Below are 144179 nucleotides of genomic sequence, written 5' to 3'. Positions count from 1 at the left end.
TTTTTTTTTAATATCTGTGTAATTTTTAAAATTACATATGCCAATTTATCCATTTTCCCAGTTATTTGCAGTTATTGGTTATCTGTTGTCTGTTATTTGCAGTTTCTGGTTATATATATATATATATAAAAGGCTAAGTGTCCATCCTTCCTCCTGACTGGTAGCATTACTTTGAAGAGCAAGGATTCTGTGAGCCTTTTCATGTGCTTATTGGCCGTTTATATATTCTTTTTCATGCAGTGTCTGTTCAAGTCTCCCCCCCCCCCTTTTTTTTTTAAATATATTTTATTGATTTTGTACAGAGAGGAAGGGAGAGAGATAGAGAGTTAGAAACATCGATAAGAGAGTCATCGATCAGCTGCCTCTTGCACACCCCCTACTGGGGATATGCCTGCAACCAAGGTACATGCCCTTGACCAGAATCGAACCTGGGACCTTTCAGTCCCCAAGCCGACGCTCTATCCACTGAGCCAAACCGGTTTCTGCAAGTCTTCACCCTTTTGAAAAACTGAACTGTTTGTCTTTTTCATGTTGATTGTAGGACTTCTTTACATATTCTGAATAAAAGTCCTCTGTCAGATATAAGACATTATTAATATCTTCTCCCAGTCTGGGCCTTGATTTTTGCTCTTATAGTGTTGTCTTTTGATGAACAGTTCTTAATTACATTGAGATTCAATTTATCAAAATTTTTTATTTCACAGTGAATACTTTTTGTATCTGTTCAAGAACATACAAGTTTATTCTTAATTTTAAAAAACAGCCTGGATCACAACATTCATTGAATTTTTGGAAATTTTCACTAAGATTTTTGGCTAATGAGCATTGTTGATGAATTGCTAAAGAGCCAGTGTTATCCTTTTAGGTTAGGTTTGCTGTAAGTCTTAAATTTTGATTACTAATCAAAATAGTTTAGCATTTCATTTCTTGCACAAGCAATAACATTAGAAAAGGCATACTTTTCTATAATATGAAATAATTTTAAGGGTTATACAAGTTGACAATCCTTATATAGCCAATGTCAATAATTTTGAAAATAACATTTCCTTTTTTATATGTAGGCAGAAAAACTTCCTAAGCACACAGGTTATTTTCATATTCTTACAACAAATACTGACAATAATTCATCACCCAGCTGATTTTTTTATATTTTGTAGATTTCATTTTAATTAATAGCTCTTTTAGATACTAACCAAATATTACAGATCAAATAATGCTAATCAATTTACAATAATCTCAAGGATTTATGATAGTAAAATAATACCTGCTGTTATTACTTTACTATCATAAAGTATTATGATATTTTTCTTATAAGAAAAAATAGATAATATAACATTTGTGGCACTGATTATTATTGCAGCATCAGCATTCCCACTTGTGGAACTCTATCCCAAAGATATACAGCAGAAATGCAAATAATCTTATATAATAAAAGGTAATATGCAAATTGACCCTCACACTCTCGCATCACAACATGGCCACCCCCAAGTTGTCACAAGATTGCCAGCAAAGGAGGGCAGTTGGGGGTGACCAGGCCTTCAGGGGAGGGCAGTTGGGGGTGATTGGGCTGGCATGGGAGCAGTTAAGTGTCAATAAGGCCAGCAGGGAAGTGGTTAGGGGGCTATTGGGCTGGCAGGCAAAGTGGTTAGTGGTAATCAGGCAGCCAGGCAGGCGAATGGTTAGGAGCCAGCAGTCCTGGATTGTGAGAGAAATGTCCAACTGCTGGTTTAGGCCCAATCCTTCTGGCAGTCAGATATCCCCTGAGGGGTCCCAGATTGGAGAGGGTGCAGACTGGGCTGAGGGACACCCCCACAGTGCATGAATTTCATGCACCGGGCCTCTAGAGTATGTATAAAGCTCTTTCTTATGGCATTATTTGTAATAGTAAAAGGATGGAAGCAACCTAAATGTCTTATTGATAGGAAAGATTAAATAAACTATGATACATCCACATAATGGAATATTATGCAGCTGTTAAAAAAAATGAGGAGCATTCCTATATAGGAGCATTCCTGATATGACATAAACTCCAGGATATATTGTTAAATGAAAAAACATCAAGCTGCAGGATAGTAAAGTATAAAAAACGGGTAATGGGTCCTTACTGGTTTGGCTCAGTGGATAGAGTGTCGGCCTGCGGACTGAAAGGTCCCAGGTTTGATTCTGGTCAAGAGCATGTACCTTGCAGGCACATCCCCAGTAGGAGGTGTGCAGGAGGCAGCTGATTGATGTTTCTCTCTCATTGATGTTTCTGATTCTCTTTCTTCCTATCTGTAAAAAAATCAATTAAAATATATATTTAAAAAATGGGTAATGGGAATAAGAATATATAAATGTATATGATTGCAATTTAAAGGAAATAATGAAAGGATAAAAAAAAAACTATCCTTTGATAACTAGGAGGAGGGAAGAAGCAAAGTGGACAGGGCTGTGAATTAAGGGAGGCTTCTGTCAATGTGCCTTAGTTTATAAATTTGACTTGAAACCATAGAACTATCTTCTATATTTAAAAACAAAATTGAAACAAAAGTTATCACTAAAACAAAATGAAGCAAAAAATAAAACTGAAACAAGTGAACCCAAGTTTCCATGTATGAAGTTTAACTTTATCTTGGGCGTGGAGCCCTGCTATCCCTGACTGGTTTCAGGTGCCAGAGACAGACTTGGAAACTTTTGGAGAAGACACTCTACAATATGGGGGCCCCTGAAACAAGGGCCCAGAGAAGAAGCCATTGCTGTCTGGGTCAAAGGCTGAACTGATGTTAGGGCAAACAAATAGTTGATGACAGAAAGTTCTCCTTTACTAAAGAATTGTAATAGATAAGTGCATGATGATGAAATTGTCCCTGTAAGAAAACCACTAATGAAATAAGAGATCTAGGCAATGATCATCAATGAATGCTAAACTTATTAGGTAAAATATTGATGGGAACTCTATAATTACTGAAACCAACCGAATGCACTGAATAAACTTAGTATCATTAAAACGGGAGGCCTGACATTATGTCTCCTGATGCCATGCAATGGGAAGAACACAGGACCAGTGCGAAGTCTTTCCACCTTAAAAGCCAAACCTGAATCTGATGAAACTTCTAGATTAGGTTTCCAGTTTATGGAAAATAAGGGCACAGAGAACAAGTGAAAGTATTTAATTAGAGCACAATCAGCCAAGTCTGTGCAAAGCTTGGCATTTCACCCTGCTTGCAAGTTAATAAGTTAGCCTGCTCCTTTCTGTGGATACTGGCAGAAGACACAACATTTCTGAGCCAGTGACAAAGGGCTTTATTGCTCACAGAAAGTAGTGTTCAGAGCTTCATGTTCCTTTGTGTTGGCTCCCCATACCTCACAACCCCCCTGAGGGTGACACAAAGGGTTCATGATGGATACCTAGGGGTACTTAGAGGAAAGAAACAGGGACTTGAGAGATCCATTGTTTGTATAGTAAGTGAGAGCCAGCCTGCCTTTTGTCTGGGGGAGACATTACCCCGTTCTCCAAGACTGCTTGCTACAAACACAGCCCTGAGAAACGGCCCCAGTAAAGAATGGCCAGAGCCTTGCATTCATGGCATACTCAGAAGGAACATGCAGGCACACTCAGCACCCAAGGCAGACTGCCTCTCTCAACAATCTACCCCTCAGCCCACAATAGCACATTCTTGGCTGAACTTGGGTTTTTATAGGAGTACGCCACTCTGATTAGCCACTCTGATTAATCTGACTATAGAGACTGGGAGAAAATTCATTTAATTAGTCTCATTAGCATTTAATCAAATCTAGTATCAACAGGACTCTAAGCAGCAGGATGAGGTCACCTTGCAATCTACCTCAATCACACCCTTCCTTGCCAAAGGCACAGACTCAGCTATCTAAGAATAAGTCCCAATGGGGTTCAGTAGATCTAATTTCAGACTGCCAGGATAAAGCCATAATCCATTAAGACCCACACAAGGGAGTTCAGACTAACATGCTGATCTACAGAGTGCAGTCATTGGGCCATAAGGCAACCTCATCACCAACAAAGAGACTGCATGGCCCACACTTGCCCACATACAAAAATAGAACCCGAGGAGCCCAGGTCACTCCGCTTTGGGATTTGTTGTCCCACTTGACTGGGATCACCATTACCCAGTTAGGCAACACCGGCAGCGACACCACACAGTTACAGTCTTGATCACCATGTGGTTTAACCAAGATCACTTGGGCATCAGGAGAAGCATATGATTATTTATTTATTTGCTGGCAATTAACCACTGCGTTCCTCAATTACAATGGAGTAAAAATAGGTATCAGAAGTTCACTTTACCTACATTTTTATATATTCACTTGGTGCCATTTGTCTTCTCATTATTTTAAAAATCTCTTGTGGGAAAATAGGGACACTTCCTGAAAGAAATAAAAGTAGAGTCATCCTACTCCACTTTATTCATCAGGTTGTTTTAGTGCACAAATGAATTCATTTAATTGAGTCTGGGAATAGAGGTTCCTGATGCCTAAGAAATGTAATGGAATTAGGAAAGGAAAATTTCCTTATCCCAAACCAGTCTGACTAAGCTGTTCCAGTCATATATACAAGATTGATGTTGAAAGTGGACTGGAGATTGAAGAGGCAAGTCACTATCATCATGTTTGTTTTTGGAGGACCGCTAAGCACAGTGCTGAGGGCTCCATGGGCCTTGTCCCCTTTTCCCCACCGATTCTGTAACGGGAGGCACCAGCATCTCCATTTACAGATGGATCTCAGTGGCTACCTAAGGTCAAACAGCTGGAGAGCAGCAGGGGCAGGTTTGTAACTCCCAGGAACTCATCTCAGGGCCTCTCATTTCTCTACACATGTGAAAGATGACTTGTTTTTCAGTCCCCAACGATGCACTGAGTCACGATAGAAATACTATGTTTTTGGGATATTGAGTGAGGAATTATGACAGCTGTTTCATAGCAGTACTCTTCAGGAGCGTTCTCTTAATTATAAGGCTTTCGGGTTAAAACACTTTATTTGTTTATAATAATAAAAGTGTAATATTAGACCAGATAGCCGAACAACCTTTTGGACGTCATTCCAAATGTCCTTCCAAACAAAGCCACTGCAGCAGCGACTGAGGCAGAGGCAGTTAGGGGAGAGGCAGGCAGGTGAGCAGTTAGGCTTTGTTTGTACCACTTTTTTTTTTTTTTATCCATTCATCTATTGATGGACATTTAGGTTGCTTTCATATCCTGGCTGCTGTGAATAATGCTTCAATGAACAGGCAGGCAAGCAGTTAGTGGTGATGAGGCAGATAGGCAAGGGGTTGGGGTGATGAATCAGGCAGAGGTGGTTAGGTGTGATCAGAAGAGCAGACAAGTGGTTAGGGGCGATGAGGCAGACAGAGAGTAGTTAGGCAGGCAGGAGTGCAGTTGGGAGCCAACGGTCCCAGATTGAAAAGGGGATGTCCCAGATTCCAAGAGAGTATAGGCCGGGCTGAGGGACCTGCCCCCACCCTATGCACAAATTTTGTGTACTGGGCCTTTAGTAGAAAATATGATGTTTTGATAAATTTGTACCTGGAGCATCCTCCAAGGAACCACTTCTGTCCAAACTCAGTTCCCAGGTAATCATATGTAAAAACACATAATGGAAAATTTATCTTCTTAAATGTACAGCTTAGTAGTGTTAACTGTACTTTGCAACACATCTCTGAAACTCTTTTGTCATGCACAAATGAAACTATATCCATTGAACAATTTCTCTTTTCCCCTTCCCCCAGCCCCTGACAATCACCATTCCACTTCTGTTTCTAAGAGTATGACTGCTTTAGATACCTCATATAGATGGATGTATTATTTGTCTTTTTATGACTGGTTTATTTCATTTAGTGTAATTTTTTCAAGTTTCATCCATGTTGTAGAATATGACAAGATTTCCTTCCTTTTTTAGGCTGAATATATTCCTACACACACACAACTTTTTTTTTATCCATTCATCTATTGATGGACATTTAGGTTGCTTTCATATCTTGGCTGCTGTGAATAATGCTTCAATGAACATGGATGTGCAAATATCTCTTTGAGATCCCACTTTAGTTATTTTGGACATATAACCAGAAGTGGGATTGCTGTAGTACTATCTTTAATTTTTTGAGGTATCTCCATATTGTTTTCTAAAGTAGCTGCATCCTTTTACATTCCACTAACAATGCACACATTTTCCAATTTTTCTGCATCCTCACGAACACTTGCTATTTTCTGTCTTCAATAGTGGCCATTTTAATGGATCTAAGGCAATATCTCATTGTTTTAATTTGCAATCCTCTTATGATTAGTGATGTTAAGTATCCTATATAATAAAAGAGTAATATGTAAATAGACAAAATGGCAGAACAACCGAACAACCAATCAAAGTGTAATGAGGCAGGCAGGCAGAAGGGGTTAGAGGTGATCAGGCAGGCAGGTGAGGCTGCTCAACTACTTGCTATGACCTGCACTGACCAGCAGGGGGTCCCTCAGCCTGGCCTGTGGCCTCTCACAATCTGGGACCCCTCGGGGGATGTTAGAGAGCTGGTTTCAGCCCAATCCTGCAGACCACTCCCCTTGGGAAGGTGCCAGATGCAAAGCTCATGGTTGGTGAGCGCTGCTGTGGCAGCACAAGCCTCTCCTGATCTGGACTGATTGGGCACAAGCCTGCTGGAAACCAAATCAGTTTCACTGAAAAAGAGATGTTGACAGGAAGCAGGAAGGCTGGTCAACAACCTTAATTGCTCTAACCTTTAGTTGAGATTATGTTAGCTGAAGCAGAATCTACCTTATTTGTCCTGTGTAAGTTTCTGTTATTTCCTGCCCAGGGGCTACATGTAAATTTCTGTTTATGTTGCTTAAGATGTTTTCCCCAAAGCCTCAATAAAAGGGGATGGCAGGGCCAGAGCAAGAGTAGTTCTCCCACTAGAGTTGGACTACCGCCTGGCCCCCCATATCGCCAAATTGAATTTCTTCAAGTCTCTTCATTTGTGTGCGGCCCTTCTCCAGAAGCTGAACCCTGAATTGGAACTCTTTCTACGCGGGCCGTGAAAGAGAGTCCTATACAAGCCCACGGCAGGCACAGTGGGGGCGGGATGAGCAGGAGCAGGTAGGAGCTGCAGGTGGTGTTGGACTGTGGTTTCGGCTGATACCTGCAGGCCAGCCAGAGGGACCACACCATGCATGAATTCGTGCACTGAGCCTCTAGTCTTTTCATATGCTTCTTGGCCATATGGAACTGTCCAAGTCCTTTGTCCATATTTTTTGTTAAGTTGTGGGAATTCTTTATATATTTGAAATATTTACCCCTTATGAGATATATGGTCTGAAAATATTTTTTCCTGCTCCATAGGTTGCCTCGTCATTCTTTTGCTATACAGCGTTTTCAATTTTGATATAGTCCCATTTGTCTATTCTTGCTTTTGTTGATTGTGTTTTTTGTGTCATAGTCAATAAAGTGCTGCCAAATCCACTGTAATAACACTTTTCCTCTGTTTTCTTCTAGTGTGTCATTGGCATCCTGTTGAAGATCTTTTACTATGTGTGAGGGTTTATTCTGTTCCATTGGTCAATAGATCTATCTTTATGTCACTATCACACTGTTTTGATTATAGTATCTTTGTAATATATTTTAAAATTAGAAAGTATGAAGCCTCCAGTTTTCATTTTATTTCTTAAGATTGTTTTGACTATTTGAGACCGTTTGAGACTCTATGTGGATTTTAGGATTTTTTTTTTTCTATTTCTGAAAAAAATGGAATTCAGATTTTGATTGGAATTATATTGAATCTGTAGATTTGTTTGGGTAGCATGGATATTTTAACAATATTAAGTATTCCAATCCTAACACTAGCATCATACTGAATGATAAGAAACTGGAAGCTTTTCTGATAAGATTAGGAACAATGCAAGGATGTCTTCTCTCATCACAAGAATATTCTGACCCATTTTGTCATCCACAGCCTTAGTTTTGAACTGTTCTAGTTAATTTAAGGTTCATGAAGCCTTGTTTTATGTTTTTTCAACTTTCAGGTTCTAATGCACTACTGTCCTCCCACTGTTAACTTTACTTGTTCTCTGACCCTAAGCAAGGTCCATCTTACCAGCTGACACCTTGGCTTCTGTGTCTCCACCTTTAGCTATGTTATTTCAGGGTCCCTTGGATAAAGCCCAGTCAACCAGTTCTTAGGGTTCTTGAGCCACAATGATGCTCCTGTGTCTTGTTCCTATGGCACACCTGGCTGGTACCTAGGCAGCTTTTTGCACATAAAATTCTATGATTATTAAGATTTCCATCTAGTACATACTGAAAGATATGGGATATTGATTTTAAAGACTTTGTTTTAACCAAAGCCAACAATAGAACAATGCCTTATGAATCAGTATGAATGAAAATGAGAGCATTATGAAATGTTTTACTTTTATTGTTTGGCAATTATGCCTAATGGTCCACTAAATTATTGTGACATTCTTGATTTTATTGCTCCCCCAGGAAATCCTATTTTTGATCAAGTGTGTTGTATCTATTAAGTGCAACCTCACCTGCGCCTCTCTCACTTGTTAGTGGGTATGTATTTGTGAAGGTGGGGCTGTGGGTAGAGGCTTTCACTGTTTACCTTGTGTATTGCCTGAATTTTCACATATTTACTCTTTGGAGGAGGGTAAGAACATTGAAGTTCTACTTTCTTCCAAATGCATTTCTTAAGACATGCATTTCTTAAATTTTAAATGTAAGATGTTCACTATGGTGCAGCCCCTGCTGCTTGGCACCCCATACTCAATTCTGACTCCTCTCTGTTTCTCCACACTTCTCCTTTCTTCTCAGCTTTTGCTTTTCTCTACTTTCATGAAGTTCCAGTTCTGTCTTTCCTTTCTTTCTTCTTCCTTTGCATAGAGTTTTCTGAGCTACACCCTCAATAGAAACTGTTTTAGAGATTTGTCAAAAATTCTCACTTGTAATTATATCCACCTTTGAGTGCTATGAAGGCTGTTCCTTTAGGCCATGTTTCCATTGCACTGAGTGGCATACTTCTTTACTTCTTATATTTCTCCCCTCACATATTTTGAAAAGAAACTAAAACATGTGCTCTTCTTCTTCCTCCATGTTCTTTTTCCTCCTGGCTTGTATAGCAGTTATTTGTTGTTGTTGTTGTTGTTGTTTGTTTGTTTTTTACCAGCAAAACTTTCTCTAAAGTGAAAGGAAATCATTACTATGCAGCAGTAAAACAGAAGGGTCTCTTACTCTGTGAGACAGCATGGAGGGACCTGGAGAGCATTATGCTAAGCGAAATAAGCCAGTCAGAGAAAGACAAGAATCTCACTTATATGTAAAACCTAATGAACAAACTAAACTGATGAACAAAATAGATCCAGAGACATAGAAGCAGATTTCAGAGGTAGGGATGAGAGGATGGGAAGAGATCAACTAAAGAACATATGTGCATAACCTATGGACACATAGTGCGGTGAAGGCAAATGGGAGGAGGAATGCAGGATGCAAGGTTGGGGGGTAACATCTGTAATATTTTCAATAATAAAGATTAAAAAAATTTAAAAGGAAAGAAAAAGAATTAACTAAAAGGCACACTGTTGCTGGGTGTATCAAGAATCTGATTATTGAAAATAGATTTAAGAAGAGGAGCAGAAAGATTTGCATTTTAAAAATTGAAAAACATGATCAAACAATATTATATTAAGAAGATAAAATCCAACAAAATCTAGTTAGGAATATAGGCTAGTTGTTACTAAAGATATCAGAAACCATGGTTGTATATTTTAAATGCACTTGTTACTTAATTTAATATAAAAATGCAGACATCTTCCTGACTCGTTCTTAATCTCCCCCTTCCCCTGTTAAACCCTAACCTACCTCTGCATCCTCGTCTGTGCCCACTCCAGAGAGCTGGCTGTTGGGACCACTCCCAGGTGGCCTGTCTCCAGGGAAGCACTAATTAGCCAGGTTGTTCCTATTCAGGTCTTCTCTGCAGACAGAGCAAAGTGAGTCATAGTCCTCCTCTCCTAACAAAAGGGCATTGTGCTGTATGTTTGATTTGGGCTCTTGTGTACAACTTGTGGTTGAAAACGTATGGGACATGCGGCACAGCCCCAGTGAGTGACACGCCTCTCCAGCTGTGCTGTAATGATCTGGTCTGGGCGTGCCCAATGGACTGTGAGATCCTTGAAGGCTGCCATGCATGCTTTTCTTTACTTTTGATCCCCAGCCATAAGCACACTGTGCTTAGCTCGGGGGTCATGTTATACAGATATTGCTTAGAATGCTGCAGGAGGAGGGGAGGAGCAAAAGTTGGTGCTGTACCCCGGGCTCTGAAGCAACCCCTTTATGAGGGTGGATTGTTTCACAGGCCGGCAGAGGGCGGCTTGCACCAGCAGACTGGACTGGTTTATCCCCCTGACTCCCCCGCTCCCCCCTTGCTTACTTTGGGCATTACTTTTTCAGTGGACCTGAGGGCCCAAGACTAGATATTTAAATGTAAGGCTGTACAAGCATTAGGACATCACCACTTAGTTGAACAGAAGTAACCCGTGTTACTTTTAGTCCAAAGGCACAAAAACAGTCCCGAGTTAGTAAACCATGACAGCTCCGGCTGAGACAAAGCTAAAGAAGAAAAGTTACCTGATCAGTCTTTCAGGATATTTTAATAATTTCAAAGTTGGAAAGCTCCTTACACTCACTTGAAGAACTAGTTCATCTAATTCAACTGGCTCATTTCTTAGACGAAGGAGCTGAGGTTCATGAACCAGTCCTCTGGACTCTATAAGAGGATATAGCTACAGAAAAGTATACACGTTTCTCAAAATTGGGTTTTAGGCACCTGTTGAAAACATGTGGAAAGATGGCCATTTGGAAAAATTGACCTGGAATCCTTGTATCTCCCATTATCTCTCATACATATTTACATATGTTTATAATGTACATATACAAAACATGTAATATTTATATATAATAAGTATGCTATATAAAAAAATAAATACTTATTTCGCCAGAACCTACAGAGAGACAGCGTAGTCTACTGGTTCAATGTATGGACCACCCAGATTCTCTGGGTTTGAATTCTAGTTCTGTCATTTATTAGCTGTATAACCCTGAGCAAGTTACTTAAACCTTCTATGATTTAATTTCCTCATCTATAAATGAGGTTCTTTAGAGTACCTGTTTTATTAGATTATTTTAAGGGTTCAATTAGTTAAAATTTATAAAGCATTTAGAGCAGTGCTCGGTATATTAAAGGCACTATAATGATTATATAATGTAATAAATAAAACATAAAATTTTGGAAAGATACTATTTTAACAGTGAAAAAGAATAACATTTCAAGGGTACTTTTTAAAGGGTTGGAAGTGAGCTTTTAATATATCTCTCTTGGGGAAAATCAATTGTGTAATATATTACAAAGACATGAAAAGAAAGTGTGGTTAATGGACTTGACCATCAGATGGAAAGCCAAAAAGCCTTCCACTAGATTCCAGGTGAGGCTCTGGTTTCCTCCTTCCAGAAAAGTTATTTGACTTTCCCCCCTCATTTTGGGAAGTGTTAAAACAGCAACCCACAGTCAAGTTCACAAACGTTCAACGGAGCAGGTGCTTGGAACATTTAACACTACCTGCCTCTCCAGCACTCTTGTTTCAGAGGAACCATGACCCTCTCCCAGGCTGGTTCATAATCAGCATCACTCCCTCTTCCCTGGTGTCTCCATTTGAAGGCAGCCATGCTTGTGCTCTGTTCCTCTGGTGGGGCTGTAAGGAATGGCTGGCAGGAAAGAGGAACAAGAAGTACTTCCAGTCTCGACTTCAGGGTTAGTGGGAAAGGGGCGTCCCTGGCCCTCTGAAAGGCAACTCAGATCCTGGCTGAGGGTCAGGGTCAAGGGCGGTGGGATCCAGCTTTCAGGGGTTGTCACTGGAGAGGTCAGAGAATTTAACTATTTAACTAGTGCTCCAGTTAAGCTGATGTTTAACTAGTTAAGTATACATTTTTACCTATATGTTCCCAAAAATTCTAGGTTAGCTTCTTAGTTGGGATTCAGGAATCTGTATTTTAACAGCTCCACCAGGTGATTCTCATCATGAGAGAAGTTTGGGAAACACTGCTCTAAGAGATGCACCAGAAGCAGCACTTGTGTTGGTGTTACAGACCCTACTTAGGAGAAAAGACAAAAGCAGCCTTTGAGGAAATGTCCTAAAAGCTTCACCTGAGCAGCAGAGTGGGCGGACACCTCCTACAAGGGAAAGAAGTCCACAGAAGAGGCGCTGGCTGAGGGAACAAGACAGGAGGCTGTCAGAAGGCCATGGCTCAGGATCCTTTGGAAAATGACTGGCAGTGAAATAGGCTGGAGCTTACTTAGACAGTACATGTTATAAGAATTGTCTCTAGCCAACAAAAGCAAGTGTCCTGAGCACTCATGCTTCTCAAACTTGCAGATTCATGGAAAACACCTGGAGACCTTGTTAAATCTCATTCTAATTCAACAGATGCAGGATATTGCCTCTAACTCTGCATTTTATCCTGGTGAGGTTGCTGGTCCTCTACCCCACTTTCAGAAGCTGGGCTTTCGTCCAAATGTCAGAAGAGAGAGAGCTGAGCACTGGAGGTCATGGAGCAGACACTCAACCACAGGACACATACTTTGAGAGAAAATCCTTCTAACTACCATTAAAATTCAAGGTTGCCTTTGCAGGTTCCCAGGTAGTAAAACTATTTAAGGAGGAGTTCAATTATGGGGCAAAGAAGGGAAGGAGAAAAGACAAATGGTGGCAGAATAGACGGATGTGTCCCGAGCCTTGCCCTGGAGCAAATAGAATAAGCAGATGAAACGAATAACATCCACCTTGAATTGGCAAAGAAGATTCAGCTGGTGAGACAATTTGCAGCCAGGAAAGTAGAGGACCCCCGGAGAAAGGCCCAATACTTTGGCCCAGGGCATTGCAACCATGTGAGCAGCAAACAGATGAGCAGCACTCCTGTCCAAGGAGCAAAAGCCCCGCAAGCATCCCGCCCCAGGCCTGATGTGACCCGCCCCTGTCCAAGGAGCATCACCTGTGTGAGCAGCCCGCTTCCCAGTCTTCGGAACAGCAACCACACGAGCAGCTCGCTCCATCCAAGGAGCAGCAGCCACACAAGCAGCCCGCCCATAACTGAGGAGCACAATCCCCATGAACCTGCCACTGTCAGAGGAACAGCAGCTGCATGAGCATCCTGCCTCAATATGAGGAGCAGCACCCATACCAGTAGCCTTCCCCCATCCGAGGAGCAACAGCTGTGTGAGCAGCCTGCCCCTGTCTGAGGAGCAGAGCTCCACAAGAAGCCCACCCCCATCTGAGGGGTAGCAGCCATACATACAGACCGGCCACATCTGAAGAGCAGTAGCCCTGTGCAGCCTGCATTGGTCCAAGGAGCAGCAGCCACACACAGCCCACACCCGTCCAACAAGCAGCAGCTGGGTGAGTGGTCCACCCCCATCCGAGGAGCAGCAGCTACACGTGCAGCTCATTCCCTTCTGAGGAGCAGCAACTGCACAAGCAGCCCATCCCCTATCTGAGGAGCAGCAGCCACATGAACAGCCCTCCCACATCCCAGGAACAGCAGCTGTGTGAGCAGCCCACCCTCATACGAGGAACAGCAGCGCTGCAAGCAACATGCCCCTGTCCAAGGAGCAGTAGCCTCACAAGTATCCCACCCTGTCTGAGGAGCAGCAGCTGCATGCAGAAGCCCCCATCTAAGGAGCAGCAGTCATGCAAGCAGCCCACCAACATCTGAGGAGCAGCAGCCACTCACAGCCCACCCACCCCCCACCCACCCCCATCTGAGGAGCAGCAGTCTTGTGATCAGCACACCCCTATCCAAGGAGCGTCAGCTGTGTGAGAAGCCTCCTGCCACCAGCAAGAAGAGCCACCACTCCTGTGAACAGCATCCACCAAAGATCCGCTGCGAAGTGAGGAGCAGCTGCTGCTACGACCACCCAAGGAGCAACCACAGCCCAAGGAGCCACTGAAACCCAAGGAGTAGCTCCTGCATGACTCAACATCTAGATCCTTTGGTGAGATTAAAAAAAAATGGGTAGTCAAAGAAACCTCCCAAAGGATAGAAAAGGAGGACTTGCCAAAAAAGCAGCTACCATATTTCCCGGCGTATAAGACGACTTTTGAAACGGAAAAAAAGTCAACCAAAAATCGGGGGCAAAAGACCAAAATTGCACAAAAATTACCTGCAGATCTTGACGGCAAAGTAAGTCTTTTCTTTGAAGTGGGGGGTAGTCTTATACAGCGAATATAGGCCTAAACCTATGTTTTATCTGTAAAATTAGGGGGTCATCTTAGAGGCATGCAATATGTCAGAAAAAGAATTCAGAATAAGGGTCCTACAGTTCATAAATTGGATGGATGAAAAAATCAACAAATTATGTAAGAATAAAGAAGAAATGAAGAGTGATGTAGCTGCAATAAAAAACACATGGAAAGCTTCAACAGAAGACTAGGAGAAGCAAAGAACCGAATTAGAAGACAGGGAAGCAAAACATACCCAAACTGAACTGCAATTGGAGGAAAAAAATTAAAAGACATAAGGAGAGCCTAAGGGATCTATGGCACAACATGAAATGAAGCAACATACGAATATTAGGGGGATCAGAACAACATGAAAAGGAATAGGATTAGAAAACCTATTTGAAAAAATAATGTCAGAAAACTTCCCTGATGTGGGGAAGAAGTCACATAAGTACAGAGAGTCCCAAACAAGATGAACCTGAAAAGACCCACCAAGATACATCATAATTACAATGGCAAATGTTCAGGACAAAGAGAGAATTTTAAAGGCTACAAGACAGAGACAGAAAGTTATGTACAATGGATCTCCCATTATATTATCAAATGATTTCTCAACTGAAACACATTAGGCCAGAAAAGAATGGAAGGAAATTTACAAAGTGATGCAAAGCAAGGGACTGAATTCAAGAATACTCTATACAGCAAGGCTATCATTCAAAATTGAACAAGAAATAAGGAGCTTCACAGACAAAAAAAAAGGCTAAGGGAGTTTATCACTACCAAGCCAACAATGCAAGAAATGCTAAAGGGACTGGTGTAAAAAGAAGAAATAAAAAGGTAAGAAGGAACACAGGCACAAAAAATAAAAATGGCTACGAACAAGTACCTATCAAAAATAACTTTAAATGTAAATGGACTAAATGCTCCAATAAAAAAGCATTGAGTGGCTGAATGGGGAAAAAAACAGAACCCATATATATGCTGTCTACAAGAGACCCACCTCAGAAAAAGGGCTCACACAGACTGAAAATGAGGGGATGGAAAATTATCTTTCAGGCAAATGGAAATGAAAAAAAAAAAAAAAAGCTGTGGTATCAATACTTATATCTGACAAAATAGACCTCAAAGTGAAGGCTATAACAAGAGATAAGGAAGGCCACATCATAATACTGAAGGGGTTGATACAATAAGAGGATATAAAACTGATAAACATATATGTACCCAATGTAGGAACAACCAAATACATTAAAAATACTCTTAGAAGATATCAAGGGAGAGATCGACAACAATACATTCATAGTAGGGGACTTTAATACCCAATTAATATCACCGGATAAATCCTCTAGACCACATGTGTCAAACACAAGGCCCGTGGGCCAAATCCGTCCCACCAGGCCTTGCAATGTGGCCCGCACCGCGCTGTCATCACTGCACTCCGCTGCGTTTCCATCACAATGACAGTTTATGACTGTTCAGTAAACCATTCGTCCCGCGATTTAGGCTGGATTTTAGATTTTGGCCCCTTCTCTGATTGAGTTCGACACCCCTACTCTAGACAAAAAATCAGCAAGAAATAGCAAACTTAAATGACTCACTAGAGCAGACGGATTTAATTGACATCTTCAGAGCATTTCACCCCAAAGCCACAGAATATACGTTCTTCTCAAGTGCACATGGAACATTTTCAAAAATAGACCACATATTGGGTCACAAGGAAAGTCTTCCCAAATTCAAGAAGATTGAAATCATATTAAGCATATTTTCATACCATAATGACATAATATTAGAAATAAACTATAATAAAAACAATCCAAAAAATGTAAACATTTGGAAACTGAATAGCATGTTATTAAATAATGACTGGATTACTAAAGAGATCAAAGAAGAAATTAAAAATATCCTGGAAATTAATGACAATAAAAACAAAAAAAAATCCAAAATAAAAGCAGTCCTGAGAGGGAAGTTCATAGCTCTACAGGCCTACCTCAAAAAAGAAGAAAAAATGGTAGTAAATCATTTAACTCTACAACTTAAAGGATTAGAAAGAGAGCAACAAGAAAAGCCCAGTGTAAGCAGAAGGAAGGAAATAATAAACATCAGAGTGGAAATAAACAACATAGAGACCAAAATAATAATAATAATAATAATAATAAATACAAAAGATAAACAAAACCAACAGCTGGTTCTTTCAAAAGATAAACAAGATTGATGAACCTCACACCAGGCTCACCAAGAAGCAAAAAGAGAGGATACAAATAAACAAAATCAGAAATGAAAGAGGAGAAATAACAGAACCCACAGAAATACAAAGGATTGTTAAAAAATACTATGAACAACTCTATTTCAATAAATTGGACAACCTAAAGGAAATGGACATATTTCTAGAAAAATACAACCTTCCAAAACTTAATTAAGAAGCCTATAAAAAACTTAATAGGCCAATAACTATGGAAGAGATTGAACCAGCCATTAAAAAGCTTCCAGCAAGCCAAAACTGGTTTGGCTCAGTGGATAGAGCGTCAGCCTGCAGACTGAAAGGTCCCAGGTTCAATTCCGGTCAAGAGCATGTATATTGTTTGTGGGCACATCCCCAGTAGGAGGTGTGCAAGAGGCAGCCAATTGATGTTTCTCTCTCATTGATGTTTCTAACTCTCTATCCCTCTCCCTCTCTGTGAAAAATCAATAAAATATATTTTTTAAAAAGTTACCAGCAAACAAAAGCCTGGGGCCAGATGGCTTACCAAACATTCAGGGAAGAACTAAAACCTATCCTCCTTAGACTATTCCAAAAAATTCAAGAGGAATGAACACTTCCAAGCTCATTCTATGAAGCCAGCATCACCCTAATACCAAAACCAGATAATACCAAAACCAGATATAGATAACACAATGAAAGAGAATTACAGGCTAATATCACTCATTAACATAGATGCCAAAATTCTCAACAAAATTCTAGCAAATCAGAACCAGCAGTACATCAGAAAGATCATACACCATGACCAAGTAGGATTTATCCCAGGAATGCAAGGATGGTACAATATCTGCAAATCAATTAATGTGATACATCACATAAGCAAATTGAGAGATAAAATCATAGTCATAGCAATTGATGCAGACCAGGAATTTGACAAAATCCAACACCCTTTCTTTTTTTAAAAAAATATATTTTATTTATTTTTAAAAAAATACATTTTATTGATTTTTACAGAGAGGAAGGGAGAGAAATAGAGAGCTGGAAACGTCGATGAGAGAGAAACATTGACCAGCTGCCTTTTGCACACTCCCTACTGGGGATGTGCACACAACCAACGTACATGCCCCTGCCTGGAATCGAACCTGGGACCTTTCAGTCCTCAGACCGACGCTCTATCCACTGAGCCAAACTGGTCTCGGCCCAACACCCTTTCTTGATAAAAACTCTCAGCAAGGTGGGAATATAGGATCATATCTCCTCACAATTAAAGCCATATATAATAAATCCACAGCCAACATCATACTCAATGGGCAAAAACTAAAACAATTTTCCCTAAGAATAGGAACAAGACAGGAATGCCTGTTTTCACCACTCCTGTCCAACATAGTACTGTAAATGCTAATCACAGAAGTAAGATAAGAACAAGAACTAAATTGCATCCAAATTGGAAAAGAAGAAGTAACACTGTCCTTATTCGCAGATGACATGATACCATACATAGAAAATCCTAAAGATTTCATAAAAAATTTATTAAACTTAATAAATGAATTCAGCAATGTAGCAGAATACAAAATTAATGCCAAGAAATCTATGGCATTTCTATACACCAATAGTGAACTTACAGAAAGAGAGACTAAAAAAGCAATTCCATTTACCATCACACCAAAAAAATTAAGATAGCTGAAACCAGTTTAGCTCAGTTGATAGAGTGTTGGCCTGAGGACTGAAAGGTCCCAGGTTTGATTCCGGTCAAGGGCATGTACCTTGGCTGTGGGCACATCCCCAGTAGGGAGTGTGCAAGTGACAGCTGATTGATGTTTCTCTCTCATCAATGTTTCTAGCTTTCTATCCATCTCTCTTCCTCTTTGTAAAAAATCAATAAAATATATTTTTTAAAAATTAAGATATCTAGGAATAAACTTAACTAAGGAGGTAAAAGACCTCTACTTGGAAAACTATAGGATACTGAAAAAAGAGAGGAAGACATAAACAGATGGAAGAACATACCATGTTCATGGATTGATAGAATCAACATCATTAACCTGTCCATACTACCCAAAGCAATTTATAGATTTAATGCACTCCCCATTAAAATACCAGTGGCATATTTCACAGACCTAGACTGAACTTTCCAAAAGTTCATCTAAATATATAAAAGCCCTGCCGAAACTGGTTTGGCTCAGTGGATAGAGTGTCGGCCTGCGGACTGAAAGGTCCCAGGTTCGATTCCAGTCAAGGGCATGTACCTTGGTTGTAGGCACATCCCCAGTAGGGGGTGTGCAAGAGGCAGCTGATCGATGACTCTCTCTCATCAATGTTTCTGACTCTCTGTCCCTCTCCCTCTCTGTAAAAAATCAATAATATATATGTATAAAATAAAAATAAATAAATATATAAAAGCCCAGCAACTGGAATGGTGGAATGACCAGATGATCAGAACAACCTGTGGCTTTGACACACACTGTGGCAGCCAACCAGCCAGATCCGGGCCACAATTGGCCCTCCCTCCCCCCTGGCTTGCCCAGCCCCCAGTCAACCCCCAACACCTCAATCAGGGGCAGGGCCTGCCCACCAACTGCTCACAGACCCTCCCCTCTACAGCCTGGCCTGATGGGCCCCCATTGGGGCAGGCTGGCCAGACCCCACCCATTCACGAGTTGGTGCACCCCAAAAAGCTGCAGAAATCATGAGAAAGAAGAACAAAGTAGGTGGGATCTCAATACCAGATATCAAGCTGTATTACAAAGCCACTGTTCTCAAAACAGCCTGGTACTGGCATAAGCACAGACATATAGATGGATGGAATAGAATAGGTAACCCAGAAATCAACCCAAGCCACTCTGCTCAATTAATATTCGACTAAGGAGGCATGAACATAAAATGGAGTCAAGACAGTTTCTTCAATAAAAGATGTTGGGAAAACTGGACAGATACATGCAAAAAAATGAAGCTAGACCACCAACTTACACCATTCACAAGCATACACTCAAAATGGGTAAAGGACTTAAATATAAGATGGGAAACCATAAAAATACTAGAAGAATCCACAGGCAGAAAAATCTTCGACATATGTTGAAGCAATTTCTTCACTAATACCAGTCCTAGGGCAATGGAAACTAAAGAGAAAATAAACAAATGGGACTACTTCAAAATAAAAAGCTCTGCAAAGTAAAAGAAACCAACAAAACAATAAGAAAGCCCATGCATGGGAGAACATATTTGCCAATGTTATCTCCAAAAAGGGATTAATCTTCAACATTTACAGGGAACTCATACAACTTAACAAAAGGAAGATAAACAACCCAATCCAAAAATGGTCAATGGACCTACCAAAATAGATATTTTTCGAAAGAAGACAGAAGGAAGGCCAAGGACGTATGAAAACATGCTCAAAATCACTGAGTATCCAAGAGATGCAAATAAAAATGACAATGAGGTACCATTTCACACCTGTCAGAATGGCTATCATCAACAAATCAACAAATGACAAGTTCTGACCAGGATGAGGAGAGAAAGGAACGCTTGTGCACTGCTGTGGGAATGCAGACTGGTGCAGCCACTGTGGAGGACAGTGTGGAGCATTTGACCCAGTGATCCCACTTCTAGGAATATTTCCCAAGAAACTAGAAACACCAGTCAGAAAGGATATGTGCATCTCTATGTTCATAGTGGCAAAATTTACCATACCTAAGATTTGGAAACAGCCTAAGTGCCCATCAGCAGATGAGTGGATTAAGAAACTGGTACATCTATACAATGGAACACTACACTGCGGTAAAAAAAAAAAAAGAAGGAATTCTTACCATTTGCAACAGCATGGATGGAACTGAAGAGCATTATGCTAAGTGAAATAAGCCAGTCAGAGAAAAATAAGTATCACATGATCTCACTCATTTGTGGAATATAATGAACAACATAAACTGATGAACAAAAACAGATCCAGAGATGGAGAAGCATTGATTGGATCTTCAAACTTCAAAGGGAAGGTAGGGGAGGGTGGGAGTAAGAGGAGAGATCAATCAAAGGACTTGTGTGCATGCATATAAGCCTAACCAATGGACACAGACAACAGGGGGTGAGGGCGTGAGGAGTGGGTGGGGTAATGGTGGGATAAGGACACATATGTCCTTAATCAATAAAGAAATTTTTAAAAATAAAAAATTTCAATAAAATAAAGAAAAGGAATCACAGATTCAGGAAACTCTCACTGATCTCCCAAATGTGATTGGGGGCTGAGAAGTGGAATGCTTAGATGAGGCCAGATCACCAATAATTAGGGGGACCTGGTGAGACAGAGGTAGATACTGGCAGGAAAAGTCCCAGAACTAAAGCAGCCCCTAAAATCCCCCCAGGCAGCTTTTCACATGTTACCTGGAGGTCATATTTGGAGGCTTTGAAAGAAGATACCCAGTTACCTCACACAAGCACTCTCCAAACCAGGTGACTATTGAGAGAAGCTGCTAATTGTAACAGAGGCAGACTGTTATCTGCACTAAGTTTAAAACAGTCTTCCAGGGGGAAATGAGGACAGGCCCCGGCTGCCAAAGAGGCTTGGGTGTTGGCTTTGCAGAAAGCTGAGTAACACACTGACAAAGAGTGTTGACAGGTGTCCTGCATTGAACCCGGCAGGGTGGTATTTTAGGTTTTGGTGTATAAAAATGTAATAAATACCTGTTTTAAAAAAATTCATTATTCATGTATACTTTTTTTTACACGTTTTTGTTTTTTTAATCATCAGGGGTTTGTAATTTCAGTTTTCATTTACTCATCCTGCTAGGTATTAAATGGACAAACACTACTTAAAGGATACTTAAAATTCTTATGAAATGTGAGGAATCCTTTATGTGTGTGTGCAACTAAAATATTCCAACACTAATGTAAAGTATTCTGTAAAATAGAGTAAAAATCTGTCTCTTAGGAGAGGGTAAGAGTACACTCTACAAAAAAAAATTTTTTTCTTTTTCTCAGTCTCTGTGGGGGTGGATATTTTTGTAACCCCTGTTGCGGAGGAAGCAAGGAATCCGTTACCTTTGGGAGATAACAAAACTAACGTTTACTGAGCGTTTGCGATGGGCCGACACTGTGAGCACTCCATATCCTCTACTGCCTTTCCCTCCACAATCCCACCAGGGGGAGGCTCTAATTGCGCCCATTCTACAGACGAGGAAACAACCTCAGAAAGCTTAAGTATTGAGGCCAAAACCTACTCGTTTCTCTATTTCACTCAGGCCTCTCATCCAATTTGATAACAAGTCTGGCAGCTGTAACTGCAAATATATTTTAAAATCTGACCTTTGTTCCGCTCTAACTCAAGTCCTCACTATCTTTCTTGCTTGAACTTTGGATTAGCCTTAAACTGCCCCTCCAATGCCACTCTTACCCAGTACACTCTTTCCTCCACACAAAGGCCAGAATAGTTTTTTAAAACTCTAAGTCAAATCATATACTCTCCAAGACTCCCTTTCACATTTTTTTTTTTAATAAATTTTTATGGTTCATATTATTACAAGTGTTCCTTCCCCCCCCCCCCCGCCACCCCACCATCTGCCCTTTCCCCACCCGCCATTGTCCTCATCCATAGGTGCACAGTTTATGTTCAGTCTCTTCCCACATTCCCCTCTCCCCTTTTCCCCAAGAATCGTCAGTTCACTCCCCTTCCATACCTCTGATTCTATTATGTTCAACAGTTAATATTGTTCATCAGATTTTTTTTTAATTTCCTTGGTTTTTAGATTCACTTGTTACGTATTTGTTGTTCATAATTTTTATCTTTATTTACTTTCTCTTCTGAAAGAACCCCCTTCAGCAATTCATATAATTCTGGTTTGGTGTTGATGAACTCCTTTAGCTTTTTTTTATTAGTGAAGCTCTTTATCTGACCTTCGATTCTGAGTGATAGCTTTGCTGGGTAGAGTATTTTTGGCTGTAGGTTCTTGCTATTCATCACCTTGAATATTTCTTGCCATTCCCGTCTGGCCTGCATGGTTTCTGTTGAGAAATCAGCTGACAATCGTATAGGTGCTCCTTTATAGGTAACAACCTGCTTAGCTCTTGCTGCTTTTAATATTCTCTCTTTGTCCTTTGCTCTTGGAATCTTAATTATGATTTGTCTTGGTGTGGTCCTCTTTGGATTCCTCTTATTTGGAGTTCTGTGTGCTTCCTGGACTTGTAAGTCCAATTCTTTCCCCAGGTGGGGGAAGTTTTCTGTCACTATTTCTTTCAGTATGTTTTCGATGTCTTGCTCTCTCTCATCTTCTGGGACCCCCATGATTCTGATGTTGGATCGTTTGAAGTTGTCCCAGAGGTTTCTTACATTATCTTCAATTTTCTGGATTCTCTTGCCTTCTAGCTTCTGCAGAGGAGTGTCTTCTGGCTCTTTATGTTCCAAATCTTTGACTTGATTCTTGCGATTTTCTATTCTGTTTTTAGGACTCTGTATAATATTTTTTATTTCAGACAATGTATTCTTTATTTCTTGTTGATCCCTTTTCATATCCTCATAGGTCTCATTTATTTTATCGGCCTTTTCTAGGAAACTCTTGAAAAACCTTATAAGTGTGGTTTTGAACTCTATATCCAGTCGCTTTTTGTCCTCCATTTCTTTCGTTTGTGATCTATTTGGTTTAGGCATTTTCACAGGCAGCTTTTCTGATGGGGCGGAGTTTCAGGGTGGAGCCTACAGCCTTGGCTTCCGTCAGCCCCGCCCTATGTGACTCCTGAGACTCAGGGTCCTTCAGTACTTGTTGCAAGCACCTCTGAGAGAAAGGTGCCCTTGATTTTCGCCTGCTACCAAACAGTCTAGGCTCTCCCGCAATGGGCCCGAAACTGGGGTTCAGTTCAGTTGGAAGTGGAGTTGGAGATGGCGTTCAGAGCAGTCTGGAGCCCCTGTCTCCTTCCCGCCAGGGCAGTCCTACAGCACAGCCGGCCGGCCCTTCTCTGCGCGCAGTGTGCAGTGTGCGCGCCTCTGGGACCCCCTTTTGCCGCTTCCCCGGGTTCCGCCTGACAGCCCGGCTCCCTCTGGATGAGCCTGGGTCCCTGGGGTCTGGCCTAAAACGGGGGGTCAGAGCAGTTGGGGGCCCAGCACAGTCGGAGTGTTTATCTCCTTCCCGCTAGGGAACGCCAGCCAGGCACTCGGCCTCCCTCCTCTCCGGCTCAGTCCTCTCCGTGCGCGCCGCGTGTCTCCGTACCTTGGGCTTTTACAGCTTCTCTGCGCTTCATTCTGGTTTTCTCCTTGCTTCTCGTTGTAGAATTTCCAGTCAGTCGACTTTCCTGTAGTTCTGGGCAATGTCCATTTTATATTTTAGTTGTATTTTATTGAAATTGTTGCGTGCGGCTGCGGCTAGGTGCCTACCCGAGCAGCCATCTTGGATTGCCCCCCCTTTCACATCTTATATAATAAAGAGCTAATATGCAAATGGTCATCATGCCCTCACGCCATAACGGCTCAGACAATCAACACAGGGGAGAGGAATGGGGACCAGCCAAGCTACAGCCCTGGAGAGGGACAAGCCGCCCTCCCCATGGTCCTAAGCACCTGCAGCTGTGGCCCGAGCGAAACTGCATGCCCACGGCCCCTTGTGTCTGCAGCTGGCCTGGGCAAAGCCGGCCTAGGTACTGGGTGCTTGCAGCCACCCAGAGAGGGGAAAGCCCAGGTCCCAGGTGTCTGTGACCAGCCAGAGGAGAGAATCCTAGGCCCTGAGTGTTGGGCAAGGCAGAGGTGGTTAAGGGCAATAAGCCCAGTGGGGCAGCAGTTAAGGGTGATCAGGCCAGTAGGGGAGCAGTCAGGGGCAATCTGGAAGGCAGACAGAGGTGGTTAGGGGCAATTAGGCAGGCAGGTAGGCAAGCAGTTAGGAACCAGTAATCCTGGATTGCAAGAGGCAGTTGGACATCCCCCAAGAGGTCACAGATTGGAGAAGGTATAGGCTGGTGCCGGTAACCAAACATTGTCACTGGTAATAAAATGTAAAGGGAGCTGGCCAACCTTTATGGCTCTGAATGGTCAGAGCTATTAACTCAATTGTCTAGTTGAGATAGTGGTAGTTGAGTTCTGGAAAACAAATCAGTTTCACTAAAAAAGAGATGTTGACAGGAAGCCAGGAAGGCTAGTCAACAACCTTAATTGCTCCAACCTTTAGTTGAGATATTGTTAGCTGAAGCAGCTTCCACCTTGTTTGTCCCGTGTAAGTTTCTGTTATTTCCTGCCTAAGGGCTACATGTAAATTTCTGTTTATGTTGCCTAATATGTTTTCCCCAAAGCCTCAATAAACGAGGATAGCAGTAGTAGTTCTCCCACTAAAGTTGGACTACTGCCTAACCCCCCATATCGCCAAGTTGAATTTCTTCCAGTCTCAAGTCTCTTCATTTGTGTGCGGCCCTTCTCCAGAACCTGAACCCTGAATTGGAACTCTTTCCATGCAGGCCATGAAAGAGATTTCTACAGTTGAGGCAACTTTAATTTGTTGATCATATGTAAATTCTTGTTGATTTTCTGTTGTTGGGATTTCCCGCCTAAGAGATGTCTTTGTTTCAGAATTTCAATGAAAGGAACAGTAAAAGGCCAGAGAAAGGGTAGTCCTCCCACTATAGGTGGACTTCCCGCCTGGCCCCCCATTTTCCCAAATTAACTATTTTCTAACTTCTTCATTTTTGAGTGCAGCCTTCTCCCCTAAGTGCAACTTAGTGGCCTTATAGGGCAGAGAGATACAAACTTATAGGGCAGAGAGATACAAATAGGGGCCTTTACACTTGGTAAAGGTTAGCTTTTGTTATCTCCTAAAGGCAACTGGGATTCCTTGCTTCCTTGGTAACAGGGTTACAAAAATATCCACCTCCAAAGAGACTGAGGAAAATAAAAACTTTTTTTTTTGTAGAGTGTACAGATTTTTACTCTATTTTACTGAATACTTTACATTAGTGTTGGAATATTTTAGTTGCACACACACAACTTGCGACTCCCCTAAGTCGCAAGTAGTACTGGAAGGCCAGCTTGTCTTAAGGGGCCTGGCTGGACTCTGAGTGGGCCCTGAACCATGCAGGTCGTGTTAAGGGATCCCACAGGCTGGGCTGAAGAACACCCCCCCCCCCCCACCCAATACACGAATTTCATGCACTGTGCCTCTAGTTTAAAATAAAACTCAAACTCCCTATGGGGACTTACAAGACCCTACTACATGATCCAGCTCTGTGTGCAGATTTTTCGTTCACTCAAGAAATATTCATGGATGACTTACTATGTACCAGGCATCTTCTAGATACTGAACTTATTGTTGCTATACAAAGCTTGCACAGTGGGAGGAGACAATAGTCAAAGAAATATGGAGGATGTTAGATGAAGATAAGCGCTATGGATAAAAAATGAAGTGTAAAAGGAGAATATGAAGTGCTGAGTGTCCTTTGTCTTATATCCTATATCTTTTTCTCTCTCTTCCATAGCATTTGTGCTCTCTTTTCTCTTCCCTATATCTCTTTCCTCAGGGGGTCACTTATATTGTGGTTTTTGGTGTCATGAGTACATCTGTGCTTAGTTACCTTGGTGTTGAGTCTTGTTGAGGTGAATTTTATCTGGTGAGGCCAAGGGGCTTAAGAACAAGCCACATAACCAGACACCTGGAGAGGAAACTTCATCCATGAAGGTCAACAACACTCCAGACCCAACTACAGAGGCAAGAAGAACGTGGCAGTGAGGGAGAGGGCATGAGTGAGTGAGGGAGTAAAAGAAGAGCATGTGGTCAGGTGGGGTATATGTGTGTAAGTTAATGTGTGAGGCACAGTTAGATCCCACAGTACTTTCAGGGGCAGGCTAATTGGGCTCACCTAACTAGGCAGCTTCTGCCACCATCACAAACAGTACTGGAAGGCCAGCTTGTCTTAAGGGGCCTAGCCTTTCAAAGGGGAGAGCTTCTGTAACTGGGATCCCAACTTCAACTCCAAGCAGAATGTCCTCAGATAAAACCTGGGACTCTACAGCCACCCCTTCCAGGGGCACGCTACCTAGGCTGTGATCCCATAGTCAACAGAGCTCCAACTTCCCAGGGCACAGCTCCTGTGAGTTCGGAAGCAGGTTGCCCTCTGACCGGCCCAACGTTTTAGCCCAGGGCTCTGCAACCACGTGAACAGCAGACACATGAGCAGCCTGCTCCTGATCAAGGAACAGCAGACCCGCAAACAACCCACCACAGGCCTAAGAACAGCAGCTTCAGGTGGCTTGCCCCTGTCCAAGGAGCAGCAGCTGAGGGAGCAGTCAGTTCCGCAGCAACCTCATAATCAGTCCAAGAAACAGAAGCTATCCGAGCAGCACCCCCACCAGCCAGAGGAGGTATCACTGCTGCGAACTGCACCCACCAGAGGAACTGCTGCCAACTGAGAAGCACCTGCTACCGTAGAGCAACTACAGCCAGAAGAAGCTATGGCCACCGAGGGAGTAGCCCCTGAACAGCTCAACAACTAGATCAGTCAGAGAGACCAAAAATGGGTAAACAAAAATGCCACCAAAGGAAAGAAAAGGAGGAAATGCCAGAAAAGCAGCTAAGTGAAACAGAGGCATGCAATATGTCAGAAAAAATTCAAAATAAGGATCATAGATTTCATAAACCAGATGGAAGTAAAAATTAACACCTTATGTGAGAGTAAAGAAGAAATGGATAAAAAAAATCAACAACTTATGTAAGAATCAAGAAGAAATAAAGAGTGATATAGCTGCAATAAAAAACACCATGGAAAGCTTCAACAGTAGACTAGGAGAAGCAGAGGAATGAATTAGTGAACTAGAAGACAGGGAAGCAAAACACACCCAAACTGAACTACAATTGGAGAAAAAAATTAAAAGACAGGAGAGCCTAAGGGAGCTATGGGACAACATGAAATGAAGCAACATATGAATAATAGGGGTGCCAGAACAACAGGAAGAAGAACAAGGGTTAGAAATATTTGAAGAAATAATGTCAGAATACTCCCCTGATGTAGCAAAGAAAAAATTATACAAGCTCAGAGAGTCCCAAACAAGATGAACCTGAAAAGACCCACACCAAGACACAACGTAATTATTATGGCAAATATTCAGGACAATAAGAGAATCTTAAAGGCTTCAAGACAGAGACAGAAAGTTACATACAAGGGAACCCCCATTAGATTATCAAATGATTTCACAACAGAAACACATCAGGTCAGAAAAAAATGGAAGGAAATTTACAAAGTGATGCAAACCAAGGGACTGAATCCAAGAATACTCTATCCAGCAAGGTTATCATTAAAAATTGAAGGGCAGATAAGGAGCTTCACAGACAAAAAAATGCTAAGGGAGTATGTTACTACCAAGCCAGCAATGCAAGAAGTGCTAAAGGAACTGGTGTAAAAAGAAAAGGTAAGAAGGAACACAGTCTTAAAAAATAAAAATGTCTACAAGCAAGTACCTTTCAATAATAATCAACAAGAGGATAAAACCCTGATAAACATATATGTACCCAATGCAGGAGCACCCAAATACATAAAAAATCTCCTGGAAGATATCAAGGGAGAAATCGACAACAATACAATCACAGTAGGAGACTTTAATACCCCACTGACATCACTGGATTAACCAACTGGACAAAAAAATCAGCAAAGAAACAGCAATTCTAAATAACTCACTAGATCAGATTGACATCTTCAGAGCATTTCACCCCAAAGCCACGGAATATATGTTCTTCTCAAGAGCCATGAGACATTTTCAAAAATAGACCACTTATTGGGTCACAAGTAAAGTCTTCCCAAATTCAAAAAGATTGAAATCATATCAAGCATTTTCTCAGACTACAATGGCATAATATTAGAAATAAACTATAATAAAAACACTCCAAAAAATTCAAATACTTGGAAGCTGAATAGCATGCTATTAAACAATGATTGGGTTAACAATAAGATCAAAGAAGAAATTAAAAAATTCCTGGAGACTAATGACAATAAAAACACAACAATACAAATACTATGGGACACAATGAAAGCAGTCCTGAGAGGAAAATTTATAACTTTACAGGCCTACCTCAAAAAATAAGAAAAAGGGTTTATAAATAATCTAACTCAACAACTCAAAGAATTAGAAAGAGAGCAACAAGAAAAGCCCACAGTGAACAGAAGGAAGGAAATAATAAAGATCAGAGCAGAGCTGAAACCGGTTTGGCTCAGAGGTAGAGCGTCGGTCTGCGGACTGAAAGGTCCCAGGTTTGATTCCGGTCAGGGGCATGTATGTTGGTTGTGGGCACATCCCCGGTGGGGGCGGGGGTGCAAGAGGCAGCTGGTTGATGTTTTTCTCTCATCGACATTTCTAGCTCTCTAACTCTCTCCCTTTCTCTCTGTAAAGAAATCAATAAAATATATTTTTAAAAAAAGATCAGAGCTGAAATGAATGACATAGATACCAAAAAAAACCACCAAAAAACAAAAAAACAAAACAAAAGATCAATAAAACCAAGAGCTGGTTCTTTGAAAGAATAAACAAGATTGATGAACCTTTAGCCAGGCTCACCAAGAAGCAAAGAGAGAGGACCCAAATAAATAAAATCAGAAATGAAAGAGGTGAAATAGCAATAGACCACACAGAAATACAAAGGATTATTTAAAAATAATATGAACAACTTTATTCCATCAAACTAGACAACCTGGAGGAAATGGATACATTCCTAGAAAAATACAACCTTCCAAAACTTTCTCAAGAAGATACTTAAAATCTCAATAGGCTAATAACTATGGAAGAGATTGAAGCAGTCATCAAAAAGCTTCCGGCAAACAAAAACCCAGGGCCAGATGGCTTCACAGGGGAGTTTTACCAAACATTCAAGGAAGAACTAAAACCTATCCTCCTTAGACTATTCCAAAAAATTCAAGAGGAATGAACACTTCCAAGCTCATTCTATGAAGCCAGCATCACCCTAATACCAAAACCAGATAAAGGTAACACAATGAAAGAAAATTACAGGCCAATATCCCTCATGAACATAGATGCCAAAATCCCCAACATAATTCTAGCAAATCAGATCCAGCAGTATATCAGAAAGATCATACACTATGACCAAGTAGGATTTATCCCAGGGATGCAAGGATGGTACAATATTCACAAATCAATAAGCATGATACATAACATAAACAAATTGAGAGATAAAAATCACAGTCATATTTATTGATGCAGAAAAAGCATTTGATAAAATCCAACACCCTTTCTTGATAAAAACTCTCAGCAAGGTAGGAATAGAAGGATTATACATCAACATAATAAAAGCCATATATGACAAACCCACAGTCAACATCATACTCAATGGGCAAAAACTAAAACCATTTCCTCTAAGAACAGGAACAAGACAGGGATGCCCACTCTCACCACTCCTGTTCAACCTTTAGCCAGGCTTACCTGGAAATATTAGCCATAGCAATAAGACAAGAAGAAGAAATAAAAAGGAATCCAAATTGGAAAAGAAAAAGTAAAACTGTCCTTATTTGCAGATGACATGATACTGTACATAGAAAACCCTAAAGACTCCATAAAAAAATTGATAGACTTAATAAATGAATTTGGCAGAGTATCAGAATACAAAATAAATGCCAAGAAACCTATGGCATTTCTATACACCAATAATGAACTTACAGAAAGAGAGACTATAAAAGCAATCCCATTTACCGTTACACCAAAAAATTAAGATACCTAGCAATTAACTTAACTAAAGAGATAAAAGTCCTATATGCAGAAAACTGCAAAACACTGAAAAAAAGAGATAGAGGAAGACATAAACAGATGGAAGAATATATCGTGTTCATGGATTGGCAGAATCAACTTCATCAAAATGTCCATATTACCCAAAGAAATCTATAAATCTATAAATTCAAGGCACTAAAATGCCAACAGTATATTTCACAGACCTAGAATGAACTTTCCAAAAATTCATCTGGAATAAAAAAAAGACCCCGAATAGCTACGGCAATCCTGAGAAAGAAAAACAAAGTAGGTGTGATCTCAATACCAGATATCAAGCTATATTACAAAGTCACTGTTCTCAAAACTGCCTGGTATTGGCACAAGAACAGACACATAGATCAATGGAATAGAATAGAGAACCCAGTAATCAATCCAAATCGCTATGCTCAATTAATATTTGACAAAGGAGGCATGAACATACAATGGAGTCAAGACAGTCTCTTCAATAAATTGTGTTGGGAAAATTGGACAGATACATGCAAAGAAATGAAACTAGACCACCAACTTACACCATACACAAAAATAAACTCAAAATGAATACAGGACTTAAACATAAGATGGGAAACCATAAAAATACTAGAGGAATCCACAGGCAGCAATATATCTGACATATGCCAAAAGAACTTCTTCACTGATACTGATCCTAGGGCAATGGAAGCTAAAGAGAAAATATGGTACTACATCAGAATCAATAGCTTTTTCACAGCAAAGGAAACCATCAATAAAACAACAAGAAAGCCCACTTGGAGAACATATTTGCCAATGATATCAACGATAAGGGTTTAATCTCCAACATTTACAGAGAACTCATACAACTTAACAAAAAGAAGATAAACAACCCAATCAAAAATGGGCAACTGATCTAAATAGACACTTTTCGAAAGAAGACAGAAGGATGGCCAAGAGACATATGAAAACCTGCTCAAAATCACTAATCATCAGAGAGATGCAAATCAAAACAACAATTCGGTACCATCTTACACCGGTCAGAATGGCTATCATCAACAAATCATCAAACGACAAGTGTTGGTGAGGATGCGGAGAAAAAGGAACTGGTTCAGCCACTGTGGAGAATAGTCTGGAGTTTCCTTTAAAAACTAAAAGTGGAACTTCCATTTGACCCAGTGATCCCACTTCTAGGAATATATCCCAAGGAACTAGAAACACGAATCAGAAAGGATACGTGCACCCCTATGTTCAGAGCAGCACAATTCACCATAGCAGAGATTTGTAAACAGCCTAAACGCCTGTCAGCAGATGAGTGGATTAAAAAAAAACTGTGGTACATCTGCACCATGGAATACTATGCTGTGGTAAAAAAGAAAGAGTTCCTACCATTTGCAACAACATGGATGGAGATGGAGAGCATTATGCTAAGTGAAATAAGCCAGGCAGAGAAATATAAACATCACATGATCTCACTCATTTGTGGAATATAATGAAGGGCATAGACTGATGAAAAAGAACAGACCCAGAGACTGAGTGACACCTGTCAGAACCTCAAACTTCAGGGAAGGAAAGGATCAGGGGGAGTAAGGAGGAGAAATAAACCAAGGGGCTTGTGTGCATACATATGAGCCTCATCAATGGACACAGGTAACGGGGGGTGGGACATAAGTGGGGGGTAAGGGGTAATGGAGGGATAAGGACACATATGTAAAACAATACTCATAATCATAATCATAATCATAAAAAGAAAGAAAGTGTGGAGTAACCGGAACCCAAAGAACACCTGAGAACGTCTTTCCTGCCATGCTAGCAGGCATCAGCGGTACGGTAATATAACCTGGGGCTATTGGGGAAGTATTTCGGGACTTGCATTCCTGATCCTTCATGGATGGGAGCCCTTACGTGGGCTGATCTCCCTGCCTAATGTAGTCACTGATGATACCAAACACCCTGGTCATGCAGGAGGACCATGGGTGGGGCAAGGAAGTATAATTACACAGGAGTCACCACCCAGCTTCCTTTTGTGTGACACAAAAACAAACCACTGCTCCTTTTTCTGTAAAATTAAAGAGAGGTTTCTGGCTTGCATGGACACCAAAGGAAGGGACCACCGCTACTTCCTCCTGGGAGAGGTGCAGAAAATGTAACAAAGACCTCGTCTATACAAAAAGAAATTGACAGCCAGTTTGAAATGGAATTGCCATGGCCTAGAGCACATGTGTCAAACACAAGGCCCGCGGGCCAAATCCGTCCCGCCAGGCCTTGCAATGTGGCCCGCACCGCGCTGTCATCACTGCACTCCGCTGCGTTTCCATCACAATGACAGTTTATGACTGTTCAGTAAACCATTCGGCCCGCGATTTAGGCTGGATTTTAGATTTTGGCCCCTTCTCTGAGTTCGACACCCCTAGCCTAGAGCAAAGAATATCCTCGCATGATTATAGAGGGCCAAATGGGAAGACACCTGGACATTCTTTACATTGTTGTTGACTGGGCCTGGGACATTGGCAAAATCATGTCATTTGCATTCCCGCCCTGGGAGTGCAGAGATGTTCTTAGTCCCTGGCTTGTTTGTCCAGGAGGAAGGAGTGGGTGGAACCTGAGCCCTCCCAGGCTCCGTGTTGGATTGGAGAATAAATAGATGTGCTGGTGGCTCAGGAGGGTCAGTCAGTCTCTCCAGCAGAGGAGGTCAGCGGCCCTCCTAGCTCCCAGTTTAAAATCTATCTCTGTGTCTTCTCTCTTTATTTCTAATATTTCTCAATCCCTGGGCACTTCCACTTAGAACCGGTTCGTTCATCTCTCTTTCCGTGTGGGACGCGGAAAAGGGAGATCCTGCCAGATCAGGCCCCCGCACATGATATTATTCTACAATGTCATTATAATTTTCCCCAGATTCGAGTTATTCCCATTACCTATAATAGTACCTTGCACCCCTGGGGATCAATAAAAAAAAAAATCATCTTTTTGGTGCTTGGAGACAAAGATAATACATCTCTAGATATTTTAGAATTACAACAGCATAATGTACAACTATCCCAAACAAACTTACAAACCAATTCTTTAAATGTCTGGCAGCAATTTAAAAATGACATGAAAGGAACTATTGGGTCGGCAGCTAAGTAATTGCGGATTTTTAAAAGAAAATCAAAGACAATTTTTTCATGGAACTAAATAACTTTATTCTGTAATGTATTGCCCATTTTGATCAATGACCTTTTGCCATCTTTCAGGCAGCATCATAATCCCACGTTCAAAAAACTTCTGGTTTTTATTAGCAAAAAACTGAATCAGGTACGATTTGACATCATCATCATTATTGAAATTTTTACCATTCAAGGAGTTTTGTAAAGATCGAAACAAAAAGTAATCAGATGGTGCAAGGTCAGGACTATATGGTGGATGTGGCAAAACATCCCAACCAAGCTCCATTAATTTTTGCCGAGTGACCAAAGATGTGTGTGGCCTTGCAGTGTCATGATGGAATACAACACCTTTTCGATTTGTCAATTCGGGCCGCTTTTCTTCAACTGCATTGTTTAATTTCGTTAGTTGTTCAATGTAGACATCAGAATTGATCGTTCGGTTGGGTGGTAAGAGTTCAAAGTAGACAATTCCTTTGTAATCCCACCAAACTGATAACAAAACCTTCTTTTGATGAATATCAGCTTTTGATGTTGGTTGAGTTGGTTCACCTGGCCTGCTCCACGATCTTTTCCGCTTGATATTGTTGTAAACAACCCATTTTCCTCGCCAGTTATCAGTCGTTTTAAAAATGGATCATTTTCATTACGTTTCTCTAGCAAATCGCAGCTGCTAATGCGTTGCGTTAACTGTGATTCTTTCAGTTCGTGAGGAACCCATGTATCGAGTTTTTGAACATAGCCAAGTTGTTTTAAGTGATTTTCAATGCATGTATGTGATACATGAAGCTTCTCTGCAATCTCACGTGTTGTACTGTGACAGTCCGAATTGATTATTGCTTTGATTAGGGCGTCATCAACTTCAACTGGACGACCAGAGCGTTTTTCATCTTTGAGTGAAAAATCACCAGAACGAAATTTGGCAAACCAATTTTGACACTGCCGTTCTTTTAAGGCTTCATCACCATAAACAGCACATAACTTTTTATGAGCTTGCGATGCGTTTTTCCCTTTGCGGAAATAAAAAAGCAAAATATGACGAAAATGTTCCTTTTGATTTTCCATTTTTCAACGAACGCCAAACGAAAACTACAAAACAGATCAAAAAACTTTTTCTACTGATTAACAGCTGAATAGCCAACTATCAAATAACAAAATGTGTTTTACATTTGTACTACGTCTGCAAACCTAAAAATTCAACTGAAGCCATATATGTGTGAAACCCGCACTTACTTAGCTGCCGACCCAATAATCCCTTCTACTGTGTAGAGGGCCCCCTGGGAAGGCACCTGAGCATTCTATATTGGCCCCTCTTGCCCTTTTGGCCAAGAGTGAGTGACCCTTTTCTTGTGGTCCAGTTGCCCACAGCCGTTGCCTGAGCTTTCAGTTCATGCCGAGGTTGAAGCACCATGGTGGCTGGTACCATGGATCTGTCTCTCACCCAGTGGGATGAGCTGGGCCCTCTCTGGAGAAGAAACCTGGGTTTCCCAAAATATGTGATCAGTGCCAGGGCCTCGCCAGCAGGTGAAGGGATCCCAAGGCAGGTGCTGGGGGTACACAAATCCATGCACCAGGCCTCTAGTATATAATAATATAAAACAGATATTGAAAAATTTCCAAATTCTATCCCCTCAAACTGACAATTTGGTGTGTATTCTTCCAAGTATTTTTTTCCTATCCATATGCTACCAATTAGATTTCTTTTCAAAACTGGAATCATAGTATACATAGTTTTTAACCTGATTTTTAACTCACAATATCTTATACATATCTCATTGTTAACACATACAACTCTACCTTCTTTTTAATAGTTGCATAGTATCAACTGTGTTGTGTTTTTAACATGCAAATTTTATATTCTTATTTGATCATATTAAGTTTTTTGTGGCATATTGTTCAATTTTTATGCTTAGAAAGAAGGTTCTCATTTTTTAATAACAATTTTATGATGAACTATTTAAGAGATTAACCTCATTTTAAAAGACAAGTTATGTTGTGAATGAATGAAGACTGCTGACACATTTGTATAAACTATAGGAGGAATCTGGAAAAACTTTGCAAATTAATGAGGAAAATGTCTTGATAAAATAAAACATATTGAAGTGCCTATTTTAAGTGAATAAAATTCGTACTATATTGCCATTTCAGCTGATCTCAACAGCTACTTTTTGGAGATTTAAAATACATCAATGATCTTTGAAAGAGAGAACTCTTACTACCCCAAAATATTCATGAAAAAAATCATAAGCACTCTGTTAAGTCTAGGAATGCACTGAGAAAATATAGGCACACAGATGCTCACAAACACACACAATTTCTGCTCTTACAGAGTTTACATTTAAGTGGGAGACAAACATTATTCAAATAATGATAGAGAGAGAGAGAGAGAGAGAGAGCGCGCGCGAGCGCCAGGGTCATCACATCCACAATGACTGGAGGCTCAACCAAACATCAGGCTGCACGCACAGCAGGTGAGCGGGCTGCACTGCTGACTTCTCTGAGAGAGAGGCGGGGCTGATCAGCAATGGCAGTGGGCTGGGTGATCAGACCCTGCTTCTCTCTCCCCGCCTCGCCAGCAGCCAAGCCTCTCTCTCTCTTCCAGAGGTCAGCAGTTCAGTCTGCTTGCCAGCAGCCTGGGATGGCTGCTGATCAGCCCTGCTTCTATAATCAGGCCTGGAGATAGGCCTGGAGATGCTGACTGGCATAGAAACCGACCAATCAGAATCAAATCTTGAACTGCAAAGGCAGAACCTAAAGTGGGGGCTGAGGAGGGATTTTAAGGGCAACAGCTTTTTGGTATAAGGTGTAAGAAAGTGATTCAATTTTTTAATGACCAGTTTGGTAATATTATATCTGGCTGGCTATCAGTCCAGATATAGAGATTATGTGTTTTTGTCTGCCAAGAGCCATTTCCTCCTGCTGAAAAAGGCTCCCACCTCCCCATTTAAGCAACCCTGTCCTATATAATCTATCTATACTAATATAAGGGTAATATGCTAATTAGACTGGGTCGATCAGCCATCTTTCAGACATCCAACTTCCTTCTGGACAAAGCCATGGTGGTGGGGGCTGAGGCAGAGGCAGTTAGGGATGATCAGGCCAGCAGGGGAGGGCAGTTGGGAGTGAGATCAGGCCAGCAGGGGAGGGCAGTTGGGGGCAAGATCAGATCAACAGACAGAGGGGCAAGGTAGGGACGATTAGGCAGGCAGGTAGGTGAGTGGTTAGTCATTCCAGATTGTGAGAGAGATGTCTGACTGCCGGTTTAGGCCAGATTCCTGTGGGATTGGGCCTCCACTGGCAGTCAGACATCCCCCAAGGGGCCCCAGATTGGAGAGGGTGCAGCTGGGCTGAGGAAGCCCCCTCTGTGCACGGATTTTGTGCAGGAGGCCTCTAGTAAATATATAATAACAAACTGCAGTGTGTGCAATAGAAGAAGAGTATAGGAAAAAGCTGATTAAGATGGAACTGTCCTTGGCTTAGAACATCGTGGAAAGCTACACTGGGGTGTATCTGTTGTTCTGTGGTTGGGGGTAAGGATGGGGAGGGGGTTTGGTGGCAGGTGAGGGGGTACATTACAGAGAGAAGAAACTATGAGGGCAGGAACCCTGAAACTTGAGGGAGAATAAGCCGTGGGCAACTGAAGGGCTAACTGAAACACCTGCAAAGAGGAAGAAGGATTTAAATTCTGCTAAGGTATTTAAATTCCAACAGTTTTCACCATTCAAAAATGATGTAAATATAGGTTGTCAGATTGTGTGAGTCACTGAATGATAGTCGAAGTCCTGTGAGTGTCCTGAAACTGAGTGTTCAAAAAATTCCAGAATTTAAGTGCTGGATAGAAGAGAATGCCCCAGCAATGTTTCTGAGTTGAAAAAAAAAAAAAAAAAGAAAGAAAAGAAAAGCCAGGAGAGAGCATGATATAACTAAAGGCCGGGGAAAGAGGGCCTGTTAAAGAGGCAGTGAGTGCTGCTAAGCGATCAAGGTAAATGAGAACTGGGGGGGGGAGGAAGTTCATTGAATTTCACAACATGGAGGCCAACAACCTTTACAAAATGCTTAAACTCTGCTGATACTGCATAATGAGTTTCATGCATCTTCTGAATTGTCTGTATCCTTTGCCTGACTGGAGGGGTGTGGGCTGCTTTAGATCCAGTGTAAGCTCCTGGAGGTCCAGCCACATTCTAGCTACAACCAACATGGCATTATAAACAACAAAAACATTATATGAAAAACACATTTTTGACAAGGCATTTATTACCACTTGCTTTGACATCAGAATCAACTGGGTTCTTATTGAAAAACATCTGTAATACTCTCAACAATAAAGATAACTTTTAAAAAAAAGAAAAGAAATGTGAAATGTATTTCTTGCATAATACTTGTACAATTTCTCGTAGGTATCTGATAAATCTAGATATCTGATAATTCTATAATTGAAATATATAGAATCTGGAATTTCTTCAAACCAGGGACTAATTCCTTTAATTTCTCAAGTTTTAGGTAAGTTTCTTCCTTTTGTGATAAATGTATTTTTACAGATAGATTTTTCCCCCTTTTAATGGAATATTTTGGATGTTAAATTCCTCTGAAATGCTAGAGCTTTTTAAAAAACTGCAGTCTTCCTTTCATCAAGTGTGACATTTTCCACTTTCTCTCTCTTTTTCTTAGGTACAGGGAAGGAGGTATAGATAGAAGTGGGAGGATATATATCTTTTAAAAGGTCATCCTGGGCTGGGTGTGGAAAAGCAAAAATTATGATGATCGCTTCCTCTACTTCATAGGCAGTTTAGCTCTGCTTAAGACTATCATGGGAGCCTCAACATTATAAATCCAAGGCAACTGTAATAAAACCCTGTGGTTTCTTCTTTCATATAACAGTAGCAACCACTTATTAAGCACCTCCTATGTGTCAGACACAATATTGGTGGCTTTATATATTATTTCCATAATCAAATATATCATGGTCCCCATTTTACAGAAAACTAAAGCTTTGAGTTTCTAAGTAACTTGAACAACTAGTAAGTAAGTGGTAGAGGTAGATTATGGATGCAGAACTGGTCCCGAAGCCTCTGCTCTTTTCACACCTTGCAATGTTAGTGCCTTTTATTGTTAAAAGTTCTCCTTGGGGAATGTTGGGGCTTGCACTTCCTGACTTTGGCAGCTGTTGGGAAGGACAGAAAAGTAAAACATTCAAGTGTATCTGAGGAGGCTCAACAGCACCCCTCTCCTGCACAAAATTACTCCAGGCTTGCTTATTAGATGTTCCCCACTCTGAAAATTTATATTTCAGTGTACACCAAATTGGCACTGTCCTTATTTATTTATTTATTTATTTTTATGGAACACCTGCTCTCATGTCTCGGTAGGTGGAAAGAAAGCATTTTTTATCTGTGTCAAGGCTCAGCACAAAAACAGCAGCATGGAATAAAACAATGCAACAAGTAAGATTATGTATATATGAAATTCTACCTATAAATATACTTATCACAAATGACACAAAGAAATAAGACTATATCCATAGTCTTATTATATAGTCTTATTACTGTGCTGATGCGTTATATCCAATCTTTAGTTGTTAGTTTACTTATATGAAGACCAGTCAATAGAAGGAAATTCCAGTGTGACAGAATTTTGACAACCCCTCAATGTTATCTCTTACAGGATCTAGTTACAATGTGCTCTTCCAGGAAGGATGTAAACTGTGCATATGTTTTAACCTCGCCCACCGTTACTCTCTTTTCTAGTTATACTATATGTGAGATTCCCTGACTGATGTTTTTTTAGGATCATGGAAAGAGAGGCCAGTCTTATTTCCTTATTTTTCTATACTTAAGAGTTTAAATATATAATATTCTCTTAGTAATTAAAAAAACACACAATCTAGATGTTTCTATGCATGTTTAACCAGTATTTTACATTTAGGTTGGCAGAATTTTATCAATTAGAACTATATAAATATGTATTATACAATTACATTAAGGATAAATTGTGATTTATGTGTTAATAACCTAAATTTCTCTCTTATCATTTTAATAGTGAGATATTTAAAATGTTTCTATAAATCAGGCTTTAAAAATAATACTAATATAGGAAACTGAGGTGCAATTTTTTTTCAGAATATTTTTTTAATTAAATTATTATCTGTGTACATATTTTATTGTAACATTGCCCCCCCCCCGAGGTGCAATTTTTATTGGCACTGAGTTACTGTGTTATAGAAAGAACCTAAACCTGGAACCTAACTTTAGCTCTGTTTCTTATTTACTTCAGAGAACTCCCTTCATCCCTTTCTTCATCTATAGAAAGGATAATTTCCACCCCACAGTGTTCTTATGAAGACTAAATGACATAAATATAGCAATGTTCTAGAAAGACAAAATTGTATTTAAGGGACCTTGGGCATGGTGAGGAACTGGACATCTCAGAATAATAGGGAGGTGCTTTGTATGGGGTTTGAGCAAAACATTTATTAATCATGAAGCCCAAGTTCTATGTATGGTAGGCCTTGAATATCTTTCCCCAAAATTCTAAGCCCAGACTTCCCTACTTGGGTGAACTCAACCCCAGGGCATATTCTGTGATTTTTGTCCTTGTCTCACTTCCCCCAGATTATAAAATTTGGAGAATCCATTCCTTCATCTTTGTATACTTCTTATAACTGCTCATTGGTTAAGTGCTTAATGTGTTTATAGTAGACTAGAGGCCAGGTGCACAAATTTGTGCATGGGTGAGGTCCCTTGGCCTGCCCAGGGATCAAGGTCTATTGGGGGCTGTCCAGGGGGATGAGCCCCAGGTTGGCTGGCCAGCCTCCCTATAATGGCCTATTGGGGCGGGCCGGCAGCAGGGGGCGGGGCTGCAGGAGGTTGGCTGTAGGAGTGCACTGACCACCAGGGGCAGCTCTGCATTGAGCGTTTGCCCCCTATGGTCAGTGCGCATCATAGTGTTGGTTGACCTGTCGTTCCAGTTGTTTAATCACCTGGTCACTTAGGCTTTACTGATTATATATATATATATATATATATATATATATATATATATATATATATATCATACTGATATATATATACAATAGAAAGAGAGAGAGAGAGAGAGAGAGAGAGAGAGAGAGAGAGAGAGAGAGGGAGGAAGGGAGGGAGGGAGGGAGGGAGGGAGGGAGGAAGGCCCAGTGCACAAATTTGTGCACCAGTGGGGTTAGGTCCCTTGTCCTGGCCTGCGGGATCGGGCTGAAACCGGCTCTCTGACATCCCCCTAGGGGTCCTGGATTGTGAGAGGGCCAGGCCGAGGGACCCCACCAGTGCACAATCAGGGCTGGGGAGGGACATGGGAGGTTGGCCAGCTGGGAAGGGACCCTGGGAGGCTTCTTAGTACAGGGCGTGTCTGGACAGCCCCAGCAGCAAGCTAACCTACTGGTTGAAGTGTCTGCCCCCTGGTGGTCAGTGCATGTTACAGCGAACAGTTGAATGGCCTTAGCATACCATTAACATATTGCTCTTTGAATGGTTGAATGGTGACTAGACACTTAGCATATTAGGCTTTTATTATATAGGAGGATAAGGTCCTTATACAGAGAGCTGCACATCAGAACAGTGAGTTAGGTTAGACTGAAAAGCCGTTAATGACTCATTAAATTAAAACTACTTTTAAGTTCTTCCTTCTCTCTGAAGGAAAGAGCAGTGGTGTTTTTCCTGAATGAAAATCTTAAATTCAATTGGGCCACTTAGTGTTCAGCTTAAAGCCTGAAAAGCTACAGGTGCAAGGTTTGGGGAGGGGGGGGGCGGGGGGAGAACCAACAGTTCACTTCACTTTGGTTGTGCTCCGGCTGGAACCTTGACCAGAGCCCTGGCTTTGGTCCCAACAGGAGTGCCTGTCCCACCCAAACCCCCGCTCCCCTCCCCCGGTTGTGGGGTGTGTGTGTGTGTGGGGGGTCGGCCCAGCTGTCTTCCACCCCGCAGGCCCGGCTTCTGGTCTTGAGAGATGCAAATGAAGTGGTGTGAAGGGTTGGGCTTTTTTTTCTGTTCCTTAAAATGCAACGAACAAAAAAAAAAGTACAACAATCCAAACCCAACCATCTTGCTGCACGCCGGCTTCCTGGCTGCTCCCCAGGGACAGCACCCGCGCCCGCGCCCGCGCGCTCTGGGCGGGGCCCTCTCCGCCCGCCCCGCCGGCCGTTCCCGCCGCGCGCCCCGCCCCGGCCCGCCCGCTGCAGGCCCGGCGCTCCCGCGCGCCCCCGGAGGAGCCGCGGCTCGGGACCCTCCCTCTCCCGGGAGCACCCGGCGGAGGCGGTTGGAGGCGCCGGAAGGACTCCTGCCGCCTCTCACCCGCTCCAGTCCCTGGGAAAGGCCGGACCCGGGAGGCGGAACAAAGGCGAATCCCGACCCGGGAGGCGGACCGAGGTGCCGGGGGAGGGCGGCGGGCGGGCCGATCGGCCCCACGAGTCCATTTTGCTGCCGGAGACGGGCGTCCGCGCGGCCCACGCAGGGCCCTCGGTCCCCGGAGTCCTCGCTAAGCGTCAGCCCGGGCTCCTCTCGGGGACGGTGGTCCCGGAGCTGCCGCCTGGGTGGGGCTCCTTCCGGCGCGGCGGGGGGCTGGCGGAGAACTGGGGGGCCCAGTCCGGCCGCGCGGCGGGAACCGGCGGGGCGCCGCCCGGGTGCGGAGGAGCGGCGGGCGGTGAGGGGCCGGGGCGGTGGGTCTCCTCCAGGCCCGCTAGCCCCGCTGCCAGCACCTCGCTGTCGCCTGGAAAAGAGAAGGGGCCGTGAACCATAACCGAGAAGCTTCTTAGTACAGAAATCTCCAGCCTCCCCCCATGCTCCTGGCTTTCACCAGGTCTTAGCAGACTGGTTTTGTTTGTGGGAGACAATTGAAAAAAACTGATGGTTAAGACCAAGAATCCTGTGCGAATTAATGCCTAACACCCTGTTCTTTGTTCTTTCTTTGCAGTAGCCTCCTTTGATTGTCAGTCACAACCTGGGAGAGTAGTAACACAGAAGAATACACCTGCTTGCAGGGACAGAGGTAAACTACAACACATTTCCTTACATTAAAAAAAAACCACAAAAAACAAAAACGCCGATTTTCTTTAGGCCCAGAACCTTTTAAAATTGCATAATATGTACCCGCATGGGTGACTTTTGTCTTTAAATATTTTGTTAAAACTAAAAAAAGAAAAAAAATCCCAGATTTGGGAATTCTTTATGTGCAGTTACCTGATATGTATTATAATCTAAAGGATTACATTGCAGTAGAAAAGGGAGGCTTCAGCAGCATTTTGCTTTTTTATGTTTTTTTTTCCCCCCTTCTATGCCATGCTGCTAGATTTTGTACAACAGGGCTTGAATTTTCTAACTATATAATAGATATTTTAAAAGCAGAATTTCATTTACATAGGCACTCCCTTTGGTAGAATTTGATATAGCTGTTGGTTAACAGGTTATACTTATCTTGCACAAAAAGAAGATACATTTCTTTAGGCTTTCCATCTTTCCCTGTAAACCTCCCTGCTAAGTCTTCATTTTCTACATAATGATAGGGTGGTTACCTCGCCTTACTTCTGCTACAGCTTTTATTCAGATATGCCCATTTCCAGGATATTGCTTTGTAGCTGTTATCCTTTGTAATACTTTCTATGCTCTCCCTTGAAATTACATTTCAAGTACATCTCTATTTTAGGAACATTCTTGGTTAATACACTTATGCTGGAACATAATGCTTTAAATATGTTTACAATGTTTGTAAGCGTATGTAGTTAAACCTCTATATTTACATAGTTTAGCAGTTGACAAGATTGTCACTTAATCTTTCCAAGAACATTATGAAGGTACTATAAAAATCCTTACTCTGTGAAGGGTAAAACTAATAGTTAAACCAGAGGTGAAGAAGCTGTTTTCTGCCAAGGGCCATTTGGATATTTATAACATCATTTGTGGGCCATACAAAATTATCAGTTGAAAATTTGTTTGTTATATTCGGTCAAACATTTAATTAATCCTCCCCTAATGCCTTGGCAGGACCAGACCAAATGATTTTTCTGGCCTTATATGGCTCTCCGGCCAGATGGTTCTCACCTCTGATAAACAGGTATTTAGAAGCAGGTTCATGTTCTTACCCCTATGCAGGGGAACCTGTTCCAATCTAAATTGTAAAAAGTCATAAAATTTTATAAGGAATTTAGAGAGCTCATGATTAAACTTCTCCATGTTATTAATGAGGGTACTAAATTCTTGACCCACTTCTTGGATAGTGCTAAGATGTAAGAATGGGAAAACTTAGAGATCCTGTGCCAGCTTGCTGAGTGTGATTGAGAAATCTCCTGCGGATGGGGGGAAAGGAGGTATTTCTTTTCTCACTTTTAAGGTTAGGTGCTTAGATGATCTCTAAAGTGTTTTTAAGCTCAGTACTTATATTTTATTCCTTTCTCATAACTTTTATATTTCATATATGTATCGGTAATACACTGACACATACTAATATTATACTGCCTTAAAACTGTTTTATATTTTAAACTTGGATAGATTCGGTAAAGTATGCCTTGTTTTTTTTTATTAAGCTCTATAAAAGTATGGCTCTGTTGTACGGTTAGGAACTGTATGGAGAGGTGGGGCACTCTCATCTCTGGTGAGAGTTCATAAAGTAGTGTACCCTTTCTAGAGGGAATCTTGGCAGTCTTTTCAAGAGCCTTAAAAATGATCCTAATCTTTGAGCCACCCAACAATACACTTAAAGGAATTATCTAAGGAAATAATCAGAGCTATGTACCAAGACTTTTCTACAAGATGTTCATTTAAATGTTGTAATACCAGAAAAGTAATCAATAAGATCTTATAAGATATACTTGCATGTTTTAGAAGGATATATAGTGATGGGAGAAATGCATATGGTAAAATAAGAGAAAAAAGTGGCTACAAAATTGTTAATATGTGTATGTATACAAACACACAAATAGGAAGAAATATGCCAAAATAATATTAGAAGAAATGTACCAAAATAATAGTAGCAGTTATTTCTTGCTAATTTATGAATTTTTTTAATTGCATGGATAGACTCCCCAAACTTCAGTATGGTGTCAACTTTATGTCTTTTTTATAAGGCATTAATCACAACTTTAGAGCAGGGCTGTGGAATGGCCTGCCCATGGCCCACGAAATCATTTGGTGTGCCCCTGCCAAGGTATTACAGGGGAGTTAATTAAATGTTTGACCAAATATAACAGGCTAATTTTTAAGTTGGTAATTCTGTGTGGCCTGTGAATGATGTTATAAATATCCAAATTATCCTTGGCAGATAAAGGTCCCAACCCTGTTTTAGAGTAACAGTATCTTTGTATATGTGCTATATTTCTGGATTTAGGGCAGGAATTGACATTTGGTTTATATTTAATCTTTATAAATGTTATTAGAACCTTGGACTATCCATTTTTGTTATTCATAAAAGACACTGCCATTGTCATTACTTTGGGCTGATCCTAGATTACTAGAATAGCACTAGAATAGAGTGCTGTGCCCACCTCTTACTACAGTTAACCAAATACAAGTGAGCTTTGACATTCAGAAAGTTATATTCAAGTTAAGCCTTCTATAAAACAAATTCCCATAACATGAACTCTTTCCCTCCACTCCCCATTTAAAGATATGTTTTTATTGATTTCAGAGAGAAGAAGGGAGAGGGAGAGAAAGATAGAAATATCAACGATGAGAAAGAATCATTGACTGATTGCTGTCTGGATGCCCCATACAGGGGATTGAGCCTGCAACCTGGGCAGGTGCCCTGACCGGGAATCAAACCATGACTCCTGGTTTATGGTTCAGTGCTCAACCTCTGAGCAACACTGGCCAGGCAACATGAACTCTTTTAAATTAACCTCATTATAGATGTAAATAGTATACATTTTTAAGGAAAGGCTGATAGTTTAAATAAATTATTGTATTTTCTGTGGCATAAGCATGGAGTGCTAACATGTATAATATAGCCAACCTAAAAATTGCTTTAAGCTGAGCACCATTAGCTTTCAACTTGATATATTCTGTAGAATAGTATGTGTATATCATTCTACACTGAACAAATGAACACTGTTTACACCAATTACATTTCCAATAGTCATCTCAAAAATAAGTTCTTAGTTGGTAGATGGTAATTATCAGTTATGTACGAAATGCCTATTTTCACTTGGCGCAGTGAATAATTTTATCTAATATACCTAGCTATCAATAGTTGTCTATTGAATGCTAGACTTTGGCAGCACTTTCTGAAAACTGGAATTAACCTCAAATACAGAGTTAAATGATAGAATATTTTAATATGTACCAACCTGTTGGGATAATAATTTAAATCAATGATTGCCAAGTTTATGGTTGTAAAGAAGACAATTTGCTTTATGGATAATAACTTGCCACCTTCATATAAACCTGTTCTTCTGGGAGAAAAACCAGACATTTCTGGTTCTTACAACTTCTGCAGAAGTCAGTAGTTGGAACTTAAATTAACTTGATTTGAACTATTAACAGGAAAAGATAAATAACTGGGTCTGGTTGGTACCAGAATAGGAGAATAATTTAGTCTGTATTTATATTTCTCTGCAATTCATACACATAGTTTATTCAAATTGATTTCATCTCAGTGGAGGAGAATGGGATTCAACACCATTTGGAGTCCATACAGATTTTTCAGTAATTGTACATAAATGGGATAATGATATCTATTGGGTATCTTAAAATCCTACTGATTTAATACTGGAGATTTACAGGATTATCTATCTATATAAAAGCCCAGCAACCATTATGGTGGATCGACCAGAATGACTGGTCAAGTTGATGTGCGCTGACTACCAGGAGGCAGATGCTCAATGCAGGAAATGCCCCCTGGTGGTCAGTGTGCTCCCATAGCAGGAGCGCTGCTCAGCCAGAAGCCAGGCTCAGGGCTGGCAAGCGCAGTGGCAGTGGCAGTGGCAGTGGCAGAAGCCTCTCCTGCCTCCACAACAGCACTAAGGAGCTCTGAGCCAAGCAGTAAGGAGCAAGCAGGTGGGCGGTTAGGAGCGAGGGGTCCTGGGTTACGAGAGGGATGTCTGACTGCTGATTTAGGTCCACTCAGGCCTAAACCAGCAGTCTGACATCCCCCAGGGGTCCCGGATTACAAGAGGGAACCGGCCGGTCAGAGGGACACCTCTCCCCCCATGCATGAATTTTGTGTATCGGGTCTTAGAATAATATCTTGGATAATTATCAAATGTCACAGGGAAAAGTAAAACAGGGAAGAAAGATGAAAAGGGTGGGAAATAAAAGAATATGAGGAAATTGGAGATTTTACTCATTGAAACAAGTATGAAGAAGATGAGTTAAAAGAAGAATAAACAAAGGAAAGAACCAAGGTGAAATAGTGTTACATACAAGAGAATGAAGAAAAGAGAGGGGAAAAAACACCTCCAGTTTTTCTGAGTAGTCTGAACTAGTTCGGTAATAACTAGTTTTTGAGAATATCATCTTAGTCTGAAAACTGAACTTTCTGAGTAGGTGGGCCTTCCAAGCTGGTGGACCTTCTGTACTAGCTTTATTTTGCCTTGTTTACTAGGAATCTGATTAGAAATACCTGGAGGGAAATTTCTAATTAGTCTATATGGATTCATAGTTAACTTTTGTATTGTGTTTGCAAGAGCTACATAACAGTTACATAAGCTATTTTATTTATTATTTTTTTAATCCTTACCCAAGGATTATTGATTTTTTCCCCCCCCCCGAGAAATAGAAACATTGAATGTGCCCCAACTAGGGATCGAGCCCACAGCCTTTGTGGTGTATGGGATGATGCTCCAATCATCTCAGCCACCTGGCTAGGGTAGATAAACTATTTTTAGACATAGAAATATGCAATATCTTAATTTTAATATTTTTTTTGAGATATTGGAAATCTTAATCTTACTTTGTCCTGTTTTGATTAAGTAAGTTATGAAATGGTCTGTAAAAGCCAGAATGAAGTGTAATAACACACTGACATAAAGTACTTAAAAGCTTTGTAAATAATTTTCACATATTAATTACTTTTCAAAACAGTTGTACAATGAGGAAAGAATCTAGTATGTGTAAATGTTTTGTCAAAGGTCACAGATTAAGAGCCAGACAAATATAGTATGTCAGTCTCCTCACAGACCTGTATTCAGAGATTCTGAATAATATATTTTTTAATTTGAATATACTATTCCAGATTAAGCCTTTGTAACGCTTAGCATATTTAATATTTCTGATGTTTTGCTTTTTTAGCTCAGTATGGTTTTCTTATAATTGGCTGTCCTCTTTAGTTTTGTTTTTTTTTGCCAACTTTTTCCTTTTCATTTTACTTTATTGATACTTATTTACTTATTTATTTTAAATAAATTTTCATCAATTTCAGAAAGGAAGAGAAAGGTAGAGAGAGAGAAACATCAATCAGCTGCCTCCTGCATGATCTCTATTGGGGATCAAGCCTGCAACCCCGGGCATGTTCCCTGACTGGGAATCGAACTGAGACCTGGTTCATAGGTCCACATTTAGCCACCGAACCATACTGGCCAGGCTACTTTGTGGATTTTTTAGAGAAAGGGAGAAACATTGATTGGTTGCCTTCTGCCTGCTCCCCCACCAGGGATCAAACCTGCAATCTGGTTTTGTGCCCTGACTGGGTATTGAACAGGCCACCTTTTGGTGCAATAGGACAACACTCCAACCAACTGTGCCACACCAGCCAGGGCTCTGCCAACTTTTTAATTGTGAAAATTTTCAAATATTCAGAAAAAATATCCTTAATTACTTATTGGATCTTTATTAAGATTCAAGAAAGCATTATTAATGGTTCTCATATAAAATAGAATATACTACTTGAAAATGAGCTTAATTAGTGTGCTTAGAGGAAGTGATTTAAAAAAAAAAAGTGATCCCTTTTATTCTAAGCATTGTTCCAAGAGAAGATTGGTATCTCAGTGTAGTAGAGCTTCTCATATTTAGCTTTGTCTGTGAACTCAATTTCAGTATTTGTTATCTAGTTACTTGTTAGGTATTTGGATACTGCTTTGAAATTCCTGAGTTCAAAGATGCCTCAAAAGGGAGTGGAAAGCCCTAACTGGTTTGGATCAGTGGATAGAGTGTCGGCCTGCAGACTCAAGAGTCCCAGGTTCAATTCCGGTCAAGGGCATGTACTTTGGTCCTGCAGGAGGCAGCTGGTCGATGTTCCTCTCTCATCAATGTTTCAAACGTTCTTCCTTTCTGTAAGAAAATCAATAAAATATATTTAAAAAAAGGTATGAGGGAGAGTGGAAATTTGGTTTAAATATGTAAGATATGAAGTATAATATATTGGTTTTTCTTTTTGTTCTTAATGGGATTTAGGAAGAAATCATGGGTAATATTTGAACAACTTTATATTGCTATCAACCAATGAAATTTGAAAGTTTTATAGGAATGTTTCTTTTAATAAATAGGTTTTTATTAAAATTAACTTTTGCTTAATGAATAAATGAACACCTTTTGCATTATAATGATTTTGGGTTGATTTTTAAAAACAAAGGACTTGTAAGAGGGAGAAGTCTTAACACACACAGATTAGCTTTAATATCTATTTTATGGCTCCATTCCTTTGTATTAGCTTTTCCATTTTTAATATTTTGTTTTATATTTAATAGAGACTGTTGAAGCTATATCTATATAACCATTTCTGGTAGAATTGTTAATGTAGTTTTCCTTTAGTGGAGATACCTTGAAAATTTACTTAAAACTAAATCTGTGGTTCTGTTATACAACTATGTATTTGTAAAAGAGTGAATTTTACTTACATAAATGAAAAAGTATATCGATATTTAAACTATAAATATATCAGAAAAACATAGTTGAAAGACAAAGAGGTAGTAGACAACAAGGTATATATTCATTTACTTTTGTTGTTGCTAAAAAACTTGGGAAATTTTTGCCCTGATCAGTGTGGCTCAGTTGATTGGTCCTGTACACTAAAAGATTGCAGGTTCAATTCCCAGTCAAGGCACATATTTTGGTTGGGGTGCATTTGGCTATGGGATTAATGTTTCTCCCTCCCTCTCTTCCTCTCTCCCTTCCTCTTTCTAAAAGTCAATAAGCATGTCCTTGGGTGAGGATTTAAAAAAATAACAAAACTTGGTAAATATTTAATTGTTAGGAGAACAGATTTTGTTGCTTCAAAGTTGAGACCTTTTGATATCCAGAAACATAGTAAAAAAAAGAAATGAGTCTTGGGAAACTTGGTTGCCTTTATACACTTAATTTGACATTGGTTAAGTCAAAATTTATGACTGAACAATAATTTTGTTTACATACTTTCTTGATGTTAGTAGAGCTTATCTTCTCTATTAGGAAAATTAGCCCCCAAAAGAGGAGCTATGTACTTTAGTGTTTTCAAAGGGGTAAGCTTTATTGATTTCTTCAGATTTTATGTGTTAGAAAATTCTAAATTTAAGAAAATTCTATAAATTCCTTTACTGTAAAGCATACTCTTCAGGTAGTGGGACTAAAATCACACTGTGCATTTTCATTTAAAACTTAGTTTTTACTCAGAGAGGAAGGGCGGAAGGGAAGTTGGGAGAGGGAGAGGGAGAGAAGCATCCATTGGCTGCCTCCCTCACATACCCTTTGATGTATGGCACCACGCACCAACCAATAACCACACCGGACAGGATTTTATTTAAAACTTTCCTGGCAGTAAACTTGCCATGGTTTCTTGGATTAGAATATTATGTCTCAGTTTCCTCTAAAAGTCAGCTATGGAAGTGGTCACATAGTTTTGTCATAGAGAAAATTTTGAGTATAAAACTAAGTGATGAGAAAGTAAAAGTATTTAAAGTGAACAAAAATAAGAATCTTTAAATTATAAACTAAAATTTGCATGCTGTATTATTTAAAATGGAATAATAGGGTCTATCATAATTTTGATGCGATTTATAAAAAAGGGACTTTGCAAAGAGTAATTTTTTTTTCAAACTCTGGTTCATTTTAAGAGTTGTAAGTTGATTATGGCTTTGAGATGACTGTTTGTTATTTCTAAATTTTCCTCTGTGTGTCATTTTCCTTTTTTACTTTCATCATACTTAATTGCCTTAAAATTTTTTTTGGCTCCTATTGCATTATCCTCCGTTTTCTTCAAAGTTTCTCTTTGCCATGATTGCTTTTTTTCTCCTCCTCATCCCAACCATGCATCCTTTTCCTTCCTTCCTTCCTTCCTTCCTTCCTTCCTTCCTTCCTTCCTTCCTTCCTTCCTTCCTTCCTTCCTTCCTTCCTTCCTTCCTTCCTTCCTTATTATTTAATATGCTTGGTAGGATCCACTGGAAATATTAACCTTGCAAGGATAAGTAAAACCTGCTAATTTCCTATTTTTACTGCCTACTCCAAAATCTAGCCTTAGCATAGAATTCATAGGTGAAAGATAATAGAAGTGATAAAGTGAGGAACCAGGACTAGGATCGGAGGATATTCAAGTTTTCCCTCCTGACTAGAGTCAGTGTTTTATAGCTAGCACAACAGTCTTCATGGCTATTCTCTTCCCAATGCTTTTCAAAGGTGGTATGATTTGTCTCACAAGAGTTTCCGAAAAATCAGCTCATCACACATTTGCCATAAGACACTAAATTTGACAGAATAATCTTTGCTTTAGTTCTACATACTAGTATATTAGTATGTCTTTCATAACTTAACATAAAACCATAAACTGATTACCGTAGCCCTGCAAGCTCAGCTTATCTTTTAAATACTATTTATCTTCTGGATTGTAACTCTAATTGTGACTCTTAAAATTACTGTTAAAAATTATTTACTTATATTTTTATTATAAGATGGCCTTCTGAATGTTAGACCCTGTTTTTTATTACTTTGGTGGTAACACTGTGTGTGTGTGTGTGTGTGTGTGTGTGTGTGTGTGTGTGTATCCCTAACTATAACTGAAAGAGGACATTTATAGCTCTATTTAAAAATTTTAGGATAGAAGTTTTAAAACATTCATATAAAAATAAGCTTTGCATTGAGCTTTTGTTTACATATATACAGTACAGAAGATATTTATTGTACTATAAATGAAAAAATTTAAGATACAAAATTCAAATAACAAGATAAATCTATTACATGTTAACAAATGATTTGTGAAAAACAACTTTTTCGAGACATTTGTGAGAAGAGTGGCATTTGGGAGAAGAAGGTCTCTTTTATGAATTACTGTTTATTATTTTTTTATTCCTTACCAGAGTAAGGATATTTTTTCTATTGATTTTTAGAAAGTGGATGGAAGGGGAAGGGGAAGAGGAAGAAGGGAGAGAAGGGAGAGAGAGAAACAATAATGTAAGAGACACATCAATTGGTTGCCTCCCACAGGCTCCAAGCAGGAAGGAGGGTTTGAACCTGGAACCTGCAACCCAGTATATGTGCCTTTGTCTGGGAATCGAACCTTGACCCTCGGGTGTGCAGGCCTATGCTTTAACCATTGAACCACTTGTTTAATAGAAAACATCTGGAGTCTTTTATCTGCCTCTGCTGTAGTAAGTTTTTTTTTGTTTTGTTTTTTTCCTGAAATAAACAAAGAAAATAAAATCTGACCTTGCATATGTAGATGGTGAGGGGAAGAATATTTTAATAGCCTTTTCTGATAATTGGGGATATTTGGTACTGTACCATAAATCAACAAACAGTAGTTTCTTAAAGGTTAAGTTGCAGTATGGAATCTGAAATCATATATTTTTTAACATATTTGTTTTTTTTACCCATGTGTAATTTATAACATGCATTGGTGATTGAACTTGTTCACTGTATTGTGCAAATCTTAACATATTTTATCATATAGTAATCTTCCCACTAAAAAAACTCCCATAGTTATTATCACCATTTTTCTCACTAAACGTCTTTAATTAATGGGAAGTTACCAAGCTTTTAAAGGACAATGTTTTCCAAAGGTTTAGTTTTCACCAAAAAACTAAACTTTTATCATTGGGAAGAAATACTGTTTTTTCCCTTGAAGTGATAAGCTCATTTTATTCATTTTCAAGAAGATATCTGCCAGATAACTAAATTGAAATGGCTATAGTTTTATTACTTGTTCTTTCAAATAACAATGGTGTTTCATGACAAAAACAGTTGGTTCATTTCAGCTTGCAACTCAGTCACATGAGCTGTTTTCCTCCAGGCGATTATCTGCTGGTATGTGGCAGAAATGCTGTGTGTTTACTTCCTATTTTATCATACAAGGATCAAGATTAAATAAAATGAATACTTGTTATTGCTTCATCAAGAACATTCTTAAATGAAACTGGCTATACCCCCATTTTGATGTGGTGGTGAGAGGAAGACAGACTCAATGTACAGTTCGGTACTATATATTGCCTTGATTCCTGCTAAGTTTCCAGCAGCCTCACCATTGCTTTTACAGTACAGTGGTTAACACGGTGCCAAAAAGCAAGTAACATCTCAGTATTATTATGAAAATAGTATTGACCTAACGATGCCCTGAAAGAATCTTAGTGATACCCAGGTTTCTGTCCACCACATTTTGAAAACTGGTGCTCTAGATAGTAAAAGATGGCTTTGATTACTGCTCTGCTATTTTAAAAATGCATTTAATTCTCTAAGGAAGAATGAATTGCAACTCTCATTTTATGTCTTTACCTATCATTTTAATAATTGTAATTTTGTCTTTGAAATAGGAAATATGCCATTTTTTAGAGAGGAAGGGAGGGGGAGAGGTAAAAACATCAACGATGAGATAATCATTGATTGGCTGCCTCCAGTACAACCCCCTCCTGGGGATCGAGCCCACAGCCTGGGCATGTGTCCTGACCAGAAATCAAACCTTGACCTCCTGGTTCATAGGTCGATGCTCAACCACTGAGCCACACTGGCGGGGCAAAAATGTTGTTTAAAAATAAGTCTGTAGGAGAATACATGCTTGGCTTTATATTTCTGTGCTGCTTTCTTTTAAATAGCACCTTTTATAATTGTGGGCCCAGACTAAAGAACTCATTCTATTCAGACACTGAGTAGCTTTGTTTCTGACAGCAGTGGTCAGCTCTGTTTTAAAACAATCACTTGGGTGCTGCTGGCTCAACTTGCAGTTGTCCTAGTCCTAACCCTATCCCAGCCAAAGCCTTGTTGGAAAGCCCACACAAAGGCCTTGTGTCCAGGGAGCCCTTCTAATAAGGAGTGTGTTCTCGTCCCAGCAGATTAAATCTGCTTTGGTGTGCATTCCCTTCCCAGATTTCTTATTTCCTTTGCCCTGCTATTTCAGTGAAAGGTTATTTTTAATATATATGAATATAGTTTCTTCTAATTATTACATAGTGCAAGTGGAGGGGATTACTGGAATAAAAAAATGTTTATTTCTCTATGGTAGGATGTGATGGAGCTGCTTGAAGAAGATCTTACGTGCCCAATCTGCTGCAGTCTGTTTGATGATCCTCGAGTTTTGCCTTGCTCTCACAACTTCTGCAAAAAATGCTTAGAAGGGATCTTAGAGGGGACTGGGCGGAACTCATTGTGGAGGTCATCTCCATTCAAGTGCCCCACATGCCGCAAGGAAACTTCAGCCTCCGGAGTCAGTAGCCTGCAGGTTAATTACTCCCTGAAGGGTATTGTGGAGAAGTATAACAAGATCAAGATCTCTCCAAAAATGCCAGTGTGCAAAGGACACTTGGGGCAGCCTCTCAACATTTTCTGCCTGACTGACATGCAGCTGATTTGTGGGATCTGTGCTACACGTGGGGACCACACCAAACATGTCTTCTGCTCTATTGAAGATGCCTACGCTCAGGAAAGGGGCGCCTTCGAGTCCCTCTTCCAGAGCTTTCAGACCTGGCGCCGGGGAGATGCTCTTTCTCGTTTGGATACCTTGGAAACTAACAAAAGGAAATCTCTACAGTTACTGACTAAAGATTCAGATAAAGTGAAGGAGTTTTTTGAGAAGTTACAACACACATTAGATCAAAAGAAGAATGAAATCCTGTCTGACTTTGAGACCATGAAACTTGCAGTTATGCAAGCCTATGACCCAGAGATTAACAAACTCAACACCATCTTACAGGAACAACGAATGGCCTTTAACATCGCTGAGGCCTTCAAAGATGTGTCAGAACCAATCATATTTTTGCAACAGATGCAGGAATTCAGAGAAAAAATAAAAGTAATCAAGGAAACTCCTTTACCTCCCTCTAATTTGCCCACAAGCCCTTTAATGAAGAACTTTGATACCAGTCAGTGGGAAGACATAAAACTAGCAGATGTGGATAAACTTTCTTTGCCTCAAGACACTGGCATACTCATTGGCAAGATTCCCTGGAGCTTTTATAAGTTTGTAGTAGTCATTCTGCTTGGCCTTTTCATTTTCTTCAGTGTTTTCCTAGAATGGCCTTTATTTGATGAGTTCTCAACCTGGAAAGACCATCTTTCACATTTCAGTTCCTATCTGACTAAGTCGCCTGATTTTATAGAACAATCAGTTTTTTACTGGGAACAGGTGACAGATGGGTTTTTCATTTTCAGTGAAAGATTCAAGAATTTTACTTTGGTGGTGCTGAATAATGTGGCAGAATTTATGTGCAAATATAAACTATTATAAAATCTGTTTTAAGTGCATAGTACTCTGTTTTTTGTTAGACATTTGTAAGAGAACAAAGTGGTAGTTCAGATTTGGTCAAAGATCCAGTCAGATACTTTCCTTCAAAAGTAATAACTTAAATATGCCTTTCAAATTAGGTAGCATAAAGATAAAAGTGAAATTTAATTGTACAGTCCTGAACCCTCCTTCCTTTTTAGAGTGCTTTTGAAATAAGTATCATTACTTCCCAATATTGTGTTTATGCTATGTAAAAAGGAGAGGTGAAAGAGCACATGGTGTAATACTATATTGATGAGGTAATGTAATAGTGATTGTACCTAATAAAGACTACTCTTGTAAAGCAACTTTTTTTTTTAAGGAAAGAAACAGGTGGATTGGATTTCCAGATTTTTCTGCCAAGGGTAGACTTTTTTTGCTAAAGTGTAAATCATATAAAGTGCAAATAAAATGTGGCATTTTCTAGTGATGTGTGTACATTTTTAAGAGGGTGGAGATTTTATTTTTTATTATTTTTAAAAATATATTTTATTGATTTTTTACAGAGAGGAAGGGAGAGAGATAGAGAGCTAGAAATGTCGATGAGAGAAACATCGACCAGCTATCTCTTGCACACCCTCTACTGGGGATGTGCCCGCAACCAATGTACATGCCCTTGACTGGAATCGAACCTGGGACCTTGCAGTCCACAGACGGACGCTCTACCACTGAGCCAAACCGATTTCAGCAAGAGGGTGGAGATTTTAGCTTGCCCTTTTCTCCTGAGGTATCAATATTATAAATTTATTACTAAAGGAGTTTGGTGATAAACTTCAGAAGTGTTAGGTGGCTGTACAAGTGAAAGCATAGGTTAAAAAAAGTAACATGGTAAAAGCAGGAAATGGGAAAGCCTCCTTTTACAGCTAAGTGTGGGTTGTCCCAAAGTATCCTGGCAACCATACAACAAAGCAAACCACTTGCTTGAAGAATTTAAGAGTAGTAAGACTTGACAATAGAGAAGACAATCTGTCAGCTACTATAAAGTACAAAGTAATTATTAAACATTAATGCTGTCCAATCTGTTCACATGAGGTAAAGATACCCTATCTTTAAGAATACTTAATTTCCTTGTTAAGAATTCAAGGAAAACAAGAGTGAGCTTATCTTAGAACTCTGTCTAGTATAACTTACATCTGTCATGGAACAAGACATTTCTTTGAAAGCTCAGAGTGTCTTTACCCCAGTCCTTTAATTTGGTTGAGAAGAGGTAATACAAGGGGAATAGGAAAAAAAGATGACAATGAAATTTAAAGTACAGAAGAATCATTTTAGTTATGAGAAGAGTCAAGTTAACTTGCTAGTTGAGGTAGTGGCTGTCTCATCCATAACCATTTGTGATTGAAATTGCTATAGTGATAAGAAATGACAATGTTTCTCTATAAATCTGAACCACTGCCATGAGGATTCAGTGGAAAAACAGTCTGGGAGAAGGAGTACTTTTCTCCCAGTATTTTTTTTTTAAATATAAATTTACAGTAGCTTTTCATGGAAAATTTTTTATGGATTACAGGAAAGGGATCTATTTGACACCTATCCTTAAATATTGTCACTTTTTCTTAAACTGTCCACAGTGTCTCATCTGTTGCTTTTTTATTTTGTGTACTGTAAGTTCCCAAGCAACTCAAATTTGCAAACACAACTATGGATACACTATTTGCTTTACAGTAGTTACCTGGAAATCTAGGTCTTTGTTTTTTGTTATTTTCTCTCCACGTATTAATCATATATAGCTAGCAACATTTATGGTTAGAGTTTGATTTTCAAGTTCTTAAGTTTGTGGCGGGAGGTTTGTAGCCTAATCTGAGGCAAGGGGAGAATGAATAGTCAGGAACTCGTCACTCTGAATGTGGGAGGGAAGAGATTCACAACAAGATTTTCTACCATAAAGCAGTTTCCTACCTCGCGGCTAACACGAATGTTAGATGGCAGCGACCAAGAATTCAAGATGGATGGTGGCCAGATTTTTGTGGACAGAGATGGTGTTTTATTTAGTTTCATCTTAGATTTTATGAGAACTCAACGGCTTATATTACCTATTGATTTTTCAGACTATCTTAGGCTTCAGAGAGAGGCTCTTTTCTATGAACTTGATCCTCTGGTTGATCTCTTAAACCAAGAACTCCTGCTACAGCCAAGACCTGCTCTTATGCAGGTGTATTTCCTAAGCCGAAACACTCAAACTTTTTTCAGGGTGTTTGGCTCTTGCAGCAAAACAATTGATATGTTAACTGGGAGGATTACAGTGTTTATAGAACAACCTTCAGCACCAACCTGGAGCAGTAACTGTTGCCCTCCTCAGATGACCTTACTTCAACTGCCTCCACAAAGACCTTCTTACCACGACCTGGTTTTCCAGTGTGGCTCGGACATTACTGATAACCAAACTGGAGTCAGGTATTTTGTACTTTGAAACATCTCTCTTCTATATCAGTTCCTGATGTTTCCTCTCAAAACTGAAAGTTTCTCATGCCGACAACTTTTCTGGGAATAAATTATGACTCATTGTTTTGGAGAAACCAGTCGAGTTGGGCAGAATGACCAGATGATGATTGTCCAAACTGGGATACTTTTCAGAGTGAAAGAGGGTTTTGTTATTATGAGGGACAATAGGAATAAACAAAGACTATCCAGGAAAAACTGGGACTGTGGCCACTAGAGTTGTAGGAAGAAATAATTTTATAGAAAATGTTCCATTGCTAGTAAATTTGGCTTAGGAATAAAACTTTTTTTGTTTAACCCCCAATAATGGCTGGCATACAGTGAAGGCTCAACCGTTTATCCTGATCTCCTCATCCTTTATGTTTTTTCAGGCCTTATGATCTGACTACTGATTTTTCTCCATTCTACTTTATTTTTAAACACCATTAAGGCAGATAATCCATGGCAAATATGGTATCCTTTTATATCTTTGGTACTGTTACACAACTCAAACTATTGGGATAGGCCGTCAGTATGTTAAGGATAATTGCTCTTGAGTCAATTACTTTATCCCCTTACTGTTCTTGACTAGACCCTTTGGCTAATTTCCACTCTGCTGGAAATCAGTATCTTTTTTCCCCTTAAAATTTTCTTAATATTGTCCCACCATTATTTTACTAGCTGTGAAAATTGGCTTCGATTTTTAGGAGGAAGAAAAAGTCTGCATATGTTTTTTTACTTGTAGTATTTAACTTTTTTTGGACATAATGATAGGCATATTTGGGGATATTTTCTTCAGTAGAAGCTATCAGGAACTATCAATGTTTGCCCATCTACAAGCCATCCCTCAGTCTTGCAACTGGAGAACATTGAGCAGTATAATGCTTAACTTTTTATACTTCATAATCCCTGCCCTTGCAAAGAGGTTGAAATGTCATTTTGGGAGAAGAGAGCCAGTTAAAGTAATAGGCTGATTGTAAAGAAAAGTAAGACCCTCTCATCTCAAATGGTTTTAAGATACCTCTATGCACAACATTCTTTTCATTGGTGGGGCACTAACATAAATAGGAAATGACCAGTTTTTTTTTTTTTTAATTTTGAGTGACTAAGATCTTTGAGGATCCTTTTTGAAAAAGAAATCATAAGGAAACCTAAGAAAAAATGGTATTATTGGTTTTAGAAGAAACATGCAAGGTAAAAAAAGATATCCTGGAAATACTTATATGCTCTTTAAAAACTATGCAGTTGAAGAAAATAATTGTAATCTTGAAAAATAAGATTAGAAACTCAGGTTGGGATATCCTTGAATGTACACAGTATTAAGTGGTTTCCCCTTTGTTATTAAAGTGTCCATGTTTTAGAAATATTACAAAATGTTTTCATCTTAATGTGAGAATGGTATTATTTAAATTTCCAAAATAAGTAATTCCCAAACTAAAAGCTAGTTTTAAAAGTTTTAAAAGTTGAAAGGTTTTCTTTATCCTCAAATAGTACTCTTTTCAGTTGAAGTTCAGAATTTTTTCTATCCCAGAAGTGTTTGATTTTATTTTTATACCAGGGGCCCAGTGCATGAAGATTTGTGCACGGGGGGGGGCTCTTAGCCCAATCTGCACTCTCTCCAATCTGGAGCCCTCTCCAATCTGGGAGTCTGTCTTTGCAATTAGATGAGCGAATTGTCTGAGACCCCAACCCAGTTTGGTTTGATGTTTTACTTAATCTCTCACCTCTGCTCTCCCTCCATCTCCCACCGCAACAGTAACTGCTCCAGACTCACTTTGTCTAGCGTCTAGGATAGGGGTGTCGAACTCAATCAGAGAAGGGGCCAAAATCTAAAATCCAGCCTAAATCGCGGGCCAAATGGTTTACTGAACAGTCATAAACTGTCATTGTGATGGAAACGCAGCGGAGTGCAGTGATGACAGCGCGGTGCGGGCCACATTGCAAGGCCTGGCGGGACGGATTTGGCCCGTGGGCCTTGTGTTTGACACATGTGGTCTAGGAGATCCATCTGCCACCAGGACTATGATTCCCAGCATTCCTGGTGCTCCCCGCTCTCTGGGCTCCCACTTCCGGTCCTGGGCTGCCACCACAACTACTATTTCCAGAATTCCTGGTGCTCCCCACGCTCTTGGTTTTCCCTTCTTACTCTGTCTCTGTCCCACGGCCTCCCATTCTGCCAAGTCCTCCAAGCCGCCAGCTCTCCCTCTCCGCTCTCTGTATGGCAGGTTGGGGAGCCAAGTTCCCCAAGCTGCTCAACTCTCCACCAGCTCTCCCGCTCCACTCTCTGCCTGGCGCCTATGTATACAAATTAACCCACCATATTTGTTGGATTAATTTGCATACTCACTCCTGATTGGGCTGGTGGGTGTCATAGAGGTATAGTCAATTTCCATGTTTCTCTCTTATTATATAGGATTATAGTGCCAAAGTAGAGACAGATAACCTGAATAAGGTGACATTAGAATTTCAGATGAAATTTCAGACGACTAGATGAAACCTCCAGCCTTAAAAGGTCTACCTTAGAATGACTGTCTAGCTGGCAATCATTTTTATTTCTTGCTTACTCCCTGGTCTGAATCTGTCCATTCAGAGTTTTTGTTTTGTTTTGTTTTTAATATATTATTGATTTTTACAGAGAGGAAGGGAGAGAGATAGAGAGCTAGAAACGTCGATGAGAGAGAACCATCAATCAGCTGTGTCCTGCACACGCCCCACTGGGGATGTGCCCGCAACCAACATACATGCCCCTGACCGGAATCAAACCCGGGACCCTTCAGTCCTCAGACCGACACTTACCACTGAGCCAAACTGGTTTCGGCCATTCAGTTGTTTTTTGAAGGTGGAAAATGGAGGAGAATAAGCCTGAATGGCTTCTAGGAGTCTGGTATATCATTCAGTTGTTTGGTATGTTCAACTAATGTAATTTACTACTCTCAGTTTTGTTAACAGGTTTCTCATTTATCTCTCAAGTTCACAGTACTAGAAATGAAATACTTGGCTTGCATCTTGCAAATGTGACAACATTATCAAGCTTAAGTTATGGTCACAGGATTCTAGACCATAGAATCCCAGTAGCCTTTTATTATTTTTTAAACTGGGTCAAATGGAAAAATGTAACTGCCTTTTAAGTTTTTAAAATACATTTTGTTTTCTATTTTTCATCTGTTTCTCCTATCCTTTTCTGGTGCTGTGAAATCTGACATTTCTTAATTTGGCTTCAGAGGGAATTAAGTACTTTGGCTCAGTGATTTCTTGCAAGTGCATTCCACTTTGTTATAACCTACAATATACTATTTGTATATTTTGTGAGATGCTCTATAATTTTTTCTCATTGAACAGTGTTTCTAGGCTATATAATTAAGATCTGGGACTTTGGGGGTAGATGGAATGATTTACTAAGGTTAAAAATTTACTATACCAGGCATAACAAACATTAAAAAAAAAAATCCTCACCTGAGGATATTTTTTAAATTGCTTTTTCAGAGAGAGTGGAGGGAAGGGAGAGGGAGAGGGAGAGAGTGAAATATATGATGTGAAAGAGACACATTGATTGGCTGCTTCCAACATCTATTGGCTGGTTCTGACCAGGACGGGAGCCGGGGATCAAACCTGTAACCCAGGTACATGCCATTGACCAGGAATGGAACCTGTGCCCCTTCAGTCCGTGGCCTGACACTCTAATCCCTGAGCCATACTGGCCAGGGCAATAAACTTTTTTATATGTGCTGTACTATGTAGTTTTATAATTCTTACATTTTATTATTGAATTGCTTTCTTTGACTAGAATGAGCTTCTAAATGTGAACTACAATAAGTCACTCTCTTTCAATCATAATTAAAAGGAGGCTAGGGATGTCCCCAAGGCTCTTTTTATCCCATAAAACTACAGATAGTTTAGGTTGCAGCCTAGAAATAATTTAAGTTGGCCTCTTCTTCCCATCTCATAAACAAATGGTGGGAGGAAACAAAAACATTAAAATAAAAGAGTAATAGAGCTATATCTATTGAATATGTTATATTGACATTATTAAAGCCAATATATAACCAATCTGAAAAGTTCAGATACATTTTTCTATAATTATTTGGATTGATTCTATCAAGTTTCCCAGGAAATAGCCAGAGGCTTTGACCCCATGTTTTGCTTTGCAATATTATAATAGATAGTTATTGAGTAAAAATTGACAATAAAGTCTTTTTGATATTTTATATCTATAAAATTTACCTGGAGAAAATATTTTTGATAGGAATAAATCATAAAAGAAAATGTGTAATATCAGCACTGAAAATGTGTAATATCAGTGCTGGTAAATTAAATCTAAGGGGAAGATTGTAAATGTATAAAATGTTCATTATAATGACTAAATCAATTAATTAATTTTAATTAAAACAATGTTTAGTAAATGTAATTGTTTGACCAAATTGTTTGCTCCAGAAAATAGTTTCTCAATGAAAATTCATCAGTGCAGGTTACATTCCTAAGTGTAGAATTAAAATGACTTTGGAAATCGTAGTAAGATATCTACTTTCAGTACCCTGAAATTACTGATGTGGATTTATAAATGAAGGTCAAAACAAAATCTGATAAAAATGGTATGATGCATTTATGTGTGGTTGTAAGTAAAATTTATGTGTTTAGTTTTAAAGAAATGCTTTATAATTAAACGTGTGGGGGTTTTTTGTTTGTTTTGTTTTGTGTGTTTTCTAGGTACATTTCTATAAAACCTGATAATCGAAAATTGGCCAATGGAACTAATGTCCTCGGCTTACTCATTGACACTTTATTAATGGAAGGCTTCCATCTGGTCGGTAATAGAACGGTATCATCTGAAGACAAAACTGAATGCTATAGTTTTGAAAGGATAAAAAGACCTGAAGCTCTCGCCATGAACAAGACTGTGAAACCAGTGGTTGCCATCATGCCAGCGCAATCTCAGAAAAAGAAATGAGTTTTTTGTTCTCTTTTAGAATAAAGGGAAATTGTCATTTTCTTATCTCCTGCTATACTATCTGGGCAAGCACACCTCAACAGTGCTTAAACCACTCTGTCTGCTTGCTGCTTTTTGAACAACACTGAGCACTTGGTGCTTTGCCACATATTCCTTCTACCTTCAGTGCCTCTCCATTTCTCTTTTTCATGAACATTTATACAGCTTTCAAGACTGGGTTCTGGAATCATGCTGATTGATTTTTAATCCCAGCTTAATCACTTACTAGCTAATGGCTTGGGCAAGTAATTTAACTTATTTGTGCCTCAACTTCGTCTATCAAATGAGGATAATAAATATATATTTTATAGGATATATGAGGATTAAAGAAGATAATATACTCAACACATGTCCTGGCATATGATAAGCACTCAGTAACTATTAGTGATGATGATGATGATGATGAAGATGGCTCCCTTTCCTTTGTATGGACTTATATGCCATTATAAAAACAAATTTTTCTCACTTGAATATGAACTTCATCTACTCAACAGTGTTAACATTACTAAGTGTAAAGTACTGTGCTAAATATTTAGTGAGAGGAATAATATATGTTACTAATTAGCATCTACATTTGATCAAAACCTTTTTGAATAACTTCTGCTAACATTTAAATACACATATACTTTGACTTAGTCATTCTTATAGGAATTCTTATATATGTATCATTTTAAATAGGATGAACATCTAGAAGAGGAATCATTAAGTCAAAGAGCACCAAGTACTTTGTATAAAGGATTAAAAAACCAGAGTGGAAGCAGTTGAGCACCATTTTAAAAAGTACAATTAACTCATTCAAAAACACCTGTTAAACATTTATTAGACACTATAATAAGCTTTCAGGATTAAAAAAAAATGAGTAAGAAAGAAATTCTTATTCTCAAGGACATCACATTCAACGGATAATTTACATCATCATAACAGCAAAAGATTAGAAATACACTCAAAGTTCATTAATAGGATATGGGTAAATTATGGTTCATACAATGAAATACTATGCAACTCTCAGAATAGGACAACAGTTCATAAACTGATAAGGATTGTCAAATATTTATAAGGTGAAAAAAGGTACAGAAATATGTATAATGTTGAAAAGATATATTTCTACTTTATAGTTTCCACTTGTGAATATATATTGAGTATATATATTCATTTTCTTATATATCCATGAAATTGTCACCAAAGATCCAGGTCATCTGTGGAGAGGGAACTGGGTGAGTGGGGTTTAGGCATGGGAGAAAGGCTTATTTTTCACCAGACCATATAAAAGTATTATCTATTTTTTTTTTTTTTTTAAAGGAAGAGCCATACCTGAAAGACAGTATGCAGAGTAAGGGGGAGTATTATGGCATATTATGGTCCATTACCTCACACTGACACAAATTTTACTCTACCACCCTTCCTGTGAAACTTCTCCACTTAGTAAAAAAAATGTATTTCAGACATTTTTAGTAATTACTTACAGATATGTGTACTATGTTGTAGGGAAGAAATAAATTTTATATTTATTTCTATTTTTATTGATTTTTTTTACAGAGAGGAAGGGAATGGGATAGAAAGCTAGAAATATCGATCAGCTGCCTCCTGCACACTCCCCATCGGGGATGCGCCCGCAACCAAGGTACATGCCCTTGACCGGAATCGAACCTGGGACCTTTCAGTCAGCAGGCCAATGGTCTATCCACTGAGCTAAACCAGTTTTGGCAACAAATAATTTTTAAAAATATTTTCTTAACAGTACCTGAAAAGATTATGTATAATATAAAAGTGCAAAATACTTGAAGACTAGTAATGTTAAGGTTAGCAATTGAAAATAATGACCCAAATAAGAAAAAAGCTTTATGAACCAAGTGTTTTGATTTTGGTGTCATTCTCTTTTCTGCAGAAAAGCCAACTTAGTTGTTTTAGTATGTCATTTTAGTTGTGAGGATGATGTGTTTGATCTGGTTCCCTTGCCAGCACCATATTATAGGGCACAATATTTCTATTCTGTTAAGTTTTTGACATGTATGTGATTTGACTAGTTAAGTATAGTTGGTATGGCTGTATATATAACACTTTAATTCTCTATAGTGCTTTGCTAGTAAGATTATTAAAAACTGATAACTGGTTAAAATACTGAAACAAAAAATATTGTAACAAAAAATATTTAAACTGCTATTAATGTGTTCTTAGTCATTCACATTTGCAGAAAACTAGTTTGATGAGAAATGTTATTAATGCACTAATAGAAACATATTACCTGTGGAAACATATAATATACATAAACATTTATTAATTCACTCAATAAATATTTATTGGCATCTGCTATGTGCCAAATACTATTCTGAACACTGGAGATACTGCAAGGACAAAACAATGCCTTCCCTTCTAGAGCTTACTATAAATATAACTCATAACATTGACAATGTGTTTAAATTAAAATAACTTGTTGTTTCTTAAATGGTGTCTAAAAGTCATGAGTTCACAATGTAGAGATTTCTAGGAGACAGACTGCCACAGTTAAAAAAAATGTTCATTATAGAGAAGTGACTTCTAGAGTGGACTGAATTTCTTATTTTAGTAAATATTTTAGAGATATTTCATCTGGAGACACATCTGTCAAGATCACTTCAGTACACTCTGGTGTTCACTCCAAAATAGAGTGGGATTCTGCAATTGGGATATGAAGACATTCAAAAAATTGAGTCTTTTTTAAGAAAGGGAGATAGGCAAATGCAGTTAGAAGGAAACAGTGATATGTTTAGATGCACCACAGGCAAATAAAAAACTTGCTTGCCTTAGGAAAAAAAAAGACTAATATTTTCATATGAACACGACTTAACTCTTAACTTCTTGAATGAAATTATTTGTTAATTTTATTTTCAATTATAAGAAAATAATGGCAGAAGGTTTTCTTGGCAAACCATGCTGAAAACTTTGTTCATCAAATATATACACATATCAATCCATCTCATATACACAAGTATGACTCATCACAATGAGATGTTAATGTTTGTCAGTCTTGACTGTATTATCCTCCCTTATTATCCCACTTCTCTCTTTTTTTAAAGATATATTTTATTGATTTTTTTTATAGAGAGGAAGAGAGAGAGATAGAGAGAAACATTGATGAGAGAGAATCATCGATCAGCTGCCTCTTGCACACCCCCTACTGGGGATGTGCCCGCAACCAAGGTACATGCCCTTGACCGGAATTGAACCCGGGACCTTTCAGTCCGCAGGCCGATGCTCTATCCACTGAGACAAACCGGTCTTGGCATCCCACTTCTCTTTTGTTTCAGCTTTTTTCCACCACCCAGTTTCATTTCTGATAAGGCACAAATATTTTAGCTTATTCTCGGATCTTTTTAATTTACCATATAAGCAACGGGAAGTTCTCCCTACAAAGATTTTCTGAAAAGAAGTTCTAGTGTTGAATTTTACTCTTGGATTTAATGTATGTCATAATTAGAAAGAGTTCAGAATTAATTTGAGCTGCTTTGAAAATATATCTAAAATCAGGAGCCCAAAATAATATAAAATGGTCAAGGGAAAGCAACTTGAGAAATATATGGTTTAGAAAATAATTGCTGTTTCTAACTTGTCTTGTATACTGTTTTCATCTGACAAACTTCAGCTTCACTTTGTAAGCTTTTGCATTGATAATAGAAATGGTCACATAACCAGACACTTTGCTGAGGGATAATAAAAGACTTCTTAAGAGTCCTCTAAATCTCCTATATGTTACTGTTATTTTTTCCTCTGTGTTGGGGGAAGTTGATTCTGTAACAGCAAGTTTAGCAATATAGAGCCACTAAGGAAAATATTTTTTAGAAATTTAGGAATATTTACTATCTTCCTGGAGCCAAAGAAGCCATCAAAGAGAATAATGTGACATCAAACTTAATGTTTTAAAACAAAACGTAAGAGGTCAACCGAAGGACTTGTATGCATGCATATAAGCATAACCAATGGACGCAAAACTTGGGGGGGGGGGGGGGTGAGGGCATATATGGGATTGGGGTGGAGGGAATGGTAAGATATATACAAATATAATACCTTAATAAAAAAAATGGAAAAAAAGTAATTCTGTCTAGAATTTTAACTAAGCTTTGTCACAGAACTACACCTAAAGAATTATTTGGCCTTCTAGTGGACCTACTAGAGAAGAAAAGTTCTTTTCCAATTTTTCAAAAAAAACTCTGCATCTCATAATTATTAAGCTTAGAAAATGCCTTAATATTTATCTCAACTATGAGATAGATCTAACCACACATCTTTAAATGGAAAATGAGTAGTAAGCATGGCATAGAACAAAAAAGTCAGTAATAGGCAGCAAAATAAATAAGATTATGCTCCCAAAACTAAAATGTGCCTAAGACTTGTGTAACCAGAGAGAGCTTTTAGGTAGGCAGCATTCTGCACCTGCAGATTTTCATATCAGTACCTCAAAACCAGAAAACATTACTTTAAAGAGACTTTTTCCTCTATCAGTTGAGTTAAACATACCAAATATCCAGTGTTTCTATTTCATGTTATTCCCCCTTTTCACACTCTGGTAAAAATTTGAATGTCTTTGGGTTCCCAAGATGGAAGCCAAACAGGATAGTTTGTCTTACCCTTCTTGTAAAAAGAGACCCTGAGAAATTCTGGCTGCAATGTCTGAGGTTCCACAAATTCTTTTAAGAGGAGGGCTGGGACTATGCTTTATTTCCCCCACAGTCCAAACTGAACTGAAGAGGAAAATGTGGAATGTTACATTATCAGTGAACAGGCACTTGGAAAAACAAGAATTAGAGTAGATTCAAAGATGGATGAGTATACTTTATGTAAGAAGTCTGAAAGACTTGATTCAAGTAAAGACTACAGAAAAAAACAACACCCATAGCATTTTTCTATTAGATGTTTTCTTGGGTGATAACAAAATGAGATGAAAATATAGATAGAAATACTAACTAGTTGAAAGTTACACAAAAGTATACATGTAATCAGTAAAACAGCCCACCTAAAACTGAAATATATATAACTTGCTAATAAAAATACAATGCTACAAGAATGTTTAGTAATTAAAAAAACAATAAAAGAATATAAATTCAGAATAAAGGTCACATGACTATGATCAATATTAAATCTTTACTTACCTCCATAATTTAGTCATGAAAAGAAGTGAGTAGATCAGACATGTAAATTAGATGAAAGTAGGATGATAATACAGGGGGGAAAAAGTTCCCATTTCTGGATAACCCAACTGGAAGTTCACTGAACTTGAATTAATCAAATGGTTCAAAATAAAAGTGAATTAGTCTAAAGATCCTAGTATATGCCCAGAAGACACATTATTGAGTTTTTAAAAGGTTGTTTGGAAGCACAGATGAACATTTTAGGTTTCCTTATATTTCATTAAAATAGAACACACAAAATCAACTACAGATGTAGAATGAAATGGTATTTCTGTCTAATGACATGTGACTACTTTATATATAGGTAATAGTTAGGTAAATAGGAATCCTACAAAACAATGTTTAGCTTCTAGAAAACCAAAATATTTGCTTTCAATTAATTAAACAATTTTTAAAAGTGTGTTCCCTTTGGTAACTTTAAAAAAAAAATTTATTCATTTTTTTATAGAGATGAAGGGAGAGGGATAGAGAGTTAGAAACATCGATCACCTGCCTCCTGCACACCCCTTACTGGGGATGTGCCCACAACCAAGGTACATGCCCTTGACCAGAATTGAACCTGGGATCCTTCAGTCTGCAGGCCTACGCTCTATCCACCGAGCCAAACCAGTTAGGGCTCCCTTTGGTAACTTTTTAAACACCTGCCTACAATTTAAGCAGTACTGAGTTCCTATTTGATTATTTTTAACTAACCCTTTTCTTCAGTAGTAAGCCCAATTTAGAGTAAAGAGAAAAAGTTCCAAATCTCTTAGAACCTTCATTTCCTCATAACATGTTTCTCCATCAAAAACAAATATTCAAATAAGGGATCTAAACCATTTTTTGCCAACTCTGGAATTTCTTGTTTTACCACCTTTGAAATGCTATAGTTGTACTCTTGAAAAACTTGTCTTCCTGGTTTTCAAATTTGTTTATTATTACAGTTCTTCAGCAAAAGGCCAGTTCTTTGCGCTGTACTGTTTCTTGAAACTAGAGAGCAGCACATTTCCCACAATTCAATTATTTGCCTTTTCATTTACTAAATTAAAGCCATGTCAGTTTTACAGTTTTAATTGATTGAATTATTTGGATTTTAAATTCTCAATTTCACTCCTTCAATCTAACACTGGGAAAGATCTTTGTTTTATTAATGGAAGAATAAGTTAAAGTTCAAGAATATGAACACATTTTAGTCATCATCCCTCATATAACTGATTTTCTTACACGAATAATAAGCTTGAGATATGACACTCCAAGAAAAAAATTAAAAATTTTAATTCAATTTTGAAAATGTTTAAGATTACATACTTAGTCAAATAATTTATTTACATAAACATGTGTTTACATGTTTAATTTATTATTTTTTAAAAATATATTTTTATTGATATTAGAGAGAAAGTGAGGGGGAGAGATAGAAACATCAATGATGAGAGAGAATCACTGATTAGGTGCTTCCTGCACACCTACTACTGGGATCAAGCCTGCAACCCGGGCATGTGCCCTTGACTGGATCTGAATCTGGGACCCTTCAATCTGCAGGCCAATGCTCTATCTACTGAGCCAAACCGGCAAGTCTACATATTTCTTTTAAAGAAAGGGATCTATTGTCCATAACAAAGAGCTTCATATAGCTTATCAGCTTTATGTGGATACTGACAGATTTACCTCTCCAGAATGACTTTTACATAGAATTCTAGTTCTATATATTCACAACCTTTAATCAAAGCATTTCAAGTGAAATTCCTATTAATACATATAGTCTTAAATTCAGTATGACAAAAACGGGACTCGGCATCTTCTCAAACCAGCTTCTCAACTGTCCACTTTCAATAATACCATGATTTCTAGTACAGAACATGTATTTTTTGACACCACTCTTTTATCCAACTCATTGTGATGTTCTATACTTTTTCCTTTTGAAATATCTTTTATTCTTTCATCTCCATTCTCATTGCCATTATTCTGTCCAGGATTTCTTCACTCCTAGATTACTACAATAGTCACATGCCCAGTTTCCTTACCACTAGACTTTATTTCTTAGAATTCTTCTATATATAGTACTGCCACATTTGATTTCCAAAAATTCCATTACTTTGTCAACTTCCACTGTTATTTCAAGATGCTGGGCTATGCTAACTTCATGCCATATCAAGACTAAAATTCTCTAATTGGTTTTCCAGGCAAAGGTCCAATAACTTAATAATAATCTAGTTATCCTAATTCATGCAACCTTTTGTCTAAGGTTTTAAGACACACATTTCAAGTTCTTGCACTGTATTTTGACTTAAATTGTCACCCACAATCCAGTCCTCTACTTGACAACTCAGTGTATCTTAATTTACAAGCATACAGGCCACAAATTACAAAATGAAGACATTTTTGTTGAGTCAGCAGAGACAATTTTCTAATCCCCCTATAATTCCCAAAAGTTACTTACAGATTTGTGCTGAAGGATATTCTCAGTGGCATTTATTGCCCTTTGCTAGAGTGGTCTGTTGTCAGGAACTCAGAACAGACAATGTCTACAGCTTCCAATCTCAATCCTTTCTTCATGTACCTTAGGCACTCATGGTATAGTCAGTTTTAGTGGATAGTGTAAAAATATATGCCTAGAAAACAGGTTATAAAGTAAATCAATACATGGGGAAACTGCTTTGCCATAGGAATCATAATTTAATTGTTGGTTAAATTCCTGACTTTTGACTAAAAGTGAAGTATACTTTATACCTAGATTCTGGAAAAATAGACATGTCCTATAGATTTTACATAAAAGCTTAGGGCACCTAATTTTTTTTTTTTATCACATTATGATAATAATGAAAGCAACTGCTGCATATTTGATCCACAATTTTCTTTGCCTTCTTCGATTTCTTAAACTTTTTCTTGAGTGTGATTTAGTCTCTAATAAAATTATCCAAAGTTTCTAAGAAAAGCTATTCTACTCAATAAGATAGCTCCAGTAAGAAGAAGTCAGAAGCATACTGTTTTCTTTAGAGACTCACTTTAAAGTACTGCAGCCAAGCCTGGCCATTGTGGCTCAGTGGTTGAGCTTCGACCTATGAACCAAGAGGTCATAATTCTATTCCTGGTCAGGGCACATGCTAAGGTTGCAGGCTCTATCCCCAGTAAGGGGCCTGCAGATTGATGATTCTCATCAACGTTTCTATCTCTCTTCTCTTCCCCTCTGAAGTTAAAATATATATGTTTTTAAGAACTGCAGCTGATAGTCAATACATGTTTTTTTATTATTATTATGGTAATGTTACTTTTGAAAAGTGTTTTTTAATGTAAGGACTTTCTTTCTACTATAGTCAATCTCCTCAGACACACAAATAAAGGCCAACAGAAAAACTATATTCAGAAAGCTTTAGGTGATGCTAGATTACTAACAACCCTCAAAAAGAAGTATTAAAATGTCACCAGTCTTCCAACTATTTATACCATCCATAGCTTTCTAACTTTAAAAATTTTTAAAGGATACTGTAAGGTAGCTAAAACTTGAGGTACGGACGTAAATGCATAGTATAGAATGATAAGAACTTTGATACATGGTAAAAGCCAGAGAACTCCTAAACTACTAAGAAATAAGCATTACATTTATCTAGCCAGTACTCTTCAGGATATATTAATTTTATCATAAAGCCATTTCTACTGATTTTCAGCACTCAATTGCAATTTATCAAACACCTGCTGATAGGCTGGCAGATTACATAATAAAAAACGATAGTCCCTGCTTATAAGGCAGGATATATTCATTGTTCTAAGTTAGGTATAGAAGCACAAAAGAAAAATGGTTTTTGTGGTTGAAGAGGAAAATGAACTAGGAAAATTTAATGCAGAGAGTAAATAACCTAAGATTTAGACCATTGAAGATGAGGGAAAGGACATTGTAGGAATAGATAACTTGAGCTAAGGCTTGAATGCAAATTATAAGTTTGGAAAAGGAATGTTTCTATTTAGCTTAAAAATACTTTGGCATTAATTCACAATCATTCCCATAGTGATAAAGGTCAATCTTACCAGGGCAAAAAGTATCCTGATAGAATTTTTCTCTGCAACTTTTCAATACTTCCCACTTGATTTGCTTAGTTAAAAGGCATAGATCCTCTAATGTTCATGATAGAATTGTCTAATTTAAGCCAATATTTCTTTAAAATCTTCACTGACGATATGGTGTGTTGTTTTCCCACTGATTGTAGAGAGGAAGAGAGAGGGAGAAAGGAAGAGAGGGAGAGAAAGGAACAGAAGGAAAGAAAGAGGGAGGGAGAGAGAGAGGAAGAGGGGAAGGGAGAGGGAGAAGGGAAGAGAGAGGGAGAGGGAGAAATATTGATGTGAGAGAAACATCATTCAGTTGCCTCCAGTATACTCCCTAACTAGGTAGGGATCAAATCCCAGACCATTTAATGCACAAGAAGATGCTCTAACCAACTGAGCCATACTGATGGGTCTGTAATCCATTCTTCCACCTTCTCTAAGTCTTCTCTTATGAGTCTGAGTCCTCATTCCTCGAGCTTCTGCTGCACTTCAAGTCAGTAAGACAGACTTCATAGTCCACTATCCTCTAGTTGTGTGGAGTATCTGATATTTCAAGTAACAATTTCCTTCGAGGCTAAAAGTTCTTTGCCAACAGAGACCACTTTTTTTAGACTATAGTGAAATACTGGACATAGAATAGGCCCTCAATAATAAAAGATTATCTCACTTAAAAATGCAAACAAAAAAATTTAAGGCATTTAAAGTATTTTATAACTATTTTTGATGAGGTAAAATTATATTTACTCTCATTTATAGAATTTTAAACCCCAAATTAACCACTTCAGATTCTTATACTATCAAAAATAGATTTGCAGGAATAAAACTGACCTACTCTACTACATGTATGTAACATAACCTAAAATTTTTACTATGATGGCAAAGTTAAACGTACACTTTGCAGAGGTTCCCACATAAATCTACAATATTTTACCTTCCCCTTTGCTTTTATGATTACTATGAAAGTGTATATAATTATTTGCAAAATAAATATACAGGGTGGACAAAAGTAGGTTTACAGTGACTATGAAGTTTATTCTTGTATTATTATATTATTTTTCATATAAACTGTAAAACTGCTTTTGCCCCACCCTATATTGAAGGCCAACAACTCAGTTCTAGGATTATAAAATTTGGGACAAGACAACCAAATTTAGCCTCTTACTTAAAACTGAAGCCTGGAGAGACAGCAACTTGGTCAAGGTCACACAACTAACAAATAGCAGAACCAATTTTTAAGTATATGACCACACTAATTCTCTGGGATAGGAACAGTGTAAGCTTCAGTTTGCATTGTCATTCCTCTGGAAAAGTAACCAAACATAACATTCACAAATTATGAATTTGTGCATTTTATTGCATTAAACCTTTTGTTCTGCTTCATTTTATGGTCTTCTTAACCAGTGGGAAAGTTTTAACTTTTCTCACATGCTTCTTATCTTAATAAGATGTACATTGACGACACCAAAGAGATAAGTATTAGAGGCAAGTGCTGAACAAGGATGAATAGCTGTACCCACATTGAATGAGATTGATATGATGGAAGTTTCATTGCCTGAGCCTTTTTAAATGAGAACAAAATGATAGAAAATAATTTAGATTCTCATGTCTTGACTCATCAAATTAACCCAATGGACATTTTCACTTCTAAGTTATATCACTTGTTTTTCTACATTACTCTTGTATGAATTCTTAAATGAATCCTAATTCTAAGTTATTTCTTTAGACATGCCTTTATTAGAAAAATTTCTTTTCCATAGGAGCAAATAACAAAAAGCATAGTCTAAAAATATTTAATCTAGTCCATTTTACTGTTTCTATGACTCTCATCTTTTCAACTATGATAAATTATATATAAAAATATTGAATATTTAAACACTTTGAAAACGGAGAAGGCTCTAAAATGATAAGATTTGCTAACAAAATTCTAAAAATTCTCACTTACCTTTTAAACCACCATGTTACATAAATCAGTTTAACTCATTCAATATTAATTGAAAGGCTTATTAGGTATCTGCCATGTGTCAGATATGTTTTAATTTCAATGTCCTTACATCTATAAGGAAATTGTTACTTGAAATATCAGTTACCCCAAATTGTAAAATTATATTGTACAAGTGAGTAAATTAAAATTATGAAAATTGAAAGGGCACGATTTAATGTAAAAAGATTATAATACTAAGAAAGAAAATGAAACAAGATGAAAAGTATATTTATATTTTTTAAAAAAAGGAATTTCCACTCTTCAGACTTCTCTTGGGCTTTTTTGCAGGACTAAAGATGAGACTTTAAGATGATTTCATCATTCTCATGCTTTCTTTCAGTTCTCTGGATTCATTCAAATGAGCAAGTATCTATTTAAAGTTAACTAAGTGTTGGCACAGTGCAATGTGCTGTATTTTAGAATTTTGATGCCATAATCTAATTCTAAAGTAGCAATATCTTAGGCTTTTTTCTTGTCTATAAATGAAGAGGGTAATGAACAGTTAATGGCAGTGAATAATTTTATAAAACTTCTTAAAAATAAAAAGTATTTTAGAGCAGCAGTCATATCAGGTAAATTATCAAGAAATACATTTGTTAACTATGTAAAACACACAAATATTTCACTGGAAGGCAGGTCTTGCCTAATTTGGGAGAAATTAACTATGGAGAGCATTAAAGGCTACCATGTGAAATCAAACCAAGAGGCTGCATAAAGCAAGCAGGGTATTAGGGCTGGATTTCAGTTCATTTGGGAATGAATATCTTTGGATCCCCCAAACAAGAGCTCAGAAGCCAGATAATTTCCCAATGCAGGGCAACACATCTGAACGCCATGGATGAAGCAGAAAAAATAGCCATTAATTTTAACATTTTTTTTAAAAAAGTACTTAATAGTTTTAAAACCCTAAATTGAGATGGTTGCAAAGCTAACTATTCCTGACCTTCATAATGCTTCCTCATAACTTCTCAGAAAAAACATCTGGGAATCCATTTCAGTCTGCTAGAGACAATTTTTAAGACTTAATCAGATATGTCAAAATTTCTTGGTAAGAGATAAAATATTCTGTAAAATTCCTTACTTCTTAACTAGTATATTATTTCAATGAGAAATAAAGGTTCCAACAAAGAATTATTTCACATATAAAACTTTATATTATCTGGCAAGTACTATTTCATGTTTCTCATTCTTTTTGATCCTTCACTGTAGTTGATATGTGATCTATATAAGTAAATTTGACCTGAGCCTGGAGGAATTCCACTGAAAAGTAAGATCTAATTTCTGGCTATAATCAGTGAATTATTTTGAGTAGCAAAATCAAAATTGGTATCAATGTATTCTATAGTACTGTTATGAGGTCTTCAGCTACATTAGTCACCAAATGAGCTGAATTAAGATACAGTCTCTGAGCTCAAACCAATTAGGCTTGTAGCCTAATAGTACAAAAAATAAGGAAGAAAATAATTACAATATGATGCATTATAATAATAAAGCTATTATAAGGGTGATATACAGAAAAGGGAGTTAATTTTCTATATGTGTATGGAGGGGGTTGCCCTTCTGAGTAATGCCTGAGAATGTTTCTGAAGGTTGTACTGCCTGGAACTGCTCTGAGACAGAATAAAATTAATGATCATTAAGCCTTGCCAAAAATCCAATTGACAGGAAATATTTTTAAAGTGTATCTGATAGCTTAGAGATAGGTAATCTCCAAAATGTTTATAATTTAGATGTATTATATAGTTTGTCTGCAGTCATTTAGTTACAAAAGGCCCATTTTCTCTTAGATTTTGATGAGCTTCCAAAGAGAGATAGTGTGCTTGAGTTGACAACATCTGATGCAATAAATGCCTTAAAAACAATACAATCAAGTACGGCCTATAAATTGTATAGGCTTCTATGGATAGTTGGGCAGGGGCAGTTTTCTCAAGGGATGACTATTACATTAAGAGCTGACTGGATTCACATATCAGCATGTATATCTATGTGGCACACATACACACAGAAGGACACGGACACAAACACCCATATCCATTGTTACTGAAACATATTTCTAAAAGCACGCCTTCTTGCAGGGGACAGTAGTACCATCCTGGAATATTTGAGGAAATAATTTGCATTTGGCATAGAACTACCAAATACAAACCTACATGAAGACATTCTTTGGAAGATATCATGATCATTTTGTATTTTACTGCTTAATGTTAGATTTGTCTCCCCTATCTCATTGGCTCTAAGACAGAAGATGTAGATATAATTATTAAGAGCATGAGCTCTGCAATCAAACCACCTGAGCTTGAATCCTGACTCCACTTACTAGTTGACATTAAGCATACGATTTCCCCTTGACACAGTTTCCTCACCTATTACATGAGGATAATTATGTACCTCCTTCATAAGATAGTTATATGAGAATTAAATGGGTTATTAAAATTTCTGGCAAAGGATTACACAATGTGTTAGCTGTTACTTCTATCATTTATAGCAGCACCTAAAGCTTGAGTGGTTTCTATATGCACTTAAAAATATCAACAACCCTATGGTGTAGGTGTTAAGCTGTTTTGATTGATTTGGGTAATTTTCACTGTACTAAGCATTTAAAGTAAACGATAACAACTTATTGGCCTATTTCCTAGAATGGCAAATAAACATTAATACACGTGCCAGGGTTGATGTTCATTATTGTTTACAATTCTCTAATGTAAAAAATATCCTATAATTTGGAAGCACAGTAGTTTGAAAAGTACTTGAACTATAAAAATTAAGAAGCCTGCATTAAAAGGTGTTTTCATAAAAATTATCTTTTCAGCCAAGCCACAGCATAGTCTAATCAAGTCTCAACAATGATTTGAGTTCATGACTGGTAATGACATATAGAATGATTACTTACTGCATATCTGATGCCAGAATCAACTAGACCCATGCCAATTTCAGAGTGAGACTGATGTTCCTGGGAATACCCCACTTAATTTTCTGAGCACCTAGTATGTGCCTAGTAAGATGAGAAAAACTCTAATTGAAACTGAATTCCCTTATATTTAACTACAGGAAGAGAATTCAAAGAGAGAAATAAGCCCAAGCTATGACTTTGCAATTTTAATATCCAAACACACTAGCATATAAACATCAAATAATGCCCCATTGACACTATAACGCATTTCCTTGAGCCAGAACAGTGTGGTTAAATTTTTTCTGTAGAATCAATTCTTTCCTGTTTATTCCAACTTATTCTTCTTGGTAGTCTTAAGCGGAAAATAAAAACTTAATGAATACTGGATTTGTCCAAAAGCCTTTAAAAGGTAACCCTCCTTGGGCCCTGTCTGGGTAACTCAGTTTGATAGAGCATTGTCCCAATACACAAGGTTGTGGGTTCGATTCCCAGTCAGGGTACATACAAGAATCAAACAATGCATGTAAAAATAATGTGGAACAACAAATTGGTTTCTCTCTCTAAAATAAAAGTAACACTCTTTGAAAACAAATGACAATTTATAAAAGCTTTTAATATTAAAAAAATGTTCCAACTCTAGTACCTAGTGAAAATATTAAGTTTCATTATTTCATAGTTTCCAGACAAGTGGCACATGCTCCTGGAATTTCTTAAGAATATCTTTTGTAGATACTGTCAGTTGTTAAAACAATGGTTATTTTCAGTAAATATTGTCCTAAAACAAAACAAAACATCCAGGAAGTTTCCCTATAATTTCCTTTAGTAAAAAATAGTCCTTTGGCCCGATTGGCAACCAATCCATGTGTCTCTCACATCGATGTTGAGCAGCCACCTGATTCAGGAGGTCAGGGTTCAAGTCCAGGTCAGGTTACATGCCCAGGTTGCGAGTTTGATCCCCAATAAAGGGCATGCAGGAGGCAGCCAATTGATGATTCTCTCTCATCACTGATGTTTCTTGCTCTCTCTCCCCGCCTTCCTGGAAAAAAAAAAAAATTGTCCTTTGTTAGCACACATTTTAAAGGCAAGAATTTGTTCAGCTGATGTATTTTCATTTCAAATGTCTTTAAATCTTACTCCCCACCCCCCTTATTTAGTTACTTTCAAGGTTCCTGGTATATCAGTCTAATTCCTATATCCAGTTGGAATAAAATATTGAATCTTGATCTACTGTTGTCATCCAGTACAATACAGAATAAAGAAGTCTCAAAATTATGTCTTTTCTTTTTCAATCATTCAATATACTGGAACACCTCATATTTTTTCAATTCTCTGAATGTCCTCTTCTTAGTTCACATCCACACTCACTCTACATGTGGGCCTAACATAAGCCATATACACCAAGACTTCCAATGAACATGAATTTATTAGCATATAGCAATAAGTTAATAAGTGAATTTTGATGCTAATTTTTAAATCTGTTGAACTTTTACCTAAACTCCAAATTAAATGATCTAATTTGGCTATCCAGAAACCAAGACCATCTGTTATTGTTTAAAATAAGAAAGAATATAGTGAAGGAAATCTTTTTTTCTTTTTATGGATTCATTTTCTCAATGTATATTCTATATAATAAAGGCCTAGTATGCAAATTGACTGAATGGCAGAATGACTGGTCACTATGATGAGCACTGACCACCAGTGGGCAGACGCTCAATGCAACAGCTGTCCCCAGCCAGCAGGCCCTATATCTGCCAAGGAAGGTGCGAGTAGGGAGCCCCCCAATCACCCTGCCCGTCACCCCACAGAGAGAGGCGACTGGCAGTGGTGGTGGAGGGTAGGGCCAGCGAGCAGGTGGCACCAGGCTGGCCAACGCAGGTGCCAGTGACCCCCTCCCCCCAATTGCCCCACAGATCAGCCCTGATTGCTGGCCAGGCCTAGGGACCCTACCTGCGCATGAAAACCAGGCACCAAGCCTCTAGTAAGTATTCTAAAATCACCACAAATTCTTCCTGAAGAGTAAGTGTATATAGAAAAAAGAAGTCACCCAGTTTAAAAGCTCCAAATTCTTGAAGTTTTAGACAAACTCATCTAAGAAACACTTATTCAAAATGGTACAATAACTATTATGGTCTTATTTGGTCCATAATCCCAATATGGGTATTTGAATAAGAAACACTTATTCAAAATGGTACAATAACTATTATAGACTTACTTGATCCATTTGGGTATTTTTCCAAAGGATGCAATACTCATTAAAATGCTGACAAAAATGACATAACAGGGCCTGACTTGAAATCTATATCATAGGCCTGTTTTGATGACAAATACCACTCCCCTCAGATTTTTAGACCCCCAAATAATATAGTTTCTTTATTCTATTAGCCAACTTTTCCTATTCTAAAAATAAGCTTTTATTGATTTTAGGGAGAATAAAAACATCAACGAGAGACATCGATTGGCTGCCTCCTGCACACCTCCCACAGGGGATGGAGTCCACCATGAGTGAATTGAGCCGGGACCTGTTGGTTCATGGGTCGACACCCAACCACTGAACAACACTGGCCAGACCAAGTTTTCAGATTCTAAATCTGCCTTTCCAAATTATACTCCTAGTTCTTAAGAGTTTTTAATTATAAAATATTAGCACATGAGAAAAATAGGATGAGACATATCATTTTTGCTTACATTCTAAATGGGGCACTGTAAGACAGTTCATATACTCTTAATTCATGTGTATTGATTACATTTTTAAACCATAGCCACATGTTCAAACTGCAATATCCAAAACTGTTCTTAAATGTTTTTTTATTATCAACCGTAAATTCTACCCTTTCCAAACAGCTCATCTTTTTGACAAATTTGGTGTGATGATTGGGTACAAAAGAAACAAACTCATATTGATCTTAGATTTCTCTTTGAGCAAATCTTGAGTCAGTATTTTTCTGTTTAAAAAACCTTCAATGATTTCCCTTGCATCACAATGCTTCTCACACTATGGGAAGGTACCTGTGGGGATGATAAGCAAGTGTGGCAGAGGAAGCCACAGGATAAAACATCTCATATGCTCAAATTTACTAAAACATCTTAAGAAATTTTATGTATTTACATATTTTGGAATAAATTCTACAATTCATAGTATTTTTCAGATGTATTTTAGACAAATATAAAGAAAAGTTTTCTGGGCCAGAGCTTATCTTGAGAGGAAGATGCTCCCTCTAGTGTTTTATGAATCAGGTTAAGGGGAAAAAAAGGCAATAAAGCCAAATAGTAGTAGTTGCCTTTGGGGGAGGGGGGTAAAACTTTGATTTTTAAATAAAATTTTTTGCTCTTTCCGATGTTTCTATATATTCATGTGTTACTTTTATGCTAGGAAAAATTCAAACAAACTTTTTAAACATAAAAAATACTTAATTTTTAGACTTGAAAGTCAGTTTTGTTGTGCTATTAAATACACTGTAAGTCAGGTTTTCCTTCAGTTTGTTAATAGTTTCAAAATTAAAATAGATTTATATATGCCATTTCTTATACTTACCTTTTGAGGTCTGGGACTGGAAGAGTGGGAAAATGACAAAACAAACAAAAAAAACTAACAAATTCAATAATTATTTTTGTTGTTGTTGTTAATCCTCACCCAAGGATGTTTTTCCATTGATTTTTAGAGAGTGGGAGAAGAGAGAGAAACATTGATGTGAGAAAGACACATGGATTGGTTGCCAGAGCTTGCAACTAAGGTAGATGCCCTTGACTAAAATTGAGACTGGAACCCTTAAGTCTACAGGCCAAAGCTCTATTCACTGAGCCAAGCCAGCCAGGGCTTAAAGAATTCCTTTTTTTAAAAACACTCCTTTGACAATAGATTGCTCCCCTGAAACTTATTTTAAAACTAGAGGCCTGATGCACAAAGATTCGTGCAAGAATGGGCCTTCCTTGCCCTGGCTGCCAGCACGGCCTTTGCTCTGAATGGAGATGCCTTTCAGTTCCAGTCCAGAGCTGCCTTTTCATGCTGCCCAGAGGCCCAGAGTGGCGCGGAATGCCTGCGTAATCACCATGGTGACACAAGCGTCTTGCCCTGCCCCCAGCCACTCAGTGCCTGTCTATGCAAATTAACCCACCATCTTTGTTGGCATAATTTGCATTCTAACTCCTGATTGGCTGGTAAGCATTGTGAAGGTATGGTCAATTAGCATGTTAATATTTTATTAGGTAAATGATCTCATTTTTGAAATGACTTAATTTTTGAAGTATATCTACTCAAGTTCTTCCCATGATAGTATCCCTCATTATCACTTATAGTTCCCAAAACCAGTAGGATTTCTATTATAGATTTTCATGGTGATAAGGCTGCTTTGAATAATTATTTATTTTTCAAGGATTTCGCATTCTACACAGCTGGCCTGGCTCAGCATTTGAGTGTTGACCAATGAACCAGGAGGTCACAGTTCGACTCCTTGTCAGGCAGAGCAGATGGCAGGGTTGGGAGCTTGATCCTGTTTGGGGCGTGCAGAAGGCAGCTGATCAAAAACTGTCTCATCGCTGATGTCTCTATCTCTCTTTACCTTTCTGAAATCAATTAAAAATATATTTAAAAAAAAAAGAAAAACATTCACAGTCATACATTCTTATTTATGGCACCTTCTTCCCAAAGTGCTAATAAGATTGGATCCAACACTCAAAGTAAACCAGTAATAGTAAGTTTTGCCAATGTATTCTTCTAATTAGTTCATTTGTACTATTTGGTAACCTTTTCACTTAATCATGAACAACTTCTATCTCATTAATATAACTACATTGTATTGTTTGAATAGTACCACTTATCACAATATATTATATTTTGTTCTCTAGCCTGTTCTGTCTTTTATTCCAGGAACTTATTCCATGTGGTTTGAGCAGACCTGACCATCCCCACCACTAGGGAGGCGTGATTTAGACCAAAATACTCCATTTATACTCTGCCCTAACCTGCTCAACCATGGTGACTGGTTCAGGAATGGACATATTCTAGAAAAAAGCCAATAGAACCTTCCCTGAGACCTCTTTGCCAGAATTATTCAGAAAGTATGCCATTCAATGTTATTTAATCAGCTTTTAATTGTTAGACTTAAAATAACTCTTCCAATCTTAGTATTATAAACTTTACTAGAGGTCCGGTGCATGAAATTCCTGTGTGTGGGGGGGTTGTCCCTCAGACCATCCTGCACCCTCTCCAATCTGGGACCCCTCAAGGGCAGTTGGACATCTCTCTCACAATCCAGGACTGCTGGCTCCCAACTGCTCACCTGCTTGCCTTCCTGATTGCCCCTAACCGCTTCTGCCTGTCAGCCTGATCACCCTGTAACCACTCCCATACCAGCCTGATTGATGTCTGCTTCCCTGCCAGCCTGTTTGTTCCCAACTTCCCTCCTCTGCCGACCTGGTCACCCCTAACTGCCCTCCCCTGCTGACCATCTTGTGTCCACATGGGGGCAGGATCTTTGACTACAAGGGGGCAGCCATATTGTGTATTGGAGTGATGGTCAATCTGCATATTACTCTTTTATTAGACATGATAATAAACACACAGACTTCTTAAAAGAGTGCATTTATTAACTGTTTTTACAATATTAGAAAAGGGAAATAATTATTCACTTAATGTGCTAAAATCCTAAAAATATATTATGGCTATTCTATACTCTTTGTGATTTATAGTTTTTCATATAACAGAAAATAATCAACTATACCACTTGTCAGTATAAAACTAGTACCTGAACTTTGGGACCTAATATTTAGTCTGATGTTTTGAAGTTCTGGCTATCTTAGTTAACCTGCTTTTTCTTCATTTTGTTTCTTAAAATTTTTGTTCATATTGTGAATACATTTTAAAGGTTAATATGTATTAATAAATGAGTTGCAATTAATGATAAAGGTATTATTATGTTCCTCAGGTGTGTTAAGTCAGAGAACAAGGTTAAGAACTAGGTATATAAACTGTTCATACCATCAGGAGGAATAATGCCAGACTATTAAAGTCAGGAAATAGCACACATATTATTGGGAGGCAAAGAGATAGAAAAATGCTTGTATCAAGACTAGTTCACTTGAATAAATAAGGAAAAACTTTACAAAAGGTTGGGGCAAGATCATGAGGTACAAGCGAAAAAATTTGAATTTCATACAATAAAAAGCAGTGTTTTAGGAAGATTAAATCAATGTGATATACTGTAGCAGATGATGAAACAATTACAGGCAAAGAATTCCTCAGCTAAAATGCTGCAAAATAAGAACAAGCAAGAAATAATGAAGTACTTAACTATGGCAGCAATTCTAAGAATGATGTCAGACAATGTTTGGGTAAATGACAAACATGAACAAGTTCAGTGTGTTCCTTGGAGCCATTAGCTTTGACTAAACTAGTCAAGTGGAAAACAATTTCAGTCATCAAAACACAATTTGCAAAAACCTGACCATTACATATATATATATATTAACCAACCAAATACTTTTTATACTCTAAATTAGGGGTGTCGAACTCAATCAGAGAAGGGGCCAAAATCTAAAATCCAGCCTAAATCGCGGGCCGAATGGTTTACTGAACAGTCATAAACTGTCATTGTGATGGAAACGCAGCGGAGTGCAGTGATGACAGCGCGGTGCGGGCCACATTGCAAGGCCTGGCGGGACGGATTTGGCCCGCGGGCCTTGTGTTTGACACATGTGCTCTAAATGATCTCAAATGGAGGTTATTAACCTTAAGTCTGATTCAGAAAACTTTTACGTTATATTTACAAAAGTCAAACAGGCTTAGAGGAAACCAGCTGAATGAAAAATTAAATCTGTAGATTAAGTTAAAAGCTTAGTCATAACATTTGCCCCCTATAAAGTCTTTGATCCTATGAACTACGATTCTCCCTCTTGTATAATTGATCACAGCCTCCCAGATGTCCTTGCTATATCAGAAATGTCTTTGTATTATAGTTGCTATGTCATCTACCAGAAAGCCTTTTCTCCCAGATATCTAATGATGTGCTCCCTTATGGTTTGTCTTTGTTCAAATGTCATCTGTGTGAAGCATATTCTCATTATACTATTTAAAAATATGCCTCTCCTGCCTTCCAAACACCTGTATGCCAGCCTTCCCACAGCCCTTGATTTATTTTCCCCATAGAATTTATCACCATCTGACATGCCACTATGGTACCTATTAATTTCATCTATTCTGTTACCCACGTCTTTCCCAAGATTGTAAGCTCCATGAAGGTTGGAATTTGTTTTGTTCAGTGCTGATCCTCAGTACCTATATAACATAAGTAAATTTGTACCTTACTTTCTACATATAAATGTTGCAAATCTATTTTTAAAAAAATATTTTTAATTGATTTTTTCCAGAGAGAAAGGGAAAGGGATAGAGAGTTAGAAACATCAATGGGAGAGAAACATGATCAGCTTCCTCCCGCACACCCCCTGGAGATGTGTCTGCAACCAAGGTACATGCCCCTGACCAGAATTGAATCTGAGACCCTTCAGTCTCAGGCTAACGCTCTATCCACTGAGCCAAACCAGTTAAGGGCTCAAATTTATTTTGAATGTTCCTTGTCCAACATTAGCATTTTAACACTGCCAGAAAACACAAACAAATATGAAAATCTATATAGACTATATTAAAATTTACAAATTCTTTTAAGAAGTGATGTACGTAAACTTTCTCGATGTATACTACTAGACAACAAATATTCTACCTTCATTGCATCAGGCTAAAATATTTTAAACTGTTCCTATGGAAACAAAAAAAGTTACTTTATAATTAAGTATTTATCACCGATCAGTCCAGACAAAAAAGTTTTAGTAGTATATAAGAACTTATATTCTTGAAATGTTACTTCCATATATAAAAGCATTCCCAAAGATTATAAAATAATGAGATACAGAAGGAAACAATCTCTGAGATGATTTAAAATTTCAACCACTTTCTAAAGATATTCTTTAATAGAATAATCCATACTAAGTGGTTAAGTCATAAAATAAAGATATGTAGAATACCTTTAATAAAAAGTTAATTAAATTGAGGAACATTTAGTATAAAAGTGGCTTAAAAATTTTTTTTCCTCAACACAATTTCTCAAACAAAATCTAATTCTATAGCGTAAGATAAAGTAATGACAAAATACTATAGGCAGTTTACATTTTTTTTCAAAACATAAAAAATCCAATCATAAGAAAATAGTAACTATCAGATTACTCAAAATCCCAGCAAATTAAGAGGAGCTGTGTTCATTAATATACTAAGTTAATTACTCATGTTGCATGTGTTAACAATCAAGAAATAGACCCAAATAGAAATTATGAATGAATTTAATTTCAGTATAATTAAGACAAAAAACAGCAACTAATTTGTCACCTTGCACAGAAATTTAACAGAAGAGGTTTAAACTTATTTATTTGCCAACATTTTCTTCATAGCATAGATATAGCCTAAAAAAAAAAAAAAAAAAAAAAAGACATCAGAAATTCATGATTTATATTTTATAAATAATCTTGGTAATAACATAAACTCTTAAATTTCTGGTAGAGGAATTAATTCTTCATTAAAGGGACTCAAGTTAAACAGAAACTGTTTTATTTTAAAGAGTTAAGAAAATAAGATTTTTTTTAAAAGCTGGAAATGCACTGATGATGGTCTCTTATTTATTTTCCCAGATATACAAAGTAATATGTCTAAACACTTACTAGAATCAAATCTATCTCAAAAGTTTAGGACATTCTCTCCCTTTTATTAATACTCAATGAGAAACAACACTTAGAATAAAACTTTTCCATAAATAAGGGATAGTAATATCCACCTGCAAAAGGAAAAAAAAATTGAATTAGAATGTCAACTTCTAAATACATATATATTACTTTAGAGATCACAGTTTATAATTATGGAAGTATAATCTTACTAATCCAATTATGCCTAAGATGGGCTCATATCAGTAATAATGCTCAAAACACCTATAATTCTGTAACAACCAAAGAATATATAAATGAAGACAATCAACTTAAATATGAAATTTAGTCTATGGCCAAATTTTCAAATCTATCATATATCAACATGTGTTATCTTAAAAGATTTGAATCTGAATATAGGATATAAACTAAATTGAATAAAATATTCTTCTTGACTCCTGAATATTTGCCTGCAGTACTCTGAGTTAGCATAAAACTCAATCTATACTCCAAATAACAGATTTAAGATGACCAAAACTGGAATTATTTGGCATTAATTAAAAAAAAAAAAACCTGAATAAAAAAAGATTTGGATTTTTTTTTCCCCGAAGAAGATGGGAAAAATGAAAAAGATATACACCTATATGTAGCTATTTCTTCCTTGCAAAATCAATAGTCAAATTAAGATTAACATTTTATTTTACTATTTGTTCTTTGTGTTTCAAAATTACACAAAAATGGAATTCTATTAACTTTTACAAAAAACTTCCAGTCCTGTTGAGTTACCTGTTTCATCAGGTACTGAGAGGCTATTTCCTCTTCTATAATAAAAGACTGGAAAGGAACTGCATAGCTACAGTAAGTTTCAGTGCAATATTGTCTTATTCTCCCAATATTTCAAATTAAAAAAAATCTACTTTCAGGATTAAAACAACAAAGTTTTCTGTTAGCTACAGTAGCTCCGAAGGACCTTCTTCACACCTGCAGCACCTAGATATAAATATTCACCTAGTAAATGTAAAATCCAAATTTTCTCTGTCATTTAGGAGGCAGATTAGACTAACTATAATTTTGTACCATTTGACTTCAAATTCATTTAAAAAAACAAAAAGAAAGCAAAAAGAGAAATCTAACTCCTGGGGTGTTCTGGAAAATATTAGACAAACTATGTAATTCATTCAGTAGCTATTTCTAAGCAACTATGTGTTAGACGCTGGAATATTTTTAGTGAAACCAAAAACTATCATATATTTGTATAGCCTTTCATAAAATGGTTGAAATGAAGTAAAGGAAACAGGTTAAGAGCTTGATGAACGATTTATGAAAGCACCAGGCAATATTATTTCAATGTGGCAGGTGGTATTTAATTCTAACAATATGGTGTATTGCTTCCTTATTTTGAGACAAAAAATTGCTGGAAAAAAGTGAGGCTGTTCTAAAAAAAATGTCTTATATAGTATTTCTTTACCTTTAAATTAGAATTTAAGCAAAATATACTTGAATATAATTCCTTTAATTACATCTAATATACTTTAAGGGGTTCCAAAATTAACAATTAAAATTGGAAATTTTCATTAAGAACTTCTTTTATTTTGTATATTTTCTGCTTGATTATATAGAAAAGGGTAAGATATTCCTGGCAGGAAATAAAACCAGAAGTATGGCACACTTACAAACACACTTGTCTGATCCTGAATATCAACTTTTAGTTGAATGACTTAATAAAACTCCCAATAGAGTGGACTGACTGTGTTCGGGGGAAGGGAGGGAGGAAGAGACTGAACATAAACTGTGCACCTATGGATGAGGACAATGGGGGGTGGAGAGGGGGCGGAGAGTGGGGTGGGAACCTGGTGGAAGGGGGAAGAAATGAGGAACCTTTGTAATAATATGAACAATAAAGATTGATTAAAAAAAAATAATAAAATAAACTCCCAATAAATAAAAAATAAAAGGTAAAAAAAAAATTCCTTTAAATTTTAACTAAAATTTATGTTTGTATCTATGAAATTAATTTTTGATTTTACTATGAAGTTAAATTTTTGAATATAAAAAGCAAACAAGGCCTTTATATCTATATTTAGATATAGATATGTAAATACATACACATTATATAGTTTGCTTTTTGTTAATCCTCAGACGAGGATATTTTTTTCATTGCTTTTTCAGAGAGAGACTAGAAGGGAGGGAGGGAGAGAGAAAGAGAGAAAAAACATCAAGGTGAGATAAGACACATTGACTGGTTGCCTCTTGCAAGTCCTGACCGAGGGCCAGGAGCCAACTGTATCCCAGGGTAAGTGCCCTTGACTGGGTATTGAAACTTCATTGAAATGGCCGACACTCTAACCTAGGGGTGTCGAACTCAATCAGAGAAGGGGCCAAAATCTAAAATCCAGCCTAAATCGCGGGCTGAATGGTTTACTGAACAGTCATAAACTGTCATTGTGATGGAAACACAGCGGAGTGCAGTGATGACAGCGCGGTGCGGGCCACATTGCAAGGCCTGGTGGGACGGATTTGGCCCGTGGGCCTTGTGTTTGACACATGTGCAACCACTGAGAACACTGGCCAGGGCAAGATGTTTGTTTTGACTTGTTAAAAACAAAAATCTTCCGCTATTAAAAAATAACATTTTAATAAGAACAGGAAAAAATATGAGAACATAAAAGTCAGAATAGCATTAAGATTCTAATCTGCCATATATAGCAAATTACTTAATTTGAGTTGTTTCCTAAATTATCCGAGGAATAGGTTGATCATCTGTAAGATTTTTCCTACCTTGAAAATTATGATTAAGTGCATTTGAGACCAGAATTTCAGGAATTTAATTCATATTTCATTATTTTCCCCTTCCCTTATAAGGAAATATTTAGAAACATTATTAAATAGTCGTCTAAGTTCTTTCCAAAATGTATATGCTATAATGGCCATTTAACTGTGAGATACGTATTTTTCAAGTAATTTCATTTTACTAGAGAAACAAAGGGAAAATGAATATTTGTTTAATCATAAGTAAAAATATGTATATTTATCCTGAATACAAATGTGCATTAAGAAATATTTATTTGATGCATAAGCTCTTTCAATAAACTCTTGATGGCATTCAACACATGAAATTGCAATTGTACATACATAATACATCTGAAAAGTTAGTATTTTTATAGATTATAAACTTAGAAACATAAGATTAATAACACTGAAAATACACTATCAATAAAACAGAAAGTTCATTAGTAATATTAATACATATTAAAATATGACTGTAGAATATGGTCAACCTTACTTCAGCAGCACAGTTAATACTGGAGATAATTTAGAATCTTAACGCCAATATTTACGTGCTGCTAAGGCACTGTTGACATCACTATCATGAGTTATGAAGAGTTAAAAAAGAAATACATTTTCTTCAGAAGATCAGATCCTTGTATTTTTGAGGCAGCACAATATGGCCTGCACCTTTTCAAAACCCACAAACCATTATGTGCTGCTACTTTACTCCAAGGTTTTATTTTTTTTAAATTCACATTAGCACCTAAAGATACAAAAATATATTTTTCTTTTAGAGAAAAAAAGAGAATAAAACTATTATAAAAAATCTATGTTTAAAGATTGCATAATTAGTTTCTTAGAAGCTTTTAAGTAGCATAATAATTTCTACATAAAAAATTTAAGGAAAGCCAACTATGTGCCTAGCACTTTCTATAGTTAGAAACACAAAAATGCATAATGTGAGGAAAAGCATTTTTCCTATGTCACCTTAAGTTAATACAGTTAAATATTTAATCAAATTTTTGAATGTATTAAGTAAAGTTATTTTTTTTTATAAAAAATAAATAAAATTTGGTCTTTACCTTGGTAACAGCATAAATTATAAACAGCATTTCATTCCTTGAAGTATACTTTTCGTAAGACATCTTCATTAAGTAGGTAAGACTTCATATCAAGAGAAAAATAAAAAATGACATGCAGGAGCTCAGGTTCAATAAACTAAAGCTAGCAACATGAAGTCACATGAAATATTTAATACTAAGTAAAAAGACCCCAAGCAAATCAATTTTCTTTAATAATTTATGTTTAAAAACACAAATATTTTACTCTCTACATTATCTCTCTACTAAAATAGTCTGTCCAAGCTGGATATCATTTTATATAAGAAGTAATTCTAGAACAGTGTTTTTCAACCTTTTTTGGGCAAAGGCACACTTGTTTCATGAAAAAAATCACGAGGCACACCACCATTAGAAAATGTTAAAAAATTTAACTCTGTGCCTATATTGACTATATATAAAGTAATTCTCTTGAATAGGAATCAAATAAACACAAAGAAAGTATTTTATAATTACTTTATTATGAAATATTAAGTAAACAAAATAGTGAAAAATTATAAAATTCTTGTCTGCACCTACGGCACACCAGGCAACATCTCGTGGCACACTAGTGTGCCGCGGAACAGCGGTTGAAAAACGCTGTTCTAGAATATGAAGCCTTGGAAAGATAAGTTAACTTTGTACCCAGAGATGGGAAATAAAAACCGGAATCCTGTGGCTCTTTATCTTTCTACCCCTTACCTGTCTTCACTCTTCACCAGGCAAGAAAATATTCTTCTAAACATTTCTACTTATTCAACTTTGGGAATTAAATTACATATTTCTCTCACAGGGGTGGGAGAAATAGTTTCTCTTTTCTGCCAAGGGCTATTTATACATTTATAACATCATTATTGGGCTACAAAAAATTGTCAACTTAAAAATTAGCCTGGTAGCCGGCACCGGTCTGGCTCAGTGGATAGAGCGTCAGCCTGCGGACTGAAAGGTCCCGGGTTCGATTCTGGTCAAGGGCATGTACCTTGGTTGCGGGTACATCCCCAGTAGGGGGTGTGCGAGAGGCAGCTGGTCAATGATTCTCTCTCATCGATGTTTCTAACTCTCTATCCCTCTCTCTTCCTCTCTGTGAAAAATCAATAAAATATATATATAAATATATAAATTAGCCTGGTATATTTTGTCAAACATATAATTAACTCACCCCTAATGCTTTGACAAGGCCAGATCAAATGATTTCTATAGCCTATGGACTGGACGTTCCCTAACCCTCTTCTAAAAGATAAAACTACCAGGACTCTAACTCAAATCTTGATAACCTTTTTTACCCCCTTTTTCTCACCATTAAAATAGCTTTGCTAAAGCTACAATACTTTTACAGAATAAGATGATGTGCACTGAAATTTGTCCACTTCTCCTAATATCTAATTGTTTAGAAAAAGCACAACTGTCATATAGTTCACATTAATTTTCTTGTGAATATTTTCACTATTATTGAAAAACATGTAATTAATTTCCTATCTGAGCAACCTGTTTTTTCACGTTATTCTACTCTATTAGTGTCTTACTTCTCCACACAATTTTTAATATGTAGCCAAAATAAATCTGTTTGCAGTAACATGAAAATATATATACTTATTTTTATTTATCGATTACACTAAGAAACTAACCTTCAGGTTACCCTCTCCCCTCAAACCCACTTTCCAGACAAAAATCACACCCTTTCAGATAAAAATGTAAGCATGAGCCAGGACCAGTTTGGCTCAGAGGATAGAGCGTTGGCTTGGGGACTGAAGGGCCCCAGGTTCGATTCCGGTCAAGGGCATGTACGTTGGTTGCGGGCATATCCCCAGTAGGGGGTGTGCAAGAGGCAGCTGATTGATGACTCCCTCTCATCGATGTTTCTAACACTCTATCTCTCTCCCTTCTTCTCTGTAAAAATCAATAAAATATATATATTTTTAAAAATGTAATCATGACAATTTTTAAATGTACAACCTTATACATATATATTTTTTATTTAATACTTTCTTGAACACCTACTATGAGTTAGGCACTGTCCCAGTTGTTAAACTAATTGGTACACTAATATACCAATCCCTTCCAAAATTTTTATTTTTTATTTTATTATTTATTATTTATTTATTTATTTATTTATTTTTTCCTTCCAAAATTTTTAAAAACCCTTTGGAATTGAAACAAAAATCATGAAATAACTATTCAAGATTATATATTGTTCTTTGAGCCTGTTGCACAGTAGATGTAAACATTAAATAATTATCACAAAGTCAAATGAATGATTATTTCAAAATCAAGAAAAATGAGTCATTTCAATTCCAATATTTCCTTTTTGCTAAGTCTATTAGTATATATTTTAAACTAAGCCAAGTATACCATACTTGAAATATGAATACTATAAAATGCAATTAGTTTTTAAAACCTTTTAAAAATAATTCACATTAATATCATTTATTTTTCTAAAATGTAGTTAAATATATCTAACATAAATGTTTCCATTTTAAAGTTCTATGGCATTAAGACTATTCACATTGTCGTGCAATCATTGCCACCCTTTATACTCTAGAATCTTTTTATACACAGCAACTAAAACTATACCCACTAAATACTAACTACCTAGGGAGGGAGAAAGAGAAAGAGGAGGAGGGAAAGGGATGGAGGTAAGGATGAACTGAGGGAGGGGCAAGAGAGGGAGGGGAACATTAATTGGTTGTCTCCCTGACCAGGAATTGAACTGGAGACCCTTTGGTGCATGGGAGGATGATGTAACCAACTGAGCCACATTGGCCAAGGCAAAGATTATTGCTTTCTGTGACAATACGTATTGTAATTTTAACACCGATGTTTTAATAATCACCCTCATGAGGAGAATTTCCCCCCCTATTAAAAAAAATATATATATATATATATATATATATATATTTTTATTGGTTTTTTACAGAGAGGAAGAGAGAGGGATAGAGAATTAGAAACAACAATGAGAGAGAATCATTGATCAGCTGCCTCTTGCGCACCCCCTACTGGGGATGTGCCCACAACCAAGGTACATGCCCTTGACGGGAAACGAACCCGGGACCCTTCAGTCCGCAGGCCGATGCTCTATCCACTGAGCCAAACCGGTTTTGGCCCCCCTATTTTTTTTTAAATACGTATTTTATTGATTTTTTACAGAGAGGAAGAGAGAGGGATAGAGAGTTAGAGACATCAATGAGAGAAAAACATCAATCAGCTGCCTCTTGCACACCCCCTACTGGAGATGTGCCCGCAAGCAAGGTACATGCCTTTGACCGGAATCGAACTTGGGACTCTTGAATCCACAAGCTGATGCTCTATCCACTGAGCCAAAATGGTTTCAGCTTCCCCCTATTTTTATTTCTACTTTTAACTATCTGAGATAATTAAAAACAACTACTTTCTATTTAAAAGCATGATAAAAATATTTTCATAAAATACAGATATTCTTGATTTATTTTAATCAAATGTGAAAATTCTTTATTTAAATTATTAATAAAGAGAAAGATTCCAGTGGAGCAATTCCATGTAGATAGAAAAGGAGTATCTCTTTACGTGGCATAAAAATATTTCTGCTCCTTTGTTATTTAGCTATCCTTTATGTGTCACTATTTTAGATTTATCAAATATCTTAATTTTACTTTTAACCTGGCATCAATACATTTTATAATAGTAATTACTTTCTTCAAGTATGCTTTAAATTCTGCAGATAAACCTCTGGAACTGGCTATATATAACCCCTGGACTGCAGAATGACTATCCTTACTCAGACAGTGGAATACTACTTAAATAATGATATATAGGGTAGGACAAAAGTAGGTTTATAGTTGTGAGTATGCAAAACCGTTTACCCTTGTATGATTTATTAATTATTGTATTATTTTCCATATGAACTGTAAACCTACTTTTGCCCCACCCTGTATTATTACTATATTATTATTCTTTGTTAATCCTCACTGGTGATTTTTCCCCTTAATTTTTAGATAGTGGAAAGAAGGGAGGGAGGGAGTAGAGGAAGAGAAAGAGGGTTTACAGCGAGAGGGGGAGAGAGACACATCAACTGTTTGCCTCCCACAGGCAGAAGGCACTCCAACCTGGGCTGGGGATGAATCCTGCAAACCAGGTATATGCCATTGACTGGGAATCGAATGTTCAACCCTTTGGAGCATGGGGTCAACCCTCTAACCATCAAGCCATAATGTCCAGGGCCCTACCCTATATTATTATACTTGAAGAACATTTTAAATTAGCCACTCTTTAATATCTTTAAGCAAAGCCTAAATTATGGGGTCAAACCAAACAGCATGACAATTTCACTGAACATGTTCATCTTTTCATTATCCTAGTAAGAAATTGAGAGTTTTATGAAATGTTCAAATATATAAAACACACAGGTAACAGATTAAAATGCGTTTCACTTTTTTCCCCTACCTGTTTTGGATACAAGTGATTAAATACAAAAAAATATTAACTACAGAAGATACATTTAAAATTCAGTGTGGTGATGAGGCATGCAATGAAATAATATTTAGCTATAATCCAAAAAGCTTGTTTTATAATCCAAAAAACCCAGTTTTTGCATTTCAGTTGTATTGTTTCTATATGCCCTTGATTTTTTTTTTTCTGATGGAGAAATTAACGAACAAATGATTATTTGGAAACTATGAAGTGGATTTCAATTTAGACAATTCATCCCAGAAAAAATCAGGATATTTACATATAAGTCCCCAAACTATGATATCATGTTATTAGATTTCCTACTAATAGTTTCATTATATACAAAATTATACTACTTAGAAGCTAAACATTCGTATTTTGGGGGTATGAAATTTTTGATGATTTTACTCTAGATCTGAATTAAAAATATAACATGATGTCAGAAATACAATACATAAAAAGTTGATAAGAACTAATAAATATACCCAAACCTTGGTTCTTAAACATCTCCCATCTCAAAGAATTTAGTTCTCAACCAAGTTGTTTATGGGGGAAATGTCTCAGTTGTTGAAACTTTGATTCTCGACTCCACAATCCTTTCATGGTGATACTACATAGTCTCTCAGGTGACAAAGGAGAGAATGCATGAGCATAAGTCAGTTTATTGCTAAACCTTGTGTTGTAAACATATCAGGAAAATGAGAACAAGGCAAAATTTAATAGCACAGGTCTTAATTTAAATATGAAATAAACATACAAATTAATGAACTCTAGTATATTAGGAATTTCATGTTCTAAGCATAAATAAAATAGGTAACGTCAATAGATTACTCAATGCAGTCTTGCCCTTTGTCACTAATTTATCTGAAATATTTGAGTCTTCAAAGTTATTTCCATGTAAAAACAGGAATAAATTGAATGCAGAATTGAAATAAATATATGTCCAGAAGTAAGCAATCACACTTTTTGCCTAGGCTGTCAGTTTTACTTTTCCTGATATGTTCAATATATGAATAAGAAGAGGCATACACATAATCATACAGAATCACTGAAAATAGTCACTATGCACTATTTTCCTGGGTATCGTTTAATTGGAAACATTACCATTTTAGTACCTTAAAGGGAACTCCAGGCATATTACCTAGAACAAACAACAGAAAAAATTCCAACTATAAAATATTGCAAATGACCTACGTTTAAAAAATACTACAGAGTATCCAAGAAAAACTGCTTAGAAATTTATAAAGGAGATGAAATGAAGTTAACAATGTGATGTTATGTGTGCTTAAAAATTTCTTAAAAGTTAAATGATTCCCAAAAGTTAAAAATTTGTTAAAAGTTAAATGATATTCTTCTTTTTAAGGAGTATAGTAAGTGCAAAACAAATTGAAAAGTCTTTTTCTGAGACTTTAGTTGAAGAAAAGCTGAGCTGGCTTCCAAGGGACCAATTAAAAAACCCAAGCCTGGATTATATAGGATTCTTTAGAGATTTGCAAATGTTTCCATTCTAGTTTTCCAGAGAAAAAATATAAAAGTGACCTGTGACATTTTGCTACTACTCTTCAAACTGGCTCATTATTAAAGGTTTTAATATTTAATTGATTAGTACCTTAAAAACTACTTATCAAATTCAGTGGATGACCACCTATGATCATAATAAGGTCACTCTTCAACACACAGACATTATTTATTGGGTCACTAATGCAATGGTATGAGATAATGTAAGTAAAGCATCTCAAGTATTAATTTTCGTTTGAACAGGGCCATCCCTAAACATCAAGAACAGAAACAGCTGCACATTACTTTCATTTAGAGATATAGAATTAGCTCAAGAAATATATGGAAATTAATCTTTTTGGTAGAGAATCTCAAATACTTTTAGGGAAATAAGTATTTCCTGGATTTGAGAGTTTTTCTACCGGAATATTACTAATTTTAGCTAATGTGTTAGAATTATTCCCTTAGAATTTACTTGTTTCTCAAAAGTTAAATGAATCAGGGTAAAAATCTTCCATATTCTAAGAAAAGAGGTGTGCATGTGCATATATAAAAGGAAAAGGGATTGTCTTCCTGTTTTTCCCACCTCCTGAAGTTTAACAACTATATCTTAAGCACTTCACAAAGAAGTATGAAGTGTAATCTAGGGAAATATAAAAATAATAATAAAAAAACAATTTCTTAAATGGAGAGAATACTTGCAATTTATAAAACCATAAAATAACTGTGAAGGAACCTGAATAATGATAAGAAAAGACCATACTTACGATACTTTCCCAAATAGAAAAATTATCTACAGCAATGGCATTATTCTTGCTCTAGAATGGATTAAATAAACACCAAACTGCCCAGCCAGTGTGGCTCAGTGGTTGACCATTGACTCATGAACCAGGAGGTCACAGTTCAATTCTTGGACAGGGCACATGCCTGGGATGTGGACTCGATCCCCAATAGGGGTCGTGTAGGACAGTGTTTTTCAACCTTTTTTGGGCAAAGGCACACTTGTTTCATGAAAAAAATCACGAGGCACACCACCATTAGAAAATGTTAAAAAATTTAACTCTGTGCCTATATTGACTATATATAAAGTAATTCTCTTGAATAGGAATCAAATAAACACAAAGAAAGTATTTTATAATTACTTTATTATGAAATATTAAGTAAACAAAATAGTGAAAAATTATAAAATTCTTGTCTTGTCTGCACCTACGGCACACCAGGCAACATCTCGCGGCACACTAGTGTGCCGCGGCACAGCGGTTGAAAAACGCTGATGTAGGAGGCAGCCAATTGATGATTCTCTCTTATCACTGATATTTCTCTCTCTCTCTCTCTTCCTCTCTCTAAAATAAAAATGTATTTAAATAAAAACATATTTAAAAAACAACAACACAAGAAAAACACCAACCTTCAATGTGTAAGAGGATGTTAATAAGTTATCATTCTAGGATGATAAAAAAATCAGAAATAAAGCAAAAAATGACATCAAACTAACTTTTTTATAGCAATGGTAGGGGGCTGAGTTAATACTTACAAGGTAAGAAATGATGAACTAAGTACGAGGCTGTTTTATTATGGTCTTCATTTTATCGTTATAAACCTAGAAAAAAATAAAAGTGAAGACTTTAAAAATTTGTTCACATTATATTGTGTTATAAAATTAGCAACCGAGGTTGTCAGTTTTCTGATCCCTACTAAGCATAGAACAATCACAGATTATAAAATCCACCAACATTTATATATTTTAGTCCAAAGTTTGTTTGATTTTGGTTGTTGTTAATACTCACAAAAAGATATCTTTCTCATTGACTTTTAGAGAGAGAAGGAAAGAAGGGGGAAGAGAAACATCATGTGAGAGGGATATAGAGATTGGTTGCCTCCTACAGGTGCCCCTATCTGGGTGGGGATGGAACCCGGAACTCCAGGCACCTGCTCTCGGCTGGGAATGAAATCCAGCAACTCTACAGTGTGTTGGGGAGGGGACAAGTACACACCTGACTCACTAACCACTCAGCATACCAGCCAGGGCTTATTAGTTTTTAAAACTCACTTTTCTATAACTAATACCATCTTGAAGTTTAAAAATCAAATACGTGGAAGAGAATCAAGATGGTGGCATAGGTATAAACACCTATACTTGTTGCATCTCACAACCACATCAAAATTACAACTAAAAGGCAGAACAATTACCACCCAGAACTGGGAAAGCTGGCTGAGTGGAAGTTCCACAACTAGAGAGGTGAAGAAAGCACATTGAGCCTGGGAAGAGGCACGGAGGCGCAGAGAGTGCTGGCACCTGGATGTGCTGCTCTTTTACCTGGGAGGAAGATACAAGCTCGGGCTTGCTCTGAACTCTAGTTCTGGGCGAGACTATGGGGGACCCAGACACCTAGGGGGAGAAAATGGATTGTCTGGCATCAGGACAGGAACTTGAGGGCAGCTTTCCCTGAGAGGCTCACAGCGATTATTATTCCTGCACAGGGGGAGGGCGCGGGGGGGGGGGGGGGGTAGGGAGGGGGGCCTGTGGCGTGCGCATGTGGCGCAAGGCAGGGGACACGGAGACATGGGGACCTCTCTTGTGCAGGGCTGACTGGAAGCCATTGCTGTTTGCTCCACCTTGATGATTCCCAGAGACCCCACCCCACCCAATTAACAACCCCTCTCAAGCTGTGCTCATCAGTTTTTTTTCATATGAATGGCCTGTCCTTTCTCCACCTAAAACCTGTAAAACTGCAGCTGGGTGAGAGAGCCCAGAGCTTCCAAAAAAAAGGCCCAAGGCCTGGCAACAGCAGCCTATCTTGCTTCACAGCTGGGCCTCGTCTGGGCACTTACAAACCCCATACAAAGAGGAGGAATCTGCAGATGTTTCTGTAGCTCCTGCTGGGTGGCCCCAGACAGAGGCTGACCTTGCACCTCCTTTGAGATCCAAGAGCCAGTGTACCCAGTGGTCAGAGTGAGACCATACTGGATTACAACTTTTCACATCCATAAGAGACTCACTCAAGGGACAGACTCAGTAAGCACCAAAGCCCCACTGAAGCAAGTCCTGCCCCATAAGGGTGTCTCCTGCACAACAGATCTTCCAGTGTAGACAAAGCTGGTCATCACAGCCAATTGGCCTGGAGGTCAACTCCTCCCAGTGATACCAACAGCAATCAAGGGTAACTACAACAAGACTGTGCAAACAGCCCACAAAGGGGTGCACCAAGAGTGTCTACCTCAGGTGACTGGGGAGGTTGAGCCACTGGGCCCTATAAGACACCTACCACACCAGGCCACTCTATCAACTCAAGGAGACTTAGCAGCTACCCAATACATAGAAACAAACACAGGGAAGCAGCCAAAATGCGGAGACAATGAAACAAGTCACAAATAAAAGAAATGGATGAAAGCAAAATACTGGATATAGAGTTCAAAACCATGATTATAAGGTTACTCAAGAATCTTCTAGAAACCTCCAAGAAATTTAGTGAGATTCTCAAAGATATGAAAAAAGGACCCATCAGAAATTAAGCATACACTGACTGAAATAAAGAATAATATACAGAGATCCAACAGCAGACTAGAGGAATGCAAGAATCAAGTCAAGTTTTGAAATACAAAGAGTCAAAAAAAATCCAACCAGAAAAGCACAAAGAAAAAAGAATAAAAAAATACGAAGATAGTATAAGGAGCTTCTGGAGCAACTACAAATGTACTAATATCTGAATTATGGGGGTGCCAGAAGAAGAGAAAGAGCAAGATACTGAAAACCTATTTGAAAAAATAATTACAGAAAAATTCCCGTACCTGGTGAAAGACTTACAAGTTCAGGAAGCGCAGAGAACCCCAAACAAGAGGAATCCAAAGAGGACCACACCAAGATACAGCATAATTAAAATGCCAAGGATAAAAGACAAAGAGAGAATCTTAAAAGCAGCAGGAGAAAAACAGTTACCTACCAGGGAGTACCCATACAACTGTCAGCTGATTTCTCAGCAGAAACTATGCAGGCCAGAAGGGAGTGGCAAGAAATATTCAAAGTGATGAACAGCAAGAATCTACAACCAAAATTACTGTACCCACAAAGCTATCATTTAGAATTGAAGGTCAGATAAAGAGCTTCCCAGATAAGAAAAACCTAAAAGAGTTCATCACAACCAAACCAGTATTATATGAAATGCTGAATGGTATTCTCTAAGAAAAGAAAGACGAAGAAAAAGGTAAGGGTAAAAAAAATTATGAACAAAGTGACAACAAATATATATCTATCAACAAGTGAACCTAAAAATCAAATGAATAAAAAACCTGATGAACAGAACAGACTGGTGAGTGTAATAGAATCGGGGCATGGAAAGGAAGCAGACTGACAGTTCTCAGGGGGAAGGGTTGTGGGGTGTGTGGGAAGAGATTGGACAAAGAGCTTCCACATATGGACGAGGTCAGTGGTTGGGGGGAGGCCTGGAGTGGGGTGGGAACCAGGTGGAGGGGAGTTAAGGTGGCGGGGGAGAGGAACATCTATAATCTGAATAAAGATTTTTAAAAAATCATAAAAACAAATAAGTAAAAGTCAAATATGTACGTGTAATTTAAACTCATTCTTCAATGTCTAACTTGAAGCACACTAAGTTTCTAGAGAACATCATAATTACAGATACCGTATTTTCCGGCGTATAAGACATTTGAAACAAAAAAAAGTCAACTGAAAATCGGGGGCAAAAGACCAAAATTACACAAAAATTACCTGCAGATCTTGACGGCAAAGTAAGTCTTTTCTTTGAAGTGGGGGTTAGTTTTATACAGTGAATATAGGCCTAAACCTATGTTTTAACTGTAAAATTAGGGGGTCGTCTTATACGCCGGAAAAGATCATACCATAAGATTGACCAACCTCTCTCACACACATACATACACATACATATATGCTACTGCAAAAACTAAAAACCACCGTGCCCAATTTCAATAATTCTATTATAAATACAAAGCTTAAGGTAGAGTTTAAATATGTATAAATAAATCATTGAAAATCCTATATAATAAAAGTGCAATATGCAAATTGTCCTCTGGACTGGAGTTTTTCAAGGAGTTCGACCAGGTGCTGGGCCGGCCATGGGGAAGGGAGTTAGGCCCTGGCCAGCAGTGGACAGCCACTAGGGACCCTACCAGTACACACATTTCGTTCACTCGGCCTCTAGTAATGTTATAATCTATGGCCAAAACAAGAGAAAATATAGTTGTGAAATTGCCTGAACGCAGGAGTAAATGAAAGAGTAATGATAAAATTTATTTCCATGGTTGCCCTTTAGTTATTAAGAGTAGGAAGGATTAAAAGCCAGTATGCAAAAGAAAACATTACATCTTTAAAAATAAAAACATTGAAAAAAATTCTGGAAACTTAAAAGGTTTGACTTCTGTGGGACATATTATAAACTGTTCTTACATAACAGTTAAGCACTTACTACAAGTCATAGATCAATCAGAAAGAATAAACCCATCTATGCTTAGTGAAACATTCATTCCAATTGTACATCTTATTTTGAACATCTTCACACACACACACACACACACACACACACACACACGATAGCACTTTTGTTTCATTAATTTGAAAAACAATCAAAACCTGAACATTTTAAACCCAAAGAAAAACCAAGAGAACACCAAAATAAATCTCCACATCTTAGCCCTTGCTCTCCAATCCAGCTGTGTTTAATTCTAATATTCTGCCATGCTTACTTTAAATTTAAAATATACTTTTATTAATTTCAGAGAGGAAGGAAGAGGGAGAGATAGAAATATCAGTGATGAGAATCATCAATTGGCTGCCTCCTGCACATCCCACCCTGGGTACTGAGCCAGCAACCTGGGCATATGCCCGGACCGGGAATCGAACTGGTGACCTCTTGGTTCCTGGGTCGACACTCAACCGCTGAGCTACAACCGGCTGTGCTTGCTTAAAATTTTAAAGAAAGACTATATATATAGTTGAGTCCCATTCCCCCTCTCTCCTGATTATAATCCTGAATGTTTTTTATTTCCTATGCATGCTTTTATATGATTATTATAAATTCAAGTATTTAAAATAATATATATCATTAGAGGCCTGGTGCACAAGATTCATTCACTGGCGGGGGGAGGGAGGTTGTCTCCTCAGCCTGGCATGGACCCTCTTGCAGTCCAGGCCCCCTTGCTCCTTACGGGACATCTGCAGAGGCAGGTAGAGGTTCTGGCCACCACTGTTGTGCTCACCAGCATGAGCCCGGTTCTGGCTGAGCAGCGCTCCCATGGGAGTGCACTGACCACCAAGGGCAGCTCCTGTGTTGAGTGTCTGCCCCCTGATGCTCAGTGCATGTCATAGTGACTGGTCATTCCACCTTTCAGCCAATTTACATATTATGCTTTTAATATACAGGATTGTTTTCGAACTTTACATAAATGTTACCATACCATATATATTTTGTATAAAGTATTGTAGATCTTTGCAACTTATTATCATTAATCTATAACAATATACACAGCTTTCACTTAAATAACAATATAACAAAGAGTTCTTCATATGATTATGTCAAAATTTATCATTTTTTGTTACTTAACATTCAATTTGCTCTCAAAATTTTTCCTATGAAAAGCAAAAGTAAACAAGGTTTTTTTCAGACGTCTTAGTTTATGTAGGACATCTAGGAGTAAAATTGTTGTGTTCAAGCCTAAGTATATCTTCAACTTTATTAGAATTTTGTCAAATGCTTCCACAGCAGTATAAAAAAAGTTCCTCTTTCTGTATTTTCTCCAACATTTAAAACTACATTTAAGAAAAAGAGCTACTATGCAGATGAAAACTAAAAAAATTTTAAATGATCAATTCATCAAATGTAGATATATTAAATGTTCCAAAGAAATAGAACAGATAAAATTTGGCCAAAGATATTTGTTCAAAAATAAAGCTCACATATTTTCCTCATCTGACTTAAGAAATATCATGACTTAATCTAGAACTGTGGAAGAAATGATAAAGTTCATAATTAGTTACTGAACTTAGATACACAATGGATCAAAGAGAAAAGAAAGCAGAAAATATAAATGGCTTATTGATGTGAAGAATCCACCCTCATTTCTTTTTGGGCAGTGCTTCTCATATGTAGTGCTTCTAAAAACAAAACAAAACAAAACAAAACAAAACAAAACAAAACAAAACAAAAATTACAGCTTGGAAAAAACACACAAATTCCTCAGCTCCAACTTTAGATTTTGATTCAGCGGGTCTGGAAAATGTTTTATTCTAGGTTATTCTGGTACAGGTAGTCCACAGACAATTTACACAGTAATTAGTAGTAAAAACAAGGTGTTTTTGATATAAAGGGTTATGTAACTCACTTTTTGGTTAAGGGTCATTTAACACTAATTGTTTTTTGTAAATTACATCAACATATTAAAGAAAAAAGTTCAGTATTAGCAAAACAGTAATCTCAATTTCTGGTTGAATATGTTTGACTTCACAACATTAAACTAAGTTGTGGGATCATTTATCATTTCAGATAACCAAGCACATACTCCAACAAAATTTTATTAATAATATTTAGAGAACTAATATTCTTAGTTTACTGTAATTAGTAAGAGAAAAACATTAAGAGTGAGAGTGATTAGTTGTGATTTTAATGAGGATGTTTGTTACCTTCTTAAAGAAATGCTACTGCAAATGTCAGACTTTAAGACATTATGCTCATACACTAAAATAAAATGTCATTGTAGTTCCCAGCAAGAATGCTACAAATGAAATAAGTACTTTAATAGAAACCCAATATTCAGTTCCCTGTTATTACAACCTACTGGAATGATTTAGATAGAAATGATGAGAAAATATAGATATTTAAGTGATACAAACCTGTGCAAATTCAAATCGTGTTAAATTATAAAAACACTCTTTAATACTATTTGAAATTACAAAGTCCTATCTCTATCTGAATTTTCCAGATATAAGACATTACCAGTAAGAAAAAGCAGACATGAGTTTCTATCTGCAGCATGCTTTGTATTAGTTATATACAATACTAAGTAGTATAGAGTGGTATTCTTTTTAGTCATAGAGAAATCAATAAGTTGGCCTTGTTTAGATTGGGCTATAGAAAATGAAAATAATATGGGTTCGGAATAAGGCCCCAATGTGAAAAGAGCAACACTCCTTTATGGCCACCGTCAACTTTTCTTTCTTCAATATTACCTAATTTGTGTTATTAGAAATTATTAATTTTTCCAGTTTACCAGCTAAAAAGTAAAAAACTTGAAACACCATACACACTTTCAGATGCAAGACAAGTTTACATTCAAACAGGAAAGTTAACTAAGTGAAAATTACATTAAGTAAATAAAAATAATAAGAGTCTAAAAACTGTAAGTATCTACGGTTTTCTTTATGCTCCTCTGAGAAGATATCTTTTTGTCAATGAATGTATTCAATATACTACATAGGGTTACACTGACAGGCCTGTCACACCTAATCTCTAAGAACTGGTGGGTTTAGGCTCTTTTGGCCACCATTATTGCATATTTGATGCTATTATGTACAACAGCTGAGTAGAAGAAGCAATCTCTCAGCTCCTGTTTCCAACTATAAGGGACAAGAATAAGGGCTGTGGTGATACTTGTTTATTCACTGTTGCTGCTGCTGAAGCAGAAAACTGAGAAAAGCATATACAACTAGTAAGAAGGAAAAAAAAGATTCAGTTCAGTTTATCTAGGAGGTCTGCTTACATCATTATACAATATACTTATTTAGAAGGAATTTTTTCTTTAAAAAGCAGGATGGGAAGACAAGAAGATAAAATTGATTGGTGTTTTGCTTAGAAAGGGCACCTATTAATGTATCTCAGAAAATAAATTAATGACCTGTAATGATCTGCAACTCCTAGGTTAGATTTAACTGCTCAATTACCAAAATTCTCAGGTTGTCTTATTACTCAGGCTCAGGGTAAATTCACACAGTGTTATTTTCTGTAGCTAGTCTCCAGGAGAATAAGAAAGTATCTACATTTTAACCAAGAAATGAAATTATATTTTGCTTATAAAAAGCTCCAGGTTCCCAGTTAATCACTACCATATGTTTCACATTAGATACTATTAACAAAAAAACAAGTTGTTTTTTTTTTAGCCCACAAAGTTTACAAAAATCCCAACTATTAAAAAATTTCTACATGTAACTTATCTACTTTAAATGTAACACAAAACTAAAAACTTAGTACATAACATAAATTAATGATGAATATGATAAATAATTGTTCTGTCAAATTATCTTTAAATTTAAATGTGACGCTATTTATGAACTTAAAACTGTATACTTAAAAGTAATTCATATCTTTTAACACCTAGGGAAATTTTTGATTCTGAAAAAATATTTTCAAAGTCAGAAAAATTAGGAAACCTATAAAAATTTTTATAAATGCTAGAACGGGCTAATACATTTTTAAAAATACTTGGTAAAAAAGGATAGGTTTGATATTTTTTAAAATAAAAGTATAAAATATAGTAATATTTAAAATTCAGATTATAATACTTTGTAAATAGAAAACACCCAATCTTTTATTTTCCTCAAATTGAAAACATAATTTTTCCGCTTAATAGAAGCTCAATAGGAAACAAATAATAAAAATAAAAAATAATTCTGAAGGTCACAGGATAATAAAACTTCTAAATATATGTATTTAATATAAAGGCTCTACAATAAAATACTAATAGCAAAATAAAAATATTTTTTTAAATTAAGATATTTCCAAACAGTAATAAATAAACTATTAACCAGAGGATTAATCAGTATCAGCAGGTGCTTTTGAAACATACTACATGTTTCTGTTCCAAGTGCTCTAACCAGGAAAATAGGAAAATAAAAATAAGCCAAATTATATGTTAATGAAATACCAAAAGTGTGGTATGTGTTGCTGAGAACGTAAATTCTACTTCAAAATGATGTTTAACAAAGAAATTAAATTCTCACATTAAATATTGCCTTTTGAAAATGCTTATCCGAAAATGTAATTCTGATGCATTAGATCTTATTTAAACAAAAGAAAAAAGGAATAGAATTAGGATGAATTTCCTACTCAAGAAAGAAAACAAACTATACTCATATACAAAACTGCTTCAAATAAACATTTTTTATTAAGAAAAATAATTGTATCTACTCTTTAATAAAACCTCTATTAAATAAAGTTGTTATAGCTGACAAGTTACTTAAAATATAAGTTGTCCTTATAAATAAGCATTATATACCAATGACAAATAATGAATAATTTCAAGTCCCTTTATACACATGTTAAATTACCTCTATTCTAGTTTATCCAAATATTTTCCTTCTAGATCCTAAGGATAACTATTTCAAAATAGAAACACTGATAGTATAGCTGTATTTTAGAAACAATTAAGAATTTTTTCTTAAAACATATGTCATTTAAACCCCCAAAAATGCATTTAACAAAAAATATAGATATTTGGACAAGATATATGTTTATCACTGGAAAAAAATTACAAATTTTTTCTCAAAATTCTGACATAATGAAGTACATATCAAGGCTTAGTTATAGATAAGCAGGTTTGCAAATTTACAACAGCCAAAATCCTTACAAAATGTCCTTTAAGGGGTAGTTAAAAGATAACCAACCACACTCTGCAGTATAAAAACTTATTAACATGTCTCCTAAAATAACATACTACAAATTAAAGTTTCTGACCCTTTATAAGAAGTGACTAAATACAAAAAACTATTAATATCTGCATTGACTCTTTAAAATGTTATTTACTAAGTTTAAAATTTGGAAGTTTATAAGCCAGTGTATGGACAATTTTATGATGCTAAAAATTTGTGTTCAAACAATAAGTTTTGACAATTTCAAAGAACACAAATCACAAGTTCTCTAAATTAGGCATAACTCTATGGATTTGTGTCCTAAAATACAATATAAATGCAAAAGCTGTCTCTCTTCACTTGTTTAATTAAATAACGCTGTGTGTAAAAGATACCTGGTTTAAAAATCCTGGATTTTTTTCCTTCAGACATTCAGAAATCATATTTTTTTATTTTTCATTATAGTTCTCTAACCTGGAAAATAATGATTAAGTTAAAGGGGAGCAAATTTTCATTTTCCTCCCAATTAAACTCAGGTTTTTCATAACATTCTCAAATCAAAGTTATGAAGACATTTTAATACTATGTATTTATCTCAATCACCTACAGTATATTGACATCAACATCTGAATTTCACCCTTATATTAAACTAATTTCTATTTAATTTTTAACATTTTATTTAACCTTAACTGTTAATAGATTCACATTCCTGGATTATCTATCTAATATCTATTTCTACAGAAATATCCAACATTAGCTTTTTAGTATTTTGATATTATATATCTCAATGTTCAGAAATTCTTAAACATACATTTGAGAATTTTCTACACTTGATCTTAGCCAAAAGGCCGAGAAGCGATGACATTTGAGAATTTTCTTTAAAAATATTTTATAATGTGTAAAGATGTTTATAGATAAAAGTTTTATGAGCATGATAATTACACTTTATTCTTAAGACTAAATTACACTTTTCTCGTGGGGAAAAAAACACACCTCATTTTTGTAATTCCTATCTTAGTATATAAAGTAAATATTTTTAGGTGAAAAAATATTTAAAGAAAACTATAGTATGTTACATTTTAGTAAACCTCACTTTATGTAGCAAATAGTTTTTAAAAAATCATAATACCGTTTAAATTCATTTTCATTATACCAGATTATCATTTAGAAAACAACCAAGAATTTTATTAACTAAGTAAACAAAATTTTCAACTAAACCTTTACAAAGAAAATAAATATGTTATGGAAGTCATTCTGTTGTAAAGTTTTCTGGAGGAAAAGACAATAAGTCACTAGAAATTTTGGCATTTCTCCATTTATTTTTAAAGGAGTTTGCAACTTCTGATACAAACAATTTAAATATTTTACTTGGAGTACCCATGAGTCAGACACTAGTTTCTACTTAAGAAAGTAGGTTTTTCAGTTTCAACCAAATTGCCACTTTTAGTTAGAATACTACTTGGAATCTTTAAATGCTTTTAAAATATTCTATTAATTTTATCTAATTTTATAGGCTCTGCCGACCACTAAACCTGTTATACAGCCAAGCACCAAATTCCATATGATTGAAACTTTCTATTTTATAAGATGAAAGGTTAATTTAATTCTTTTATATATAACACTATAATAACCCTAAGAGGAAAAAAGAAAAATCCCTATATATATATTTATTTTTAGACTAACTAAATTCAGTTGGTGTTGGACCTAATACAAGATGATACAATCAACTATGTAAAAGAATCTGGATTTTTAATAAGAGTACTTAACCATGGCTACTTCACAGGATGTATTAATATATCTTTACTGATTTTTAACTTAGCTAACACTAAAAGTTCTAGCTTTACCAATTTTGCAACCCAATTATATTGAAAAGATATAAAATTGTATGCTTCTAAAATTCATTAGTATACCTTAATCTCCTAACATGTTCCAGTGCATTATGTGAGTGCTCAATCAAAGAAGTTAGGTTGTTCTCCACAACTGGCTCTCTCCTAAAGGTCAAAACCTGCAATAAAAATGTCATGTATTATAGCATGAAGACACTCAACAGATTTCCGCCTCCTGAAGTTCCACAGTGGATCCCTGGACAAAGGTAGTAAGGTCTTCAAAATGACCTCAATCTTGCATATGTTAGAAAACACACACTAACTTGAAAATAATGTTATTTAAGTAGAAATAACTTGATTAGAAACACCTGTGATATGCTCTATCATTTGAAGCCTCTTCAAATCAGATTAATATGCTTCTGCTTTCATTTCTCTTTAGGGCATTCATTTTCAAAGCAGTGTAGCAGGGGAAGGTGCATAAGTAGGTGTTAGAGAACTGGTAAAGGGGACTCACAAGGAAAATACCAGAGATACAGTTTGTCTGTGCTTCTGAAACTTACAAAACCCAGTTAAAAAAAAAACTTAAGGGATGGAGAGAAACTTTCAAGTACCTTTCTCTCCAAATTATCAAACTTTAAATGATTATAGAAATTACCATTATTTTCAACTTTTGTCTTTTGCCATCCTGAGTGAACAATAATATTGACATTTCCAAATATTTTAAGACATTATAATTCTAACAGGACAAAATTTAGAACTTACTCTCTAAGCAAATTAAAATATAACTAATAAACAGATGAATATGGGGCCAATGCTTTTTTTAATGTTCCAAGCAGACATGGTGTAACCAAATGTATAAATGGCTTTTTAATTTGTTTCACCTATATCTTGACTAAGTGGCAATCAACTATATAAAAATATTAAATTGTTTAATTACCAAAGATTTATAATATACTATAAGTGAACCATAATGGTCTGAATTATCCATATTTATTTAAAAATAGCTTAGGAAAAAAAGTGAAAACCAAGTAAATTTTTACTCCTTTGGTGCCAAATATTTGATTATTTAATGGCAAAAACCACACACACATAACCCACAAACACCAATTAAATACCATGATATTTTTAAAAATTAAAATCATTACTACATAGTCTTCCTCAAAGATGTAGACAAAGTTTTCTATATTTGAGCATTCTAAAACTTAAGGTAGTTTAGCTTTAAAAAAATCACAAAAAAATGTAGTTGATACCAATATGTACTCCATGCCAAAAGTGAAGTTTTTACATAGTAGGAAAACAAAATATACTAGATAATAAAGAACAAAGGAAGTTCAAAGACAAGACAAATATTAAACCAAATGATAAAAAATACGATGTAAAAAAAATCTTTAAATAATGAAACTCAAATCTCAAATCTATTACAAAATAGTTTATTTTTTATACTTAGAACCCACGTCTTTCTAGTGCAAAAATTCTTTAGTAAAATAAGTCAGGATTAAACAAAAATATGTTAAACTTCTCATAACTTAATAAGAAATATTTAGAATTAAATTCATATGTATTTAATATCAATTCGAATATTTAAAACTTATCTTTACAGGAAGACCTTTTAAAGAATCTTGAAGACAGTCAAGGAGGGGAGTGGGGGGTAGGAAGGCAAATCGAAATAATTTCCCCTCCAAAAAGCAGTATTTATAGGAAGGCTTTACAGTCATTTGTATATGCAAATAATCAGAAAAATATATGAATACAAAAATATATAAAACAGATGTTATATTAATAAGACAATCAACTTTAAAGCTATAACAGTAACTTGTAAAAAAAAAAATACAAACAGCTTAATCTCATTTTCAACATTTATTTAAAAGAAAGAGGTAATCGTTGTATTTTATTACCGATTTTCTTTGGTATTAAGAGAGGGGCTACTGAATTTCAGCAAGTCATAGTTTGAGTTCTAATTACATGCCCAGATTAGTTGTTTGGCCAGAGTGTTTGTAAGCTTGCTGAATAATAATAATAAAAGAACAAAACAAAAATTGTCTAAAATATGACAATTCTTTCTAAGATGTGTTTTCTAGTTATAATCAGATTCATAGCCTGCTTCTTTTAAAAACAGGTTAAAAAGAAATCAATATGGGGGTCATTATGCTTCATTAAACAAAAAAAATAAAAGACAAGAGCCAATTTTAGGCCAGTAATTTGTTAAAAATAAGAGACAATTTTTTGTAGAATAAAATTTCAAAATAGTGTATACATTTATACTGATTTTTTTTTAATTGGAGAAAGTTTATGTATCATGTAGAACAAATAATTAATATAATCTGGCTATTTTATTTTTGTAAACCAAATCAACCGATCAGTATTTCTGTACTACAATATTTTGTTACATTCTGAACTATTACTACATATCAATAAATAAACAGAAAATAAAATATAAATAAGTCTCCACAATACAAAAACCAAAAATGTAGTATACCAAACATAATAATACAAGGAATCCAGAATATGAAAGTTATTTGGAAATTTTCATCTTTAGCTTTAGTTCATGATAAACATTAAAAATGATATTAATCTGATTAGAAAAATACAGTGCTATATACAAACACCTGAGAGTACATTTTGTAAATGTACAACTAAGATAGTTGACAGCATTAAAACAAAGTCTAAAACTGCATTTTTGTTTGGATTTTTAAAAACAGTAAAGACAAAAATTAAAATCAATGCTAACAGGAAGACTGATATCTTACCTCCTCTAGTTCCCTCTCCTTCCACCAATATGTAAACATAGCTTTAAAAAAGAGTTGAGCTACTATAGTAACACCTTTATCCACCATTATTTTCCTGTAGTATTGTGGTTTTTCTAGTCTTTACAGAATAAAAAATAAATTCAATCACATACATAATATAGTAATCATATGTATCTGTTGGAACTCATACCTATATGCCTATAAATCTAAAACCCAAACCTTATCTACCATCACATAAAAGGGAAAATATTTTGAGTGCTGTGGATTTTATTTAGATGCTAGTGTGTTTTCAAGCTTTAAGTGCAGTGTTTTAAATAAAGGAATCCTTCTCTTCTTTAAAAAAATATCTTATTAAGCAAGACAATCTTTCACCCGTCACCCCCCCCCCCAAAAAAAAACCCAAAAAATCAAAATACTAAAAAAAGTATGTTTAAATTTAACCAACTTGGTGGAATCTGAAAGCCTCCCCATACCATCAAATTCTCCAAGTTACATAATAATTTGAGTGCAAATTAAAACAGAAAAAACAAAACCACAGGGGAAAAAAAGCACACAACAAAAAGTAACAACTGGATTCATAGGTAAAACTACATTAAAAATAGAAAAGAGGTTGCCTATAATTTCATCAACTCAAATTTAATAAAGGATAATTAGTACTTTCTATGAAATTTTGATATGATTGAAAATAAAACAGCTTTTAAAAAAAGATAAGGAACATAGATTCTGTAAATGCAATTCTTGTTATGAACGCAATATAAAATAGTACCATTTATAAATTCAGTTATTCCACTTATTAATATAAATTATATTTATAGCCCTGCAGAGACTTATATAAGTCATATAGAGCCTGTCATTTGAATATTTCCTAATGCATATTTGACCTAATGTAAGAATACAAATTCTAAGTTTCAAAATTTCAACTACTACTCATAAAAGGATGCAAATTTCTATTAAATAATTTTTAAAAACTTTAAAAAGGATCAACAGTTATCTTTTTTTATCAGTGAGTTTACAATTTTTTTTTGAAAACCACACTGGACTTTTATCAAGCTGCAATTAAACGCAATGACAAGCGTGGTAATAAACAGAAGCATATAGATGACTGTCTCAAGCAAAAATCAACTTAAAACCTACCAAATAATACACATCATACCCATTGTTGTACGAAATATTTTCTTCATAGTAAATTTATCAAAGGAATGAAATAATATATACGCACCTGTGCATACTTACGTGTTGTACTGTGTAAATTAAGCAATATAAATTTCCTATAAATAAAGTTTTAAGCCCACTACATTGGCTGATTTAATAAAACATTTATTTTAAAGATGTGAAAAAATTTTAAAAATATATCCAATCTTTGTAAAAAATGTGAGAAAGCTCTTTGTCAACATTAAGAAAATTAAAATTTCTTCTTATAAAAATAAACCCATTCTCCCGCAATCTGCATCTAATAAATATGTGTAGCTTAAGATGAAAAATTTCTGTCGAAAAAATAAACAATCTCACAGCTTCACTCCGTTTTTAACCAATAGAGAACAGGGACAAGTATATAAAAAATCTTGTAATTTCTGCCAGCAGAATTACTATTTTGCGAGAATCGTCTCCTCAATTTTTACTTTTAATATATAATTCAGAATCACTCGAAGTTCTTTTAATGGGAAACCAAAATTTAAACACCAGCTTTTTCATTTTTTTCAACTCTCCGTATTAACGTTTTGTAATTATTTCCGTTGTCTAAAAATATAATTTTTTCGTCGAGAATTACAATCTAGCGTTTAACATTCAAATCCCCCAGTCCGCTTTCTTCCAGCCAATCAGGGGATAACGAGGCCGGGGTTTGGGGCGCTCCGTTAAACACAATTTGAAAAAAACATCACATTTCGTTCTCCCGTTCTCCACGGGAAAGGACTCTGCGCGAAGGCGGCTCCCCCCGTCTGGACAGAAATAAGAAATGGATCCCCGTTACTTCAGGGGGGGCGGCGGGCGGGGCGGGCGGCTCCGCGGCCAGAGCCCAGAGCCCCGCACCCCGCCCCGCGGCACTGACAAAGGTCATCATCTATGAAGTATCACTTAAAGCCGTCACCGGCTCAAACCGTCCGAGCTGTGGAGTAAGAATTGGTAGAAACTGGGAGCTAAAAACAAAAACAACAAAAAAAGCACCCCTGAAGGGAAAGACAAACAGCATCCCTCTCCCCCGCGCCGCGGGGTCAGGGAGTCTCCAGGAAACGGTGGGGGCGCAAAACTGCCGCTAAATTGTCCCGGGAAAGACTTTCCCCAGGAAAACATCAGGGCTGCCTCACAGATTGCTTTTATCAACGATTAGAGAAGAAAAATGTATTCTAAGAAAAGTGACTTGGAGGAAAGCGCAAGGCTCAGAGCCCCATCTTTTATTCCCTCCCCCCCGACCCCCCACCCCTCGGGAAGGACAGCGCCGGGGGAGCAGAAGACAAAGATCCCGAGCAAAAAGCGAAAGTCCAGCACCTTCCCCGGGAGCCCGCTAAAACCCCAAAGCCCCGTCACCCCCGATTGTCAGCGCGGCCGGCGCCGCCCCCGCCCGGGCCGGGGCGCTGGGAGCCCGTCCGCTCCGAGGGCACCGCGCGCGGCAGCGTCGGAGCGCGGCGGGCGGGAGGCGCCGCTACTTCGGGTCCTCGGTTCTCGGCCGACCCTAACTTTCCCGTCCCGAGAAGACGGCCGTCCGCCGGCCGGGGAAACGGCAGTAAAAGACGGCTCGTTTGGTCCCGCCACGGGGGGAGGAGGCGCTGGTCCTCCCGCTCCTGTCAGGGCGCCGCGGCCGCCGAGCCCCGCGCGCCGTCCGGCCGGGGGGTCGCGCTGACAGATCCTGGGCGGCGGCCGCGGCGCGTCCCGCTCAAACTGCAGCTCCCCTCCCCCACGCGCCCGCTCCCGCCGCGCCCGCCCGCCGCCGCCCGCTCACACACCCGGCTACCCCCGACCCTGCGCCCCGCTCTTTTTCGTGACTTAAATGAATTCGGACCCGGTGCCCACTCCCTGCAGCCCCGCCGCCTGCCAGTCCCCCCACTGCCACCTCCCGAGTCCCGCTCTGCTACTTCAGTCTCTTACCGACAGCGCCAGCCCTGGCCGAGCTCCGCGAACTGCCCATGGCTTGAAGTAAATTTTTGTGGGGATTTTTTTTTGTTTTTTTAGTGATATTTTTCGGTGGAGTCCTATCGGCGATAGACGGTCGGACAGGTTATCCCATCTCTCCCGCTAGATTGACGGGCTCAGGCAGCACTCGAAAATGGCGCCGAAAGCGCTCAGGCTCCTCATTCAAATTCGTTAGAGCCAACCCCGCCGCCCCGGGGCATGCCGGGAACGCGGGCTGCCTCCACAGCTGTCAATACCTCCTCCGGCCCCCCTTCCGTCTTTCCCGACCATTCTGCGCACGCGCCGGCCCCGCCCTTCCACTCCCCAGCCCGCTCCCTCCCTGCACATGCGCAGAATGACAGCTGTTCCCGGCTCTCCCAGCACTTCCTTGGTGGCAGCCCTCCTACCTCTGTTCCTCGCGCGTGCGTGCAAGTCCTCCTTTCCTCAGCCTCGGAGGTAGGGAGACGGTGGGGCCGTGGGCCTGAAGATCCAGAGGCGATGTGTCAGTCTGTAAGCATCTAGTCTGCTGTTCGAGGAAAACACATAAGGGTGCAGCTTAAGCGAAAGGAAAAATGTCCTACTGCCAGTGTCTAAACCAACAGAGGAATGTGTCTCCCAGACCATCTATCTGTATTGGGTGGATACACGCGCACTTAGCCACCCCACCGGTGTGCAGAGCTCTTGCTGTATGCCGACGCTTTGCAGGAGCTATCGCACATAAGCTTCAGAACAACTCTATGAGGTAGGTACTATTATTTTGTTTGCAGACCAGGAGACCCAGGCTGAGAGATTTTAAGTAATTTGCCAGGTGATTAACCTTCCATTGTGAAGGTTAAAGCAAGCATGTGGATGAGTCCGCATCTGTCAGATTCTGGAGCCCGAGGCATTCTCCTTGCTGTGCAATCCAACTGGAGCACATACAGGAGGCGTGGTTTCCCCTGCTCCACGACAGTGTGTGTGTGTGTGTGTGTAGTTTAGGAGTACTTAAATTTGTTGTATTTGCTATAATCCTCCCCGGTCCTGTTGCAAAGACGCTTTCGTCGAATCCAGTTTACCTCAACATCGTACTTATCCTTAAGCATTCTCTCAGTATGGGAGAGGTTGGGGCAATCTATGGGTGTCACATAGAGTAAATTAAAAAAAAAAAAAAAAAAAAAAAGCCTGTTAAGTGAACTGAATCTAGCACAAGGGTTTCCATTGTGTGACATACTAATAAAATAATAATACCTAGTTTACCACGTATTGTTTGTGATGGGCACGGTGCTAAACTATTTATGGATAGATCCTGTTTATATCTCACAACAGCCATAAGAAGTAGGTAATGTCCTCATTTTACACATGAAACCCCAGACTCAGATCAAGAAATTTGCCCCCAAGTGTTACAACTAGTAAATGGAAGCAGAAGACCTAGGCAAATCTGTGTTCACCTTAAAAACGAGGTGCTGTGATTAAATAAAATGATGATGAACTTGTCAGTATTTTAACACCTTCCTTAAAAATTCCTTTCAGTAGTTCATTTGCTTGGTAGAATTATCCTTGCTGCCAGTAGGCTAGTTAAGATGGAAAAAAAATTTTTTAAACTGCAATTGATCTGAAATTATTAGATTTTAAGATTATTTTTGATTGCTTACCTTTTCCTGATTCCAAATTATAATGCAGTTTCTAAAGAACCCAAGAGTTTAAAATCTGGGGTATTGCTGTGTTGTTATTTTCCTTCCAGTTTTTGTTGCAAAACAACTTGTGTTTAAGTATATGAAGACATTATCATTGTGAAGGTTAAAACAATGAATATATAAGTGCAGGAAGTGTTAAGGAGTGAGGAAATGGAAGAAGGCTGGCACGTTTGCATTATGAAGGTACAATTGAAAAAGGAATGAATTTTAGTAATTTCAGATCTAAAAGTAACATGGCTAAGTAGTATGTGCATCTTATATCTGTAGGTACTTTGGTACTGGTTAAGTAAGTGGACTCTGGAATCACATTGCCTGGGTTTGAATCCCAGCCCTGCTACTTGCTAGCTGTGACCCTACAGGAGTTACTTTTTCTGACTTTGATTTTCTGTTGAAGCAGTAAGGCTAGTGCCTCGTTGAATGGTTGTAACGATGTAAATGAGCTACTATATTTAAGGCATTGAACAGTGCTTGGTATATTGGTAAATATCAACTAATAGTCTTTAACATTGATCTTTCAAAATGGCTTCTTTAAGAGATGTTTTAAAAGTCAAATTGTAGTTAGTCATTAGGAATTAGCATTCATGTTCAAGAGTCTTTTAAAATGATAAATTAGCCTGATCTATGTTTTTTGCCAAATACGAGTAATGATTTCTGTCAGATGAATAAGGATAGTAATTTGTATACGAGTAACCTGGAAAATGGTTTTATTGCTCTTTCTAAATGTTAAAAAAAAATAAAAAATCAGGCCAGTCTAAAATATATAAAATAAGAACCATCCAAATTTCTGTAATCCAGAGATAATTACATATTATTTGTATTTTAAAAATATAATGTACCTTTGGGAAAAATCAGCTAGGGGAAGTCTAGATAAGTGATATATTTGGGGAACTTATTTTCAAGACTATATTGAACTTCATGAATTGGTAAATTTTTTATAGTCCGTCATGAGAATGACAATATGAAATTGATAATGTTTATAAATAATACCATTGAGTACCTACTCTGTCAGGTACTGTGCTAAGTATATATGCAATTTTCACTTGAATCCTCATAACAACGCTAGAGGTGGGTGCAATTATGATCTCCATTTTGCACAGACTAAAGTTTATATGGAAGTTACTTTTAGATTTAAGCTATTTTGTTTAAAATATTTTTTAATAAACCCAAAATATTTAAAGCTCTTGATTCATTAAAATGGCAGGGGGGAAAATCAAGTTAACATGATTCCTATGCCTGAATAAAAAGTTCAATTGAAAAAAATGAAAAGTTTTATTTGACCACAAGGGGGTGCAAATTCCCGAGTTGAATTTCAAAGGAAAAAAAAAATAAAGCGTTTAGACCATAAATTCACAGGAAAGAAACTAGTAAGAATACTTTCTCCAAATTTTAAGACTCTACAGAATGATGTACTTTATGAAAAGAAAGAACTTGATTATTTTAGGTACTCAAGGCAGTTTTCAGCTTTTTTCATTTCCCTCACCCCTTTCATCTATCGAGTTTGTGTCTCTGCATACTCTTTACTTGTCCTGACAGTAGAACTGAAGTCATAATTTAAAATTCGAAGTTTTAGGTGGAAACTAGAATGCAGTCAACAAATACTAAATATGGATTTAGGGTGGATGTAGGATGTAAGATGTAGGGTGGATGATGGTATGTTGGCTTCAACATATTAAATTATTTAGACAAAATTGTGAAATTTACAAATATGTTCATATTTTAAGAAAGAATGAAGACCGTTAAAGAAGAAAGCAGCTTGAACGGTAACTTGAAAACTGCTATACACTATTGAATGTTCTTAAAAAAACTTATTTAGATGGGTACCTTTCATTTTCCTGTTGGTCTTATTTCTCTGAGGGGAATTTAATTTAAAAAACCCAACGAACCCTTTTATTTGGAAATAACTTTAAATTTACAAAAAATTGGAAGGCAGTTGCTTCCTCTTATGCACAGTGTTTCTCTTTTCACTATTATGTGTGTCATTAAACTTCTTTTTTCCTGAACCATTTGAGGTTAAGTTGTATACATCATGTCCTTCACTCCTAAATGCTTGAGAGTATATTTCTTATAAACTTCATAAATTTACATTGAAGTAATATTTTAATCTGCCATGATATTCCAGTTTTGTAGGTTGATTCTTATAGCATTTCCTCCTCCAGGACAGATTCAGTATAGGATTAGGTACTGCATTTAGTTGTCCTGACTCTACATCCTTTATTTTGGAACATTTTCATAGCCTTAAAAAAAAACTTTACCTTGACATCTTTGAAGAATACAGCTTGTCTCCCCACCCCTATTTCCCCCCACCCTCATTTTTAACAGAACATTCCTTATTTTGTTTTTGTCTGATGTTTCCATATGATCAGATTGAGTTATGCAGTTCAACTGGATTACTATGCAGATGGCATGTGTCTTTCTCAGGGTATCACTTCTGGAAGCACATGATATCCATCTGTCCCTCACTGATGATGTTAATTTTGATTACATGATCCATATGTAGCTTGAATATTCCACTGTATAGTTAGGTGTTGTTGTTTTATTCTTCCTGGCAATTAATAAGCAATTTCATCAAAATTACCATTTAAGTGTGTATGTTCTATCTATATTTATATGTGTACATTTTGTAATTTTTTCTGAACACTTGAAGGTAAATTACATATACCATGACCTTTCACCCTTAAATATTTAAGTCTAATATTTAATTATTTCGCTGTTCAAATTGTCCCAGATTTAGCTAGAGGGAAGACTTTTTGGTCTGGCTCATGTGTCTTTGTGACATGCCTACATCATTTTTTTTAAAAACTGCCTAACTTTGTGGTATAATAAGATGTTCCATGTTTATCTTATCTTTACCCTGTCCCACCCTGGGATTAACTTTTTCTCTAAGGAGCCCTCTTAGTGGAGAATTATATTAGAGACCAAGGCTATGTATGCTCACTATTACTGAGGTATCTCTGCTCCTTGGACCTTTCAGAGGCAAAGCTAGAATATATATGCATATATATGTGTGAATACACCAATATATATATATGTTAATGGCATAGGTTTAATTTTAAATCATTTTTATTATAGTTGAAATGTCATAGCAATTTCATGAAGTTTTGAATAAAGGCAATGAAATCATAGTCCACACAAACAACTCACATTTTTCATTTTCCCTTTGTTAATGTCTATACATCTATTTTTTATAGGGTTTTAGTGTGAAATTATTTTGTCTTTTTCAACTTAACATGTCATAAACATCTGAGTTACTATATCATTTTTACAACCTTCATTCCAAATGGCTGGGCTACATATTTCATATCATTTAGCCAATTCTGCAATTCATTTATTTCTGGCATTTAAGTTGTTTCCAATATTTTGCTTTTGTTAAAAATTCTGAACTGAACGTTTTTATGCATATACCTTTCCTAATTGACTTTTTTATTTATTTGTTTGTTTATTGGAAGATTTCCCAGATGTGGGAATAGCAGTTCTCAAAATGTAGGTATGTTTTGATGGGTTTGATATGTACTAGCACACATTAACCAAGCATTTACCATGCAGAATTGGATAAAGATGAATCTAGTCTCTGTTAGCAAGGAGTTGAAAGTCTAATGAAAAAACCATAATTTTTTAGTAAAAGGCGAAAGATTTATGCGGTCTGAAGAGAAACCAGAGCATAGAACCATAATTTTTTAAAAAAAGTTATAGTTTGATAAATATAGAGGAAGAGATTATAATCCAGGGTAGGAGTATGTGGCTCAGAAAACCTTTACAGGAGGAGGTTTCAATTGAGCTGTGTCTTGAAGTACAGCTTGATAGAGCTGTCTTGAAGGATACCTTAGTGGAGCCTTAAAGGATTGGAGTTAGCCTAGTTCCAAGAGAGTAGAAATAGGCCAGAGAAGCATTTAAAGCAGAACCATTGTAGTATGAAAAAACAGGGAGGTTCAAGAAAATTCAGATAGTTACTGTGATTTGTTGTCTAGGTGCCTTTGGAGGAGGTGAGACAAGCCTGATAAGTGGATAGAGAGAGGTTAAACCATGAAGGGCCTTGCATGTCACCTTTATATTGATGGAATTGGGAATCCTTAGACCAATGAGTAATATGATCAGATTTATATTTTAGAAATTTACTTTAATAAGGGTACTGGAGAGCAGAATAGAAAATCCAAGAAACATGAAAAAAAAACCAACCCTCCTCACATTTGTGGTATTAGTAAAGAAAGGCTAGTGGCAATGTAAATTAAAACAGAACTTTTGGAAAGTAATTTAGTGATATATAAAAAAGGGTTATAAAAATATTCCTATTTTTCCTTTCAGAAACTCTATTTTTAGGAACCTAGTCTGGGTTAAATAAATCTGAAATATGGGGGAAATCTATACAGGAGCCTCATTCAAGCATTAAATATAATAACAAAAAAAAGGGGGTAGGAGAATAAAATGTCTCATAATAGGAATATTATTAAGTTATGGAATATCTACTGCATTTGCTATTAGCATCATCACAAAATGATGCATATCAACATGGAAAGTGTTATGAAGTGCAAAATATAAAGAAGTATAATTAGCATGGTTATAATTCCGTCTAAAAACACACAGAGAATGCCCGGCTTGCGTGGTTCAAGTGGTTGAGCATAGACCTATGAACCAGGAGGTCAGGGTCTGATGCCTGGTCAGGGTACATGCCCAGGTTTCAGGCTCAATCCCCATTAAGGGGCGTGCAGGAGGCAGTCTATCAGTGATTCACATCACTGATATTTCTATCTCTCCCTCTCCATCTTCCTTCCTCTCCAAAATAAATAAATAAATAAATAAATAAATAAATAAATAAATAAAAATATATATTTAAAAACCATAGACAAAAATATACTTAAGCAAAAATTTTCAACTCATATTAATTTTTTCTAGTCAAAGTTAAAATATACATGTTAAAAGGCCAATCTAAAATTTGGAATTGTTGATACCACCAAACTATGCTTCCAAGGAGCATGGGTGTTCTATGATCTAGTCCAGTGATTCTGAAACTGAGAATTTGTTGAAAGCTAGAAATCCTTTCTCTAGATTTATGTACATGGTTTGCATAACTTCAGAAATGGATGATGCCTGATGTAAGATCCTGAGGAAAACTGTATGAACAGTTATATCTATAGCAGAATAATGGTCCTCCCAAAGATGTCCATGCCCCAGGATCAATGAATTTGTTATGTTATATGGCAGGTTGCAAATAAAATTAAGATTTCTACTCAGATGGCCTAAAAACAGATTATCCCAGATTAGCTGAGTACACCCATTGTAATTATAAGGTTCTTCTAAATGTGGAAGAGAGAAGAGTAAGAGTTAGTGTTAGAGTATTAAAATGAGAGACAGACTCAACCAGCTATTGATCTAAAATCCCTTTACAATTAATAATGGTTAATATTTATTGAAGAAGTTTGTACTTTCCCCCTTTTTTTACCAATAAGGATATTTGGAAATGGATAAACCCATTTGTTGCAGTTATCTACTTTCTAAAAAATTAGTGTGATAATGCTGGCCTTAGATTAAATATTAAAAATAATGCTTTGAAATGTTTTTAAAATAATGTAATTTTCATAAGAGCTTAATAAAGAAAATTTAACCTATTCAGGTTTGGAGTCATAGAATCTTTTTTCACATAACTTTTATTACAATATGTTGTTAAGTATTATGCTATTTTATTATTTCTTATTGTTGTTTATCTTTATTGTTTAAGGTATTACATATATGTCCTTGTTCCCCCATTTCCCCCCCTCCCCACCTCCACCTCCCACTCATGCCCTCACCCCCCTGTTGTCTGTGTCCATTGGTTAGGCTTATATCAAGCATACAAGTCCGTTGGTTGATCTCTCTCCCTTACCTCCACCCTCCCCTACCTTCCTTCTAAGGTTTGAGCATCTGATCGATGTTTCTCTGTCTCTGGATCTGTTTTTGTTCATCAGTTTATGTTATTCATTATAATCCACAAATGAGTGAGATCATGTGATATTTATCTTATTTCGCTTAGAATAATGCTCTACAGGTCCATCCATGCTGTTGCAAATGGTAGGAGTGCCTTCCTTTTTACACAACATAGTATTTCATTGTGTAGATGTAACACAGTTTTTTAATCCATTCATCTGCTGATGGACACTTAGGCTGTTTCCAAATCTTAGCTATTGTAAATTGTGCTGCTATTAACATAGGGGTGCACATATCCTTTCTGATTGATGTTTCTAGTTTCTTGGGATATATCCTAGAAGTGGGATCACTGGGTCAAATGGGAGTTCCATTTTTAGTTTTTTTGCGGAAACTCCATACTGTTTTCTATAGTGGCCGCACCAGTCTGCATTCCCACTAGCAGTGCACGAGAAAGCTTACTGCATGGGAGAATATATTTGCTGATGTTATCTCCAATAAAGGTTTAATCTCCAACATTTACAGAGAACTCATACAATTTAACAAAAGGAAGAAAAACCACCCAATTAAAAAATGGGCAACAGACCTAAATAGATACTTTCTGAAAGAGGACATAAACAGACATATGAAAACATGCTCAAAGTCACTAATGATCTGAAAGTTGCAAATCAAAATGACAGTTAGGTACCATCTCACACCTGTCAGAATGGCTATCATCAACAAATCAACAAACAGACAAGTGCTAACAAAGATGCAGAGTCATAGCTTCTTAACAGCAAAAGCATGATTCTGTAATTGCCACCATTGTCAGAGTGCCCCCTGTAGTTACTGAGAACAAATTCATTTCCACCTATCTGCGATAACCCTTATTTTCAACTGGAAGATAACTGAACCTCTACTCCCCCCAAAACCTTTTTGTTTCTTTGATGGCTTTATGATTTTAAACCCTTTACTATCTTGGCTCCCTTCTTCTGGTTATTCTTCAGGATAATAGGGCCTCTCTCAAAAGTGACACCCAGAATGATAAATCATATACTATATTTACCAAGGGTTGGTTAACTTTTTATTCTAGCCATTAAAATGTTTGTTTTGGGGGAATAATTTTAAATAATAAATAATACAAATAGATCTATTCTTGACTCTTTATCAAAATTGAAGGAGAAAGGAAAGTAATATATTGTTAAGGGGCCTTCAGAAGCAATGCAGTCTATTGGAGATGATATTGAATTTTCAGTCCCTGTGAGACTCCCAGGTTCAAAGTGGGCAAGCATCAAGTAATCTACAACCTGCCATACTATAAATAGCTTAGGCTAAACTGTATAAGAGAAAAATGGAAAGGAGCAAATTATACAGCCATGAAATAGTCTAGAACCTTGCCTGTAAATGTCCAGCTTGGGGAAAAGGAGAACTTGTTTTATGCCTGGGTGTTAAAAAGTGACTGAATAAACATGAGGCATCTTCTCAGATATCAGTTTTACTCAGAGATTTTTACAGAGATGTATAAGCAGTATATTTATACTACACATAAGATTATTATGGTATAGCATGCAACATTTATATTAAATTTAAGACAAAACATAAAACTAAAGAAAATTATAGCTTGGAACCAATCTTCTAGGCAATTATTCATTCTTCTCTGCTATTAACTACACTTTTGTGAAAAAGTTTGAGGAGCAATGACTTTGCTGATTATTCATGAAATAGGGGTAAATCTAGGGGAGGGGACGCTACACAGACAACACTTCAGTAAAGGCCTGGAGGAGGTGATGTGGGGTGAAGAAGGTCAATGGGGGGAAAAGGGAGGCATCTGTAATGCTTGCAACAATACAGATTTTTTAAAAAAAGAAATAGGGATAAACCTGGGAAAAGGTATGAAAGTTCTGTTCACTGAAAACTGCAAATATTGCTGAGAGGAATTAAAGATGATTTAAATCATTGGAAAGATACATCTGACTCATGGATTCATATTGTTAAGTTGTCAGTTCTCCCCAAATTGATCTATAGGCTCAACATGATCCAAATTAAAATCCCAATAGGCTTTTAAAAAAATTGACAAGCTCATTCTAAAATTCATATAGAAATGCAAAAATCTAGAGTAGCTGAAACAACTAATTTTGACAAAAAGACCAAAGTTGGAGGGCTGACACTTCCTGATTCCAAGATTTATTATAAATCTGCAGTAATCAAAATAGAACCCATTGGTATGAAACAAATAGATGCAGCAAAATCCAGATATGTAAAGACAACAGATTTTTGACAAAGTGCAAAGATAATTCAATTCAGAAAGAATATATTTCAAACATGGTACTGGAAGAATTGAATATCCATATATAAAAATATGAACTTTGATTCATATGTCATAGCATATAAAATTAATTCAAAAGTGGTCACAGATCTAAATATAAAACCTAAAGTTACTATAATAGAAGAAAACAAGAACATTTTTGTGATTCTGAGTTAGATTTCTTAGATGTGATACCAAAAGTACAATATAGATATAAATGAACAAATTGATAAATTGGACTTAATAAAATTTCACAAACTTCTATTCTTTAAAAGACATTGCTAAAAGAAAGAACAGCCGAAGCCAGTTTGGCTCAGTGGTAGAGCGTCGGTCTGCGGACTGAAAGGTCCCAGGTTCGATTCCGGTCAAGGGCATGTACATTGGTTGCGGGCACATCCCCGGTAGGGGGTGTGCAGGAGGCAGCTGGTCGATGTTTCTCTCTCATCGTTTCTAGCTCTCTATCCCTCTCCCTTCCTCTCTGTAAAAAATCAATAAAGAAAAAAAAATAAATGAAAGAAAGAACAAACTACAGACTGGGAGAAATATTTGCAAAGCATATAATAAAAGATTTGTATCAAGAAAATAAACACTCAAACTAAACAATGAAAAAACAAAAGTCTCAATTAAAAAATGTATAAGAGACTTGAATAGTCACTTACCCAAGAAGATACCTGGATAATAAACAAGCATATGAAAAGGCAACCAACTTTATTAATCTCATTAATCTTTATGGAAACACCAAGTAAAACCATGATGCAATAACCAGTTATCTGTATACAATAAAAAAAGGTATAAATATCAGAACAGCTAAAATTAAAAGTGATTTTGAGGATGTGGAGGAATTGGAACTCTAATACACTTCTAATAGGAATGTAAAATTTTAAACTCAGCCTGGAAAACAGTTTGTCAATTTCTTAAAAAAGTTAAACATACCCCAACATATGACCTAGCCATTTCAATCTAGGTATTTTCCCAAGAAAGGAAAGCATGTGTTCCTACATAGATCTGTACATGAATGTTCATAGCAGCTTTATTTTTAAGAGTCTCAAATTAGAAGTAACTCAAATGTCCGTCAACTGGTAAACAGATTATAATTTAAACATACAAATGGCATATTACTCAGTAATAAAGGGGAATGAACTGTTACATGCAACAACATGGATGAATCTCAAAATAACATTCTGAGTGAAGAGACAGAGTTGAGAACATACATATGATTATACATATATAAAACTCTAGAAAATACAAACTAATCTATAGGAACAAAAGACCAGGCTTGCCTGAGGAGAGAAGTGTTAAAAAGGGAGAGATTACAAAGAGGCAGGGAAAACCCTTAGGGATGTTAGATATGTTCACTGTCTTATTCTGGTGATGGTTTCATGGGTATATACATGTTAAAACATCAATTGTACACTTTAAATACACGTTAAAAGTTATCAGTTGTATACCTTAAACATGTGTTGCTTATTGAATATCAATTATCTTATATAATAAAAGCCTAATATGCAAATTGACTGAACAGCAGAATGACCAGTTACTATGATGTGCACTGCCGCCCCCTGCTGGTCAGTGCTCTCCCGCAGCGGGAGCGCTGCTCAGCCAGAAGCCCGGAGCTGGGCTCACTGCTGGCGAGCTTAGTGGCAGTGGCGGGAGCCTCCCCCACCTCTGCAGCAGCACTAAGGATGTCTGTCTGGCTTAGCCCCGCTTCCTGCGGGGAGTGGGCCTAAGCTGAGTGTTGGACATTCCCTGAGGGCTTCCGGACTGCCAGAGGGTGCAGGCCGGGCTGAGGGAACCCCCCGAGTGCACGAATTTCATGCACTGGGCCTCTAGTGTCTTAATACATATATTTTTAAATATATCTAGAGAAAAGGAAAATAATTTCAATTGTAATATAAAAGGAAATTAACATTTATTTGAAACATACTAAGGGGCAAGTACTGGATAGATGCTTCAATGAGAATTATAGTATAAACAAATATATCATTTGCTGTATGCCAGTTCCCTGACTGGGAATTGAACCTGTGACTTTTTATTGTAAGGGACAATGCTCCATCAACTGAGTCACACTGGACAGGGCTCATATATTGTAACTTTGAGTAAAATTATTTCTTCAGTGTTTAGTTTAAGAAAAATTTAAGAAAAAAAAGTTTCTTAAAGAAAAACATTTTTAAAAGTTACAGAAACATTTATATGTTGGTAACATTTCTCCAGAAATATTTAATATAATATAAAAGCTCTGGACTGGCCAATTTGAATCTTTTCTCATACTCCATAGAAATGTTTATTTAGCAGAGACATTGAACTAGTGTTAGATAGAAAATATTATTAACTATTAAAAACATAATTTATTCAAAGACAATGAGAGATAACATCCTGGATTTCTATCATACTTTAGCTATTCCTTAGTTGCCTCACAAAGGAATTAATGTAGTAGAACATAGTCAAGGCATGGCTGAGGTTTCATAATGAGGCTGTACAAAGTGTAAGATTTTCAACCAGCTAAATTTAGACATTCAGTCTCTGTTTTCTGTCAATCTGCACTGTCTTCTGGCAACAATAAAGTTGGGTAAGCTATAAATTAAAGCAGTTTCTAATGATGCCAAATAAATAGCAGTTCCTAAGTCATGTCTATTCCCTCCTCCATGAAAATGTACAACATTTAGATTATCCCACATATTTCCTTACACCCCAGTGTCTGGTTGTCAAAGAAAATCGATCAAGTAATATTACTACTTGCCTTTATGTAATCTCTAAGTACATGCAAAGTTGGACATTAACATGAAATATAAAGGGCTCTCTGGATTGGGAGCAGCTCTCCTGCCACATCCCATCATCCCCTAAAAATGTACCCCTGTATCACGTTTGTCTCCACTCCCTCCCTGGTCAGAAGCACCTCTGTGCTGCTGAGCTGGTCCCTGTCTGCAGTGGTGCCGAAACGACCTGAGACACTGATAGTGAGAACCTCAGCAGTTCCCCTGACTTATTTCCAGCCAGTTTCCAAACCAGCACCATTTCAAGGGACATTAATACAAGAGCCAAGTTCACTGGGGCTGGGATTGGGACTATGCTTGGGAGCCTCATCATTCCTCATTGGCGAGGCCTGGAGCGGCAGGCTTCTCCCGTGCCCTCCTGGGCTTGGCCCTCTCAGAGGGCATGGGCTCATTTGCTTCACCATGAGAAAGAACTGTATCCTCCTCCCATAGTTCCTTCTCCCATGTCTTGTCTGCTCTGTATGTTCCTTTACCTTCACAGGCAGTCTGGGGACAGTGGTTGGCTCAGGGTTTGACAGAGGGAAGACAAGTAAATAAAGTATTAATAAGAGGGTGGGGGAAAGAAAATATGAAGGATAGAAACCATCAAACCATAGAATTTTAGTTTTACTGACATTTATATATTACACTTCCTGTTTATGACTTCAGAAGTGCAACCATGCAGTGCTTCTATTAAAAACAGAATAATTGAGAACAGTTTAAGTAAATGATAACTTAGCCAAAGGAAAAAAAATACTAAAATGACTGCTGCCTTCATTTCTGGAATTATACAGAGTTGAATATTTCTCAAATATCATTTACTAATTGTGTAGTTAAAATGGAGCTTGATGGCTTTTAAAACAAGCAACCAGACATGAGTCTTAGTTCTGAATCTGACTAGTTAATGGAATATGAAAACCAAGCCAAACCACCTCATATATGTGTTAAAGTACATATTTTTATATGTATAAATGTTATGCTGGCAAAAATTTGCTTTTTTTCCTCATTTTGAGGTTTCAGTTGACTGTTGTTATATATTCATTAACAATTCTGCCTGAAGGAGGGAAAGGGTAGAGGTGAATATAATCCTATCTAATAAAAGAGTAATATTCAAATTGACCATCACTCCCATGTGGTCAAAGATCCTGGCCCCATGTGGACACATGATGGCCACCACAAGATGGCCAGCAGGGGAGGGCAGTGGGGAGGAACCAGGCCTGCAAGGGAGGGCAGTTGGGGGCGATGAGGCCTGCAGATGAGGGCATTTTACAAAGAGGTGACCAGGCTAGCAGAGGAGGGAAGTTGGGGGCAACTGGGCCCGCAGGGAAGGGCAGTTTAGGGGGGGACCAAGGCCTGCAGGGGAGAGCAGTTAGGGGCAAACAGGCTGGCAGGGGAACAGTTAGGCATCAATCAGGCTGGCAGGGGAGTGGTTAGGGGGTGATTAGGCTGGCAGGCAGAAGCGGTTAGGGGCAATCAGGAAGGCAGTCAGACGAGCAATTGGGAGCCAGTAGTCCTGGATTGTGAGAGGGATGTCTGACATCCCTCGAGGGGTTCCAGATTGGAGAGGGTTCAGGCTGTGCTGAGGGACACACACCCTTGTGCACAAATTTCGTACACTGGCCTCTAGTTCTTAAATAAAAGTCCCTTTACTTCACTATTAACTTGTTTCATTTGAAGCATAATTGAGTTTATTTTTTGTGAGTTCAAAATGTGTGTGTGTGTGTGTGTGTGTGTGTGTGTGTGTGTGTGTGTGGAGAGAGAGAGAGAGAGAGAGGGAGAGGGAGAGGGAGAGGGAGAGGGAGAGGGAGAGGGAGGGAGGGGAAGAGAGAGAGAACATACATGAGCAGTGATTACTAGCTAGACATCAAAATCCATGTTCTCACTTTTTGGCCTCTCTTGCAGTTAGGTGTGGGCATCTGACTAAATTTTGGCAATAGAATGAGAATGGGAGTTATACGCACTACTTTCAATCCTCCTGCCTAAAAAATTCCCCTTCCAACAGACTGAAATAGAGAGAAAAAAACACAGGTATATCTTGGAATTTGTTATTGAAAGCCCAGGTACTGAAAGACCTTGGAAACTATTGAACTATTTGTTTCAGCAATAAATAAATTTGAGTCATTGATTGTACACTTGAGGATTTATTGTTTTGGCAATTAGCCTACTCTGATTAATATGACACACACACCTATTTGCAGTGTACCTAAGACACACTATAGGGTATACCATTTACATCATAATGTATATAAATGGCATTTTCTGAAGCACACTTAAGAGGCTATAGGTATGGCCCTGGCTGGTGTGGCTGAGTGGGTTGGAATATCCTGTACAGTTTGATCCCTGATGGGAGCACTTGTGTGAGGCAACCAATTGATTTTTCTTGATCACATTGATGTTTTTCTCTCTCCCTCCTTTACTCTCTAAAAAAATAGTAAATAAATTAGAGTTTACAGTTATGTATAATATACACATGGATAGACATAAATGCTCCCCGCCCAAGGAGTTGTGCAATGATGTAGCTTCGTTAAACCAGCACCCACTTCCCTCTTGGGTTTTATTGCGTATGAACATCAATTTGTGTAAAGGCCCTTCCCTTTTGTGTTGGTGGTAGCAGATTAAGGTGGAGTGGAATGGATCATATAGTAAAAATGGTAAGGGGGAAATCAGAATCAAATCAGACATCTTTCTTAGATTTATTCAACTGTGTTAGCTGCATGCTGTTCTTATAAACTATGATATTCTGGCATGCATTAGACCAAAAGAGTGTGTTGGGACTACCCCCTGCACCCCTCTCCTCCCCCAGCCTTACTGGTATGAGTAATAAAAACTATCTGGGTTTCACTTGTCCTTATCTGTAAATGAGAGTTGGATTATATGACCTCAAAGATCCCTTCACTAAAATTATATTTATGACTACAAAGATTCTAGTCTTCTCCTAAACAAAAACTATTAAATTGAAAATATTTTTCACTTAGAATATTTTTTAGAGTAATTTTAAAGCACTGTGTCACTTTTTTGATTACTCAGTGGGTGGAGAAGTAGCAACACTAATGTAGAATGTGATATTGTTACTATCATAACTAGCTAGTTAATAATAATAGGAAAGCGGCAAAGGGGAAGCCAGACATTGTAAGCACAATCATCTGGGCAGCTTTTGTTAAAACTAAAATATACCTTATCCAGACTTGATGCAGGCTTGGAATTGGCTTTCACTCACATTCTTTTGCTATAAGAGAGCTGCAGAAATATGGACCTTACTCAGGGATGATGCCATTTTATAAAGGAGAAAGGAAAGGCTCTATAATATGTCCAAAGTGAAATTTTTTTAATTTTTATTTATTTTTTTAATTAAATTATTATCTGTGTACATATCTTACCATTGCCCCCCCCCATACATACCCTCCCTCTCCAGAGTTTTGTGTCCATTGGTTGTACTTATATGCATGTATACAAGTCCTTCGGTTGATCTCTTATCTCCCCCAGATCTCCCTACCCTCCTCGCTGTAATTTGACAGTCTGCTTGTTGCTTTACTGTCTCTCAAAGTGAAGTTTTGAATGGTAAGAGAAAGCCATATAAGCTGGAATATATAAGAAATCACAATAACACCTTTTCTCCCTGCAAAAGAACAAGACAAAAGAGAAAACTTGCAATATTATTTTAAATACTTGTATAAAGTGTGGATTGTAACACTGAGGATCCTCTGATCCTCTGATCTGGGGAGGGAAGAGATCAACCAAAGAACTTACATGCATAAGTGCATAACCCGTGGACACAGACAGTAGTGGGGTGAAGGCCTGGGGAGGAGGAAAAAGGGACATCTGTAATACTTTAAATAATAAAGATACGTTTTTTAAAAATTACAGAAATTAGGAAGCAATCTTTAAGATGGGTTATGGATAAATAAATTTTGGTATATTCATAAGTTGAACTGATAAGCAGATATTAAAAACATTTTTAAAATATCCAATAATATGAGAAAATGGTCATTATAGACTATAAATCCATTATTCCTATCAAACAGGAATCAGTTTTATTCTTTCCAACCCTGTACTCTTCCTCACACCATTTCCTCCCTATTCCCAGTATATATAGGAGCATAATGGAAGAAGTGTTTTAAGAGAGATGCATTGATAGTGAATTTTAGAGCTTAGAGGGATTTCAGAGATCACTTAGTCAAAATCTATCATTTTACAAAGGAAACTGACACTCTGAAAAATTTAATGTCTCATCTAAGGTCTCAATCCCAACATTGCCACTTTGTGAAAACTAGGTTTCCTTACTCTCCAAATTCGGCACGTTGTATCTTCTACTACAACATGCTGTCTTTGAGGCTAAGTCAGACCAGATTACAATGCCCGCCCCCCCTTATCCACAGGAGGTAATTTCCAAGACCCTCAGTGGATGCCTGAAGCCTGGGGTTCTACTGAATTCTATATATGCTATCGATATATATTTTTCCTATACATACATACCTCGTCATTTCAAGAAAGCACCTTACAGCTTCTCTTTGGCACATCCAAATGGCCAGGCATCACCACTCTTGTACTTGGGGGCAGTTAATCAGTAAAGTAAGGGTTACTTGAATGCAAGCACTGTAATACCACAACAGCTGATCTAAACAGAGTTGTCTACTAAGTGACTAAAAGGCCTATAGCATGTACTTGTGGATAAAGGGATGATTCATGTCCCAGGTAGGACAGAGCTAGATGGCATGAGATTTCATCATGCTACTCCAAACAATGAACAATTTAAAATTTATGAATTGTTTATTTCTGGAAATTTCCATTTAATATTTTGGACCATAGTCATTGACCTTTGGTAACTGAAACCCTGGAAAGCAAAATCAGGGATAAATGAATACAGAAGTTTAGGCCAAAGAGTATGAACTTTATTCTATCCATCCTTTTTTTTTTTTGGGGGGGGGTGATACAGGGCACAAGGAAATGATAATAATCAGTCATAAAATATCTGTAGATATCATCTATATTTTTTCATAATTCTAAATATTTAACTGTGTTCTTATTCAGTACAATTTTTAAACTTCTTGGGGAAGAAAAATAATTTCTTTGTCTCACATAAATAATATTGAGTAATGGAAGTGACTAAATTATAACTTATAACTATTTTATTTATTCATTTGCTTTTGTCTGTCTCTTCCTCTAGAATGTATCTTCCAGGAGGGGAGGCCTATATCTTTTTTCTTGTTGATTCTAGCGCCTAGCAAGTGTTTGACATATAAAGGATGTTCAGTAAGTATTTTAATAAGTTCAATAGGTAAGTGAATAAATGAGTAAATGATAGCCATAATGATAATGCAATAATCCTTTATTTACTTTGACTAGATTTATTCTGGAAATTTCCCCAAGTTTGTCATTCCATCATCACTGAAAATTAATTTTAGAATTGGGTGAATCTGCTGTATTCTTCATATGCTCTGCATTTCAGTCTAGCACAGTGAAATGTTTTATAATATTAATTTAGGACTCTTAAAACTCTTGTGCAGCCGAAACCAGTTTGGCTTAGTGAATAGAGTGTCAGCCTGCGGACTGAAGAGTTCCGGGTTGGATTCCGGTCAGGGGCATGTACATTGGTTGCGGGCACATCCCCGGTGGGGAGTGTGCAGGAGGCAGCTGGTCAATGTTTCTCTCTCATCGGTGTTTCTGGCTCTCTATCCCTCTTCCTTCCTCTCTGTAAAAGGTCAATAAAATATATTAAAAATAAAAAATAACAACAGCAAAAATCTCTTGTGCCAAACTTGCTAAGTTGGGAATTACCTTGACAAGTAATTTTAATTTTTATATTTTTATCCACAGATGAATGTGTACACTTACACCATAAGCTAGTGGTGTACGATAAGTCAGAAGGAAACACTGCTGGGTGAGCAGGTTTAGAAATAGAAAAAAAAAAAAAAAAAGGCAAGATGGTATGCCTTGAAAAATACAAGCATTAGGCTGAAATACTTTCAAATTAAGTGTAAATTTAAAACCTAACAAAAAGAAGTAAATAATATTTTAAAAAGCATATTTTTCCTTAAAGATAAGATATTAAAACAAAAACAAAATACTGAGCCTAAATTTAAATAATGGCCTGTTTTAAAAGTCAGTGCACTTAAGTTTTTCTCCTCAGATTTATTTTCAATATTAATATGTATAGAAAATTAAAATATTTTTTTACAGCAAAATTTTGCCAAATGAAGAAGCTTTAAAATATTGGCCTTATAGACCATTTCTAGGATTTTATCTTAACTTAGGAAATAATCTGAAATTTAAAACAGATTTATACATCAAAAAGTTCATAAAAACACCATTTATAAGAAAGTAAGGAAAATAGCTTTAATGACTACTTAAGGATAGTACTCAGTGACTATTTCAGTCATTGAAATGGTTTTGCAACATTTAAAATAACTTGAGGAAACATTTCTGATAAATTGTTATGAAAAAAGGCAGTGTACTCAAGCAAACAGTTTAAACTTCATAAGCTTAAAAAACTACACACAATAGGTAAATTCCAAGTCATTTGCATCTACATAAAGAAATTATTGGTTATTTTTTTCCTGTTGTCATTTAAAAAAATTTTTTTTAAATATATCTTTATTGATTTCAGAGAGGAAGGGAGAGGAAAAGAGAGATAGAAACATTAATGATGAGAGAGAATCATTGATTGGCTGCCTTCTGCACATCCCCTACTAGGGATCAAGCCCACAACCCAGGCATGTGCCCTTGACCAGAATCGAACCAGGGACCCTTCAGTCCACAGGCTGATGCTCTATCCACTGAGCCAAACCAGCTAGGGCTCCTGTTGTTATTTAAAAATATTTTCAAATTTTTTCTTTACCTATGAGTACAACTTTTATAATCAGACAAAGAAATCCATTACTTGTCATAGATAAGTGATTATGTTCCAATGATGTTTTCAGTATCATCATGTGAGTATAAATATTGTTGATCAAAAGTTTGATATTATTTAAATCCAAATAATGGACTTTCCAAAACAAACATTGATACATATCTTATAACTTGTAAAATTATGATGGTTTAGTATAATTTACTAATTACTTTGATATGGTGGGCTCTCACTGTGTTTGTTGATGGTTGATGATGGAGATACCTCAATTCATTTACCAAGTTCCTTGAATCTGTCAGTCAATAACTCCCCCAACAAGAGTTTAATGATATGGTATGATATAAAAAAAAAAAGCTGTCTATAAAATTGCCATTAGTTTGTGAGGTGAACTTTTTTATCATTAAATATATTTTTATTTATTTCAGAGAGAAAGAGATAGAAACATCAGTGATGAGAATCATTGATGGGCTGCCCTTGACTGGAATTGAACCCGGGACCCTTCGTCAGCAGGGTCTATCCACTGAGCCAAACCATCTAGGACTGTGGTGCATTTTTGCAAACTATTATTTTGTACATCAAAAAGAATAGTCTCTTAAGCGCTAAATTTTTTCTAACACAAAAGAGAAAATTTCTTCTTAGCTTGTTTATTTTGGCCAGCTGTGAGCTTCAGGTAATATTGTGTGATCTGACATTACCAGTAAGAAAGGTTTCTTGGGGAAATAACTGGCAATAGCATTTCACCTTGTAGAGTTATTATAAGTTTTAGAGATCAAATATGCAAAGTGTCTGGCATAGTAAATGGTGGCTTTTATAATAATATATAACATAATTATGACTTCTTATCTATTATATTCCTATGTGTAGGGTGAATTAAAAAATACACAGTGCAATCTATTTAAAAACATTTTTCTAGATTTTCAGATAAAGATAGGAGTGAAGGAAGACCACAAAATATTCCTACCCAAACATTTTACAAAATGGGCAAAACAAAGAACAGTAAAAATTCTTTTAACCACATTACTAGAAGTAACCAGAAAATATCTACAACCTAAACCAACAAAGGCCAAAATAATATTGTTATTTCAAAACAAATAAATTTGTGACAGCAAGAAATGAAATAGACATAGCTGGAATTGACTTCTCACCAAAAGGAAAAATTGGTAATCCCAGCACATCACCTTAGTCAACTCATTCTTCGATTCTCCAAGACAATTATGACTTCTCTCTCTTTCTGAAATCTCCCACATCTCCCTGCTCCTCACTTCAAACTCTTGTTTCATTGATAAATAGAAGCTGTCACAAGAAAAATGTATGTTTCTCACCTAAATCTATCAACCTGCTTTCATCTCTACTCATATGTTGTCTCCCTTCCTTTATAAAGGACCAACTATCCCTGCTTTTATCTAGGCATGGCCCTCCGCTTGTGCCCGGATCCCGTCTTCCATAGTCCAGGACTATGTTCTTGTGATTATACCCTCCATTCCCTGCATCCTCAATTTCTCCCTCTCTATTGGATTATTCCAATAAGTAAACATACTCTAATATTTCTCATCCTAAAAATAGCATTACCCTAGACCCCATGTCCCCCTCTACTTATATGGTGAGTAGGAGTCCATTTTTCTGCTCCCCTATATAACAAAACGTTTCAAAGACTGTGTGTACTTGCAGTCTCTACTTTCTCACTTTACATACTATCTCTTCAATCTAATTAGGATTATTGTCTTCACAGTTCCACCTAAGCGGCTCCGGCTGAGATCATGATTATCTTCTTTCCAGTTCATTTTACTCTTCCTAACTGTTTGGGGCCCCCATGCACATTCCTCACTCTTTTTCTTTTTCTCCTTCAACATTAATTTCCCCCTAGGTCAGGCGTCCTCAAACTTTTTAAAGTGGGGGCCAGATCACGGTCCTTCAGAGAGCTGGAGGGCCGGACTATATGAACTACTAATTCCTACTGTAACACCTCGGCTGCACTCACTGCCCAAAAAACCTGGCGGGCCGGATCAGACTCCTCTGCGGGCCGCATGTGGCCCACGGGCCGTAGTTTGAAGACCCCTGCTAGGTCATCTCATCCAATTTTTCTGGTGTATTGTCTATATTCGTAGGACTTCTAAAATTTGTATGAGCTCTGAACTCATACCCAACTTTCTACCTGGGGACTCTATTTAGATGCCTAATAAGACCTCAAAGTTAGCACATTCAAAACAAATCTCATTTTCTTCTCCAATTCAATTTGTCTCCATGTCAGCCAACAGCATTATTTTCATATATTTGCTAAAGACAGAAACCTAGAAATTGTTTTTAATTGCCAGTTATTAAGCTATTGTCTCTTAGCAATAAATCTTTCCATACTCTAATTTGTGAGGCTGGGATTCGGACTTTACAAACTAAAGTACATTTCTACTTTACCAGCTGAATCCCTGCTACAGTCTCTCAACAAGGGGCATTAGAGAAAGATTAAGAGTCAAGAAGAGAGAGCAAGAACTTGCTCCTTGGTTTTCTGCACCTGTCAGCCTTGCCCCAGTTATGGTCCTTCATCTTGACAGCAGCAGTTAACTCCAAATTTCACCTATTTTGTAGTCTCCTGTAACAAGCCTCAACATACCTTCTCAGAGATACCACCAGCAAATGGGCAGCAACCCCTTCTCTGAGGTCAGGGTTCCAGCTCTGCTGAGTCTTTTCTCATATCTTCTGTGTTCTAGTAACTTCAGGTCTTCCCTGTGTTTATCCAGTACCAGCAGTAGATCCTTCCTGAAGTTTCTCCATTACCTTAGTACTTCCCTTTTCTCTTTTCAGTTCTACAACACCTATTTGACCAATTATTTAAATAGTAGTCCCCCTTATCTACATTTTTACATTCTATTATTTCACTTACCCATAGTCAACTGAAGCAGTGAAAGCAGGCTCTCTGATGATATTTGAAAATATTAAATGAAAAATTTCAGAAGTAAACAAATAACAAATTTTAAATTGCATGTCATTCTGAGTGGCGTGATGAAATATTTTATCATCCCACTCCATCCAGCCCAGCATATGAATCATCCTTTTGTCCAGCATATCCTCATATACACTCCCGACCCATTAACCATCCAATAGCCATCTCAGTGATCAGATCAACTGTTGAGGTATGTAAGTGCTTGTGTTCAAGTGACCCTTATAATAGCCTCATTCTTTTCCACAATGTCTTCATCACTTCATTTCATCACATAGGCATTTATCATCTCACATCATCACAAAAAGGGGGAGTTCAGTGTAATGAGGTATTTTGGTAGAGACTATATTCACATAACTTATTATAGTATATTGTTATAATTGTTCTATTATTAGTTATTGTTTTTAATCTATTACTCTGCCTAATTTATAAATTAAGCTTTATCATAGGTGTATAAGTATACAAAGAAACATAATATATATAGGGTTCATTATTATCTGTGATTTCAGGCACCCACTGGGGTTCTTGGGATGTATCCCCCACTGACGAAGCGGGACTACTGTACTCAGTTTATTGCTGTTGAAATATTTAGTGTCACTCAGAGGGATTCCTCTAAAGCATGTACCATCTCCCTGCTTCTCTTCAGACTTAGAACAAAATTCAAACCCCTCATAGGGCCTACAACCCTTTTGTGACCTGCCATATCTAATTCTCTAGATTCATCTCTCATCAGCTTCTGTTTGGCTCTAATCATTCTGACTTGAACATACCATCTTTCTACTGCAGGACCTTTGTCCTGGCCTTTGTCTACATCTAGATGACCCAGGTCTCCCAGTTCACTGCCTCACTTCATTCAGGTCTCTTCTCAAATATCATCACAGAGAGCCTGCTTTCACTGCTCTATCTAAAATGCCCGATTCCGCCCAGCCTGGCCCAGTGGTTGAGCATTGACCTTGAACTGGGAGGTGACAGTTCAATTCCTGGTCAGGCACCTGCCTGGGTTGTGGGATCGATCCCCAATGGGGGTGTGCAGAAGGCAGCTGATCAATGATCCTATTTCATCATTGGTGTTTCTATCTCTCACTCTCTCTTTCTCTCTAAAATCAATAAAATGTTAAATAAAATAATAAAATGCCCAATTCCTTGTCCCATCTTCAATTTCTTGTTTCTTATATTATTATTGGACATCACAATTTTATTTCTTTCTCACCCATCCTAAACTAAAATGTTCATAACTTCAGCCGGGACCGGTTTGGCTCAGTGGATAGAGCGTCGGCCTGGGGACTGAAAGGTCCTGTGTTCGATTCCGGTCAAGGGCATGTACCTTGGTTGCGGGCACATCACCAGTAGGGGGTGTGCAAGAGGCAGCTGATCGATGATTCTCTCTCATCGATGTTTCTAACTCTCTATCCCTCTCTCTTCCTCTCTGTGAAAAATCAATAAAATATATATTTTTTAAAAATCTCTTTAAAAAAATGTTCATAGCTTCATAAAAGCAAGTATTGACCTTATTTACTACTAATGCTGACACTTAGTAAATTCCAGCTGACAAATGAATTTAATAAATTGAAGTGAAGGCAGAAGAAAACTAGACCTAAGTAATTGCAAAGAAGATAATATGCAAGTGAGACAAAGACAATATATTGTAGCTTGATCAATCTCCATAAGTACATGATATAACAAATGGATAAAAAAAAAAAAAACTCTTAAAGATGTAATAGGAGAAAATTTCCACAAAAAAATTGAAAGAACCGAATCTCTAGTATAATATGCCCAAAGACAAATAAACACATAATATTCAATATTGTGGTATCTCATGATTAAGCTATTAACCATAAAGAGTGAAGGAAAAACTTTTCAGACTTTTAGACAGAAAAATGAAATAACTTAAAAAGGGAGGAAATCATGTTGGCCTTAGACTTCCTCTAAGTAGTATTCAAAGCCAGAAAACAAAAGAAAACTGTACAATTTTAAAGCAAAGCCAGGATGACCCTGAACTATTATCCTATATAATCCTATATAATAAAAGCCTAAAATGCAAATTGTCCCCTCGACTGGGAGTTCTACTGGGAGTTCACCTGCTTGCTGTGACCAGGGCGTGGCATGGAAGATGGCAGGTGTCAGTGATGCGGTACTGGCAGTGAGCAGCAGAGGAGGCCCCACAACCCGGATGAGACCAGGACCCTGATGTTATGGTGGAGCAGGTGAGTGGGCGGAGCCAGGCCATGGTGGGTGCGAGCAGGGGCCTTATCATCTGCCATGTGCCCCAACTGCGGTCTGGTTCATGGGTTGGGACACATGCCCTGGCTGCAGGTTTGATCCCTGGTGGGCGTGTGGAAGGCAGCAATGGATGAATGTCTCTCATGGGTGCATGATTCTCTCTCATGTTTCTATCGCTCTCTCCCTCTCCCCCTCCTCTCTCTGAAATCAATAAAAACATACTTAGCCCTAGCTGGCTTGGCTCAGAGGATAGAGCATCAGCCTGCTGACTGAAAGGTCATGGGTTCGATTGTGGTTAAGGGTATATGCCTGGGTTGTGGGCTCAATCCACAGTGGGGGGTGTACAGGAAGCAGCTGATCAATGATTCTCTCTCATCATTGATGTTTCTATCTCTCCCTGTCCCTTCCTCTCTGAAATCAATAAAAATATATTTTTAAAAAACATACTTAAAAAATGTTTTCCTGTCACTTTCTAAATTGTTTGAATTATTTATAAATGAACATGTATTATTTTTCTGAAACCAATAAATATATTATCCTTAAAATGATATATTAATACATATGAATATACTGAACTGTACATTTTTAAATGGTTATGATCTTTTTTGTTTTGTTTTTTAGCACAATTAAAAAAACTTAAATGCAATTATAAAACTTATAAAATAGATCTAGCCCTGTGGTTGGCAAACTGCGGCTTGCGAGCCACATGCAGCTCTTTGGCCCCTTGAGTGTGGCTCTTCCACAAAATACCACGGCCTGGGCGAGTCTATTTTGAAGAAGTGGCATTAGAAGAAGTTTAAGTTTAAAAAATTTGGCTCTCCAAAGAAATTTCAATCATTGTACTGTTGATATTTGGCTCTGTTGACTAATGAGTTTGCCCTTATAGTAACTTTACAGTTGGATTTTGACTTTACCAAATTTTTCCCAAATTAGCATTGCCTTTACACTTTACCCCTCAAATTATTCTCTTCACATAATAATACTCTGTACTTGCCTATACTTATATCTAATTTAATTTTAGAAAGAAAGCAGAGATTATTCACTGGCAGACATTATTACAAGCATACAAAATGAAAATGTACTTATATAAAAGAATATATTGTGTTACTATGTAAGTTTATAAGAATGTAAATATATGTCATTTGATTTACATATTTGGGAGAAATTTTTTAATTTTAATTATTTTTTCTGATTGTTAAAATAATGTATATTCATTTTAGAAAACATGAAAAAGAAGGTAAAAATGACCATAATAACATTATACACTTTGATGTATTTCCCTCACCCTTTTTCTATGCATATAAATAAATACATTTTTAAGTAAAGGAGGAGAAATAGCTATATAACCTAAAAATTTTAATTGTAGCCGAGACCGGTTTGGCTCAATGGATAGAGCGTCGGCTTGGAGACTGAAGGGACCCGGGTTCGATTCTGGTCAAGGGCATGTATGTTGGTTGCGGGCATATCCCCAGTAGGGCGTGTGCAAGAGGCAGCTGATCGATGACTTTCTCTCATCGATGTTTCTAGCTCTCTATCTCTCTCCCTTCCTCTCTGTACAAAATCAATAAAATATATTTAAAAAATTTTAATTGTACATTAAATATTTCTCTGGGCATTAAATATTTTTAGTGGCCATTAGATTGATTCGCCTTGGTTTATTTACCATTCCTTTACTGTCGAATGTTTAGATTGTTTCCTCGGTATAGATATTGTAGTATATATAAATCTTTTACTTCACATTTGATTATTTGCTTAGGATTGGTTCCTGGAAGTGGAACTACTGTAACAAAATTTGGACAGTTTTTTAGACCCCTGAAAGGTAATATAGTAATCGGTAAGATTGTAAATTTCATTGCATTCTTAGCTACATTGGTTATGAGCACTTATTTTCAATCTTTGTCATCTGATCAGGAGACTATAATTCAGTTTGGTAAAGCTGAATTGTTATTCATATAATCATATTAGTAACTTTACTATCTCAAGGACTTACACTTCTTTTGTATTCTCCATGATGCTTCCTTAACATAGAACCTTGCCTAGATGTTGAAGTAAGGTATTTTTTATTGGCTTTGGCATTATTTCTTTTAAAAAAATAATACTTTGAACACATAGGAAGGTGGCGAAAACTAACATAAAGAAGGATCCAAATTATTTTATTTAATAAAAAGTAAGATTGTATTTAGTTCTAAATAATAGACTTTTATTACTATCACCTAGCAATATCATTTTATTTATTGAATTTATTTCTTTATTGAAATCATATTGTTTATTGTTTAATGTGCTATTTTCACTATAGCACTTTCTAAAATGCTTATTTACTAGTATAAGAGTAAGCAAAACATACACTAGATAACTACTTTATAACAATTTCCTCATCCCTGCCTTCATCAAGATGCCTAGGAACAGACTGGCTAATTCCCAATTTTCTTTCATGTTATCATTACTATGAAATCATTGTATAGATAGGGTAATACCTTCTGGCATACAGAAAAATAGCATCTGTAAAACTATATGGCACATTTTGGTTGTGGTTTTTCCTCCTTTGGAACTGCATTACATAATTTTAAAGTGTTTGCTTAAGCTTCTTTGGGCTGCCTCCTAGGTAGCTGTGAAGTCAGCCAGGAACAGTTCTGGCCTGATAACAAAGTCTGTTAGCTTGACATGAACACTGTGTCAATTTTAAGAAACTTTAAAATCAAAGATATACTTAATTTATTTTGTTTTTTTTAAAGCATGCCACTTCAAAATCAAGAAATATACATAAAACAAAGGGTTCATAAGTATATACTTGCTCATTATCCAGATGCACATTTAAAACATTCTATAGTATGAATTTACAGTGTGTTTTTTACTCTATAACTGTAAATAGTTATGTAAAAATCAAAATATATAGTTATTAGGAGAGTATGAATTATTAAAATGGTTCTAAGCACTATTTCTCTAAGTCATTAAGGAAATCTTTCTAAGAGAACATCAAAGATGTATAAATTATGTCCGTTTTAGGATAATTTAAAAGGTACTAGGTTATTGTCCTGGCCTGGTAGCTCAGTTGGTTAGAGTATCGTCCTGATATGCCAAGGTTGCAGGTTTGATTCCTGGTCAGGATATATGCAAGAATCAACCAATGAATGCATAAATAAGTAGAACAACCAATCAATAGTTTCTATCTTGCTCTACCTTCCTTTCTCTCTAAAATCAATTTAAAAAAAAGATTATTTACTTTTGATTACTCAAGGAAAGGAAATATTTTCAGTTCCTTAATTTGAGCTCATTTACCAACTAAATAACTTTTTTTTAAAGCATGCTGCTTCAAAATTTAAGTGTACTGGTTTTAAAGAAAAAATAAAGGAATTTGCATTGTAAAAGTGGGAGAAGAGTCACTTAAATTTTGTATTGTAATTAAAGTGTTATATCACCTTCAAGGAAATATGCAAATTCTTATAAACTACCTAAAATTTCAACGATCCTTTTGGGATTACTGAGTTTTATTAATACACAAGTCCAAGTCAAGATCCTGACATCTAAAAACATAACAGTCCTGCCTTGACTGGTTTGGCTCAGTGGACAGAGTGTCGGCCTGCGAACTCAAGGGTTCCAGGTTCGATTCCGGCCAAAGGCATATACCTTGGTTGCGGGCACATCCCCAGTGAGGGATGTGCAAGAGGCAGCTGATTGATGTTTCTCTCCTTTCCTCTCTGTAAAAAATGAATAAAATATATTAAAAAAAATAAAAACATAACAGTTCTTTTATAGAAATGTCATTTTGTTTTAATTATGTGACATGAGTTTATTATAAAATTACCTATTGGAATAATCTCCATATCATTTTGCTTTTTAACTTTGAGACATGATGGCCTTGATAATGAGGTTCAAACTCAGGAACAATTTAAGAAGGGAACAGAAAAAGCTTTTAGGAACTGGTCATTGCCCTGGACGTGTAGCCACTGTGGGGGTCCTACCTAGTTGGGAAAAAGTGGTGTCTGTTCAGAAGGCCTGACCTGGGGGGGTGGAGGTGGGATGGTCATAAAAGAGAAAGTCAAACTGCCTCTGATCGGCTTGTGATTAGCTTTGCTGTATGAAATGTTTAAAAAGTGGGACATCTGTGATACTTTCAACAATATAGAGTTTAACAATGAAAATAAAGTATAGAGCTAAAATAATTAAAAACTGAAATGTTTGGAGTTTTATATTTCATTCTAATATCAAAAAGAGGATACTTATTTGGTTTCTTATATCTAAGCATTTTTCACATGTAATACATTGTATTTTTGTTAAAATGTTATCGCTGAACCTTATAGTGATCTTCCTGCATTGTGTCTCTTTATTTCTTTTTGTTTGTATATTAGGAAAATGCATCTTGGATTTTTAATCAAAATGTGATTATTCTTTGGTAAAATAAAAACATATTTGAAAACTCATGGCTGCTTCTTGGTTGTGATTTGGGTCTGTGTGCTTTTTTTTTTTTTTTTACAGTCTTTGCAGAAAATTTTCAGAGATTTGCAATGCCTTCTTTTAAAAAAAATATATTTTATTGATTTTTTACAGAGAGGAAAGGAGAGGGATAGAGAGAAACATCGATCAGCTGCCTTCTGCACACCCATGTGCCCACAACCAAGGTACATGCCGTTGACCAGAATCTAGCCTGGGACCTTTCAGTCTGCAGACACTCTATCCACTGAGCCAAACCTGTTTCGGCTGAAATGCCTTCTTTACCTGAGATAATGTGTGAGAAAGTCATGGTGCCTAACCCAAGTCCATACATTCTATATGCAGACATAACAGATTGGAATCCCTGGAAATTTTCTGCAGAGAACCACCTTAATTTGCATTATGGATGCAGGATGGGTGAGTACACCACAAGAGTATATATATACATAAAATGCAAGTGACAGTATCAGCTAAACTCACACTGTACTTACTACCAGATTGTGCTCAACAATGGTCATACCAAGTCCAACACATTGTTTATAAATCATTTTATCTGAAGTTAATGTGTGGTGATTTTAAACACATAGCAAACTGAAATTCTTCCCATTAAGACATTCTACCCCCCCACACTTTTAATTATACAGATTTTGTAATTTAGAAATCCACACATGAAAGCTCTATGTTCATGTTGACCAATGTCTCTCCTTTCTAGAATATGTATAACATTAGTGATTTGTCTCTAATGAATAGAATCTGATAGAGATGATGCATGGCTTCTAAGATTAGGTCATAAATGGAACCCAGCAATCCTGCTGTAAAGAATCCCAGACCAAAGGGGAGGCCAGGCAGGTGTTCTGGCTGATCGCTGCAGCTAAGGTCCTAGTCTTCAGCCAGTCCTAATCCCTAGACACTCAAGTGAAGAGCCTTTAGATGAGGCAAGCCTCCAGCCTATGAGCTGTCCTAGCTGATGCCAAGTGGATTAGAAACAAACTGTTCCTACAAAACCCTACCCAAATTGCATGTTCATGAGTAATGTTATTTAAAACCATTAAGTTCTGCCGAAACTGGTTTGGCTCAGTGGCTAGAGCGTCGGCCTGCGGACTGAAAGGTCCCAGGTTCGATTCCAGTCAAGGGCATGTACATTGGTTGCAGGCACATCCCCGGTAGGGGGTGTGCAAGAGGCAGCTGGTCGATGTTTCTCTCTCATCGACATTTCTAGCTCTCTATCTCTCTCCCTTCCTCTCTGTAAAAAAATCAATAAAATATATTTAAAAAAATAAAATAAAACCATTAAGTTCTGGGGTGATTTGTTATGTACCTGAGTCCCTGCTTCCAATAAATCTATAGCTCAGATTAGCTGTAACAAGTAGGTAGGAGATGTAGAAAGCAAAATAAAAACTCTTTCCCTCTACTTTTCCATGTTTCCTTAGATAGACTGAAATCTTAGCACCTCCTAGTACTAATTATTGGTGTGGTTTTGAAGTGTCATTAGGAACAAAAAACCACCATGGGGAGCCAGTCTGTCTGGACTCCTTTTCCTTGAAAGCTTACTGACTTAATATGCCAGTAAGGCCTGGCCTGGAGGGGAGGGAATGATCATAAGGGAGAAGGGAACAAGAAAAAGAAAAAGCTTGATTCCTTACACTTTTCTTCTAGTTTCAAAATAGTAGGGAAGAAAGATTTAATCCTCTCCTGCACTCATCTCCCATCTGATAGAATCTTTCAAAAGATGCTTTCTTTTTCATTGAAAGACTATACAGCCTTTCGATCTTATAAAGAGACCAAATCAGAAAAATTTTTTTTTAAAAAAGGATCAAAAACCCCAAATCAGTGTTTTCAGGAAAGCAGGATTTAGTAATCAAAGTTACAAACTAGGGGCACCAGGCTGTCTTTAGTCACTCTTCACTATCCTTCAAAGATTCCTTTCCTTAAATGTGCCTGAGGTTCCCCAGGGTTCCCTTCTCAGAACTCTTCTCATTTAACACACTCTCTGATCCATTTGTTCACTCCAGTGGTTTTAGCTACTACCTAATGTTTTAATGATTCCAAAGAGCCATCAAACCTGAAAAGGATGATTGTTTGCTGCCAGACCACTCAGGGCTT

At 37.1% G+C, this 144179-nt stretch overlaps 2 protein-coding genes, 4 long non-coding RNA genes and 2 pseudogenes across 28 annotated transcripts; 5 read left to right on the top strand and 3 right to left on the bottom strand.

Moving 5' to 3' along the window:
- Positions 1-37689: 37689 nt before the first annotated feature.
- Positions 37690-55182, top strand: TRIM13 (tripartite motif containing 13). 6 transcript variants are annotated; one of them, XM_036459224.2, is made up of 4 exons: positions 42071-42091; positions 42206-42280; positions 52477-52682; positions 53618-55182. In XM_036459224.2, exon 4 carries the CDS (start codon positions 53624-53626, stop codon positions 54836-54838), a length of 1215 nt encoding a protein of 404 aa, XP_036315117.1. In that variant the 5' UTR covers positions 42071-42091; positions 42206-42280; positions 52477-52682; positions 53618-53623; the 3' UTR covers positions 54839-55182. The 6 variants fall into 6 exon arrangements, with proteins under 6 accessions (XP_045444600.1, XP_036315113.1, XP_036315114.1 ...); XM_045588644.1 differs by lacking the exons at positions 42071-42091; positions 52477-52682 and adding an exon at positions 37690-37768; XM_036459220.2 differs by lacking the exons at positions 42071-42091; positions 52477-52682 and adding an exon at positions 41565-41661.
- A 268-nt stretch (positions 55183-55450) lies between these two features.
- KCNRG (potassium channel regulator) lies at positions 55451-63777 on the top strand. The gene is made up of 2 exons (XM_036459225.2): positions 55451-57268; positions 61997-63777. The coding sequence occupies exons 1-2, from the start codon at positions 56691-56693 to the stop codon at positions 62235-62237; spliced, it is 819 nt and encodes a 272-aa protein (XP_036315118.1). The 5' UTR covers positions 55451-56690; the 3' UTR covers positions 62238-63777.
- LOC123653250 lies at positions 59605-61953 on the top strand. The gene is made up of 2 exons (XR_006742939.1): positions 59605-59883; positions 60119-61953. It is a non-coding gene; the product is annotated as an uncharacterized LOC123653250 (long non-coding RNA).
- Positions 63358-67437, bottom strand: LOC118730860. Its single transcript, XR_004991643.1, has 2 exons — positions 67400-67437; positions 63358-63472 (listed from the first exon to the last, which is right to left on the bottom strand). It is a non-coding gene; the product is annotated as an uncharacterized LOC118730860 (long non-coding RNA).
- A 2568-nt stretch (positions 67438-70005) lies between these two features.
- LOC118730859 lies at positions 70006-113190 on the bottom strand. Of its 18 annotated transcripts, XR_006742934.1 has the most exons (9): positions 113030-113190; positions 107286-107380; positions 96322-96387; positions 88854-88935; positions 87781-87856; positions 85789-85847; positions 84695-84768; positions 79856-79871; positions 70011-70026 (listed from the first exon to the last, which is right to left on the bottom strand). It is a non-coding gene; the product is annotated as an uncharacterized LOC118730859 (long non-coding RNA). The 18 variants fall into 18 exon arrangements; XR_006742927.1 differs by lacking the exons at positions 85789-85847; positions 87781-87856 and adding an exon at positions 85024-85136; XR_006742923.1 differs by lacking the exons at positions 70011-70026; positions 79856-79871 and adding an exon at positions 85024-85136 and having other exon boundaries at positions 84688-84768; positions 85789-85855.
- Positions 106169-106235, bottom strand: LOC118730933 (annotated as a pseudogene).
- A 234-nt stretch (positions 113191-113424) lies between the features above and the next one.
- On the top strand, positions 113425-116592 carry LOC123653249. The gene is made up of 2 exons (XR_006742938.1): positions 113425-113795; positions 114774-116592. It is a non-coding gene; the product is annotated as an uncharacterized LOC123653249 (long non-coding RNA).
- Positions 116593-125252: 8660 nt separating this feature from the next.
- Positions 125253-134422, top strand: LOC118729621 (annotated as a pseudogene).
- The last annotated feature ends 9757 nt before the right edge of the window (positions 134423-144179 follow it).

This window comes from Pipistrellus kuhlii, unplaced genomic scaffold (genome assembly GCF_014108245.1).
Source record: "Pipistrellus kuhlii isolate mPipKuh1 unplaced genomic scaffold, mPipKuh1.p scaffold_m20_p_3, whole genome shotgun sequence".
NCBI lineage: Eukaryota > Metazoa > Chordata > Mammalia > Chiroptera > Vespertilionidae > Pipistrellus > Pipistrellus kuhlii.
Note: the sequence above shows the minus strand (reverse complement) of the source record. Positions and strands in the feature narration are given on the sequence as shown.

Bases quoted from the DNA above. Each gene is read 5' to 3' on its own strand.
- KCNRG (XM_036459225.2), top strand. From the start codon at position 56,691: ATGAATAGTCAGGAACTCGTCACTCTGAATGTGGGAGGGAAGAGATTC. The intron at 57,269-61,996 runs GTATTTTGTACT...TGTGTTTTCTAG, and splicing joins GATAACCAAACTGGAGTCAG to GTACATTTCTATAAAACCTG.
- TRIM13 (XM_045588644.1), top strand. From the start codon at position 53,624: ATGGAGCTGCTTGAAGAAGATCTTACGTGCCCAATCTGCTGCAGTCTG.